This window comes from Hirundo rustica, chromosome 22 (genome assembly GCF_015227805.2).
Source record: "Hirundo rustica isolate bHirRus1 chromosome 22, bHirRus1.pri.v3, whole genome shotgun sequence".
Classification (NCBI taxonomy): domain Eukaryota; kingdom Metazoa; phylum Chordata; class Aves; order Passeriformes; family Hirundinidae; genus Hirundo; species Hirundo rustica.
Genome location: NC_053471.1, coordinates 6,835,240 through 6,976,551, shown reverse-complemented (window position 1 = coordinate 6,976,551; position 141,312 = coordinate 6,835,240). Strand labels below are relative to the sequence as shown.

The 141,312-nt window shown below is 48.2% G+C and overlaps 6 protein-coding genes across 7 annotated transcripts in view; 2 read left to right on the top strand and 4 right to left on the bottom strand.

The window, feature by feature from the left end:
- The window catches only part of CTNNBIP1 (catenin beta interacting protein 1), a 22,571-nt gene extending 15,103 nt beyond the window's left edge, over window positions 1-7,468 (top strand). For both annotated transcript variants that reach the window (XM_040084351.2, XM_040084354.2), the window contains 2 exons: window positions 157-247; window positions 5,881-7,468. In XM_040084351.2, coding sequence (XP_039940285.1) covers window positions 157-247; window positions 5,881-5,939 — 150 coding nt within the window. In that variant the 3' untranslated portion in view covers window positions 5,940-7,468. The remainder of the gene's footprint in view (window positions 1-156; window positions 248-5,880) is intronic.
- A 13,434-nt stretch (window positions 7,469-20,902) lies between these two features.
- Window positions 20,903-50,593, top strand: CLSTN1 (calsyntenin 1). Its single transcript, XM_040084736.2, has 19 exons — window positions 20,903-21,058; window positions 29,834-29,956; window positions 33,253-33,282; window positions 34,671-34,866; window positions 36,340-36,548; window positions 36,783-36,932; window positions 37,029-37,214; window positions 38,310-38,558; window positions 39,416-39,537; window positions 40,192-40,354; window positions 41,466-41,516; window positions 43,192-43,349; window positions 43,968-44,116; window positions 44,618-44,844; window positions 45,170-45,340; window positions 45,914-46,059; window positions 46,650-46,785; window positions 47,441-47,625; window positions 48,266-50,593. The coding sequence occupies exons 1-19, from the start codon at window positions 20,992-20,994 to the stop codon at window positions 48,374-48,376; spliced, it is 2,829 nt and encodes a 942-aa protein (XP_039940670.1). The 5' UTR covers window positions 20,903-20,991; the 3' UTR covers window positions 48,377-50,593.
- Window positions 50,594-51,530: 937 nt separating this feature from the next.
- Window positions 51,531-84,749, bottom strand: PIK3CD (phosphatidylinositol-4,5-bisphosphate 3-kinase catalytic subunit delta). The gene is given in 26 exon segments (XM_040084735.2): window positions 51,531-52,750; window positions 53,277-53,409; window positions 53,604-53,749; window positions 53,917-54,040; window positions 54,392-54,559; window positions 54,806-54,884; window positions 55,148-55,257; window positions 55,465-55,643; window positions 56,244-56,343; window positions 56,866-57,009; window positions 57,168-57,289; window positions 57,764-57,931; window positions 58,129-58,188; window positions 58,804-58,934; window positions 59,229-59,325; window positions 62,159-62,380; window positions 63,053-63,142; window positions 63,441-63,468; window positions 63,470-63,557; window positions 63,560-63,587; window positions 64,189-64,368; window positions 65,150-65,379; window positions 65,756-65,984; window positions 66,796-66,959; window positions 67,321-67,394; window positions 84,398-84,749. Coding segments are annotated over 24 exon segments (3,135 nt in total). The 5' UTR covers window positions 66,937-66,959; window positions 67,321-67,394; window positions 84,398-84,749; the 3' UTR covers window positions 51,531-52,612.
- A 1,066-nt stretch (window positions 84,750-85,815) lies between these two features.
- Window positions 85,816-87,318, bottom strand: LOC120762458 (forkhead box protein E3-like). The gene is made up of 3 exons (XM_040084884.1): window positions 87,301-87,318; window positions 86,021-86,752; window positions 85,816-85,956 (listed from the first exon to the last, which is right to left on the bottom strand). Exons 1-3 carry the CDS (start codon window positions 87,316-87,318, stop codon window positions 85,816-85,818), a joined length of 891 nt encoding a protein of 296 aa, XP_039940818.1.
- TMEM201 (transmembrane protein 201) lies at window positions 86,830-111,613 on the bottom strand. The gene is given in 12 exon segments (XM_040084381.2): window positions 86,830-91,594; window positions 92,399-92,530; window positions 92,645-92,941; window positions 93,713-93,784; window positions 94,711-94,928; window positions 103,005-103,208; window positions 103,550-103,953; window positions 104,540-104,716; window positions 106,141-106,293; window positions 106,295-106,336; window positions 106,798-106,918; window positions 111,531-111,613. Coding segments are annotated over 12 exon segments (1,992 nt in total). The 5' UTR covers window positions 111,605-111,613; the 3' UTR covers window positions 86,830-91,496.
- Window positions 111,614-115,310: 3,697 nt separating this feature from the next.
- SLC25A33 (solute carrier family 25 member 33) lies at window positions 115,311-128,971 on the bottom strand. The gene is made up of 7 exons (XM_040084727.1): window positions 128,786-128,971; window positions 122,344-122,523; window positions 120,011-120,088; window positions 118,931-119,031; window positions 118,073-118,139; window positions 116,525-116,805; window positions 115,311-115,881 (listed from the first exon to the last, which is right to left on the bottom strand). Exons 1-7 carry the CDS (start codon window positions 128,833-128,835, stop codon window positions 115,679-115,681), a joined length of 960 nt encoding a protein of 319 aa, XP_039940661.1. The 5' UTR covers window positions 128,836-128,971; the 3' UTR covers window positions 115,311-115,678.
- Between the last annotated feature and the right edge of the window lie 12,341 nt (window positions 128,972-141,312).

Sequence of the window (141,312 nt, the reverse complement as noted above, 5' to 3'; positions counted from 1 at the left end):
ACGGGTTCGCGATGTCCCCTTTGGCTGCCGTGTCCTTGCTGGTCGAGCTGCACAAACAGGGGTGGTGCAGGTGGTGGGGAGCAGAGAGAGGCTGCTGTGGTGCCAGTCCTTGGTTCTGCTTTGCTGAGTGCTGAGGCGTCCCCTCTGTGCCCACAGCTGACGGCCAGTGAGGAGGAGTTCCTGCGCACGTACGCGGGGGTGGTGAACAGCCAGCTGAGCCAGCTGCCCCAGCACTCCATCGACCAGGGTGAGTGTTGTGTGCCCCCCTGTGTGCCCTCTGTACCCCTCCAGCGGCCAGCTGAGCCAGCTGCCCCAGCACTCCATCAGGGTGAGTGTTGTGTGCCCTCTGTGTGCCCCCCTGTATGCCCTCTGTACCCCTCCAGCGGCCAGCTGAGCCAGCTGCCCCAGCACTCCATCAGGGTGAGTGTTGTGTGCCCTCTGTGTGCCCCTCTGTACCCCTCCAGCGGCCAGCTGAGCTAGCTGCCCCAGCGCTCCATCGACCAGGGTGATTGCCCCTGTGTCCCCTGTGCCCCCCTGTGTGCCCCCCGTGCCCTGGATGTGCTTCCCCACCTTTAGCCTCCTGTGGCGCAGTGTGCCACCTGCTGAAAGCCATCCCGCACTCCGGGATCTGCCAGCTCTGTTCATTCCTTGCAGGAGTCTTGGTAGACAATTGTGTGGAGCTGCTCTGAGTCCACCAATCTCTTCTGAACCTGACTGTTCCTCGCTGGATTCCCCTCCCTCCCCTGCACAGCCCTGGTGCCAGATCATGTTCATAAAGTGCAGTTTGGTACTGAAGGAACATTGCAAGACTCATGCCAGAAAGAACTGAGCAGAAATTTGGTATAGATCTGAGACATCTAGAAATCCATTACAAACACAACCTGCACAAACTTGCTGCTGTGCTCATTCCTTGCATAGCTGGGGGCTGATGGAGGTGGATATACTTGAAGAATTCTGAGCCAAAATACACAACTTTTCTGCCAGTCTAAAGTGAGAATTTTCCTGTTTTTTGTCAAAAACTGAGGTGGACACATTCATTTAAGAGACTTAGTTGCAGTTGGCATTTTTCAGCATTCTCCTTGAAAGATACATTTTGCACAGTGAAATCTGTGCTGAATTACCTGCATTTTGGCAAAGAAAAGGTGATAAAATCAGAAGTCCAGCCAGGGGACACAGATACTTCCTGCAGTGGTGCTGAAGCTGTAGCGTGCGCTACAGACAGAAGCAACTATAATTTATTGCTCAGGACTTTGACTTTCTTAGAAATCTCTCCAGCTTTCTAACAGTCAGTAATGCTAATGCTCCTTGCTTGCTGCTGCCCGCACCCTCTGCTGTGTCCTGGGGTGGGTGGGCCAGGAAGGGCTGGGTGTGAAATTGCTGGGAGTTGGGAATACCTCGGCGCGGGTGCCCTAAGGGAGATCCCATCTCCACTAGATGGCATTGCCTTGTGCTGGGAACCCCTGCAGTCCACATGCTCACTCTTCCGTTGCTTCAAGATTGCTTAAAGGAATTTTTTTCTCTAGTTTCCTGTTTCCATTGAATCTCCTATGGAGAATTTTTTTTTTCTTTATGCAGTTTGCCTTACAGAACAACAAAAAGAGGTGTTATTTAGGGAGTAACTTACACCAAGGCAGCACTTCAGTGCATTTCACAGTCTTTTGTTCCACACTAGGACGGATTGCTCTCAGCCTGGTTTGTCCCTGATGTATCTCTGGAGCCATTTTCCTCCAGCAAGCACAAAAGACACAAAGCTAACCTCACAGCCCCATTTTGTTCCAACAAACAGAATGATGTTGTTGTCCTGAGCGCTCTGAGAACTTTGTTAGGGACCTGCAGGGTTCTTTGTGTCCCTTAAAGTGCTGCAGTCTGGCTCCAGTTCCAGGAAGGTTGTTTTGGTTTGTTGGGGCTTTCTTGACAGCAGTGTAGAGGGTGAGTGGTGTAGAATTATGTAGGTCATTACAGTCTCTATAGCATTTTTTATGTATTTCTTTTTTGTGTGTCCATGATCCAAGTCTGAGGCTGGCGGCCCCACAGCAGTTACCTGGGCAGGGCTGCTGAGCTCATCCCTAACCCTGCTGTGGTTTCTGGGCCGGGGTCTCTGGTTTCTGGGCCGGGGTCTCTGGTTTCTGGGCCGGGGTCTCTGGCTCCTGTGCGAGCCCCTTTGTTTGACCACAGGGAGTCACTGCAGCCTCTGTGTGCATTGGCTCAGGATGTGACAGTGCTCTGAAGGAAGGAGTTTTTTACTGTCCCTGCTGAATTCAGGCTTGTGCCACAAACCCTCCATGAGCCACTGTTAATACCAATACCTCTGATATTTAAAGTTCCTCCATGAGACTCTGTTTTGTTGTCTAAGGCTTCAACAATGGCAGTTAATTTGGATCAAGAAGCGTCTTAGAAGATCTCTGTAATTTTTAATCAAGCCTGAAGGCTAAGACTTCCCTTCAGTTTAAGCTTATTTTTATTGGAAGAGGAGATGTGATAACTGAGTCTAATATTAATGTCATGCTGACATTTTTTATAACCATTTTATTTTTCAGTCACTGTTAACACCTGTGTGAAAGTGCAAAGTCCACGGTGTTTTTCTTTACTCCGGGAGCTCTTTAGCTGACATCTGTGGAGTGTGTGTTGTTTATTTTTATGGCTCCAAGAATAACTGAGGAGCCCCAAGGCACCTCAGTTCAGCCAGTGTGTGTGCTGGGGAGGGGCTGTAATCCTGAGCTGCTTTGGGATGGCCACACGTTGGTCTCGCCTGCACTGCAGCAAGAGCTAACACAGCTCATGCTTGATGAAATTCAGGCTTTCTCACATGTTTTTGAGTACAGGCACAATGCCTCTCACGAAGTTGTGTGCACAGAAGCATCTCCTGCATAAGCCCCATATTCCCTGTTCCCTAGCTCCTGGCGTTTCCAGAGGCTGGGCTGGCTCTGGGCTCGCTGCAGGTGCTGCTCTGGCAGCTCTGGAAATGGAAGCAGTGCAGGGAGGAAGCACGAGATGGGAATTGTGCTGAGACCTTGGTGCTTGCAGCTCTGCTGTTCCTATAGCAACAGGAGTGTGGTGCTGGCTCCTGGAGGAAGCTGCTCCCATGGGGAGGGCGAGGCTGAGATGCAAACACGTGCCAGGCTGGGTGAGACGTTCTCTCTGCCTAGTGGGGCACCAGGACCAGCCCAGGCTGCTGCTGGGCTTCCAGGGCACCGTGCTCATCACTTGGCACGTGCTGATGGAGATGCAGTTTTATTTTGTTGAACACAAGGCTTGTTTCAATATGCTGCTACTCTCAGCAGTGCGTGGTGTGTTTTTAGAATGCCAGACTAGGGTGCTAGTACTGGGAATTTCAGGGAAGAGTTAATGTTTAGAAGATTGTTGCTGGAAGGTGGTTGGAGAAATGTATGCAAAGATCTCGTGTGAAGAATTCTTTTTTTTAATTTGGCAGCCTTTAGAAATTCCCAACAGGCTAAACCTTCTGATCTCTAAATGCTTTTGGGGTTTAATTAATTCTGCAGGTGACTACAGGCAAATCAGGTGTACACGTCTATTTATCATTCAAAGAGCACTTGGAAGCAGCAGCTGTTAGAGGTGGCAGCATCTTCTCTTGTGTTAGGGTGGTGTGGTTTTAATCCAGCCTGAGCCCTGCTGGCTTCGTGTCCCTGTACCCAGGCCCTGGCAGCTCTGGCATCAGCCCCCTGGGGAAGCTTTCTGCCATGGAGGTGAGCTGGGGAGCCGCTGGGGACACTGAGCTCAGGGCACGTCTGCAGCCTGCCCTGCCCCGCAGGAAAGTCATTTCACCTTCAGCTCATCTTGGCTTGCTAAGACTGAACAACAACTGGTGTAAAAGAACTCTAAATTCAGCAATTCAGGCAACTGCAATTGGAACATAACCTCAGCGGGATTTTTTTGGAAGTTAGTGGGGTATGAGTGTCACTATCCTAAGATAGAATAAGCCCGCCTGTTAATTATTGTTAATTTCTAGGAAGAATGAAGGTGAGAGAGTGTAAGGCAGAAGCAGTGAGAGAAGTATCTGAATGTCTAAAGGTTTGTGGCAGTGAATGCTTTGCTCATAAAAGATGGGGAATGTTTCACTGGGGATGTTTTGAGTCTCTGTTTCAGGGTAGAAATGTGTGCCCAGAAAAGGGACAGCTGAGGAGAGGGCAGCTGTATGTATAGATGCAGGTCAGGTAAAAGTGTGCCTTTCTCATTGTTCTGTACATTAATTGCTGGAAGTGCAGAGCTCAGGGAAGGATGTGTTCAAAGCAGATGTGCTTCACCATCCCATTGTCTCAGGCACAGGCTCTTGGCCATGTGCAGCTTAACTCTATAACCTGTGCTCTGCTTTTTACATTACTTTACTTGATTAGTAGGAAAACATCCGTTGTGGGAGCCAAGTGGGCCTGCAGGAGCAGCTCTGTTCCCTGGGACTTGAGTCCCTGCTTTCCCTTGAGCACAGAGAGGGCCCAGCTTGTTCTCTGGCATTCATTCTGGCAGTGTTTGTGTCTGTTCACGAGCACAGGCACTGGAGAATTGCTCCATGAGCAGCCTCGTTAGCTTGGCTTCCTTTAGCTCTGGATAGTTTGGCTTGTAGGACAGGGCTGGAACAAAATGCACTTTTACGCTGAGAAATGTGCGCGGCCTTTTTCTGGACAAATGTCAGCCAGGTTCTCCTGCTGGTGGACACCTCCAGACACGGCCCCGTGCCCTGAGTGGCCTCAGAGAGGTTGGGAGCTCGGAGCAGGCAGGAGCAGAGCTGTGGGGTTATCTGAGCAGCCTCCTTTCCTGTCTGGGGGTGCAGGGAAACTTGTAAGAATTTTGTTCCCCTCTAGACACTGGAAAGAGAGGCCCCAGGAAAACAATGAGCATCTGTTGAGGGATGCAGCTCATCCCTGTGCTGGTGACTCTGATTCTGCATTCCCAGGCTCCTCCAGCTGCTCCTGCACCTTGAAGGGATGCGAGGAGCCCTCAGTGCCCGAGATGCTGCTGGAGCTGCCCTGGCCCCCTTGGTGCTGCAGCCTGGGCTTCTCCCCAAAACCAAAGGCTTTGTCACAATCCTCGCAGTGAAATCCTTGTTTTTCTTTAGGGGCTGGGAGTTCTTGTGTGTTTCAAAATCAACAAGGCAGCTTGTTAATTCCAAGCTGGATCCTGGTGCTATATATGATTTATGTTTTGATCAAGGAAGAAACAGTTTGTGCAGGAGATGAAAGGGGAGATGACTGCAGGGCTTCTGAGCGCTGGCAAGAGGGTGCATCAGAGCAGTTTTTGATGTAGTTTTATATAAGATAAGGGCCTTACATATGAAAAACAAACTACTACTGCTTGGCCCTTAATATTTCCTCCTTTGAGTACATTTAACAAATAAATGGTGAAGTGTATAAAAATAAGTGCAGTTGCATTTCATGAGCATTGATTTAGCTTTTAAGGACATTAGCAAGGGGAATTTACAACCATTTTTGACCACTTTTCCTGCTATATTGCAACTGAGGAGCAGATTAGATAACTGAGAAATGGAATTTGTATCATGAGAACAGACGAGGCATTTTTATTTTCTTCTTTTACCCTGCGTGCAGGTGTATAGGCAGAAGTTACTTGGGGCGCAGAACTGAGATTTGCTTCTTGGTATGCTTCAGGTAAAAGCCTGGAGGAATTTTACATGCTGATGCTCCATCTGAGTTGAATTTGATCTTTGCAAAGCCCTGGAAGAGGATTCTGTGGAGCTGAACAGTTTCTTGGCTGGGACAGGCAGTGGTGGTGGTTTTGGCATCCCTGCTTTGTCATTTGCTTTCCTGTTGGTTGTGTGGATGTGTAGAATGACACTTTGGGTACTGCATCTCTCCACTGCTCTGTAAAGGAGGTCATTATGGCACAGCTTTCCTGTATCCATTGTTGTTGCAGGTGCTGAGGATGTTGTGATGGCATTTTCCAGATCAGAGACAGAAGACAGAAGACAGTAACTACAGGACTCCTGAACAACACGGAACTGGAGAGGACAGTGAGATTCCTGAAGAGAGAGGAGGATGGCTGCGCATTAATAAGTTCCTCAGCCCACCCTAATTGTTCCTTGGTATCCCTTCTCCTTTGTAATGTTGTTTCCCTTTGCCCAACCCTCAGAATGCATCTCACAGCCATCTGTTCCTGTCAGATTTTGCAACTCAGCCGGGCTGTGTTCATTAAGGACAAACCTAAAGGTGTGGTCTTGGTTGGCTCAAAGGGACAGGCTGTGGTTGGATAAAGGAAGGCAATTTTTCAAACTTGACCAATGGAAACCTTTTATCTCACATTTTATTTTACATTTTAAACAAAGTCTCTTGACATCCTAAAGAAGCTTTTCATGCTGTGGTGCTTATTTAGGTCAAACTTGTGAATTTGAAGAGGGTTTGATTTGGCTGCATAGAACTGGAAGCAACTTGTGATTGGGTGACAATGCAAAAGCTTTCCCTTCAGTTGGCTTGCAGGTATTTTGTTGACTCCAACGTTTTCATTGCAGGAAGCTGATGTTTTGGTGCATTGGTTATTTCTTTATACTTATTGACTTGGGGGAAAAGACAAATGTGCTTTGCGATATTTATTACATCTACACACGTATAAACGCTTGCTTTTGGGGGGGTTGTTTTGGTTTTTGATTGGCTTTGAAGTCATGGTTTGATTTCCTTTTGGCTGCAGTGTTTCTGATGCAATCAGTTTTTCCATACTCAGCTGCTCTCTGGCCTCGAGCTCTTTTGGGAGCATGTGTCAAAGCAGATTTGGTTCAAGAAGTCCACCTGGCCATGCCGGAGGTGCCCAGCCCTGGTGGGCACTGGGGGCTGTGCCCGGGCCCTGGCACTCCTGCCTGCCCAGGGGCTTCTCTGGGCTTCCCACAGAGGAGCTGGAGATGTTTAGCAGGAATCGCAAGAATGAGATCCAAGGCTGTGACGTGAATTTGCCAAATTTGTGTAGAGAATATGCGAACTTGTTTAAAATACTACAAAGTTCCACTTTAATCCTTCGGTTGCTGCACAAGACTAGCTGTCACATTAGGAACAATTAATGATCATTAACTTAGATCCAGCTTGCGCTGGGCTTTAATGAACCGAAGTTTCTAGTCACTTGAGAAATTGTACGTGGTTTCCCTCCTTGCAGCTGTTTGGTGAAAGGGAAATTCCCTGGATCCTGGGGTAACAGCTTGTTCCTGAGGCACTGTTCCAGGAGGCAGCAGTGCTGCACTAGGCTGTCCAACACTGAGTGTACAGGTGGCACTCTCAGGTTTGCTCTCTGTAGCTGCAGGGCCTTAAACACACACAGAGCTTTAGAGGCTGAAAAACCTGCAGTGAAACTCCCGAGGTGCACTGACCGTTCAGGAATCTGCACATGGTCTCCAGCACTGCTGCCTAAAGCCAAGCACTTCATTTTCTCTCATGTGTGCAGGTGGTTTTTACAAAACTTCTGGATTTTGCTGTGGGTTGCACTGACTTTGAGATGTTTCAGATTCTATTAAAGCTGAACTTAATTTACCTGTTCCTGCTTCTTTTCCTATGGTTGTTAAATTTTTACAGTAACAATTATAGAATCTAACTGTGAGAACATGACCGTTTTCATGGCCAGAAATTCTGCTGCCAGGATGCTGTTGTGGTCTCAAAATGGGGGAAAAGCTGGAGAGAAATCATGAATAGTCTGCAAAAGGAAGAATAGACTTGTGAGCACAGGGAAGAAATTATCTTGAGCAAATAAATGCTATGTAATGAGGGCAACTGTACATCTATTTATGAAAATGTTCCTTTCGTTTCAGTTGCAGCTTTGTAAAATTCTATGTGAAAGTAAATATTTTACCCCTTTTTGTTGGGGCTAGATAAGAAATTTCTTTATTAAAATAAAGCAGGAATGAGCCCAAAGGATTCTCTCGTGGTTTTGACGTGGTTGCCTAGGAAGCACTTTAAAGTGAATTTGGTGCAGAGGGGGCAGCCCTTACAGTGTTGATGAGGGGTCTGTGTGACTGGCTGGACGAAGGGGCTGCTCTCTGCTCGCTCCAACATTCATCCTCCCTCCCTACCCCTGGCACTCCTTCCTCAGCAGCTGAAGCCTTTTGAGAAGAAAAGTGAACTGTTTATGTGGTTTAATCTTTTTAGTGAAAATGTAACTGTTGGGGAGGGGGTAATGCAGTTTTTAATAGCTACTTTTGTTTCATATTTATTTATTCACTGCTCAGCTGTCAAATGAAGAACACTTGGCTTCACCTTTGAAAAGGACACAGGACATCAGCATGGTGACTTGTTTATTGTTTGTACAAATTTCTCTAGCTTTGCTGTTGTGCTTTTGCCTTCTCAAGTAAACCATTACTAATAAAACCAGGAAATCAAATGTTTTAGAGGCCAGAGTTGAGCACAGATCTAATTTGAAATATGTTTGTAACTAGAAAAGGCTTTGTAGTCCAATTAACCCTATAGTGCTTAAGGCATTCATAAAGGGAGTGTAAAAGCTTTAGAGGCATCTTCCAAGAAAAGCACAAGCTCTTTGGGTGGTCTTTTGGGGAGAAATGTTCCTTCAGAGATAGAAAATGTGCTATTGTACTTTTGCTGCCAAGCTGCTCACCTACCTCTCATAACACACTGTGTTTTGCAGAGCTTGAGGAGAAGATTCAGAGCTGAATCCCACCCTTCTTCTCTCCCCAGGTGGGCAGCAGGTTGGAAGCTCATTGTGTCTGAGCATGGCTGTTGTAAATGAAAATGGGGCTCCACCATTCACATAAGCCTTGAGTTTGATTCTTCCAGGTCCTAAAATAAACCCTGGAGTAACAGAACATGTGAGCTGGAGGCACAGCAACACTTTGGAAGGAGATACTGCCTGAAAGAAGCTTGGATCACTAGTTAAATTTAAAAAGTTCCTGAAATTTTTTTTGTCCCAATTCCTGCCTAAGGTAAGCAGTTACTGGAAGTAACTCCATGGCCTGTGTGGGAATTTCTAATGCTTGACCATTAAATCTGTTTCAGTTCTACAAAGTCTATTTTCTAATTCACCAGTAGGCCACATAGTTCTGTTCACAGCTGAGGATTCAATGGCCCATGAAGCAGAAAGATCCATCACCTGTAGCAGAGATTGTCTCAATGAGACAGTGGGGTCATATGTGGGATAAATTCCTATGGCTATTGAGAATTCCTTATAAGAATAGAAAGAGCAGTGCCATGTCTGAAGTTACCAGTGATCTGCACTGCAAAAGGGAAAAATAAAGGCTAGAAGTTAAAAGCAGTCAGGAAATAGGTGACTGGAGAGGTGACTGAAATAGGTGACTGGATTACTGTGGAGCTTCTTCCAGACCTGCCTTAGACTCGCTGTATTTGCAGACACTTTGCACTGCAGTTTCCCTTAAACCTCCTTGTTACAGATGTTTTTCAGAGTTTTACGAATATCAAAGTGCTGTATAACAGGGAGGACCATTGTTGTTACTTACCAAGGTAGGAGCTTGGATCTGTTCCCTGCCAGACTGAGGTAGGTTCCCATCCAAAGTCAGAAATCATCTACTGCCTTCTGAGCTCTCCTTTCATTTGCTCTGCAGCTGATTTGCCCTAAGCAGGATTCCTGCTGTATGTTGTAAACAGCCTGGCTGGTTTCCTTTGTAGCCTGAGGAATTTCAATTTGGGGATTGTTTATTTTGGAAAACAGAAAAAAAATTTTTTTGAAGCTTTATAACCTGGCCTGCTCACAAGCTGCCTCGTGTATCAGCATGAAATGCTTCTATGCACAGAGATTTTTACTGCCTTGACATTCTCCAGGTTGACTCTCCTTGGTACTAAATGGTGCTCTGTGACCAGAGGCATGTGAAACTCAGAAAATAAACTTTAAGCCCTTGTTTTATGATTGTAATAGTGGCTCCAACCCAGATGAGGGCTGATGCCTCTGTACTTTAGTTTTTCAGCAGCCACAGTTCCTGCTGCTCTCTTCTGATGCAGTTGCAAGTGCAGCAATCCCAGAGGGGCAGGAGAGGATCCTGTCCCATGGACTAAAGTGCAGGGAGTTCCTCATCAAGGAGGGCCACAGGAGCTCGTGATGGTGCTGGCTGTGAGCTGTAATCTGTGTTCAGCTTTGCTTGTGACCTCCTAATCGGAGGGCACAGTGTAAATTGCCTTGGACGTGATTGGAATGGACAGTGGGAGCTGAGCGTTTGCCTTCAGCCTTTTGTCCTGTCCCAAGTGCCCGGAGCAGGCTGACTCCGTGTGTCCCTGCTGCTGCCATGCCTGCAGTGAGGGCCTGGTGCAGCCTGGGCACGGGGACAGGCCCTGCCTCCTGCCTCCTGCCCGGAGAGCAGCTCACTGCACGCTCCCTGCTCCCTGCTGGATTTTTTAATGGCTTGATTCTGCCAAATCTCGGGGGGGTGTGGGGAGGGAAGTAGGGGCAGCTCAGGAAGGGATGAGTTTCTCTAGGTAGAAGCACAGGAGGAGAATTCTTCCTCGCTGTTGTGTTCTCATAAGCTTCTTTGAGCCTGCAGAAAGATGATAATTAAACTAGACAGAATCTTAAGCTTTTGCCTTGCCTTGCCTTGCCAGCAGCACCAGACTTCAGAGTCTCTCTAAAAGGAGCTGTGCCTCGTGCTGGTTCTGGACATGCTTAGCTGCTCTCACATATGGGTGTACAGCAGTGCCTTTGTTTTAGTCTGACCTTGACCTTGGGGTCACAGGCTTCTGAAATTATATGGGACATGAGGACTGTTGAGGACTGATCATTTTTACATGATTTTTTCTTCTCTAAATGTAGCAAAGTCTAGATGTCAGAGGATTGGAGCAGTGCAAGGAATTAAATCTTTTCACTTTCAGTGCCATTGTCAAAAGGAGAAGGGGAGACTTGGATAACTGGGAAGTGTATAGATAAACTACATCCCAGTAACAATGAGGAAGGGCTGGCTGAGGGTTTTGCAGAAACCAAAACCAGCAGAGCTCAGAGTGTACCTGCTCTAGTAAGTAGTAGACTAGCCTGGTACCACTGTGTATGCAAAGGTTGCCAGCTCATATCCTTCTGCAGAGAAGGTCCTTGGGGGTTAAAATCGAGGATTTGTCAGGAGCAGCCTTAAGTACTGGTAGGTGAGATGGATCACAGAGAACCAGATCTTTGGCATGGTCAGATCCTAGACCTGGTCATGCTTAAAGCTGAAAGTCAACACCTTGAATTCTGCCCAGAAAGAAGGAACATTAAATTCAGCTGTGTCAGGCTGCTGCAGAGCAAAGACTCAAAAATACTTTTGAAACACAAGTACTATTAAATATCACTGAGGGACCATAACATTCTATCTGCAGCATTGGGTTGTGGCTGAGTTGAGCCTCAGTCACAATTAAATTTGTTCTGTAATTCTAAAATGACGCTGACATCTTTGCAGGAGAGGCCACACAGATTTTGTGATGTGTTTGAGTGTGTTCTGTCACCTAGGTAGAAAGAAGAGGTCGTGTGTGTTGTTTTTTCAGTCTTCTGTCTTGACAAGAGTGCAGAGAGTTGGTTTCTGTCTGGACCTGAGTAAGTCTTTGTGAAGGTTGTTAGCACCATTCTTGCCCAGAGCTACTAAAAAGAGAGGGGGAGCAGTAAGGGAAGAAAGAGATTAAAGGAGAAAGCCTAGTAGGTTATAAATGCATTTTCCTCTGTGCTGGAGGTTAAATAATATTTTATGTGTGTGACAGATACTGTGATTAAGGAGCTGTTAGGCAGAATGAGAGCTGGGCAGCAAAGGGAGCAGAGATGCTTGAGGGAAAAGGGTACTAAGATGTTCTAGTGCTGAATTCTCTTGTGCATATCTACTGTGTGATACGTGGCTTTGTGTGCGCCTTTTAGTGGAGGAAAAGACAGGATATTCTACAGACATTTAGGGTGTTTTCCCTTCCTTGCTTTAGCATCTTTTCTGTCTGAGATGTGTCACTGGTTAGTAGTGACATTGCTTTAGAAAATGGTCAGAGGCTCTAATCTCTGCTGCTACTTCAAGGCCTAGGATTAGGACTGTAGAACGGCATATGATAATCTTGTACATAAATCATGGCTTTAACAAATGGGAAAGGTTTATCCTGTTTACTCTGTTGCAGACAGACTCCCCCCTCTGTGTCTTGCTCAGTTTGAGGACTGCTCGGTCACTGCAGAGCCTCTGGAGTTTCAGCTGTCATTAGATACCCCTCATTCAAATCAATGAAATCTGGGCACTCAGGCTGGGTTTTAGATCAGGTCAATAAATACTTGACCTATCCTGGGTTGTATTTTAATGTTCCACAGATGCCTGTCATTCCCAGAGGCTCTTCCTCACGCCGCACGAAGCTGCCTGTGTAAGCTGGGCTGCAGACAGGATGATATGCCTGTCTCATCTCATAAGCTTTTTACTTCCACTCAATGGACAATGTCTCATTGAAGCAGCAGTGAACAGGGAGCAGTGTGTGCTGTTAGCATGCACTACAAAGCTCTGTCCTTCAGTCATTTAACACAACATGGGATTTAAAGCCCTCCCTGCTTCCTTTTGCAGAAGACAGTGTGTCATTCTACTTATTCAGCTGATCCACTTCTGGCAGGCAGACAGCAGTGGATAGAGCAGGAGAAAAAGTAAAAAGTCTCAGTTCGGAGGCTCTTTGTCAGAAGAAATAAGAGAAAGCCTGGAATGTTAAAAGGTCCATGTGAAGTGGAAGTTCATGGCTGTTGAATGTTTGTGTGAGTAGCGGGATGGTCCTTGAGATCCTGTGGGGTCCAGCAGAAGTAGATCCCATGAAAAAGGTGGGCATATAACCTTTCCAAAAGGTTACTCACTGGAGATGTTTTGTATTCCCTCCCTGAGCAGAGGAAACCATGTAGTTAACAATCTAGTAGGTACATTAAAGCAGCACACGTTGGAATGGGATAATTATTCTAAATCCCTCTGATTCATTTGCATACATTGGGTTGCTTGGGGAGGTTTTTTCTGCCTGGTATGTGAGCCTTACCTCAGTAGATGCTCGTTTCCTGCTTTGCTAACAGCTGACTCTTTTTAGGGTTAATGTGTTCATAGCATCTATTCAAAAGCCACAGAATGGAATTGTGCTGTTTTCGTGCTGGTGGTGGGTCAGTGGCTGAGGCGATGAATAGCAACAACCCCCTGTACGTTCCCAGAACGGTGTTCCACTGCTTCACCACAGCCTTCCCTCCTCGGGACGGGCACTGCCAGCCTTTAACCACGCTCCTGTTGGGAAGAGCGAGGGAGAGCAGCAGCCGGCTTTGCCGAGGGCAGCCGGGCAGGGAGGCCGTGTGCCCTGGAGCTGCTCACGGGGAGGCGATGGGGCCGTGCCGCTGGTGGGGAGCTGAGCTGCGGGTGCCTCGGCAGCGCGGATGGGGCTGGCTCTCCCTGCTCCTGTCTGTCCGTGCGGACACACACACGGGCGTGCCCTGCTCCTGTGTCACCTGCCCTGTGCTCCCCGGTGCCTGGGCGGCGCGGATGGAGCCGCTTGGTCCCTCATCCCTGCTCCTCTCTCCATGCGGACACACGCGGGGGTGTGTGTGTGCCTCTGTGCGGGTGTGTCTGTGTGTGTGTCTGTCTGTGTCTGTCTGTCTGTGTGTGTCTGTGCCCCGCGAGCGGGGCCGGCGCTGCGTGCGCAGCAGCGATTGCAGGCGTGCTGATCCAAACGGGATTCGCAAAGCTGCAATTAAAGTGGGGGCCAGGAGAGCGGTGGCTTACTGCAGGGAGGGTCACCGCTGGTATCTGTCAGAACAGAAATAAATATGGGAGATGACAAAGGATTTAGCTGCACTTGTGTCTGAGGGAACTGTAACTTAAATAGCCAGGCCACTGCCGGGAAGAGGCTGGGAGCTCTGGGATTTTAGACAAAAGGCACGGGGGAGGGGGGGGAAGAGGGGGGGAGGAAAAAAAAAACCAAAACTGGGCTTTCCTCTTGACCAGATAATTTCAAAAGGGACTTTAAAAAACTTTCTAAGAGGTAGGTTATGTAGGTAAAACCTTGCCTCAGGGAAATCTGGGAAAATTATCCACAGTGCAGATCCTGGAAACTGATTCACTGATACCAACCAGTGTAACAGGGTTCGTGCGATGAGGGTCTTGTTTTTGGGATTGTGGCTGCAGCCCCGGCTTTCCTTACTGCTAAATAGGGTGAAACGTGTACCAGAGAGCAGGAAGTGAGGAGTGCTGTGGGAAGGAGCAGGGACATTGATTCTTTGGGTGCCTCCCCACTCTACACACACAGCTGTACTGCAGCCACACCTGCTGGACGCCGACACGGGATTTGGAGGACACGCTGCTGAGGAACCTTCCACCAAGTTCTGTACTGTTGCAGAATGTTGTAACATTTTGCTCCTTCTTTTCCTCCTTTCCAAAAAAACGGTTAAAGAAGGAAACTGCTGGAATCTTTCTTTCCATTGTGGGGCTGTTTTAGCCATAGCATAAGAGACTGACTGGAGGTTCAAGATCTGCTTTTAGAGAAAACTACAGAGAAGCAGTAACTTGTTTTTAGAGAAACAATAATTTATCCTGAAGATAAAACCTGAAATCTTTGAGGTGTCTATATATACTTAATTTAGTGAAATCTACCTACCTTGATGTTTTACAGCACTAAGAGTGCTTGTTTTGTTTTGTTCCTTAATATTCCTTTGCAGCATCTGCCAAGTGTTGATTTGGGGATGACCTGTGCAGTTGTAAATCATCTTGGTTGACCCTTTGCCACTTTTGTTTTTGCTAAATGGCATTGAGTTTCACAGATGCCAGTGGGAGATCAGAGGATTTGGTACCAGGGAGCCTTTGAATGTGTGATGGCATTGAAGAGCTGTGTGTGGCAGTGCCAGTATGGTCTTACGGCCCTGCTGCTTCAGGCTGATTGTCATGCTGGATACACAACTAGAGGATGGTAATTTTGTTCACTTTGGAATCTCTGAGATAGGCTGCAGCCCAACAGGAGAGCATCTGCTTTTCTTTTTGCTGAAGAACACTGCTGGAACTTCTCTGTATAAGCTCATTTGAAAACCCGTTGCTTGATTTTATTAATATGTGATGATTTGGCTGCTTTTACCTACAGAAAATTACTTATTGGAATAAAATGCAAGAATATTGGCTATGAAAGGGGAAAATAAAGAGTGTAATTGTGTTAATTATCAGAATACCAGACATGTAATTAATATGCTACAGGAATAAAGAGCAAATGTACTAATAGCACATAATTGGACTTCAACTACACCCTTGGTAGAAGTCTCTGCAATGAAACTGTTATGTTGGTGCTCCTTTTCAATTTAGCAATAAGGAATAAATTAACATCCATTTTCTTGCCCGTACAAAGACAGAATCATATTGTGGGGCCGGGTAATGAATTCAGAGAATGCCTTTACATTCCCATATGGCTCTTGAGGAGGGGAATACTCATGCACATGGCTCTTCTCCCTTGCAGGGGGAAGGCAGAGAGGAAAACCTCATTGTGTGACCAGATGTTTGCAGAACACCAGGAGCCTAAAGAATACAAAACATCTGTAAGCTGAGAAATTGAAACACTGTCACCAGTATCTGGTGCAAATACACAGGTTGGTTTATCCACCCACCCTTTTCTACCTGGTGTGTTACTGGACTGTGTTGTCAGACAAGGAAATAGGGTAGGGGCAAGACGCTGTCCCAGAGGGACATCTGTGATAGAACTGGAAAAAACCCCATCGTTCTTCACTCAGCAAATACTTATGTTAATAAAGCCTACATATTATTGAGGTCCTTAACAAGTATTGCTTTTCAGGTAAAGACTTGAAAGCCAGCCTGTTCAAGGTATTTCAGGGTATTTACAGTATATCTTGATTCCAGGTATTTCAAGCTGTTGCAGCACTTGTTAATTTTCCCTCCCCTCTCTGTTCCCTTCTTTCCTAAATATGTAAATGGAAAGCCTAGAAATTCTGTCTTACTTAGTTGTAATGCACCTGTCACCACGGTACCCAGACACCTGCCTTTTGCTTCACAGAAGTATTGTGAGAGTGCATTAATTAACGCTTGTAAATGCTTGGAGATCCTGGGATGGAAGGTGCTAATGAGTTGTAAAATATTATAATGATGATGCAGAATATTCAGTCTCTCTTTGTAAGGAAGGACTTGCATCTCCCCTTCATTGCTTTCATGTTTCTGGATGCATATTTTGCTATAGAAGGTAAGTCTGAGCAGGAAGAAGGATTGAACAAGGTAGAAAGATTGCTAATGCTGCTGGTTTTCTTGTGAGGGAGCTGGTTGGTTTCATGTACTTCTTTGCTTATTGAATTTTCTTTTTGTCTCTCTGATGAACCCCTACTTCAATGGCTTGTTGAGAATTCTCTGAATGTTCAGAAATGTCAGGGGAGATGATTTTCTTCTTCAGATTGCCAAGGCCTTCATTTGCATCCCCTAAATCAATTCTCATACATGATCAAAGCAGTTCTGGAAATTTTCAACTGTGGGGAAAAGCAGTCCGGTAATTTTTTTCCTCCTCTAAAATATATAGCCAGGTTCCAAAGCATTAAATAATAATAATACTAAAGTCTTAATCTGCTGAATCTAAAACCACTGAGTTTTATGCCTGTGTTCAGAGTGTGTATATAGGGGAAAGCAGGACTAGAAATGATCTTACAGGTCACCTTATGTGTGTTTTGTCTTCAGCTGGCAGGGGCATTGTTCTGGCATTGTGTTGTGGAATTTTCTTTTGAATGACCCAAAAGATGCCACTACTGTCTGTTGCCTTGCAAGAGTATTCTCGGGTTTCGTAGACCTCATTGTGCAGAATGCATCCTTTATATTCATCCTGAATTATCTTTTTCTTAGTCTCATAATTGTTTGTTCTTCAGCTATGTCAGAATCAGAAAATACCAAAATGCAAATTCCCCAAATACTTTGTGATTGTCCTATTGCCTTTTCCAGTGGGGATGGGAGCAGCTAGAGTGGTGCTGTTACAGCTTCTCAGAAGCTGCTCTCTTGTTGCTCTCATCTAATGCTTGGGTGTGCATGCAGCTCTCTCATGAACTTAATTACTGCATAGTCTCTATGGCAATTGGTCCCTTCTCAGATGTGGTTTCAGGGCAGCTGTGATAAACTGGTGGAAGAGATAAAGCTGGGTTTTAACTTCCCATTAAAAGAAAACATCATCTGTGAACACACTACTATGCAGACATTAATTGCACTGAGATGAAAAATAAGCCCACCCTTGGTTCCACCCCCTTTATTCAAAGATAACAATTTTCTCAATGCAGTTCTAAACCATTTGAAGTTTGGGCCCTTTCCCTATATGTCCCCCTTTAAACAAGAGTCCAAGTCTAATATCCAGAAGTAACAGTGCATATTCTGCATGTATTCAAAATCATTTACGATCCCGAGCTCTAACAAGCAGGTCCAGATCTGCTGTTGATGTACCTGAGCATGTCCTGCTGCTCCCTGTATTCACAGAGTGCACTTCCTGCCTTTCAGGAGCAGGCAAATGCATTCATTTTCCCCTATCACCCTATCTTTTCTCTTCTGGCTGCTCAACTCCGCTCTGACAAGCACAATAAATGTGTCCTCCTGGGTCCTTGCATGCCTGGCATTAGTCACACTGTGCATTTCAAGGACATCAGGCCGATAGGTTTTCAGCTGAAACAGAAAACATGTTCTGCCAGGAGCCATTTGTTCCAGTTTTGTTGCTTACCAATAAAATAAAAATCAATGGTTTTTTGGAACCTGAGAAGCAGGTCAGAGAGTAGGAGGGAGATAAGTGGTAAAATGAAGGTGCTGAAGTTAGTTCCCTGAATTTCTCTGAAATAATGGCATGTGGCATTTGGGATAGAGTGAAGATCTCTGTCAGTGTGGGAAATGCAGTTTCTTCTGGCAGACAGGAGGAACAAGACAGCTCTTGCCTAACAGCAACCAGGGCTGGTGTACAGCAGGTCCCACACTGGAAGATGGAAATCAAATTTGAGTTTTGTGAAACAAAATCAGAGGATGTATTTGTCGTGAGTCCAGAGTAAGTGCCAGTGGACCATCCGTGGTGCCAGGGGTCAGGATTTCAGGTGGCTGCCTCACCTTGTGTGCAGGGCCCATCCCGTCTGTATCAACCTCTCAATTGCCAGCTTAAACCTCTCAGTCATCCAAGGAAACAAAGCCATCGAACTGATCCTAAAATACAGGCTAGAGAGTTGTTTGCTTTACTGAATCAGTGCCTTAGTCACAACTGACTTGGAGGAGTTTTGCTTAGAAAGTGAAATGCCATCAGTGCCTTCTCCTTCCTTGGAAATTTCCCAGTTTCAGCATGACTGATTCAGCTGATTAATTCATCTGAGCTGGTAGTGTCATTGTGTAATAAATAAGGTTTACCTGAACATAGCATTTCTTCTCTTAAAAATGTCTCTTCTTCCTAGTTCTGCAGAATCAGAACAATTTAAATAAGTCCTGATGGTAACACTGAAGTCCCGTTTTCACTGTGGTCCATGGTGCGGTGCTTTCTCCTTTTATAATGCATGATACAGCCCAAGTGAAATGCAGAGCTCTTTTTAAATGTGTTTTTGCCACACCTAATGATAATTCATTTTGCAAAAAATGTTTTAATAGAGAATGTGTATGTGAATGCCAGCTGGCCAGCCCTCTTCAGATACCTTTATATTGACATTAAAGCTCTGTCCATGGTTAGATTCCTAATCAAAATCCAGTATTTGGGTGAATACTGGGTATATGTTACACCATATAATTCATCAATAGGCTTTCAGCTGATGAGCTCTTGCCTGGCAAATCTTTACTAATGGGGTGATTCTCACTCAGTATGCTAGTGAGCCTAGTTTGAGAGTCACTGTGCTGGACAGTCCTACTCTCCGTACAAAGGAAAAACACATCATGTAGCACCCTGTCAGCTGAAGCTGCGTTGGCAGAATGTAAAGACTCAGCTCTCTGGCAACAGATGGGCTCCAGGCTTCTTCTGACATGATCTGCCATCCAGCATATGTTAGCCAGGCTGAGAAATCAAGGAGGTTTAGACTGAGGCTTTAGCATTATTTAAAAAAAGAAGGATGTCTTAGCTCTTGATAGAGCAGCTGCCCTACAGTCCATGGAATAAATGTGGAGTAACTTGGCTAAGGGAGAGCTCCAGAGCACAGGACAGTAACTGGGCATGTTCACGGTCTTGGGCCTCAGGGTATGGCTCTTCAGGTTCCTGCTCTGCAGACAGTGTAGAGCGAGCAAAGGTGCTTGGTTTTGAGGATGGAAGAAGAAAAATGTTTTTCCTTTGGATACCCAAATGCACTGGTTTGTACAGGCCAGATTCTATCACCTCATGAGGCCTCAGAGGCTGCTCCAGGGCAGTGAAGAGGTTGGTTTCTCACCTTTGGTTTCTCCCCCATCTTGAGTGTGGGGTGACCAGGTAGTCAGCCCTGGGCTTGCCTCTCGAGGGAGGAGGTGGATTTTCCAGCACAGATAAATCTTGGTATTTAAATTGCACAGAAAATAAGGAAATACCACATCTCTAGGCTCCCAAACGTTCTGGACTTTATTTTTATTTCACAGTGGGAGTGAAATGGCTAATAGGTACAAAGCATGAGTAGTCAGATCTAATAATAAAATAAGTTGGTTGCATTTTAATTGTCGAAACTCAGACCATTGTATTGATAATTTTTTCCTTTGTTGAAATATTTTCTAGGTTAAATTTTTGATAGTAGAGCAAAGAACCTTTCTATTACAGGACAAGTTCTGTGCAACTTAGTGAAAAGTCTTGATTTAGATAACACTTGGAAATGTTTCCAAACAGAAGTAATCTTTCACCTTGATAGAAGACACTACATTAAAAGGGTCTGTTGCTCTGCAGAGCAGACTCAGTGCTGCACCAAGGTGTGTTTGTGTTTGGACACATTCCTGCAGGATGTCTATTCTAGAGCTGGGAAAACAACAAGATGGGGGTGCTGGGTTAATGGTTGGATTTGATAATACTAAAGATCTTTTCCAACCTAAATGATGCTGTGATTGTTTGTACCTGATGCTTCTAGCACCAGGTGTTGGCAATTTGTTCGATCCCAGCTGCTGACTTGGGTTTGTGTATCCCATTCCCAGTGTGTGCCTGGACCTGTCTGCCTTTGGCATCCGCTTCGGGTTGGGTAAAACCCAGTAGTTTTGTCTTTTTTCCTAAAGGGATGAGTGAATGTTAGGGCAAAAGCATTCAAATAGCTTTATATGGGGTTAATAATTTCTTAGCTAGCTGCATATGGGGGGCTAACTTCAAGCTAACGACTTGGGGGCTTAATCAGCCTTTATTAAATGAGCTGTGTGAGGCTTTGGAGTGGCACCAATTTAAATCAGCTGTGTGAGGCTTTGGATGGGCATCAATTTAAATCAGCTGTGCGCAAGTGTGGGGGAGGCCCCTCTACTCCCTGCCTGCCGCGCGCTTCAGCCCGCGGTAAGAACCCAAACGAAGCCCAAAACGCCCGAAGCAGCGGAGGCGCTCCAGGCCCAGAGGGCGGGAGTTGCCCCTGAGGGAGCCCCGTGAGAGAGCGGGAGGTGCCCCTGAGGGGTCGGTGAAGCCCCGTGAGGGAGCGAGAAGTGCCCCTGAAGGGTCGGTGAAGCCCCGTGAGGGAGCGGGAGGTGCCCCTGAGGGGTCGGTGAAGCCCCGTGAGGGAGCGGGAGGTGCCCCTGAGGGGTCGGTGAAGCCCCGTGAGGGAGCGGGAGGTGCCCCTGAAGGGTCGGTGAAGCCCCGTGAGGGAGCGGGAGGTGCCCCTGAGGGGTCGGTGAAGCCCCGTGAGGGAGCGGCACTGCCGCAGTGCCCTCAGCGCCGGGGGCGGAGCGCGCCGCCGCCCGCGGGGGTCCGCAATGGGCTCTCCCGGTCCCCCCCCCGCCCCGTGCCGTTGGTTCGCTCCCTCCCCCGCCTGGTGCCCGGCGCGGGCCCGGCCGCCATTTTAGGAGCCGCCGGCGGGGCGGGCGGGGGAGGGAGGGGAGGGACGGCGAGCGGAGCGGGGCCGCGCAGCGCTTTTCGTCCCTCCTCCCCTTCCTCCTCCGCGGGGCCGAGCTGAACCCTCCGCCCGCCGCACAGCGGAGCCCGAACCAGCGGGGGCGCCAGCCGGGGCTGCGCGCTGCCGTCCCCGCTCCGCGCTGCCATGCCGGTCCCCGCCGCTCGCCTGCTGCTCGCCGCGCTGCTCTGCGGAGCGGCGGCGGCCGCTCGAGGTAATGGCTGGGGCGGGCGGGGGAGGCTGCGCGGCACCTTGGCGACGGCGATGGCGACGGCGACAGTCCGGGTCGCCTCCCGAGCTGCGCCGCGGGCGGGCGAGGGGATGGTGTCCTTGGCGCCCTGCGCAGGGGAGGGAGCGCGGAGGCGGGCGGACATCGAGGGTAGGGAAAGGGGGGAGGATGGAGCAGGGGCCGGGTGACCCCGCCGCGGCCATTGCACCTGCAAAGGGGTCGAGGGGATGGCGGCTCGTCCTCCCGGCTCACCTGCGCACAGCGGCCCTGAGCGCTCCCAGCCGCGGAGGGCAGAGCCCGGCCCGGCCCGGCGGGGAATGCGCGGCGGCGGCGGCGGCGCTCGCTATGTCCGCCCGCCTGTTACATAACGGGGTCCGGGGCGGACGGGGGGCGGCACTTGTTGCCGGGAGGGTCCCGCGGGCAGAGCCGGCTGGAACGGGGCCGGGCAGGGGCGGGAGCGGGGACGAAACCCCTGGGCAGCCGGGCCTGGCTGGGTTGGCGTGGGAAAGCTCCGTGCGGGGATGAGGCGGAGCAGCGCCTGGGCCAGACCGTGCGGGTTCGCGATGTGAGCGCGGGCCTGGTGGCTATTGATTGATCCCGAGGAGCAGCAGCATCATACGCATTGCGGGGCTGCTCCCCGGCAGGCTTCAGTGAGAGGCTCGGAGGCTTCCTCACCTGAAGGTTACCCCTGGCATCGGGAATGCTGTTTCTGCAAGATTCAGCTGATCGCATGATGAGATTTAAGAGCGTTGAATAGGAGCGTACATTAGGAGTGCGGCTGTAAAATGGCTTATAAATATGTTGAAGGGAAGTTCTTGATCTAAAAAAACCAACTCGTTACGGACATACCTTGCTGCAGTTTCCCTGTGTGGGTTGAAGAAGCTGATGCTTTAGTATGTCTGGGGAGTCCTCTGCCAGCTGTTCTGACAGTGGCCATCATTTACCTGTGCAAGATCCCTCAAGTACAATCTGTTCACCAGTGTTCTTGGAATCGTTCAGTGTAGTATTTACCACACCGGTACGCAAGCACAGTTTGATTTCTACCGTTTGGAATTAGAAATAACATTAAGATCAACAGCCATTTTCCAAGAAAGCTGCTTGGAAACAAATGGCAGATTCAGACAGCATTACCCAGGACAGCAGTGGTAGGCAGATTCTCTGCACCTTGTTGGAGGCAGTACCTGTTTTCAGTCAGATCTACAGAGCTGCTGGACTGCAGGTCCTGATCTGTTGAACTTTATCACAGATAACTGAGTTACAGAATGAGAACTAGTTCTGCTTAGTATGTGCAGTCGCCTTAGTCCATGCAGTGTTTTGGCTGCTGTAGGTAGGCCTGTTAATAATATGTGGAGATGCACTTAGTGCCAAGTAAGCTGTGGAGGACACCTGAAAAGCTGCAAGGGGTACTCATTTTCATCTCCCTGTTGTTAGGAAAGGCATTTGTTTGGAAGCATTTATGGTGAGCCTTCCATTTTGTGCTGTATTCCCAGTTCCTTTTTTTTTTTTTCTTCCCAAGTACAGTTGAACTTGGCGGTTCTGCCATTCCTGTCATTGGAACAGGAGAATGAAAAGTGGTTCCTTTTTGATGATGAAAGGGAAGTAGCGTTTGGGGGATGCGATCTTGCACAAAGGGCAGGTGTGAGCTAGCTGACCTACCATCTTCCCTGTCATTATTTTAAGGGGTGCAGAGAGTGATTTTGGCTTCTAAAGAGGTATTTTCCTGTCCAGCTGGTGCAAAACTCCTAATCGAATTTGTTTTGTAATTGATCAAGTTGACCCAAATATTTCTAAGCTTGTTGCAGCGGATTCAGACTGTGTTTGTGGGTGAAGCAGTCGGATGTGTCTGACCAGAGCTGGATGAGTGGAATGGAGGAGTTTCTGGAGGAGGAGGCAGTGCAGCTCACAGCTGCTGCTTCCACGGGTCCTGACCAGGCAGAGCAATAGACCTCTTGTCTTGGGGCCCTTCCAACTCACTATCACTTAGGAAGGGTATTGATGAAAATAACACTATCTTGAGGGAGCTTTGCTGATCTGTGATTATTTCAGGAAGTTATGTGGTGCTGTGAATGTCTTAAATCCAAACCACAAACCGCTTTGTTACTACTACAGTCTTGCTGCAGATGCTTCTTTGACACAGGAACAGCCTTTTTAATAGAGGCCTGGGAATTAGATAGGTTTTTTTCTCCTTTCTAGAAGCAAGGAAATGTAACACTACCCTAAAGCATTATGTAGAGACAATTTGGCTATTTATGGAGCCTGGGTTTTTTTTATTCTCCAAGTATTTATTAAAGTAAGAAAACACTGAGAAGAAAGAGAATTAACCAGTACTAGACCTCTCTACGATAGTGCTTGGGAAAGCATTATATACAGCTATCTGTTCATACAAACAGTTTAAATCTCTTTTTCTGTATGTGTTATTTAATATGATGCTGTGGAAACTGAAATGGAGGAGTGGTGGTCTGGGAGTCATAGTTTGCATTGTGTTTGGAATACTCCTGTGCTGGTTGTCTTCTCCCGTATCACCAGGCTGCAGGTTGTGCTGTCTGTGCTGACTTAGCAGGAAAATTTGTCAACAGAAACTTCTCTAGACTTGATAAATGTATCTTTGGTTTGAGGTCGTACTGTTTCTGCAGACACAAAATCACCAATTACAGGTATTTGCAAAGATTTTTTTAAGGAGAAGGGAAGAAGCTGGGCTCATGGGCTTCAGTGTGTCATGGAAGTGGGAAGGGTTGATGTTAAACCCAGGTCAGTCCACAGCTCTGCATAATGTGAACATCCCACAACTTAGAATTCTGGTATTCTGGGTAAAGCACTGTTTCCTGCCATGAAGCCCAAGTATGTGATAGCTAAGTGGCTTGTGCCTCTGAAATTGTTCTGCAGAGAGGAAAAAACTTCTATAGTCATTAAAGTTTTCTGAACAAAAGCACTTTTACCATTTTTCTGACCCTTATCTTGCTCTCTTTAGTTCCACTGGGAGAAGTCTCTCTGAAACGTGGTTTATAGTGTTAAGGGCTGCATATCTTGTAGCATTATCATTGTTGTCAAAGACAGAAACGATACCTTAATATGGGAGAGTTCAGTGAGGCGGAAGCCTTGGTCTTAAATAAATCTTGTTTTGCACTCTAATTTATTTGTTTTGTACTGATAGACTTGCATTGTCTTCCGTAGGGACTAAACCTCCTTAGGAGCCTTTAGAAGGGATTATTGGAAACCTCAGTGTCTTTGAAGAAGTGTCTGTCTGTCCTTTGTTTGTACTATTAGGTCTCATCTCACTTGCTTTGTATCTCATTGAAAACAAGCTGCAGCGACTGCTCCCAGTGGGTTTCCCTGTTTTTAAATGGAGTCAACAAGCAGAGCCAGAAGTGCCAGCTATACTGGGGTGATGTTTGCTGTGTTTCTAAATACTGTTTCCTTTCAAGGAGTGAAGTTTATAAATATGACAACAGTAAAAAGGGAAGGAGTTTCCACTCTTGCACTATAATTAGCAACATTTAAGATAACATTAATTTTGTGTTTGTAGTTAAAGGTTTATGTTTTCTATTTCAGTTTTCTGTTTAGTGTAAAACATTTTTAATTTCACTTGAAATTAAAGCTTTGTTGTCTTAATCCTGTTTAAACTGTTTTGTGGTGGAATCTTTGTTTTCTCTGCCAGGCTTTTATCCAAATTCAAATTTGGTCAGTGTAGCCTCTATCTAAGGTCTTTGGTGCTCTGAATGTTTCTTCTGTTGCAATTGTGGATAGTAAAAATTGAAAATAGTTTCCAATCAGTCATTTGAATGTCTCTTAGTTTCATCAGGCGTATAGCAAAACTTCCATATATCTTTTTACAGAAAAAATCAGATTTAGGCAACTGCTTCGGTGCCGAACAGGAAACTTTCTGTAAGTGGTGATAGACAAGTGATTTTTCTCTAGGCAAAATACAATTTAATAAAACCCTGTTGAATCCCTTCAGCTCTCGGTTTGAAGAATAGGTATTAATTGTACCTGCTGATAGTATGGGCAACTGATAGTTTCTAAACATTATCTTGTGCTCAGCGTGTGGCAGTTGAGCTTCCAGGGAGGCGTTACAAGTGCTCCTTAGCTATGGCAAAGAATCTAAGACAGAGATGTGAAATTGTGGGATGAATTTCAACCACTGTGTTTTCCTTCAGCCAGGAGCCATAAAGGGTGATGGTGGATGTCCATGCCCTTAATCCCTGTCTCCTGGATATTCCAAGTGAGTCTCCTGGATTCAGTCCCTTGTACTTTGCTGCTGCCTTCAGTTCCCAGCAGTGGAAATGGTAGTTTGTCTTGGAACCTCTTGCTGAGGATAAGTTCCACGCTATCGAGAAAGCCAGCATCTGAGCAGAACCTGTGTTCAGTTTTATGCCATCGTTTGGATCTCTGTAGAACAATGACTTTTGATAAAGTTCTGGGTTTGAAAAGACCCAGTTAAGTAAACAAATGCAATACATCTTTCCATTACCACTAGTTTATTTCAAGTTCTTATATCCAAAGTTAATCCTGGGTCTTTTCTCCTGGAGGCAGAGGCAGGAGCTGTGAGTGGCAGGCTGGGCAGGACAGAACACACATTGTAATCAGGCCATGCTATGCCTTTTCTTATTCAGCTTTACTTTTGGGGTGGAGAAGGCATATTTTATTGTGTAGTTCTTCACTCCTTTGCTGGACTGTATTTTTGTGTAGTTAGGTACTACACAGACTTGTTCTTTAAGTGTTATGGCTTGAAATTTCACCAGAACAGTACTAAATTATGACTGTTCAAGGTAAAACACGTGGAAGGTTTTATTGTCTCACTAAAGGCATTCCTCTTGCATCCAGAGGAAGGTAATTAAGCAAAAGATGCACAGTAATCAGTTTTTGTCAGACCTTCAGGGTAAGTAAGGAACTCTTTACTAGATCATCTACTGAAGATGAAGTGCAGTTCATCTGTATTAACAGAGAATATAATTCTCTTTTTAGGAATTTTTCATGAGGTCTCAAAGGTACATTTTCAGAATGAGGATTTTGTGTTTACTGTCACTAGATTGAACATATAGCTTTCAAACTCTAGTACTTGTTACTGAGTTTAATATGTTTAACCATTTAATTCTTAAGAGTTTATTTTGACATGAATCATCTCGATTTAGTTCTAACAATATGCAGCATGGCTAGACAGCCCTGTATATTAGAAGCAGCTATTACAAGAAGTGTTCCAGCTACAGTCCTTTCTGGGTGAGGCATGTTTAAATCTTCAGTTGTGTAGGTGCCAAATCCCATTTAAATCAAATAAACTTCTGACAACTTGTAAGAAGAGAACAGAAGTCCTCAGAAATTACTTTGATAAGTACATTTAATTTTAGTACTTGCTTTCAAGTTGCAGAACTGGATGAATCTGATTGTCTTAATAGCTTTTGATTAAAGTTCCCATAGTGGCCCCAAACCCGGCTGCCCTGCCTACCTGTTCATTTACGTTCATGAATTCTTTTAGGCAGCAGGAAAAAGTTGCTGCTGGTTATCTGCTGGATTGTGTTCTGCAGCATCAGCCGTGGCCCTTGGGAAGGAAGCGTCCTTGCTTTGAGGGGCATTCCCTTTGCTGCAGAACAGTCAGGCTGGCCTGTTCTGGTTCAGGAAACACTGAGTACTTTTACTTGGTGCAGATGGTATTTTCAAAGCTGGTGTTGGAGGCACACGTGCAGTTCCTCCCCCTGTAGCAGCAGTTGCCTGCAGAGGAACAGAGCTGGAGGTGGCTGGTGCTCACCCGGTGGGATGTGGTCTGTCAGGCTGGGCAGCACGGAGGGCTCTGCAGGAGCTTCTCCATTCAGGGTGACACCCGGGAAATGCCTGTGCTTAGCTGGCCTTGGAATTCCTTTGTCCCCACTAAAAGCCAGGCTGAAGCCTTCGAGCTGCCTGTGCCAGCCCAGCTCCCCCCACTTGACTAGATAAAATGCTCCTTGGGATTTACAGCAGATTCCAGCTGAGGCGCTTACAAATAGTGTGAATATTGTATTTCAAGGAAACCAGTGTAGTTTATCCCAGTTAAATGGCAAGAGATTAACAGCTCAGGGCACTTTGTTAGTGTCAAGCTTGGAATAGGCTGCTCTTCTGGTTTGAAGTTACCGGTCTGGCTTTGAACAACTTCTGTAGATTGCAGGAGTTTTATGACGATTAAACTACCCCTTCACATTTTTGTCCCTCTTCTCAGTCCAGTATTTAATGCTATTTAAGCGCCTGAGATCAGGATAGTACTTGGTTCAGTTTGATTGAAGGGAAGCAGTGATGTATTGCTTGTAAAGTGTACATCATATTTCAAATGCTAGCTTGAGAATTCCTTCCAGTGTGTGGTTATGCTGAAGTCAGTAGATCACAAATATGGATAACTGGCCTTTCCTGGATATTCAGCAGTAAGTTTGGTGGTTTTAAATCCAGTGATGTTTAGCCTTCATACACATAAAGGGATTTAAGCTTTATGTTTTAAAATCTAGTGATGTTTTAGCCTTCCAGAACACAAAGGGGTTTAAGCTTTATGAATTTATTGTCTGCAGCACAGTGAAAGGACATGACTTTGCTTTCAACTGGGCCTGTTTGTTTGAAGGTTTGCTAGACTCTGCAGTTGCTCAGCATACTCATAATTCTGTTCATATGTGGATACAGTCCTTCAAGGTTTTATAGAACTCCTTACCCAGCAGTAGTGGGATTTAGGAGGTTGCTAAATTAGGAGAAGGTTTCTCAGAACTTTAAAAAACCCCAAAGTATTTTTGTAATCCACATTCGGAAGCATTAGAATGGAGATGGAGGGTTTTTCTGGCAGAGCTCTGTTCTGGTATTTTATGCCACATCCTTGCAAGGATGAAGATGAACGGATGAAAGGACTCAGATTTTCATTTGGGACATAACTGTCCCAGATGTACTGACAGAAAAACGCCCAGTTGTGACTTCTTTGTGCTCCTGAAGCCAAAGCAGTGTTGGTGAGACAGTTTTCTTGGGACCTGGTTTGAATTGTGGGTGAGCGTTCCATGAGAGCCTCACACCTGAGCGATCCCTGGCACCTTCCCTCGGAGGGAGGGATCTGCGTTAGTGCCTCTGAGCATGAGCAGCCGTGTTCCTGGGAGCATGCTGCAGCACCCAACTTCTCTGGGTAAACAGAGCCCTGTGCTTGGCTCTGTGGTGTACTGCATATTGGAAGAGTGCCTGTGTGAGAGTACTCAGGCAATAAAGAGAGTGTTGCTGTATTAAGTAAAGCCACATGGAGTAATTAAACACAGTTTGCATGAAAACAGTTCCTTGTGAGTTCTTTCTTGCTGCATTGTTGTGGATGAAGATGATGTATCCTGTCTGCTATCGCTACTAACTAGTAAAAGATTGCAGATGAAAGCATATTGGGAGCATTGTGGTTTCCTGTATGAGTTCTCTAGGTTTAATCATTTATTGAAGTGTCCTTTTGTCACTGTTTTTTAATTCCCCCTAGTTAAGCGTATGGCACATGACATGAATCCATTTTGTTTGTTGAAGAGGGAGGATTCAAGAGTCTGGGTTAGCCTTCCATCTCTGCCTGTTTTGGCAGTCTGCTTCTATAATTCTTTAGGGGTGAAATAGCAGGACTCAGCTGTGTGATAGTGTTCATTTTGCTGTAATCGCACAGGCTTGCTTTTCATAAATTTTAAGTTCTTTATCTGCAGACCAAAACCTGGGTGATGTTGCCTATGGAATGCTCTTTGGTGTGTTTGTTGTAACCTTTAGCAAAGCATTTCTTATATTTCGCTGTGCATTGTTGCTGGAGATTCCTTGGTTTTGGCTGGTAAGGAGCAGTTTTCAGGCCCTGTAGGGTGCTTTTCCATAGGCTCTAAGCAGCTGGACACATGCAGTCTTCCAGAATTGCATTTGGGAATATTAAGGAAACTTGACCATCCAGGAGCCACTCAGGCAGTCACACTCCACCACCTGAGCTGGGGATCCGAACATAAAGCTAAATATTTAATAATTAAGGGACGCTACTGCTGGATTGTCACAGTGTAGGTGACAACCTAGTAGAAAAGTGATTTGATCTTGCATCTTTAGTGATGTCGTAGAAAAAACTCTTTTTGAGGCTGACAAGGAAAGATACTGCATTTCTCTCCAGCAGAGGAAGAGCAATGATCTTGTGACAGGCTCAGGTGATCAGTTTGAGGCTCTTCTGTGCAAAGGTGAAGGATACTTTCTTGTGAGATTTTTAGTGGAGTTTCCCAGTCTCTTAAAACAGCTACTAAAGAAATGAAGTTTGGTCTCTTTTCCGCCTGTTTTCTTAATGATAGTGAAACCCCTATACAGGACAGAAAAGCTGACACGAGAGCAAGTGTGCATGCTCTGAAGAATAGTCCAGCAGCTGTATCCCAGGTTTTCCATGGTGGGGGGAAGCAGAGTGTAGACAAGCCTCGGTGTTTCGTGTTGGCCAGACTTCCCTCGTGCGGTGCTGACTGAGGCTTTGCTGGTGTCACACTTGGCACTGAGGGCAGCAGCTCCCCATCACTGTTAGCAGGTTTTTTGAATTGCACTTCAGGGGCATCTTAAATCCCAGCATAGTTAGAAACTAATTTAAATTCTGAGTTACTTTTGGAAAGCCTACAGGGACACTCAGCTCTTCTGAACATACTTAGCCAGGATTTTGTCTCAAATATTTTAATTTATTAAAACCTTGATTCAGAATTATAAAAAAGGAACATACTGAAATCAGTATTTTAAAGCATTTTTTAAATGTATTGTCAGTTTCAAATGTTTTGACTTTGTACTTTGTTTTCCTTTCAGTTAACAAGCATAAGCCATGGATTGAAACAACCTATCATGGCATAGTTACAGAAAATGACAACACGGTGCTCTTGGACCCCCCTTTAATAGCCCTGGACAAAGATGCACCTCTGCGTTTTGCAGGTAAAGAATTCATCTGCATTTCTGTTTGCAGATGTATGTCGGTGGAGGGGGGGGGGGGGGGGCGCAAATTTTCTGTGTTGTTGTGTTTTCCCTAACATTAATACAGCATTTCAAAGCTTTTAGATCCTAGGAAGTGTGTGTGCGTGGACCAGTGTTTTATTTCAGGTTTGCAGCTGTATCCAAACCAAAAAGTACTTTGCTTCTTTCAATTTCATGTGTATGTGGTAATTTTTCTGGTGTTTTATTTTTGTTTTGTTTTCATAGTGTCTGTCCTTTTCCTCAGTCCTCTAGATTCCACATTTCACAGCATTCAGCGTGGGAGTTCTGAAACAACGATTTTTTTACTATTCTGAAGAGAATTTTGGTTTCCTTAGTGTTTTTTATTTGTGTCTTAATAGAGTGAAAATACTGATTAGTAGAATTAGGATTGCATGTCCGTGATAAGTTTGCTTAACAGTCTAGGGTTTTTTAAAAACTGAGCAACTTCCTCTGGCTGAAGAAAAGGCTTTTTCTCCTCTAGCAAAGAACATAGAGAATGATACACAAGATATTTGCCAACGTGGGCTAATTCTTCACTTCGAACATAGGGCTGGCAATTTTCTTATAAATTTCTGCAGTAGATTTTTTCTGAAAACTTTGGTTTAGGAATACTGTATTCATTAATTGGATGCAGTATTATGGAAAGTCCTTTTTTGAATTTGGCAGTGTTAGATGTGTTTGAACAATACCATTGGGCATCTGCCGGTATTTAAATTACTTGTTATGGATAACACGAGCTTAAATTGGATGTTTGTAGAAGCTTACTTGGTTAAGCAAAATTTGGGGGGTTAAGAATCCTGGTGAAGTACCTGAAGGATGTGACGTGAGCCATTTTTGGGAGCATTTGCTTAGCCTGGCTAAGAAGCTAGGAGAGTGATTAAATTAAAATGAAGAACAGTTTGAAATGTTCAGCGGCTGACTGCATTGAGTGCTGCCTTTTTATGGCAGTTTAATCACAATTTTCTTTGATGGTACTGCTTAAAGTAACAGTTTTGTTGCATTATCATAAGGCTGTAATTATATCCAGTGAAGTTGAAGATAATGGTAAATTTGCTATTCAGAAGCTGAGAGATAATGCTAAACCTCTGAAATTCAAACTTCCTTGTGTACTGGGTACATATGGTAGAGGCTCTTCTGCTGTCTTAACTGGGAATAAAACTGCTGTCTGTGTACAAAAACTTTTCATTGCCAAATGAAGAAGCTTGTGTTGGGGTACACAAAATCTGTTAATTAAAAAGAGAAAGGGGAAGCCTGGCTTGTGTTCTCAGGGATGAGAACATGAATCGCCTCTTGCAGTTCTTAAGTGTTTAAATGTAGGTGCTGGTAGTTCAGCAGCACTGCACAGATTCTGAAAATGGCATTTTTATACCTCTTGGATAGGAATGTTTTCAAGAAAATACTGTGAGTATCTTCAAATATTTTGTTGTGTTTGCAGAGGAAAATCCAATGTCAAACATCTCTTAATGAGACTTCCCATTGGGTTGATCTAAATCGTATAAACCTGCTTTCATTAAATAAACATTTTATCACCTGGAAATTGTATGAGCAGAATATATTTGTATAAACAATACATTTTGGCTTTCAAAAATAGTCATTTTCTTAAACAGCAGCAGCAGACCAGTGAATTTAAAGAAATTAAATGTTGAGTATGGCACAGGACATTGTAAAGAAATTCTCCGTAGGAGAGTGTTGGGTTTGAATTGGAGAGATGTTGAAGGAGAGTGCCGTGGGATGTGTGGCAGTGTTTGTGTGCCGTGGAATGGAGCACTCTGGAAGCTGGCCTGGAGGAGCCCGGCTGGGTGAGTGCTGCCTGTTGCAGCTCTGCTGGGGAGCTGTGCTCACGTCCTGGCACTCTGCTGCTGTCCAGCCTGTCTGGGGCTTCAGCGTGGGGAACCCACGGGGCCAGAGGTGTGCTTCCACGGCAACACACAGCGCTGCTTCAGCCCTTACTGCTGCATTCCTACTTAGAAATCAAATTTATTCATGCTTCAGAAGGCTGGGTATTGTAATTAATTGTGCCCTCTAGCTGAGCTGTGAAACTTCTGAACTGTCTGCAGGTTTAAAATACTTTAAGTAGAGCTTTTTTGCTTTATTTCAATTTCGAGCGTGTCGAAACATCTCGAAATGAGTTCATTTAAATGCTTTGTAGTACGTGAACTGTGGGGCAAGTTAAAGTAATATTTTATTGCTTTGCTCGCTCTGTGCTGTGAGTAGGATTCTAAAATTCAGGTGTGCAAAAATAGATGCTTATTTCTCAGGTTATTTGTATGGTTTTAAATCTGAAATGACACACTTTGGAAAACAGGGTGAATATACTCGTGCCAGCTTGCCTTGTCAAACTGCCTGGCATGAGGGACAGGATGGAATCAGTTTTATGCCCCATCACTGTTACAGATCTGCTGGAGAAGACAGTGACCAACCATTCTTGTTCCTCAGTGAATCTTTTCTACATTACAGTTTGCATCATGGTGGAATTTGGTCCTAAAGGTTTTGCTGAAAAAATAAAAATAAAATAAAGGACAATTACATTTTTTATGGTACGTTTATTGTTTGTGCCTGAAATCAGTCTGATGGCTGAAGCTCTCAAGCAGGGATTTCCCCTTCATGTGCATAAAGAAACTGAATTTCTCTCACATTTGAAACAGGCACTATTATATCTGGATGCCTTCACACAGCTGAATGTGTTCTGTTATGGGAGTGCAGTAGAGGGTCTCGTAGCCTGATGTTTGAAATGTTTCCCTTGGTTTTTTGATGTGCCTGTAACAGAGCTTCGGTCCTTCTTCCCCCATCCCTAGAGAAAACCACTTCTCAGCCACAGTCCTTTATTTTCCTCTTGCTACTCTGGGATGCAAAGTAGTGTTTTGTGGGGATTAGAAATTTTTAATTTAAAGCATGAATATCTGTAGAGCTTTGAAAATAATCTTGCAGAATCTCTATTGATTCTTTTTAGAAATCCCAACATGCAATTTTGAATGTATATCGTTTAGCAGTTGGTATTAAAAAAGGAAAAGGAGAAAACAAAGCCTTGATTGTATGAAATATTTCAAAATTCTGCAAATGAAAACCTGGCGTTCAATGATGAAATCATATTTAACATAACTAAAATTCTAAAATTGTTACAGCAGATCGCCACTGGAATTTTAAAATACAGTTTTTCCAAAGCTTTTCTGTGTAATGTGTGCATCTTTGCCTTTTCCTTATTTGCTCCCGTTCAGCCTTTCCTGTTACTGACTTGGGTTTGTCTTTTTTTCCTTTAGAGAGTTTTGAGGTGACAGTCACCAAAGAAGGTGATAAAGGGTTCTTTCTATCCCTTTTATGAATATTAACCTACTAACTTTGATTATGAAATGGGGAATCAGCACTGAAACAGAAGATCCTGTCATGCTCTTTTGTCCCATTTATTTTCCCAGTTTTTTTTCTATTTTAAAAAATATATTGATAAAAAGTGTTATGTAACCAAACCCTTGGTTAGAAATATCTGTAAATCAGACATCCATTTGAACCATTTGGGGTTATTGTACGTTGTGTGGACACTGAAGAAGTTGTTTGGGGAAAATCAGCATTTTCTGATATTTTCACTTCTTTGGGACAGCTGAAGCTTTCCACATGCTTTGTGAAGTAATGTTGAAGTGCTGAAGCATTACACCACCTTCCCTGTGGTACATGCCCTTCAGGACTGACTTCAGTGGTTTAAAATACAAATCAACCCCCTTTTTTCGAATATCCTTAGACATGTTTTCATTCAGAGTGTGTTGTTGGTACTAATAAACCACTGCAACTATAATAGCAAAATAGTGGGGTTTGTTGGCGTGAGAAAATCCCCATCAAAATAAAACAAGTTGCAGAGGTAAAAACGCAGTGTAGGTGGTCAAACAGTTTATTTGAGTGGCTTTTGTTGTGTGCTGGGCTTACCCAGCTGTGCCAGCTGGAATATTGTAGTGTGGCCTTAGGCTTAGATGTGTTTAAAAATGGTGTGCTGGGGACTTCTCTTCCAAGTTTGTAGGGTGAAGAGCTTGAATAGAAGAAAAGCCTTCTAAATCATTTCCTGAGAGCTTCCTTGACTAACATTTGGCCTGTGTTAGTAGATAGCTGTTGAAATGGATGCCTGAGAAGTTGGTATTTCTACCTTTCTCATTCAGTAGTTTATTTTGATTCCCTGATTTTAGCCAGGTACATTGCACAGGAAGACTTTGTCCTTTGATCTGTTGACAGAATTTCTGTAATTATGGTGCTGAACCTGTACTTGAAGCCTTTTCATCCCTTGACTTGTAACTGTGCATTTTAACCTCTTGCTCTGGTCAAAGTAAACCAGCTGCCCAGCTATTGCCAGTAGCTTGGCATAGAAGATATTACCAGTGGCCTTGGCTGTGTGCTCACATAAGATCTACTCTTGCCCTAGAGCTGTCTCAAGTACTCCTGTGAAATGCCTGTCTACATTTCTCTTTTTCTCTTTTGTACTCCTGCATGAATGGATGCAAAGTAAACAAGTTGCTTGGAAGGCAGACGTTTGCTTCTTTTTACTAAAGTTCCCAGAATTCACCCATTTTAAAGCACAGTGCTCTTGCTTTGTCCACAGACCCTCACAAACCCCTGGCTGCAAAATATTTGGTCATTTATTTTAAAAATGTATTGTCGTGTTGACCAGTTCTAACCTGTCTTTGCTTTAACTCTGTAGGTGAGATCTGTGGATTTAAAATCCACGGGCAGAATGTTCCCTTTGAAGCAGTGGTAGTGGATAAATCCACTGGTGAGGGAATAATCCGCTCTAAGGAGAAGCTGGACTGTGAGCTGCAGAAGGACTACACGTTCACCATCCAGGCCTACGACTGTGGGAAGGGACCAGATGGAGCAAACGCAAAAAAATCCCACAAGTAAGTCGGGCTGGGCTGGGCTGAGGGGAAGTCTGGCTCCGAGGGGCTCTCCTGCTGGTGGTGATTTATGGTCTGTGTATTGAGAGTAAATGTGAACCAGGTGTTCATACTGGAAGGCTTCTGTGGAACCACAGAAAGGGTCAGCTTGGAAGGGACCACACGCTCAGGCCAGGCCTTAATAGTAATAAAAAGAGCAGACAAATGGACGTGAACTCCTCGGACATCCCTTCATTTGTATTTTAGGTGGTACTGCTTTAATCCCTTGATGTCTCTGAATTTACAGTAGAAAACCAGGTGAGGATAGAAGCAAGGACACTGCTGATACACTTGAAATGTGTCTTGAGTTGGTGGAGCTTGCATGGGATACCAGGCCTGGACGCTGTTTTGGAGTCGAGTTTCTAAACACCAAAAAAATGGTTCAGGAAGTCAGTCTATATTAAGCTTAACAAAATGCCAAAGCATTCATGTTTCTGTCATTTCCAGCCAGCCTCATCAGAGACCCCAAGATCAATAGCTGGGGCTTATCTCTGTCTACATTAAAAGAATAGGAACAAAGCAGTCTTTAGCTTATCTTTGTCTAAGGAAAAACCACAATATAAAATAGTCTCTAGAAAACCCACTTGAGAATAACTGTTTGACACTCTGGTGTAAACATCTGCAGAGCATGTGGGAGATGAGCAGTTGTGTGAAGCAAAGAGAGGGGCATAAGGAAGATGAGGAGTAGGGTAGCAGAGGTCAGCTGGTGACAAAACCTTGCAATTCTATGACTGTACGAGGGTTTGATTTCTATTTGCAAATAACCAGTGATAGTAAACAGAACCTAGAACCACACTGAATTATATGGCAGTACACTGGAGAAACACCCGCTGCTTTCCTAGTTAGGGTAGTTGAGATTGTTGGGTTTATTAGTTATTGGTCACTTGTTTCTGAGAGCTGGAATGCTGAAGGATGGCTTCATGTGGAAAAGAAGAAGCTGATTTGGCAGAATATCTTAATACCCTAAAAGCATTTCTTTGAACAGGAGAAAAGTGACAGTCATACAGAACCAGGTACAGATATTCCTGTTAATCAAACCCCAGACCTTCACATTCATGGAAATAAGTGGACTGGAAGAAAAAAAAAAAGCAAATGTAAAATACAGTTTTTTTCCTTGTTTAAAGTACCCAGGAAATAGACATTCAAAACGAGTTTTCCTTTCTTATTCCTCAGTTAGACCTAACTGTGTAATTCCTGCAGCAAATATTCTCTGGTGGTATAAATGCTGTTTTACCTTCATTTCAGTGGTGGATTATATGGTAGGGGAGGGCTGGGTGGAGGGAGGCCCTTTGGAGCACGTTGCACAGGGGCAGTGCGGGTTCAGAGCTGTCAGGTTGAAGCACTGACAGGGCTGTGGTGGCAGAGAGGGAGCTGCTGCAGCCAGTGCTGGCAGGGGCAGGGTTTGCAGTCCCTGGCAGCCTGGGTGTGTCCTTGCAGGGCCACAGTCCATATCCAGGTGAACGACGTGAACGAGTACGCCCCGGTGTTCAAGGAGAAGTCCTACAAGGCCACGGTCATCGAGGGCAAGAGGTACGACAACATCCTCAAGGTGGAGGCCGTGGATGCAGACTGCTCCCCCCAGTTCAGCCAGATCTGCAGCTACGAGATCGTGACCCCGGATGTGCCCTTTGCCATCGACAAGGATGGTAAGGACGGGGTGGGACTCGCTCACAGGGCACCCAGAGAACAGGAGTCACCCTGCTCAGCAGCACCTGGGCCTCCAGTCTGGCACTGAGAAGTCAAACACTGCAGGGTAACTCACTTGCAGATGGCTTTATTCAGGTCTGTATGAAGTGCACAGCTGGTACCTGGATGCATTTTGCAGCACTGACCCTGAAGAATTGTATTGATGTCTGACAATTGTCTATTTTCTGTGTCAGGTTATATAAAAAACACAGAAAAGCTAAGCTATGGTAAAGAACACCAGTATAAACTGACAGTAACAGCCTATGACTGTGGGAAGAAGAGAGCTGCTGAGGATGTGTTGGTTAAAATTAGCATTAAGCCTACGTGCAAGCCTGGCTGGCAAGGTTAGTTCGCCCTCTCATCTCTGCTTTTAGCATTTGCTGGTACCTTCAGTTGAACACGAGAGATCTTTAATATTGTTTCTTTGGATAAATGTTCAGGTTGGAGCAAAAGAATAGAATATGAGCCTGGCACTGGTTCTTTGGCTCTGTTCCCCGGGATGCATTTGGAGACATGTGATGAGCCAATAACCTCCATTGAAGCAGTGGTGGAACTAGAAACCAACCATATTGGTAAAGGCTGTGATAGAGATACCTACTCTGAGAAATCCATCCACAGGCTCTGTGGTAAGAAGGCTTTTGTTAAAATAAAAGTGGTCTCTCTTGCTTACTAGTTTTACTTTGAATTTTATGTTAGACCAGAAATCAGTGAGTAGATCTGGTCTTCATTTGCACATAGTTTCCTTCATCTCATTTCCTCACTGGCAGCTAAAGACATGAAATTGCCTGAAGGTGACTTGTACAATAATTCTCAAATTTGGTTAAGAATCTCTTTCTTCTGCCTTTCTGCTGTCTTTTGTAGACTAATAATGTTCCTTGCCTGAGATTCATGTTCAGGAGCTGAAAGAATTTGTGTGGAAGGGTATTGCCATTAAAACCTCTCTGTTTTTCTGAGCATGATGGATGTAATGGCTGCAATCTGAGAAATGTGCGATGAAAAACTAGAGAAAACCAAGGGACAGTGGCTTGGAAGAAAACCAGTTAACTTGGATCAGTTAAATTTGTACTGTGCTTGCCCTAGGGGTAAAGGCCCCTTGGCGTCCACTTATACTGCAGTTAAAGGTCTTACAAAAAGTCAGTGAGTCCTTTGTAGTCACATGGAAGAATTGAGATTATAGGATAAATTATCACTCAGGATTTATGTCTTCAACCTCAGCTGAAAGTAATTGAAAGTCTGAATAGCATGTAACCCCAGAGACCCAGGCAATTCCTGATTGAGGTCAGTGTGACGTTAAAGGTATCTGCTGCTGACTGCTGTGAGCTGGTGCTTGTGCAGTCTCCTCAGCTGCATCACTTCTGGCCTCACAGCTAGGTACAGTGTCTAGGGAAGGGCATCGTGCTCATGGCTCTCAGGGACGAGTGGCATTAATGAAAGGGTCCCTGAGACAGAGGCAAAGTGAGATTCTACAGCTGTGGAGATTGAAACTGTTTGGCTTATTATGAGATTAGTTGTCTACCCAGAAGTCAAACTTGTGGAAGTTACCATGGTGTTCGATGCTGTAATTAGTGCCACATTATTTAAAAGGAGAGTTGCTTGATGAATGATGGTAGTGCATAATCCTGACAGTTGGTGCTGAGAAATTAGTGCTGAGATAAACATTGAATTTTAAACCGGTGGTGGTCTTTTAAATTTCTGTTTTCATTTGGGCATTTGTGTTGTAGGTGCTGCTTCTGGCACAGCTGAGCTGCTGCCCCCTCCAAGCAGCGCTGCTAACTGGACCGTGGGGCTGCCCACGGATAATGGCCATGACAGCGACCAGGTCTTCGAGTTCAATGGCACACAGGCTGTGAAGATTCCAGATGGTGTCATCACAGTCAACCTCAAGGAGCCCTTCATGATTTCAGTGTGGATGAGGCACGGGCCCGGAACCAAAGAGAAAGAGACAGTTCTGTGCAATTCAGACAAGACAGGTTTGTCAATACTTTAATTACAAACAGTCTTTTTGGTTGGTCGGGTTTTTACGTGCTCTGGCAGCGCATGTGACAGCGTTTTCTCTGCCTTAAGGTTTTCTTGGAACTGAAGCTAAGCTGACTTTAAAAATCACTGTTGTGCTTATGTTTAGGCTCGGCCTTAGATTATGTAGCTTCAGATTGGGCAGGCTTGTGTTTTCTATTTATTTCAGTTTACATTATGCACTTCTTTTGCTGTGGTAGATTACTTATTCTGGCACTGCAGCCTCGAGTTTGCATCTCCAAAGAGATAGCCTTGTTCTTGATGCTGCCTAAAAACATTAAGACACATGTATCAGGTCTAGTGACAGCATTTACTGCTGTATCTTTTTTTAACTTAGGAGGATATAATTTTCTTTCTCCAGAGATGATTTTTTTTTTTATTCTGTGCATAATTTCACTCTCTGCTTTATGACACAGAAACAATAATTTGGAAAATGCCATTAATAAGAAGGAAATGTGATAACCCTGTTTCCGTAATTGCCATTTGTAACAAAAAAAGCTCTCATGTTTGCAAATAGAGCTCTTTTTCTCCTGCTGACAGGTTTATCTTTGGCTCTTCAGTGCTGTACCTTGGTTTAGGCTGAGTTTGGATAGAGAAGTGTCTGTCTGTTCTGCAGCCTCATGGGTTTTTCAGGAGTGCTTGGCCCTCACTACGGCTGCAGATGTTTTACAGTCCTCTTACCGTGCCTGATTTACTTCTGCATTGATTACTGCCTGTCAGTAACGTTGATATTTAAGCATGCAATTGCAGAAGAGGTGAATTTTGTTGGTAAGGTTTGCAGAAATTAACGCTGTTAACTCCAACTGCCGCGCAGACATGAACCGGCACCACTACACCCTGTACGTGCACAACTGCCGCCTGGTCTTCCTGTTCCGGCAGGACCCTTCCCAGGGAAAAACCTACCAGCCTGCGGAGTTCCACTGGAAACTGAACCAGGTGAGCCTGCAAGGTGCTCTGCTCGAGCGAGAGCCACCCACTCAGTAATAAATGCTTTCTGCCACTGCGAGCTCCTGACGGGCTGTTCTACAGAACCCAGCAGTGCTTGTTGAAAAGACAGTGTCAGTCTTACAGCTGTGGCATCAGCTGTCTTCACTGAATGCACCCTAAGGTGGAGTGCAGGAGAAAACAGGAGGTGTTTAAAAGCATTCAAGTACTTCTGAGCGTGTGACATTTTCTCAGCCCCCTGGATCTGTGATAAATAGTCATGTTTTTTTAACAGTTGCTCTCAGCAAATACCTGTCCTTTGTCAAGTAAGGTTGTCTTAAGTAGTATTTCAGGATGTGCATGCATGTAGATAGGCGTTTTTAGATTGAAATATGCTGTTATTTAGTGTAAAAACTGAAGGAAAGGAAGTATGTGCAGCTTCCTGTATTGGCAACGGAATAAAGAAACTTTTTATTAATGTTTGGCAGTCAGTCTGCTTTTCAGATGTGTGCCACGTGTGTGAAAGATTAACCGTGTCTGTACAGGCTAGTATTGTAGGTTGTGGGTACATCTGCACGTATGTTTGTGTAAAACATGGTACCAGATCAGTTACTGAACTGTAATGGGAAGAAAAATGACAGAATTTTTAAAACTCTCTCCACTCAGGTGTGTGACAAAGAGTGGCACCACTACGTTGTCAACGTTGAATTTCCCGCGGTGTCTCTCTACGTGGATGGTGTTTCCTATGATCCTTTCCCAGTCACTGAGGATTACCCACTCCACACTTCCAAGATAGAAACACAGCTGGTGGTTGGAGCATGTTGGCAAGGTAACTATTTACAGTTGTTAATACTTCTAATTAACTTCTTTAAATTAAATCTTTGTGGCTATTTAGATGTACCCAGCAGATCTTTTTAGTGCGTGAAATGTAACTTGTTTTGCCTCTTGCAGATCAGTTTTGCTGCAAGCTGGTATCACATATTTCCTCTGAGTCACTATTCCCATGAGTGTGTGTTTGTTTTCTTGTTGGCCACAGGTGTGTGAAACACAAGGCTGCTCACCAGCCTGTGTCCATCAGTGTGATTTTTGTGGTGGCCATGGGAATACTGATAGCTTATTTTTAATAATAGTTGTAACAATACCTCATATACTTCAGATTACCAAGAGGAACACTTCATTTCAAGTAGGTTGAAAAGCATCTTGTAGAAAAAGTGTTCTCATCAGTGGAAGCCTGTCCAGCACACAGCTCTGCAGAGCAACACAGCAGTGCTGTCTCCTGGGTATTTAACCATTTCTGCTTATAAAAAAAGACATCTGCTTTATTGTCTGCCATATTCAGGCTGCACTGAATTATATATTCAGCTTCTCTTCAACGAGAGAGAGATTTTATCCTTTTGAAGAAGTTCTTTTAACATTTCTTTTAAAAATTTAAAAGCCAATTTTCATTTTTGGTGCTTCCATCTGATAAATTGACTGCTTAATACATGTGATTCTATTATTGATTAAGAAATCTGTGTTGATAATGGCTTCTTTTGATCAGCTTTCAATACCTTTTGGTGATTTGCTGTATCTGGATCTCACCCTAATTTTCCCTCAAATGGAGCCAGTTGTTAGACTTGTGTCATCACTAAAGGTGGTTTGTGAGAGGTTTCCTCTCTTGGTTCAAGTGTTCTGCAGCTCTTGCTGGTGTCACTGCTACTTGTGTGTGGGGCTCTTTGGGCTGTGGTGCCCTGGCTGTTCCTGTAACAGCAGGGATGTGTCCTCCCTGCATTGCAGCTCTTCGTGTTTCCAAGAACTCAAAATCCTTGAGGAGCTGGGTCCAATATAAACAAACTTCGGGGGTTGTGCTGCTTTGTGTTTTCTGGGATTAGAGAGTTTGCCAAATTTTAACTACTTGGTCCTTTCCCTGTTGTCCTATTCTTTGTCTTGCTTTTCTACAGAATATACAGGAAATGAAAATGACAATGAAACTGTGCCTGAGACCTCTGCAGGTTGCTGGAGTTTTATTCTTACTGTTTTATTTTGTTTTTAAGCCAAGACATTGCTTCATCCCGCACACAGCATGAAATGCAGGCATTGCATTGGGGCCATTGACCTTCACATAATCCTCTCCTAGGCTTGTGTCTTCATTGTGCTTCTATTTGCAGAGCATCATCAGCTGACTTCTGCTTGGTTTGGGGGGTTTTTTGTTTGTTTGGGGTATTTTTTTGGTTGCATCCAAATGTACCTCCATGGACAAATCTGCAACGGTTGTGATTGCAGTGAAGTGGTGAAAAAAAGTTGCTGATGTAAAATATCAGCTATAATCTCTTTCATCCAGTTTTGTTAAAGCATAAACACAACGTCACCCTGTATAAATGTATGTATTTATGCATGTAGGCATGTGTCTTTATTATAGAATTTATTCAGGGCATTGGGAAGGACCCCTAGAACTCACATACTTTTGCTCCTCTCTCAGAACAAGACTGATTTCATATTTGGATGAAGCTGCTCATAAAGACAGACCTGTAATTTACAGGGGATACTCACTTGGTCAAATATTCATGTAAAATTCTAATTACAGTGAATTGGCAAAAAAGCTTTGACTACCAGGTATTTCAAATTGGCTACAGGGTCATTTCCTCATAACAAATTTTAGTGCTGGTTCAGTGGGTTTTGTGTCTTGAGTTTCTTAAAATTAATGTATATTTTTAAAAGTGAATTCAAGATATGTACCCTTCCTGTAAAGTTTAAGAATTGCTGGATTAGTAAGTGGCAAGAGATTGCTGTGCATCACATTTTAACTTGGTAAGGAGGGAGCAGCATCCAGGGGCTCCAGAAGCTGAAGCTATATGGAAATTGTATAATTTGTCACAGGACATTTCACCACTGAATATTTGAGTTGTACCAAGGATCTTTTATCACTTAGTACTTTTAAAACAAGCTTAGACATCTTTCTAAAATCAGATTGCTCAATAAGTAATGGGCTTAAAATACACATTTCCAGGTGTTGTTTTGTGGCCCCAGGATTTAGCAAGATGGACTAGGTGATCATTGTGACATCATCTTCAAAAACACCAGGGAGTGAAGGGTTTATTAGATTGCCCTTATCAAACTTAACTCAGGTATCTGAAAATGAGTAACCTGGGTTTAAACCGCTCACTTGAATCTGCAGAGAGAAGGCGGCACCTTTAGAGGGGGCAGGTAACTCTTGGACACCTCTCTCAGAACGAGCTGAATGACTTCACAAAGTTCCTTTCTACCCTTGCAGCACAGGGAGAATCTGTAGTGCTGGTTTAGGTGCAGATCCCTCACACCCGGAGGGATGCTGTCCTGTGTCTTGGGCAGAAGGAGGTCTTACCTCAGCAGGAAGATTCAGGTTCATCCCATCGGTTCTCTGTTTGATTTCTGAGCACCACCTCGCTGTATGGGGCTTCTTTTGAAATGTCTGTCATGGAACAGTCAGTTTGAGGTGGCCACAGCTGTCTGAAGGCCACATGCATGGTGAACTGTTCAATTCTTTCTTTATGCCTGACCATAATCACAAGGTTAACACCCAGAATAGATGAAAACTAACCTGCATGTGTATAATAAATACTGTGTGTCTCAGCTGGCATACTTGTTGCTAGAAGAAAAAGCAAAAAGAATCAAGACAGGTAAAGGTGTTCCCTGCCTTGTTTTTTGAAGGTGGTGAGATGCGCATGGCTCAGTTTTTCCGAGGCAGTCTGGCAGGGCTGATGATTCGTTCTGGTAAATTGGAGAACAAGAAGGTGATTGATTGCCTCTACACCTGCAAAGAGGGGCTGGATCTGCAGATGGCTGATGGTGTCGGCAAAGGCGTGAAGGTAAATTTGCATGTAAACAAAGGGGAACGGGTATGTTCCTTCCCTGATAAGAGTTACAAGTTTTGGCAGAGTTAACAGGGTGTCCCAGATATAACAAACTCGTCTCTTGTGGCATTTTGCATTAATACTGCATAAAGCTAGGAAATTTTTCTTGTATAAACATGGTCGTAGGAATGAAAGTTACTCTGCTGTCTTTTAATTCTTTAAGAGAAACTCCATATTTGTAAGCCTCTGTTTTACCAGCTGTGTAGATTGTCTAAGAAGAAATCTTTAACAAGCAGTTTCATAAAATGAGATTATGTGGCTTTTTCGGTAGCAAGGTTGTGTGAACAGAGCTGAATTTCTCCTGTATGTTAGCTGTCTCTCTTCTGCATTACTAGGACCAGAATTATGATACGTGCTTAGATTTTTTCTGAAAGAATGAAACCCTGAATACATTTCACTGGGATAAGGCAGTGAGAAGGGAGTTTAGACTGTGTGCCACAAGGGAAATAACGACCCTGCTGCTTTGAATATGGATGTAATTACCCTGCATTTACCAGTGCTGAACTCCAGTTTGAATTGCCAGATCATGTCACTCGGCTGGGTGTTCTCTTACGGTTTTCTTCCTTTTCTCAGATCCACATGAACCCGAGCCAGTCCTCGCTGAGCATAGAGGGGGATGACATTGACAGAGTTGACAAGGCCATGCAGCACATCTCGTACCTGAACTCCCGCCAGTTCCCCACACCGGGCATTCGGAGGCTGAAGGTCACCAGCACTGTCAAGTATGTCCTGGTGCTCACCTGGAGCATCCCTGTGCAGGGGTGGTGGAGCCTGGCGCTCATGGATCTCACTTGTGAGAAACAAAGGAGTCCTGGGCTGTGCCACCATCACACATTTCAGTACCGCAAATGTTTTCCACAGCAGCGCTCTGCTTTCTGCCTGAGAATGGAGTAGGGAGTGTGTAAGATGGGGAGGAGGGTGCTGCCAGAGCGCTGCCAGTGTCTCACGGGGCACAGCTTCATTCAAGGGGTTACCCATGGCTTAAGTCCCTAAGTCAAAATGGGGAATGAGGCCAAGTGGTAACTGTAAGTAAAAACTAATTGTAAGATTGCTCCCTTGGTGGCTTCCAAGGGAGCTGATGAATTTCCAGGGCAGCTGATGAATTTATCTAAGACTCTTGGGTCTGAGACAGCTTTTCAAACATTTCTGAAGCAATTACTGCATGTAATTGTGCTTCCCTCTGAAATAACCACCTTGACTGCAAAACTGCTTCTGTCTCTCAGGTGTTTCAATGAAGAGGCCTGTGTCTCCATTCCCTCTGTGGAGGGGTACGTCATGGTCCTGCAGCCAGAGGAACCAAAAATCAGCCTGAGTGGCATCAACCACTTTGCCCGCTCTGCCTCAGAGTTCGAGAGCTCCGAGGGCGTTTCCCTGTTCCCGGAGCTCCGCATCATCAGCACCATCACGCGCGAGGTGGAGCCACAGGGAGATGGGGATGAGGATCCCACAGGTAACAGCCACTCTGCTCCTGGGGGAGGATCTGCCTCCTGCAGGGAGGCGTGGGTTTCTCTTTTCATACGAATCCAGTAAGGGAAAGAAAGGTGTAGATCCTCTGGTCTGGACTAACAAAAACTTACCTGAAAATGGTAAAAAGTCCTGGCCGTTGTCCTCATGTAAATATCCCTTGTTTGTGTTTTGTGTTTTATTTTTTAAATCATTATTTTGTGCATACTTGTTCTCATCAGGCCTAGATTTTAATATCTGTTCTGGTGTTTCTGCTTGAATCTTTGGCTGGTGTTTCTGCTTGAATCTTTGGCTTTTCCTCTGCTTTTTAGTCCAAGAGTCTTTGGTATCTGAAGAGATCATGCACAACCTGGATATGTGTGAGGTGACAGTGCTGGGAGAGGAACTAAATCAGGAACAAGAGAGCCTGGAGATTGACATGACACGATTGCAGCAGAAAGGCATTGAGATGAGCAGTTCCAACCTGGGCATGATAATCACAGGTGGGGGTTCCTACTGCTGCTCCTGGGAGGGTCTGAAGGGACTGACAAAGGGAGCGGTTCTGGAGAGGCGGTTTGTGACACATTACTCCAAATACTTCATTTTGTAAAGAATTTTAAGCTTGCATTATCTTTAGAATTCCAAGCAGTGCTGTGGAAAGCTGTGATTCTAGAAAAGACAACATTCTAGAGCCTTCCTTCTGTTCTTTCTCTGTTCCAAATAGCAGGTGACCTGTTCCACTGTGGAACTGCAGTTTGACTTGGCCCCAGAAAAGGCTTGTTCCTTCCACAGATAGTCCACTGCCAGGAGCATGCATCATTCTTTTCTGTTACGTTCAAGTATTCCATAGAAAAGCTCCCCAAATCCCTTCAAAGACTCACTGGGTTTAGGATTATTAGGATTTATCACAGGATTTCAGTGGAGCCACTCGTGTGTGTCAGTGGTGTTACCGTTTCTGTACTTGAAGATCTGGTGGCCAAGAAAGCTTAGGTGAAGAAACGGAGAAATGTTTGTCCGGTGTGAAGCTGTGCCAGTGCTTTGCACAGCAGCTGCTGGAGCTGTGTGTGTGCCCACAGGGGTGGACACCATGGCTAACTACGAGGAGGTTCTGCACCTGATCCGCTACAGGAACTGGCACACGGCGTCTCTGTTCGACAGAAAGTTCAAACTGCTCTGCTCCGAGCTCAACGGCCGCTACGTCAGCAACGACTTCAAAGTGGAGGTGAGTGAGCTGCCCCGGCACTGCAGGGGCTCTGCAGCATGGAAGGGATAGATCATTGATCAATTACTGATTCAGATTTTGTCCTGTAAATAAATATTAGGAAATGTGAGCATTTCAAGCAGTATTTTATATATAAATTGAGTTTAGTTTTGTATTTCAGCTTGAAATAAAATTCTTGTTTGTAGAAGAAATAGTGTGGCTGATGGAGGTGTGAAAGTGAAAAGGTTGCACTGAAAACACAGATTATTAATTTAGCAAATGGAGTGAGAGTGGTGCTACCAGAGAGCTGAGTGGCCTTTGTGTGTCACTTCTGGGATGCCCCAGATGGGTGTGCTGGGCCCTTCACTCTTTTGCTTGTGTGATGTGTAAATTTCTGATACTACTATATTAAAGCACAGAGAGGCTAAAATTGCATTTCCTCTGCAGCAGGGTACTGTTTAATTATTGGTTAGTATGCTTACATCAGATATATTGGAAGTACAGCAGAAAATGGCATTAAAGGCACTAATTTTTTTTTTCCTCATCATTTTTATCTCTTCAGTATTAAACTGTTGGTTTTCTGGAGTTTAACACTTTCTGTTTGTCTCTAGGTGAATGTTATCCACACAGCCAGCCCAGTGGAACATGCCAATCACATCGCTGCACAGCCACAGTTCATTCACCCAGTGCATCACTCCTTTGTTGATCTCTCTGGTCACAACTTGGCAAACCCTCATCCCTTTTCAGGTCAGGATTCTCAGCCACTGAAGTTGAGCTGTTGTTTTGTGGTGTTGCAGAGTTCTTTTCCCAGAGTTTAAACCAGTGTGTTAGACTAATAAACCAGGCAGCTGTTCAGTCCTGTTCTGCTGCTGCCCAGGCAGAGAGGAGCAAGTTTTCAGAACCCTGTGAAACTCCCTTTCCTCCAGCAGAGCTTTCTGCTGGTGTGTATGTTTTGGAAAAGGGAAGGAGCCTGCAAGACTCCATAAAGTGAGGAGCTGGGACAGAATTTCTGCTGAATGGCAGGAGGAAAGAATTGCAGTGCTGCTCCTTTGATGAGTCATGGTATCTGCCCTGTCTTAATGGCATTAATTTGGCATGGGTGTAGGATGTGATTGGAAGGAAAATAGGCAATTCAGAGAGGAGTCTGTGTGTGGTGGAATGTGTTTCCCTTGTGTTTTCAGTCCTTCAGGTTGATGTAATTATATTTAAGGAACAGAGGTCTAGTTCTTACTTTCCTGCTGACGTTTGGAGTGGCTGTAGACAAACTGCCTTTGTGTGACATATATGAAATACAAAGATGTACACAAAATCCTTGTGTAAAGCCATTCCCCTGGCAGGCGACAGGGAGGGCAGCGGCTGTTAGTGCAATGTCAGAGTTAGCAGTGTTGTTTGGTGGTTGCAGTGGTCCCCAGCACAGCCACCGTGGTGATCGTGGTGTGTGTCAGCTTCCTGGTGTTCATGATCATCCTGGGCGTGTTCCGCATCCGCGCCGCGCACCAGAGAACCGTGCGCGACCAGGACACGGGCAAGGAGAACGAGATGGACTGGGATGACTCTGCCTTGACCATCACTGTGAACCCCATGGAGGTAACCTGGGGAGCTGGGGGCCCTTTCCAGCTGGAATGGCTGTGACTGGCCGTGGGCAGAGGAGGGCAGAGCCAGCCCTGAGCACAGGGCAGACGGGGGAACTTTGAAGCAAATGTGCCAAATGCCAGGAGCAGTTGTTCGGGGTCTTGCAGGGCTTAGAGTTTCATGATGGAGAATGGGATTTTACAGGCCAGTGTCCAGCACTAGTGTTCATCATGTGCACAGTGCTTTCAACACAGCCTGCTTTTTGTCTAAACTTGCAGGAATTTATTGTCAAAACGTCTGTGTTGATGATGTTTCCTTCTCCTGTGGCTGACATCTGAATTTTTAGAAAATTGGGAACAAGAAAGATGTGTGACCTTCATGCTCTTGTGTCCTATTGTAAGATCCTTTTCCAGTAGAATTTGCAGTACTGGATCACTCTTCAGAGCCACTTTGTGTAGTGTGCCAGGATTGACAGCAGTGTAAGAGAACTCTTTTACAAAGTGCTACTTCCTTTGTCTTTTCTGGTTTCTGCCTAATTCTTGCTGAATTTCTAAATCGAGCAAGGAATCTGCAGTAGCTCTTCCTCAATATGGTAATAAAGAACAAAAAGAATTTTGGCCAGTATGGTAATGACAGCTAATTTTTCTCTGAACAGACTTACGAGGATCAACACAGCAGTGAAGGAGAAGAAGATGACATCACTAGTGCAGAGTCTGAAAGCAGTGAGGAGGAAGAGGGAGCAGGAGGAGGACCAACAGAATGTTAACAGACAGCAGCAGCTGGAATGGGATGACTCCACCCTCAGTTATTGATTCTAGCTGCTCCCTTTGTCTTTGTGTTCCCACTCGAGAAGACTCCACTGTAACACACTCCATTGGTACCAAGGATTCATGGTGTTTAAAACAAAAAAATTCATTCTGGCCAGTAGATTGAACCCCCACACAAGCAGTGTTTGTGTTCTGTCAGCTAGTTCTGATGTTTAGGGTTGTAGTTAGCACTTCTTCCTTCAGCCATGCCTCAGTGACTGGATTTTTTTTATGCTCTGTGAGGAACCACCTTGCACTTTTTTCTTCATGTCATCTCAGCTAAGTGACTCTACAGCTCTGTAGCCATTGCACATGAATTTCTGAACTTTTTTTGCTCAGTGAAACAAACTTGGCTTTGTTCCTTTTTCTCTTTTTAAAAGATGCAAAGATCGCTTGTTGACAAAGGGTAAAGCTGCTCATTTCAGCCTGTTGATTTTTTTTTCCCCTGAATTAGTGCATGTGTAAAGTGACAGAATGAGGTTAATATGTAGAAGATTAACAAGACTTTTTAATATTTTGTAAATATATTGGAATTATGTAATTATGTCATTTGTGGTAGTGAAAACAGGGATTGGGGTTTAAAACATGCTAAAGTGAAAAATCATGCAGCATGAACTATTCCAAGTCTCATCCTACTGCAGCAGGAGCACGGGCACAGTTCTTAGTGTAGATGTTCAGTAACTCTGTCTTGGCCTTGACTGCGATGTGCGCTCATGCCCCGCTCTCCTTGAACTCCTTCCTTTTCTTTCATCATGTTGTTTTTTTTTTTTTTTTTGCAGAGGGAACAGACAAGCTTGTGAGAAGTTGTAAAGCCTTTAGGAGCCTTTGCAGAGGTTCAGCTCCCCTGTGCACTACAGTTTGTTTTTAATTTTATTTTTTTCTCCAATTAAGGCTTGCCATAAAGGCTTTTAAGTTATTGGGGAGATAACACTACACGTGTGGTGGGCAGATCTGTGTGCTGTGGCTACAGCTCCTGGTAGTCCCAGGGAGGGTGCCTGGAGTGCGGTGTGGGCTGTGCACCCTGCAGCCAGCTTTGGCACCTGGCTACCTGTGCACCTGGGCTGCCACTCTACATCGACAGGGCTTGGGGGTTTTCTGTTGTTCATTTTTTCTTAATTTGGATGTGGGAGGGTTTGGGATGTAGCTGGTACCACTGAACACTCCTGCTCCTCCCCTGCAGCCCCTTGTACAGTAATTCAGATTGTTGGTGTTTTAAGCCTTTGTTTACACTTAGTAATTGTGTTTTCCTGCGGGTGAAAAACTGTAGCATAAATTATCCAACCAGAAGACCTTGGGAATCATGGTAATTCATGTGATTTGGGTTGTTTCTGATCCCAGTTCCAATTTGGGATTGCAGAGGGCAGTAGCTGGAAGGTACAAACATGATGGGGGCGGGGGGAGGTTTTTCTGTCAGGCAGGGTTGTTTAACTTTATTTGGTCTGATGCAGAGTTGTGAATAATGAATTTCTGCTTGATCTCTGTGGAGGTGGATTAAAGAGTAACTTGCTGTGCCTGTAACAGGACCTGGGACTGCATTCCCTCCTGAGCACGGTAAGCCAAGCGCCAGCGTTTGCTCGTGGCTGCGGGTGCAGAGTCTGGCACAGCCAGGGCAGGGCCCGAGAGGGGCACAGAGGTCCTGAGTGCCAGAGGGAGAAAAGATCAGGGTTGAGCCACATGTTTGCCCAGCTGGAGCTCCAGAGCAGCCCCACTGTCACCCTCTGGGATGGATGGGGTCTGCTCTGGGGTACCCTGACTGAGGAGTGCCTTTACAATAGAGATGGACCTGGCAGCAGGGAAAGAACCCACACCAGAGCTTACTGTTTTTTGGGGTTGTTTTGGGGTTTTTTTTAATGTAAAATTTTAGATTTCTAAAATGGGAAAATGGTTTTGACTACTTACGTGGTAATTAACTGCTAGTTTTAAGTAAACTGGGAAACTTTTAACTTATGTCTGACAGTTGTCCTGTGTTAATGTGTAGAAGACTTATCCTTCCATATGCTGTTGCTGTAGCTGCTGTATTTTAGACCAAAACTGATCATGACTTGATGGTAATACTGAGGGGTTGTAATGTCCTGATGCAGTTTGTAGCCACTGTGGGTATAACTTTTCAGATGTGTATATTGGTAACAGGTCAGTTTGGAAAGTCTATAAGCTACAATAAAGTTCTGGTTCTAAAAGCTGTTTGCACTTTTTATTTTACTGAGTGAAACAAAGTAGATTCTAATTATATAAACTAAATTTGCCTCTGCTGGGGGAGTAGGAGAGTTTTGTGGTCATTGCTCTCAAGCACAGAAGGATTTGGCAGCATTTGTATACAATCTGTCAATATCTTTTATTTCTTATTTACAAAACAGGTACCTAAAGCAACTGAAAAGCTAAACATGTAAACATTCTCCTCTTGCAGAACCACGGTTTGGCTTAAAAAAATACTTCTTTTTTCAAAGGCAACAGAATAAGCACAATCAGTTTGTACAGAGTTAAAAAAAAATAATGACAGAAACATCTCTAAATAAATAGAAATAGGTCTATCATTCTGAGCATATTTATAAAAATGAGAAGCCACTTGGAATGGAATGGAACAGTTCTGAAAATTATGTGAGTTTCAATCTTTAGTACAGTTCAGCTTGTTGAAAACCATCAGGTGAGCTGCTGCTTTGTGAATTTGGAGTCAAAGGCTCTTTGCTGACCCAAGAGAGCTGTCAGAGATTTATCCAAGGTACTCCCAGGGTGTACAAGGAAGATCCACTGGATGACTCATTGAATTTTTACTGCTTGTGGGTAAGTCAAGTTCTCCAGCCTAAGTAACCTCTGTAAAGCTGTGCTCAGTTTTTGCAGTTGATGCTGATGCACCTTTGTGTTATTGCACTTGTCAAAGTGGCAGGACAGGAGCCACTGCTCTGCAATCTGTGAGGGCCTGACCTTTCTGCTGGGAGTCTGGGAGGGACTGAGAGGAGAGCAGGGGCCTGCTGCTGCAGCCCCCGAACACCAGGCTCAGCACTGCACCAGCATTGCTTTTCCAGCTCTGGAACTGTAGTGTCTTCCACAAGAACCTCATCAGGGCTGTGGTTTCAGTGCATCTCACCTTGCACAGGGCCCAAAGAAGGTTTTTTTTGCATATTTCTTGCTCTGTAAATTAGTTTAATAAGCAAGGAAATAGCAATATTTACTCTCTAAAATGGAGCAGAGGCACAGGACTGCTTCTCACTGATTAGCCTGCATAGAGCTTTAAATCCTGCAGTATTTCCCTCTAGTACCTAAGCAGCTTAGAGCCTGAGTGCTTCACTCACAGTATCATCTGAAGGAGTAGGAAAAGGGGCTCTCCCAGGTTAAATTAAATTAAAATGAGGTGTCTTCTATGCCGGAACTGCTGCTTCTGCCAACAGGGTTTGTATGAATAAGATCCAAACCACAACAGACCTCACAGCTTAACATCTTCTATGGAAAGTAGCAGTAAGCATTTTAATTTGAAAATGCAATCTTAGCGTTTTCAGGTTTGAAACCAAAATAAATGCAGGAATTACTTGAGGCTCAACTGAAGCCTAACTTTGGAAAGCAAAGTACTGATCCAGTGACCACCCCAAAGCTGCTCTCGTGCCATCAGTTCTAGACAGCAGTAGCTGAGTTCCAGCTCAGTTTGAGAACGCTTTGGCCTCTGGAGCAAACAGAAAGCAGTATGACAGTGTGGATGTTTTTATCCTGTCTCAAGGCAGAGTAAAACCAATTGTCCAGCTGTGGTCTGAGCTGCCCCACCTCAGTGGACACTGACACAGGGCAGGAGGAGTGAGCACATGCTGAAGTTAGAGCTTAGAAGCATTAAGAGTGGTGACCTAGAAGATGGGCTGCAGGCATAGCGTGAATCTCTGCTCAGCTCAATGTTCAAGAAAATAGAAGTACAGACATCAGCACACTGGAGGGATGTTACAAGTGCCTCAACTCTTCCACAGAAACATGTATTTGAAGCTCAAGTTCTCAAGGGCGCAGTACCTCTACCTACCTCGACTGTACGCAGTGGTTTTATTGCCTCACGTCTCTCCCTGTCCCCACAGTGGTGTGGCTGAGGACAGGCCAAGAGTTTTTCAGTCATGCAGCAACGTCTGATCTCTGGGAACCAGGGGGGGATGTTCCACACTGCACCATTCCTCAGTCTTTAGGAACCTGTCTGTTACTGCTGGCCTCGGGGTGCTCCGTTCTCTGCCCTACTGCCTGTTGTCTTTGGAGACGTTGTGTGCCAGCCAGTTCACTTTGGTTTTCCAGCTCTCCCTCAGGGCTTCATTAAACTTCAGTCTGAAGTGCTTCAGTGCCTCCTCATCAGTTTTCCCAAGGGCCAGGGAGTCCTGCAGGCAAAAGGCACAAATGAGTGCACAACTGAGCAAGTCACTGCTCAACCAGTCAGACATTTACTCGTAAGAAATTACTCTGTTGAAAGGAGGAATGGAGTAGCCATCAGCTGTTTTTAATTGTTCTTGCAGCTGCAGGAGGTTTTTTTCTCTGATAAACACTTGCACCCTCTGCTTCTGTTGGTGCAGGGAAAGAGCAGATTCTGTATTGCTCTTGTACAAAGTGTTCTGCAGCTGCCACGGACGGGTGGTTATGACTCAGGAGGCAAACTAGGAAATGAGAGCCAAGGCTTTGCCTCCTCCCTTCAAGCTGGCACCTTCGTGGTGAAGAACCTGAAGGGATTTCTGAGCACCAGCACCTGGCATTTCTGATGTCCTGCACACGGGCACTGGACATCCACGCACTGTTCCCGGAGCTCCTCTGCTTCCAAGAACCTGGCCTTGCCCACTGAACAACTCCTCCTCACCCAGCCACAGAATCAGGTGTTCGGTTCTAACCCCTTACCTGGGCTCTGCCTCTTACCTTTAGGTACTGGATGTCCTTGGAGCAGCTGAGCTCTGGCAGCCCAGCAGCTTTCATCAGTGCAAAGAGGTGCAGGAAGAGGAGCCCGTGGCGCCGCAGGATCATGTAGGCCCTTTCACAGTAACCCCTGAACCTGTGCAGGGGCAAAGGAAGACTGCAACCTCGACCGTTTTGTAGAGCAAAGCTCTGCAGTCTGAACCCTGCTCTCTCCAGGCAATGATTTATCTACTTGCAGGTATGCAGGCAGCTAGAGGCTGCAGATTGGTGGAAATAAATAAAACTTTAGAGCTGCAAAAGCTGAAGTCAAGTTTAACTCCCAGCATTTACCTTTCAAACTTCTCGTTGTTGTTAGTTTTTCCTTGCTGGATGACGTGCACAAAGTCGTAGGTTAAGATGAAAGGGACTCGTTCTCTATTAATACCAAATTTAGTCTTGAAGTTCCCCAAAAAGTGACCAAAATCGATATGGAACAGCTGCAAATAAAAAGAATATTTTCAGTATACTGCCTCTTCTGGACGATCAGTGTTGAGTTTTCTTCAGCTGCTGTATTCAGCAGATCCTGAGCCTAGGGAGAGAGAAGAATGGCCTGGCCAGGGCGTGCTCTGCGAAGAGGCAATATTCACAGCTACCCCCAGGTTACCTGCCCCGTCTCCCGGACCATGATGTTGTCGCTGTGCCGGTCCCCAATGCCCAGCACGTAGGTGGCCACGCAGTACCCAGCACAGGACAAGGTGAACTCCTCGATGGCTTGGTCCAAGGCATCTCTAGAGAGGGTTAGAAAGAGTGAAAGAATTTTACTTTGGACTCCAGTAGTGCCCCAGGGGGAAAGCTGTTTTCAGCTTCAGGAGAAGGGAGGGAAGCTGCTTTGGATTCCTGTAGTGCTCTCTGGAGGCAGGACTCCCACCTCTGCTTTACAAAAATGAGCTGCAAGAGCTGTCTGTGACCGAAGGGATGTGAAGGAGGTTGTTTCCACAGTGGAAATGAGATCCACATGCGACCTCCAGGTGTGCCAGGCAGGGGAGCAGCCCCAGCCTGCGTGGGACAGCCTGGAGCTGTGCACAGCTGAAGGAAAAGGAGCAAGGCAGGAGGCAGGGGGGGAGAGGGGAGCCCCTCACCCCGGGTTCTTGGACTTGAGCCAGTTCAGCAGTGCGTCCTTGTTGAAGGCAGCCGTGGCCACCATGTTGCTCTTGTTGAGCTGGATGTTGGCGATGGTGTCCGAGTGCATGACCACCTCAATCAGCCCCGTCTTGTCTCCTGTGGAGAGGCAGCCATAAGGGGTCATCCTGCAAAGATGAGAGAAACCCTTCCACTGAAATCCTGCCCACGTGCCTAGTGGTGACTGTTAAGCTTTCCCTTGCCTGCCCTGTCTCATCCCTTTCTATACTGTGCAGTTCTGTCCCCAGCCCCACAGAACCTGCCCAGCTGCTCCCAGAACAGACGTGCTGGCGGCAAAACGAGCTTGCAGAGAAAACAGCCCCACCAGCCCTGATTTATCAGTACAGGAGGACAGCTGTGTGCACACTGCTCACCTCAGGTCCAGGCCCTCCTGCTTCCACAGGATGTCCATCAGCTGGATCATCTGCAGGGTCAGCATGTCCTGGCGCAGATCTGGGCAGCATTACAGAGGAAAATGGCATTTTACTGTTCAAAGGTATCCAATTACCACTGCAATAAGATCTTAATGGAAGAGAGAAGCAGGTGAAATACAGAGGGGAGTTAATATGTATTTTCAGATTACCACCAAAAAACTCACCCAAAAACATTAAAGGCCCTCATTTACACAACACCTTAATGGTCAGCCGTAGGCCCACTCACTCCAGTAAATACTTGAGACTAAAAGATACATTTTCACAGGCATAATAAAGACTTACCATCTCCATTTTTAAAAATTATACCCACTCCGCCTCCACCTGTCTCTTCATTATTAAACACAATCCACAAAGGTTTCATTTTGGAGTCCATGAAGGTGCATTGATCCACACTAGAGGAAATAAAAATATTACCATCACTTTTCCATCTACTAAAGTATCAGCCATCCTGACAAGCTGCCAGGCCTACAGCAGCTCCACCCACTGATGGACTTGGGGCTTCTATGAGGAAAGAACCTCGGGATGACCCAAAGCCTGGCTCCAGGGTGAAACAAAGCACCAAATTCACACAAATTCAGAGGTGCAGATCTCTCCCTTACCAAACTTCAGCGAGGACAATGTTGGGGTTCAGGGGGGACTGGAGGTGGGAAAGGGCTTCCCTGTAGGTTTCCTGCTTCATGCACATGTGCATCATCTCCTTGGTTTGAGGCTTGGTGGCCTTCTGAGAACTCACTTTGACAAAGTCATTCAGAGCTTTCATCTTGTTCAGTGCTTCTCCCTAAAAAAGGAGGGATGAAACAGGGTCAATAAATAGGAAACTCTGGAGAAAGATTAAAAAGCATTAAAATCTCCTGTGAAATGTGAATTTTGGTTCCATCTCTTATTTTCTCCTCAATTTGTAGCAATTTCACACATTGCAACAGAACAAATTTAGTAGGAACTGCTTGAGGAAGATCCATAATTAATTGTGGATACCCTGCTGGGCACAAACGCATTGCAAGGTAATGATTGCAGCAGAATAAAGCACATTATCTTGCACCAAAGGAAGAAGTGAGGTGCACTGGCTGGAAAAGTGAGGATGAGACCCAGAGCCCAGCCTGCCCTTTAATGCTTTTGGGGAGGTGTGGTTGTGCAGAAGTGCTCTCAGCCTTGAAAAGAAGCAGTTTGAACAGTTCTGACCCTTCTGGACACAGACTGCAGCCTGTGTGGGTGAGTAAGGGATGAGCAAAACCACACGTGCTGGGATCTCCAGGACACGCCAAAACAAACCACAACCCTTTTCTTGTGTTACTGATGACATGAATTTGGGAAAGCCGACAGCTGAGAACCAGCCTCAAGCCAGAGGGAAGGCAACATCATGGCCCAAAGCAATCTGTACCTGCTTCATCAGCACCTTCATGTGGTGGGTGCTGCCCCGGCAGTAGGCTTCCAGGATCAGGCCAAACCTCAGGGCAACAGCGGGAACGTGCATCTCTGACCTGGCAGGGAGGTTAAAGCAGAGCTGACTCACTCTCACACTCACACCAGCAAAAAGGGGGGACAATACCAGATTCTGTGTAATGGGGAAGGAAAAAAATGCCCCCACCCCAGAAGGTGATGGAGGAAAACCACTGCTTGGGCGATGAAACATCTTTCTAGGTGATTCAGTCACCAACCCCTCCTTTGAGAACGTCACATGGGGAGCAAGAACAGTTCAGGGTTTACGGCTCAGAGCTGGCAGGTGGCCATGGAAGCCCAAAGCAAATTCCAGCTCAGAGACATGTGTGTATATAGTCATAAATATATATAAATTCTGAATGCAGAACCTATCCCAAACACCACCACTACAATGACAAAAGACAAAATAAATGAACAAAAAACTGATATTGTGTCCTCCTGGAATAATTCTCACAGAGTAACCTGAGGTAAAAAGCAGCAGTTCCCACTGCTGCAATGAAGCACTCAGTAAATGCTGGTTTCACCTGATTACTGAGAAAAGGCCTAACACATTTGTTCTTCACCTCAGATGCCAGAAGAGGAAGTGGCCAATCTTGCGGTTGGATAACGCCCTTTCCAGCAGGAACTTGGTTAATTCACAGTCTAGGTAGGATTCATACTTGAGCACCTGGACAAGCTGCAGCAGGTATTGGAACACATCATCATCCCTGTGGACAGAAAGGAAACATGAAACACAGCCTTATCTTCCCTGCCACAAGTGTTCCTGTAACAGCTGTGAAGACAAGGCTGTCACTGCTGCTCACAGCCCCTCAGCAGCCCCGAGCAGGAATAGAGAGGGCTCTGCCTCCCCGGGGACAACACTTACGTCAGCTTCTTCAGGGAGTTGATAGCAAAGGAACCAACGTAACGGTCAGGAAAGCTGAAATCCAGCAGCTCCAAGGCATTCAGGACAGGCAGCTCTGGCCAGGTCTGAAGCAGGGAAATCATCTGTAATCACCAAAAAGAAAATAGGAAAACAAAGGAACAAGGTTTTAATGACAATGGATGTAAACCTGAAATTCTACGGAGGAAAGAGCAGCTCCTTATGGAGGGTCACTATTTACAGATGCTTCACAGCAAGTTTGCAGATACCAGGTCAAAAACTGATCCCTTGAGGTGTCTTGAGCTGATCTCTTACTATCATTTAAGAATATTCAATCCAGATCTCTTTTTTCCCAAGGATTAAACAGATTTATTTATTTTTTTTTGCCTCCGGTTTCTTGAAGGGATAAACAAGACCTTGCTGACCAGTGACAAATCTGGGACAGCCCACAGAACCAAACAGAGGCCAGAAGAGCCAGACCTCAGCTGGTACCAGCTGGGAACCTCCCTGCTCAGCTGGGCCCCCAAACAGCATAGGAATGCAGACACTGAAAGATGGATCAAAAAGCGAGCCCTGGCTGCCAGCCCCAACATCCTCACCTGAGCCACGTCCTCGTGCTTGTTCCATTTGGTGATGATGAGCAGTTTGGCCAGAGCCTGTGGGTACTGGTCACGGATGTCGTACCTCATCTTCCACACCAGGTCCTTCTCGTGCTCGTACAGCTCCGTGTGGCTCCTGCGCTCCAGGATCTCCTTCAGCTGCAGCTTCTGCTCACAGCAAGCACAGCAAAGAGCACACACAGGGCTCAGGCTGCACCCACAGGACCTGCTCGGCTCAGAGAGACCCCGCAGGACTGGGGCACGACCCACTTGGGTGAAAAATGCTGGTGGGGGGGTCAGGTGGAAACAACCAGCCCATGAAACCAGGCTTGCAGGCAGCTGAAAACTGATGCCAGAAGACTCACCTCCTCAGAATCTTCTGGTGCAGCTCGGGGTTGTTCTCCATTCCTTCCCAACTCCAGCAGCTGTGACACAAATAGAGAGGGTGAGAAAGGCTCCTCAGTTCCTCTGTAATTGTAGTCCCCATCACCTCAGGCATTTTAGCTGCACTGGAGATCAGTCACTTGCCACCTCTGCCCGGGCTGCCCCTTCTCCCTGGCACAGCCTCTGAGTCTCCTGGGGAGCACAGACCTGTCTCTGGCAGAGCAGAGCTTCCTCCCCTGTAACTGGCACATTTCTTCTCCCACTGGTCCGGCCAGTTGCAGTGACAGATGGAAAATCTCCACCTCACACACTGTTATCACTCTGCTGAAAGGGAGGGAGCTGCCTGCTTCCACTCATTTCCCCTTCATTCCTCTTCCTTCCTACAGAGCCTAATGAATATCTGAAGGCAGCTCAGTTAAATCTGTTTTTTAAAAAATGCTCATCTATGAGAGCAGCTTCACCTCAGTAATTCATAGCTTGGAAAAGTATTCACTCAAAGGCCCATTAGTTAGGAGGAAAAAGTGCAATTTTTAGTTAACAATATTCATCAAGTTTGCTTGCACCCAGGCCCTGTCGATGGCTGCCCCAGAGATTCCCCACTGGAAGGGGCAGTGAGGGAATTCCTGTCCCTCCCAGAAAAGCGCCCCTGTGCCCACCTGCTCAAAGGATGGGTAGTACACAGGATGTGCTGCCACGCTGGGGAAGCAGATGACCAAGGCTGCTGCACTCTCTGTGTTGGGGTTGCACTGCACGGTGCCCATGGGGTTCAGAAGTTCCCCTTTCTCATCTGAAAAACAAAGCACACAAAACCCATGAGCCCTAATCTTGAGAAGCTTTGGGGCAGAAAGCAGAGCAGAGATTGTTCCTGGGCACTGCCTGGCCACGAGCACTTCCTCCTCCTGAGCTCTCCCCAGTGACATCCTCAGGTGAGCAGCCACCTCTCGGGTCACACGTGCAAAGCCAAGCTCAACAAAGCCTGGCTTTGGCAGGGCTCCAGCTGCCATCACAGCACAGAGCAGCGGCTACTCCGGCTCCTGGGGGAGACTGAGGATGCGAACAGCAGCTCCCTGTCCTGCCATACCTGGGAAGGAGGACCACATGTGCAGGCAGCACTCCCCTGTTTTCAGCTGGTCCTTGTAGTCGAAGAGCATCACATTGACCCAGGCGATGGGACAGTCCTGTGGGGAGACAGCGCTCGTGGGGGGCTGCACAGGGCACCAGGACTGCAGCTCAGGCATCCCCGTGCAGAGGCGCATCCTGAACGCTCACCCGCTCAGCTCTCTAAAATCAGGAGTACAAGATGGCATCGGGCACTTGCCAAAACCCGGGGGCTTCTGTGTGGTGCTGAATGGCACCAAACGCTCCCCACAAACGTGTCTAAAACTTCACCATCTGATACTGGGCATAGTGAAGAATCTCTAGTTTTCCAATAAGGCCTTGCTACTCTACACTAAATATTTGAGGGAACTATTACATATTTCATATATTTCACAATTTGAGGGGGAGGGAGAAGAACCAATTTTGAAACACGGAACACAGAGTAGGCAGTAGGTTTTGGAAAACGAGACAAAGGATGCTAGAAATAGCTCATAATAGGAGAAAAAGGCTTGGCTTCTTTGTACAATAATAAACACTATCTATAGAAATCAAACTTTATGCTGCCAATCCCTCACCACACCCCCAAAATAAACCCCACAAATCCAACCCAGTCTCGCTCTGGAGGAGGGACTCCAGCAAGTGAAGTGACTGGGACATGGCCAAGACAAAGAACTCGTCCCCTGCCCTCACCCAGCTCCCAGCCCCAGAGAAGACACACATTCCACGAGTGAGCTCAGCTTTCCTGCAGTCAGGTTCCCCAGATGGAACACTTTAGCTCATGCAGCAGCACTCAGAGCTCAGCTCACACCAGGGCTCAGGCACAAGAATCCAGCTGGAGAAGGGGTTACGTGGCAGAAATTCTGCATCCAGGCACCCACCAGCAGTGTCAGGTTTGAAGGAAGCACAGGGAGACACCTGGTTCCACTGGGGCATTCTAGACAGAGCAGCAGCCCCACCCCACAGAACACCCAGGCACTTGGTGGAGGTAACAGAGCCCCCATTTCCCTCTAACGTGACAAAATGAGTCACTTCCAAGCGGCCTCCCACAAACCCTGGAGCTGATTGGATTACTCCCAATATCTTCAGTAAAATCATATTTGAGACACCAGCTTCCAGATCACAGGGAAAAGCCAAATAAAACACCAGCAGCAGCAGTAAGCTTTTCTAACAGAGTAAAGGACATCTAGCCACAGCTCAGAGCCTGCCAAAACACAAGGCAAGATTTCTGGTGGATAAGGTCCAGCAGAACAAGGATCCAGCATTCTAAAGACAGGCACCTCCTGCATGATTTAGAGAAACACTGGAAGCCAACCCTCTGGGTGACATTAACCCTCTGACTCATGCAGTCAGCCTGCAAACATGCCTGGTTTTGTGGTAGTAAATGATTTGGTCCCACCTATCTGCTCTGGACAGAGTGCACATCAACAACATGTATGGAATTAACCTCTGAGTAAGGAAAAAAAAACCCAATCAAAACAAACAAATCAAGGTGCACTCTGTAACCTGCCCTTACCAATAGTTTGAGATGCTTTTTGGGCACTTCACTCAGAGCTGTAGCTCACCATGGGGAAAAATTTCTTTTTGCAGTGCTCAGCTGTAGTGAATGTTGTGATTTTATATTAAAAGCTCCCCAGGATGCACCCACCTTTCCCCAGCACCAGAACACACATGAATAAGATCCTCTTAACAACTCAGCTAAACAAACTGGCTGTATTTTGTCAATCAGAACAGCAAGATTTCCTTCTGACTGCTTCAAAACTAAAAATTATTCCAGTGTGACCACAAACATCCAGCCTGTGGGTGAATCACATCTGTCCAACAAAAGCCTCCAGCAGGAGCTGGGGTTCTGCTATTCTTAATTAAAAAAGAAACCCAACAATAAAACTGTTAATCCTGGTCCTGGCCTCAAAATGTTTCCAGTCTTAAGCCTTCAACCCAGAAATTGGTCCCCACAAGCAGGATTCATGAGCTGGCTCTTGCTCCCAGACATGACTGCACAGTAACCCTGAGAACTTCACTGATGCCAGCACAACAAAGCTCAGTGAACCTCCCAACAGCGAGGAGGAGTGAGCAGAACTGAAATCCTCTGTATCACACTCATCAGTGCCTCATTCCTCTGCACTCTGGCACAGATGGCATGAGTAACCATCTCCTGAAAGCACGAGAACAGTGTCTTTGCGCCACAGAAACAATAATTTGTGGAGGAACAAATGCATTTGCTGCTCATAGAGAAAATTCTCACATGCAAAGAGCCTGAGGCTTATGTTACAACTCTGGGAAATCAGCAATTCATTTACAGGCTGCAGTTGGATCTACTTTTCCTTACTAAATCACTAATGGGCTAGAAGTTTTGGAAAGTGAGAAATATCACTACCTCTGATTAAGATGCTCAAATCAAGAGCTTACAAGGTGATTTAACACCCGAACGATAACCTTGAAGAATCTGCACTTTAATTTTACCTTGCCTAATGCTTTGCCAAAACCAATGTTAACATTCCTCAGTTTATTCTCCCTCCCTAGTTGGTAATTTGCTCCATTGGGGATTTGCAGGAAAGACCTTGTTGGAAATAAAATGCAACAGAGATGATGGTTTAACCTCAACTACAAAACAAGGAAGTTGTGGAACAGCGAAACAGGGATACCAACGTAAGTGATTCCTCTTTAGGTCCAGTCAGATGCTGGGTTTGTTTCTTAATGGTCTTTCTAGAGAAGAAGTTACATATAAACGGCCTTTCTTACAAGCAGCCACTTCTCAGCTTCCTGTTCCTGTTGAAGAAGTTACTGGCCATTACTCTGGAAGCTGTTTTTATGAACATGAAGCTTTCTGAAAGCAAAGAGCCCTTGGTTCAGAACCGTGTGCTGTGCTCTGCAGCCCTGGCCAGCCTGGCTCAGGCCCAGGCTGGCTTCACTTACAGCTTTCTTGGACTTCTTCTTGGTGGAACGAGCCTTCTTGGCCTTCTCGATGACGGCGTAGAGGGCGAGGCAGAGCCGGGCCATGCGCGGCAGGTCGCAGATGTTGATGTCGAAGTCCAGGCGCTGCCTCCACACCGGCTCCGAGCACACGGCCACCTCCCAGCTGGACACGGTCTTGCACAGCATCTCGTGGCCATGGAACAGACCTGCCTGCACCACCAGCTGCACAAAGAACAGGACACCATCAAGCCAGGGACTCGCCGTGTTTGCTGAAGGCGCATCACTGGAAGAGGAACGGGACAGGGCAGCCGCTGCCCTGAACAGGGTATCACACTCCTGTCTCTTTCCCAGTTCATCGAGACGTTCAGTTTGTCTCTTTACTCAGCTGCAGTGAGGGCATTGTTATCTTCTCACTTCATGCAGACTTGCGTATTGATTAATGTGACACATTCTTGCCCAGTTTCCCTCCTTTCCCAAAGGGCAGCTGTTCCCCCTCTCCTCATTTTCCTGCTCCTCCTTCATGGTAAGCACACCACATATCCCAGGCCTCTGCTGCCTCCTGCTTTCTGCCTCCTCTTCAAGTCACCACCTCTCCCACCGCTCTCTTCTCAGAGCTGTGTTTCCCCTGCTGCTGCTGCAGCTTCCCTGCCCAATGCCATCACCTCAGGGCAGCTGCTCTGTTTGCTGTGGCAGCAGCTTTTCCAATGCTGGGCTGCTGTCCGGCCACTTCCCTCCCCATTCTGTTGTGCTGCAGCTCAGATACTTTCCAAAGGCTGAATGAAGGCCCAGAGGAGCAGGTGAGATCACACTGGCAGCCACCACTGTCCTCCCCACACAAACGAGAGGGATGTGACAGGGCAAGCACAGGCACAAACCCCCAGAGTCAGTACCCACCTTCATTCTCTCATCTGCATTGACCTTGCTGCCTTGCACCAGCTCGATGTAGAAAGGCTGCTCTAAGGACCAGAGAGAGCCATAGTTTGGCTGGAAAGAGAAAAGGGTTCTGATCAGAAACAGGTGCAACAAAGGCCTCTCAAGTCAGCACCAGAACTCATCTCCCATTCCATGCTTTTGGGTCCCACAGAAAAGAGCAAGAAGCCTGGAACAACCAGGAAAGCTGTGGAGGGGGCTGGAAGGGTGGCTGTAAACTCCCACCTTAGACCCCAGCTGGGAACCTGTCCTGAGGGGGGCAGGGAGAACCCACTGCTGTTCCCAGCCAAGAGCAGCATGTCCACCAACAGATGAGCCCAGGGTGACCCCAGGGGTCACTGTCCCCTTTTACCTTTTTCTTGGGAGCGGGGGGGGCTTGGAGGCCGCCTTTGGGGGCTGGTGATGCAGTTGCTCTGCTCGTCCCTCATGGCAATGATGGCAGAGGAGTGCACCATGGTCAGGTGGGGGTCAGGCCCCGCTGCAGGCAGCTGCGGATGTGCTGAGAGGGGACAGGGTCAGCCAGGGCCCCGGCCAGAGCCACCGCGCCAACCTGCACCAGCCGGGCAGGAACCCGGCAACAATCCAATTCCACTTCTCAATCATCTCCTCTTGCTTTATAAACCTGCAACTCACTGGCCTCTGTTGCCAGAACTGAGAATATGAAGTGCCTTTTACAGCTGGCATTTCATCAATGGACTCAAGGCTGCATTAAGGGAAATGCTGAGGAGGGTTCAGCACTCCCAGCAGCAGCCTGCCCTGCCAGGGGAGCACATGACTCGGGATTACTTGCCCAATTTTCAATAGAAGAACCCCCATCCCACCATACAGGCAAGCAGATATATCCAGAACCACAGTCTCCAAACGTATTTACACAGCACCTGGCACCCAGGGTCAGGCTTAGACCACTGGCCCCTCAAAAATAAGGATTTGTTAGGTTGCTGGAAGTGCCCCCTGCCCTAAGCAGCATCCAGGTCCTGCACGGACGTGCTGCACTCCTGTGAACAGCACTGTCTCCTTGCCAATATGTTCCAACCCACACCCAGAGCATGAAAAGGCCACGTGGGAACAGAGTCACTGATGAAGCAAGACACGAGGCTCACCTGGAACTGGTACAGGGGGTAGTTCCCATAGAGATATTCACATTTCCCATTCACCTGCAGGGTGTAGTCCTCTGGCTTCTGCACGGTCTCATGGCGGAACACAGTAGCCTGTTTCTTAATGGCATAGCTCATCAAGGTGATGGGGAACTCCCAGGGGGAGATCTGGAACGTGAAGCTCTCCTGCAATCCCAACGAGGCAGCAAACTGTCAGACACCAGCACAGGGCTGAAGGGGCACGGACAGGGAACAACATTCCTGCTGCTGGCAGTGAGGAGCAGGAAGGGAAGGGACAACCACACACACATCAGCCAGGGATAACTAGGGACATCTGCCAAACCGGGCAGGAGCAAGCTTCAGCAGTGTAAGCACAAGGCCGGAAATCAGGAACTTCAATTTTAAGCAGAATCACCAGTTCACGTGGTTGCCAGTCATTAAAAACCTTCCCAGAGTCATTCCACCAGCAGGGCAGAGGCTGGAAGGGTCCCTGTGCTCAAACACTGCTCTGAAGGCCCTTCTGCAGTGAGGGTGACCTGGCCTCGTGCCCAGGCACAACACACAGAACACGAACCAAGGGCAGGAGGCAGCAACAGGGGCTCACGGGCAGCACAGAGCAGTGCCTGCAAGCTGTGTTTGCTGAGCATGAGCTGAGCAGGCTCTTGAGCTCCCAAACGAAAGTCAGGTATTGGATTCTGTGCTCCTTCCCTAGCCGAACCCAAAAAGGTTTCCAGCTGATGTACACACAGCAACCGCAGCCTCCAGCTAACCAGTACACCCAGTGCACGCTCAGGAGGGAGAGCAGCTCCCTCCCACCCATCTCCACAGGCAAAGGAATCTGGAGAATGAACACTGAACACACGGAAACACTGTCCAGGCACACATTATTCTGTCTCCACGCACACAGAGGTTCCCAAAGGAAAAGCACAGACCATCAAACACTGTGACAGAAAAGCTCGTGCTTTACCCCGCCAGACTGGAACTTGACGTTGACAAAGATGTTCTTGGTGGGGATTTGTAGAGAGCCACTCCCAAAGCCCTTGGCCACGGGCTCCAGCTGCAGGGGGAAGTTGTACTCCATCCACGCTGCCCAGCTGAGCTGCTGCCGCTTTGCTGCTTTCTCCTCGCAGAACTGGCACATTTTGGTGCGGAAATCGCTCACCTCTGGGTCCTGCACAGAGTCAAACTCATGCAAACCTGGGTGGAAAGTAAGAGAGGAAGGCAAAATAAGCACCTGCAGCCAATGGGGGAAATGAGCCTTTTCCTCAAATGTCTGTGAAAGTCTCCCTGAACACATGTTTAACACGTGGCCAAAGGCAGAGTCAGCCAAGCTACAGCACTCTCTCATTTATGATGCACTGACTCAACACCCCCAGCGCTCTGCCAGCAGCAGCATCCCCTTCCCTGGGTCTGCACAGACAGCGTTCCCTCCCTGCAGCCCCCGAGGTGGCACCCGCCGACGTCCCAGCGCACGAGCAGGGCCCAGCTCTGTCCACAGGCAGCGGGGCCGCTGGCACAGGAGCACGTTCCACCCACAGCCCCCCGCCTGCCGTGCCCCCAGAGGGGAGCCGACCTTTCCCGATGAGCAGGCTGATCTGGGAGTTGATGACCTTCTTGGCCCTGTCCCCCTCGCGAGCCACGAGGCGCAGCACGGGCAGGAAGGGCTGGATGTCGCAGAGGCGGCGCTGCTCGTCCTCCAGCTCCTGCTGCTCGGCCGTCTGGTTGATGCAGGTGAACACATAGGCCTCGGGGTCGCTGAGCATGTGGAACAGCGGCTCATACTGCGCGTGCTTCCAGAGCACCTGCGGGGCAGCACAGCCGCTGTCACCTGCCGCTGTCACCCTGTGCACCTCACCCTGCGCACCTCACCCTGCACACCTCACCCTGCTGCTGTCACCCTGCACACCTCACCCTGCACACCTCACCCTGCTGCTGTCACCCTGCGCACCTCACCCTGCCGCTGTCACCCTGCACACCTCACCCTGCTGCTGTCACCCTGCACACCTCACCCTGCTGCTGTCCCCCTGCTGCTGTCACCCTGCACACTGTCACCGTGCTGCTGTCCCCCTGCCGCTCTCCCCCAGCACACAGCCAGGGCAGGGCACAGCCCAGGCTCCTCACAGCCCCCTGCAGTCCCAGGCTGCTCCCCAGCCACGCCTGGTGGCTCCAGCTCGTGCTGAACTGCTGGGCAGGTTTACTTGCAGGTGCCTTTAACTGACTTCTCTTTTTCATGCTTGCCTTTTGTTTTGGGCAATGTTAATCCCTCTACCTGAACATTTGAATAACCCCCACCTGAATATCTCACAGCAAGCACCTGCTGACTCTGGTCCTGTGAAACAGAGCAATTCCTCACACTGCAAACAAAACTGGGTTAAGTAACTTGCTCCCAGTAATGTGAAATCTGTGACAGGAGCCAAGAGCTTCTCAAGGCTTGTCAACACTCTCCGGTTCCCAAAGATCCTTCTCTCCCTGTGGATAGCGCTCTCACATGACTTCATATCCCTCTTTTTACTTTCATCCTAAGTGCCTGCTATTGGAGGCAAAACTCTGGAGCAGATGGACCTGTGGTTGTAACACAGACCTGTCACCTAGCAGCTGGTACAAGGCTGTTACCTGCTTGATGGCGCCCAGGCTGGCATTGCAGAGCACAGAGAGGTTTAGGTATATGCCTGTGGGCAGCAAAAAGTCCACGTGGATGTTTTGGTTTTCCCCCTTGGACCAGAATTCCGTAGGGCAGTAAATGCCTGGGGGCATCCTGCTCACTGCTTAGCTACCACCTGCAAGAAAAGGAAAAACAATCTGTTGCTGTTGACTACGCATTATTTGTTCAGTTCTGTGCTGGGCTCTGCAGAAAATTAATGTGCAAAAGAGCCTAAAGAAAGGAAGGTCAGCACAGCCTTAAAGCTCAGGAAAACATGGACCTTAGTAAAAATTCCACTTCAGTGCCTTTGAGCCACATGTAACTATAGCATTTGCTTCTATTTTCATGCAACCCTCTCTTAATCCCTTCTAGGCTGGGATTAACATCTACATCTGCATTTGAGAAAGAAATAAAAGAATTCTCTTCTCTGGAAAACAGACACTTGTCCCAATAGCTCATCTGTGACCAAGCAGCCAAGAGAAACAGCGAGTTCCTACCCCTGGCTGTGTAAGGCAATCCTCAGGCCACATGCTCCAAGCTCCACTTTGTTTTTCCAGAGCTCAGTTCCAGTCTGCAAGAGGGAGAAGGAGTTGTTGTTGGTTCCAAGTATGCACACATTTTTGCATTTTTGTACACAAAAACAAATAATACTTTGCTGTACACTCCCCCTCTACAAGTATAGAAAGATGAAATTGAAGGGTGAGGCAATCAGAAAAAGTTTGTTAACTTCATCTGCAGCCTGTCCCTTGGCAGGATGCTACAATTTATTCTCAATACATCCAACGAATGCAAAGAAGAGAACAAGAATCTGAACACTATCAGGTACAAAGTGCTGTTTTCAAACACAGGATGAAACAAAAGGCATTCACCAGCAGCCTGTCAGACATTTCCTTTCTCAAAGACATGTAACAAAGTCTCCAAACATTTGCCCCAAAGCAAAATACTACAGCAATAAAACCTCCAGTTTCCTGCACGGATGACAAGCGGCAGAGAGTGATGTCCCCACGTGCTGGGACACTCTGGAACTGCTGGCATTGGCTCCCAGCAGGAGACAGGGAAGTGGCTCTAACTAATTCTCTCCAGCTGCCCCAGCAGAGCAATCAGCTCACCTCAATTCCCTCTCACAGAGTTTTTCTGTCGGGTCAGCAGAGGAACCCCAGTGGTACAGCCTGGAAGGTGCTCCCACAGCCACGGCTCCAAACTCAGCCCTGAGTCTGTGTCCCTTCTCCTCAGCCCATGAAACCAGCACAAAATTTCCCCATTCACAACTTCAAATGCAGCTTTGCAGCTGTGGGTGTAGAGACTTTGAAAGAAGCTGAGCTAAGTGCTGCTGATTCCCAAACCACAAAGTCCTGCTGGCAGCACCTCAGGAGCCAGCCCTGGGCTCCAGCACAAGGAGCCCAGCATCTTATCTGCCAGGTCCTGGGAACACACCACTTCCCTGTCAGCAGTGAGGTCAGGATTCCCAGAAATATGAGCTATGTTTTATCTGTCCTGCTTCCTCAGCACAGAGGCTGCATCACCCAGCGACCGGATAGAGAGACCACAAACCACCCCTGGGCCTTGCAGGGAGGAGAGCAAAGGGGGAGGAGGCAAGGTTTACAAGTTTGAATAAAGCAAAACAAGCTGGCCTTGTTTTCCGCTCATCAACAATAACAACAGCAGGTTTCTGGTGTGTCTGCTACCTCAGCCTAAATCAGCAAACTACCACAACTCTACTGAGACACAGCAAAGGCTGAGATGCTTCCTTCTGCTGAGGATTTCTGTCTTCCACTACATCCCAGAGAGTATGGAGCACCTGTCTAAGCCATGAACAATGTCAGTTCAAGCTCAACACCTTGTCTTTCCAAACTCCCCCATTTAGAGGATGCAGGATTTTTTGAACAGAACCTGGTGTGAATATACCAGAGGAAGAATAACTCTGGTCTTTTCATTGTCTCTAATACATCATTTAACCAAATCTCTCCCCTTCCCATTGCTAAATTCAGAATGTTCTACTTGTGGGAGCTCAGATCTGATGCAGTGTGACAGTTCTTACATGAGGCAAGCTCTGCATAGATGGGTACTCCTGCACCACCCGACTTCCCTCTTCCCCTTTGCCTGGGAAACTGAACAGAGTTCTCCCGGTTTTTGCCCACCTTCCATGGAAGTGTTCTGGTTGTGTGGAAACTACAAGGATCAAGCTTTAAACAGCCACTGGGGGTAAGATCCCTTGGCTTAGGCCCTTCCCTTAATGAAATAAAGGCTCATTTGGGCTTTTAAACTGTTCGATGCCCACCTTACACACACAGAGTCTCACAAACCAGGCTCACAGAGAAACGTAATGGAAGCAGAACTACACTAATGTGATCTGAACTGGGGATAACCTTGTTTGTGTGCAGGGCTGATGATGAAAGGGGTTGTCAGCAAGAGAAGAGATAGGAAAGCAGAATGTACATGTGGTGATAAAAACACGCTGCAGTTTTTGGCGCTCCCAGCTCCAGAAGAGCATCAGAGCAATATATCATTATTCAAGCTCAGCAGAACCTTAGGTCCAACCAGAAGCAATAGCCAGAGGGAGGGAAAGAGGAGTTCAGGCAAAGCAACTTAAGGGAAAAAGAAATGTAAAGCCATTCCTCATTCTGGAGTAAAACAGTATCACCAGAGAGAGAGAAAAGCATCTGATAGCACACTCAAGAATATTTCTCTGGTGGAAACTTTCAATCACCTTTTAGGCAAGTTCACAGTATTGCCTGAGGAACTACATGGTGGGAAACCGTATATTCAGTGGTTAAAGCAAAACCTTGAAAACCAACACTGTGCAAAGCTCCGTTCCCAAACCTGACAATTGTTTGCTGCACTACCATCAAACAACAAACTCCTCCGTGTTTTCAGCTTTCTCACATGCACAAGTACAGTCTGTAACTCATGAGGGATGTTGTAACTCTTAATGCTGGCAAAAGTGGTGTGAGATCTCTGCACCCTTGCTATTACTGCTAACACAGGCAGAGCCTGGGAGCTGGAGGAAGTTGTGATGAACCAAAGCTTCCAGCCGAAGAAGTTGCTGAAATTAGGCTTTTTCCACTGTTCCCAACGGCTCCACAATACCAGAAACCCAAGTCCATTTGTTGGTGAAAACAAAAACCAAGTCACGCGTTTCTAATGACTTCTATCACGACATTCAACTTTCAGGTTCCCACCTCAGGCACACACAGTGCACCATGTTGAGACTCTCTTCTGGGAGCTCCTCAATGACTCCCGCATGCCCTGCCAAAAACATGATCCAAAGCTAACCCACATGATAGAAGAAACACGCATGGCTGTGAACAACTGAGCCAGGCAGCACAAGCGCTACCCCAGGGAAGGTCTGGATGACCCGGTGGTGGCACTCCCAAGCCCGCGAGTAACAACTGTGGCCACAAGGCGCCATGTGCCAAACCCACCGTAAAGGCCAGGCAGCACCTGAGACCACCAGCGCCCCGGGGTGGGCCGGCAGGTGAGGGGCGGTTACCGGCCGAAACAGCAGCCCGCTGCCGTCCATTCCATCCATCTACCTATCCATACCCCCCATCCCGACACCGAGCACGGCGCTGCCACCATCACGGGGGACACAGCGCCAAGAGCGGCCCCTGGGCAGCTCCAACCGCGCAGCCCCGCAGGTGAGCGGCTCTGCAAAGCCCCGCTCCCCACAAGGCAGGAGCGCTTTTCCCGAGGAGCAGCGCTGTTCGCTGAAGGCGCCCCAGCAGAGCCGGCGTTTGCCGCAGCCGGCCCCGAACGCGGGCGAGCCCCGCAGCGCCGGCCGCGCACACCGAGCCCCCGGCCCCGCTCCCCAGCCCCGGGCTCACCTGCGCTGGCGGCCGGTCCCGGGGGCTGCGGCTCCCGCTCTCCCCCCCTCCGCCCCGCCTGCAAAGGGCGGCGGGCACCGGGCTCGAAGTTCCGCTCTCCTCCGCCCGCCTTTCCGCCCCGCCCCGGGCCCGCCTTCCGGGCTAGCATCGTCGGGTCCCGCCGTTCTCGTGCCCCGGAGCCCGGCAGGGAAGGCGGCGGCCGCGGTGGATGCTGCCGCCGAGCGCACCGAGTGTCCGGAGCGTGACGTGGCTGCCACCCTCTGCCGCACTGGCGGCGTCCCCGAGGCACACACGGCTCGCTCCCAACCGCAGGGACAAGCAGCAGCGCAACACCGAGCGCAGCTCCGGCATCCACTGTGTGTGAAACCGCTCTCATGGGAGATGTAAATGGTTTGGGATTCACTCCTTTCCCGGAAAGCGCTCCTTTGACAACATCAGTCATACAACGGTTCTTTCTTTATCTGAAAAACTGGGGAAACCCTAGAAATCGGCTGACACCGAGTCTGGGAGAAAAAGAGGGAAAAGGACATTTAGAAGGAAAAGACATGGACCTTAGGAGAGAAGGAGAGAGGAGAGAGCCCCAAAGAGAAGGGGAGAGTCGCTGGTGGTACTCGCAGAGTGCTCTAGTGGGCACCAATGCAATAAGGATGGGGAATACCCCACACACCAAAGCAGAGTCAAGTGGATTTGGGGGATGAGGTGTTCCTGCAAGGCAGGCAAGGTGCCCGTGGGTACAAAGTAGGAGCAGGGCAGGTTTTAACAGGCCTGGTCTTCCACGTCCCTGCTGATCATGGGAACGGGACCATGATAAAATGCTGGATATCAAGGACACACAGGGTTATCCACTCAGTTTTTTCTCTCCCCAACCTGTTGCACAGGTCCATGGACTGCAGGGGAAGCCCACCCAGGCACTGAACCACTGTGCAGTCTCATCCCACCAGTTCCCCAAGGTTCGGCCACTTCTCACACCCCCCAGGCTCCATCACCCTTCACTCAGTGCAGCTCTCCCAACTGTCAGGGAAATTAGTGGCTCCAAAGCAGCAGCAGATGGAGACAAGGAATGTTTCCAGTGTTCAAAGACAATCATTCCTCTCCATCTCATTAAATTTTCAGCAGCAATTAGATACTCAAAAACCATGTGCTCATCTGAAAAGTCTCTCTCTTTTCACACATCTCCTCTGAAATGCCCCCCGTACTTTGGGTCACAAATGAGAAAATATTGGGAATGTGGATTTGTGATTTTAATTATTTCACTGCCACATGTAGAAACAAACAACCCTGGTACAGCGCATGGTTTGTGCTGCTGCATCACTTCAACTGCTCCTGGAGTTTTATGACTCCCAGAATCACCATTTTTCCTAGAGCTTTTGCTACCAGACATATCATTAAGGTATAAATTCTTCTTTTTTTCCCCTCTATGTTATCATCCAAGAAAAGCTCATTATTCTTGCAATCTGACTCATTTTTTTTCCCCTGAACATTACTAGCTGGCAACACAGATATCTTGCCAACAGTACAAGATGTGACTGTTGAAACATTCATTGTTCAGCTCCATTTGAATTACTATCGCATCTCCATGTGACCTTTTAATGCTCAGAAATTGTCTATTTTAAATCATCAGGTCTGACATGTGTTGAAGATATTTTTAACAAACTGTTTACAGGAATTTGGGTTTCTGTTCTGGTTTGGTTTTTTTTTTTCCCTTTTCAACAGCTTTTCTATTCATCATATCCAAGTTTCACACGTACAGCTGTACTGAACACCAAGAGGGCATTTGCCCACGTGGCCTGTGAGAAATCGGACATCAGAAACTGTAGGGAAGGGAAAAAGGAACTCAGAAAAAAATAGCTGCAATCTGCCAAGTTTAAGATCTGAGACCTCCAAGAAGAGAAGGGAGGGTACTTGTTTTTCTTCTGCGTTATTGAGAACCAAACGGGGCTAATGCATTTGATGAGACCACTGCTAAGAAGGACAAGTGGCATTATTCCAAATGCACCTGACGCGAGGCACACGCAAGGCATGACCATCTCCACTCCATGCCAGTCTGCTTTACTTTTACCCAGATTGTTCATAAAACTCTGAAAGGTTAATTTTGTGTTCTCAGCTCTCAAGCTCTCCTGCTGCCTATGGGCACGTGCTCTATGTCACTTAATCCGGTGAATCTGCAGAATCACACAATCCCACGCTGCTGCTGAGTCAGGGGTGCCTCGTCCTGCCTGGGGAACGATGCAGACCCCAGCCTGACATCCACCACTGCCCCACTATCAGGAAATTTAGCCAATGTTTGCAGATGACACAGCAGGAGGGTGGATGACAACCAGCAAGGCGACCACAACACCCAGGATCACCCAGCAAGAATGCTCCACCCCGAGAGACAAACACCCTGACTGCCCTGCTGGGTCCCAAGCCACAGAGACGCTGGCAGATGTAGTGAACAGGGACACCTCTGAAGGGGTATTCCCCGCTTCCAGATGGGGCCAGAAGTCTCCTCATCCTTCACCTGCACGGGACAAACAAACAAACCAACAAACCAACCCAAGCTGCAGCATTTCACTGCGCACGAGGCAAACAGGAAGCCTGAGGAGGGCTGAAGCTCTCTGCTCTGTGTGGTTTGCACTGCTCAGCAGGGGAACTGCGCCAGGCTGCAGCGGGGCTGCACGCAAGGCTGCAACTCGCCTGCATTTCAAACTCAAGGCGGGGGTTGTTTGCCTTTTTTCTTTTTTTTTTTTTTTTTTTTTGCAACAAGATCTGAAATAGGATCCCAGCCACCCCAAAGCGTGCAGCACTGGCTGTCAGTGGTGGGCAGTGGGGCTCACCTGCCTGGGCACAGCCACGGGCCACAGCCTCTGCTGAGAAAATCCTCTGGCCAAACCAAATTGCTCCAACATTTGAAAGTCACCGTTTCTGTCTGCACGTCACACAAAACATCTCTGTGCTATAGAATAATACGGTACTGCTACAGGCTTTGGAGATTTATTTAAACACATAAACTCAGACAGACATATATGTGTGTGTATGTATGTATATATTTGGGGCACCCAGGTCCTCTTGCAAGTAAGCAACACGCATGCCAAGGGACATCAGGAGAATTAGAATAAACTGCACCAAGTATTGTATCTGCACCTCACAGAGCACAGGAACGGGGTCAAGGGCCTCCCGGAGCCCCAGCTCTGCTCCATGGACTGACGACTCCGTACACCCCTAACTTGTCACATCCTGGCACACAGACATCCTTCACACACCCCCAAACCCATGCTGTTCCCTCTCTTCTGCATCTACACTGCAGCAATCTTCTCAGGAGGACACTACCCTGAAGACAAACGTGACGGCTCCTTCACAGCTCAGCCTTTGGGACAGCTGAGGACACCGTGGTTATAATATCGCTTGTTTTTCTTTCAGGAGCAAGGCCACAGTTTACTTGTTAATGTTGCCACAAGAGAGATTCCAGAGACTAAAAGCACAACAAAGCTTCAGCAGGTTTTTCTCTTCAATGACCGTGCATTCCAACAAAAATTCCATTAAGCAAAACCTTTCCACAAGCTGTAAGGAGCTGATGGTAAAGTATTAGGGGGTGGGATCCAAGGACTTGAGCAGTCTCTGTTTGAAAAGCTTCTGAAATGGTGTCAATCTTGCGACCCCAAAAAGACAAAGAGAAGGGAGAATGATGACAAAGATACTCAGCTCTCTTGCTGAAGGCCAGTGGCCTAATTTGGTGTCCTTGCCCAGATAAAAATATTGTTTTATTTGTGCGACTATGTATTTAAATGAAGGGTGCTGCAGACTTGAGAACAATGTGTTCCTCTGTGGCTCCCCCATAAACGTTGGCAGAGTAAAATGTAACAAGACATGACCTGAGTCAGCTGCAGCGACAGCTGAGGTTCCGTCCTGACCATCAGCAGCACCACAGGACTTCCACAGGAGAATAATCCCTGGAGCAGTTCTGCTTCAGAGTGACCAAAATGCAGCAGAAGGGTTTGTTCCCTACCTCCTTGTTGTTTCTTCCTCAGGATTTCTGAGTTACAATCTCTGCCCATGCTGAAGTTTAGTGCTGAGGAAAAAGGCAAGCTGTGTGGACTGTGGGTGTTGCAAGCAGCACGTCATCCCAGACCAGAGTGGAAGGCATCAACCACACGTGAGACGGGAGGAGATGCTCCTGGCCCAGTCCTGCAAGGAACATCAGGCTACAGCTCTGGCAGGGACACTCTGAGTTACTGACTGAAAAAACGTGAGACAAAATTGTGTAGGGAAAAAAAACCCCCACAAATAAATAAAAATGCCCAGTGAGATTACACAGGCTGCAGTGAAAACCTGAGGCTTTCAAGGACAGGTGAGGGGCTCATGTTCTGCTCCTCACACTGGTGCCAAGGTCACAGCTTTTACTGTGCTGTGTTTCCCTGCATGCAGAACCCTGGGAATGCTCCTTTGTGTTCCACAGGGAATTTTGGGAAGCTCTGCTGTTTGTACAACTCATCTGAGGTCTTCAGGGAGTCCAGAGCATCAATGTCACAGCACACCACGTTTCTATCACTTCAGAGCATGACTGCAATACAAACACAGCATTTCCCCCCTCTCAGGGAATGCCACTCAAAAACTCACTTCTGTTGAAAATGTGTTTTTGACACAAAACGAAAACATGTCAAAGCTCCATCCCTTTTGTGACTATCCTTCTTTGGGGGGGACAAACAACTTTCTTTTCTCTTGTTTTCTTTTTTTTTTTTTGCAATACAAGTGAGTGATCTTTAAAACCACAAATTTCCATTATGAATTGTAACTACCTATTTAACTAAACCATGCTATTTATTCTTGAAATTACTGTTAGGGGATTCTGAATCCTTTTCTTTGCTACCAGAAGGAAGGCAGCACCCAGTCTTCCCACACTCAGAAGCACAGTTCAAGTTCACAAAACCAGACCTCGGTGATAAAGCCACAGTGCTGAAAAGAAAGCCCTTCATCCCGTTTGGGAATTTTGGGGGTCTTTATTAATTGTTTCCAGTAAGGCCGGATCTTGCAGGCTCGTGTGTGGGTGGCTAGCTGCACTCTGAAGACAGATGCAGGTGCCTGCCTGTGCTAAATGCTTTGCACAACTCAAGAGTTTGTTGTATTTCAGTGGTTTTTGTTTGTTTAGCTTTATTTGACATCTAAAATGTGTATTCCAAACTCGGCAACATTCAGAACCCAAACAAATACGCTCTCTGCATAAAAATCAGAATATATGTATCATGTTACCAAGTGAGGCAGATGCCAGTGACAAATGCTTTAAGAATTTTTTAGCAGCCACCTGAAAAATCACTTAAGAGTCAGAAATAAGTAGCAAAGGCCATTGCATGAGTCATCAGTGACAACAAGGAGAAAAGGAATGTGAATGGATTTTTTTTTTTTTTTTTTAAATAAATGAGAGATGGCTCTGGCTGAAAGAAAATTACTCTTACAGTTACCAGAGGAAAATTTCCATTTGCATACGGGGGAATTTCCACCCGAGACATATTGATGAAGACTCATTTACATAGCTGGAGGTAACCATTTTTACCCTGGGAACAGTGATAAAGGACAAACAAATTCTTTTCAGTAGCAGGAAAGCACAAAATTTTTGTCCTCAGATTTTGGTCTAGAAATAGATAATGTTTGTTTTCATTAAGTCTTTAGAAATATTTACATAGAAGAGAAGATGTATTTCACAGAAGGGAACAGTCCAGCCAGCCTAAACAGAACTGGGACTGGGAAACTGTGCAGGACAAGTACTGACTATGTTAAACACTTGGATTTATGTGCTACAAGGGTGAGTGGGGCTCAAAAAATAAAGTAAAAAGCTGCATTGTCTAATATGAGAGTATAATCATTCAAAACACAGCAGCAGCCAGGTCTGAGTGAGGGCACCTGAGCACCCAAGAGATTTTTCCACTTTCACAGAATGGCAGCAAGCTAACAGAAATCACAGAACCTGGGCATCTTTGCCTAGACAACCACTCCTTCACTGGGCTGGGAAATCATGAAGATCTTGTATTGAATTTTATACAATTCCATTTTCACCATGTCCAGCTCACAGCAAGGCCCCTCATACCCCAGCAGGGAAAATGTCAGCATTATCCTCACTGCCTGGATGTCCCTTTCCTAAAGGGTCTCTGCTGGGAGCTGCTCTGCAGCACCACGTGGACCCATGGTCCAGCTTTTACCCTGACACGAAGAGGAATAAACCATCAGACAAAAGCAGCCATAAAGCACCTGCAGCCTGTGGTGCTGGGGGGGCTCAGCAACATGATAATTTTGCATTGAATTTCCTATTTTATTTCCTTGCTACCTGAAACAGGAAAAAACTCAACCCCTCACTTCCTTCCTCCTACCCACTTTCTGTTTGGTGTTTCGAGCGGCTGCAGCCAGGAGTTCGGTGTTTTTGTGCAAGCTAGCTGCAGTCAGGAGCCAGATTTTCAATTTGCTTTAAAGGCCGTGGGTAGAGACACAGAGCAAAGTCTGCTGCTAAAATGACAAAATGACGGGGGTGAGGAGAGGACAGTGACAGCCACACAGCCACAGGCACAAGGGGAAGGATGTTTGGATGCTGACAGAGAGGAACCGGGTGCTCAGCACTGTCAAAAAGGAGAGGATTTCTGAATTAGTCTTGGAAATTCAATGGGAAAATGTAATGAGATCTTTGCATCCTCTTTCCATAAGCACCAGGTCCACAGGTATGTGCTGTTCTGGACAGCACAGCGGTGCTGCCCAGCCACACTTTGTGACTTTGGGAATGAAATGACCACACGCCTTGGGATGCTCTGGGAGCCGAGGTACTGGCTCAACCCTCTAGAGAAGAGTTTGCAAACAGCTTGCCTAGAAGGATATTCCTCTCCACCCTCAGAAGCACCCAACAAAAATACAACTACTGACTGCACACGGGATTCCTTCGGTGGCAGAAGCAAAAACATTTCAGAAGCCCTTTGACACTAAAAATACATTCTTCCTCCTCCTCGGACTTCTCCTTTACCAGAAAGATTCCTCCCTCCGTGCCATTTCCCAGTCTGCCACACTGGTCGCTTGGCCCCCACCCTGGAGGCAGACAAGTGCCCTCTCAGAGCACAGAGCTCCCGATGGGCCCCAAGAGCTTTTACAGCTCATTCCCCGCTAACAGGTCATGCCCCGACTATCCCTCCCTGCACATTATTTATTTACCGTTCTTCTCTTCCTCCAGAGCTGTATCGATTGCTGCTGTTCACGCTGCGTGTTCCCTGCCCCGGGAAGCCACACCAGCAGCGAGGACAGACACCAGCACCACTGCCCGCTCCCCCAACACCACACAGTTCTGTCACCGTAAGATCCACAGAGCAAACCTGGAGGTTTGAACAGGCCCCTCAGATTTCCAAATTACAAAAACCCAGCCAACAAACCCCTCCAAACCCACACTTCTTTTTTTCACTGCTGAATCGGAACCAGCAAAAGCCCGCAGGGATTTGAAACGCGCATCCCTCCTCTTAGCAAAATACAAATACAGGCATCTGATCTCATTTATCAGCGTGGTGGAGCTCTTGTCCCCCAAGGCTCTCATCTTTACTGCATCTTTGTCTTCCCTTATCTCTGCTAATGGGCACGGCAGAATGTTTGGTGATAACAGATTTATCACAGGCACTGGGAATTGCTCAGTCCACAGCATCAGAGCATTTTCCCCTGCCCGTCTTCCTGAACCTCTTTTGTGGGGTTCCAGCTGACCACAGGAGGAAAGGCAGCCAAGCATCTACTCAACTTACAAATGACAAAAAATAGCTCAGGAAATCCTGTTAAGTTGCAAAAAAAGTAAAGACGACAACACCCAACAAACTTGCACAGGAGAGAGCTGACAGAGCAAAGTCCCTTCAGTGCCCTTCAGCCACTCTGGACAGCAGTGACCAGCCACAGCACAATCAAACCTTGATTAATTTTTTATCACCTTCTTGATGCTCGTGTTTGCAGCTCATCACCAGATGGCTGTGCCCGTTACCTCGGCCGTACTTTGGAGATCTTGTGGGTAAATGCATGTCCTGCCCTCATGGGAATTAGCAAAGACTGAGGAGCCCAGCAAACTGGTCCAGGGAAAAGTGGCTTTCTTCCACTGGCAGCTTCAGGAGACAGTGGGAATTGTCCAGCAGTGCTGCCCACTCATAGCCTTGGGATCAATCTTACAGCAGAACATTAAAACCAGTCACACTGCTTCTCTTATGTCACAAGAAACAGAGGAAGGGAACCTAAAAAAACCCCAGCCAGCCGCATAACTGATTCTGAATACAATGTTTTCCTCTGCTTTGAATGAGCAGTCAGTAGCTCTGATTGCATAAGTGCAAATTCCCCCAAAATTTCCCTGAAACCTTCCATTACAGAGAGGCAACTGAAATCTAGTATTAAGTTTAGGCTGACACTTGTTTATTTACCTCAGTTACGATTATCTGTTAGATCTTATCGTGGGTGAATGAATCACCCTCTACTACACAGGTGCAGCTGTCTCTCCCCAGGAGAGGAGCACAGCAACAACTCCACAGATTGCAAGTGCTCTCAGCAAAGGGGCTTCTCCCAGCACTGCCTTTCCCCTCCCCTTTTTGTCTGGTTGCCTTAAATGAAGAACAATTTCTGGTGGGAGGACTAAGAACAGCCAAGTGACAGGCTGTTTCCTCTAACATACAAGACAGTTGTAGCTCCCGTGCTGTCTGTGTGCATCACAGGTTTACAAAACCCAAAAAGATCTGCTTAGGTAATGCAGAAAATTCTCTCTGCAAGAGCTTATAGGGCAAGGAGGGGATTCCTGCTATATTCTAAACAGAGGTGCTGGGAAGGCTCATAATAGGAAACAGAACAACCCTTGGAATTCATCTGGAAGTCATGAATGAGTGTCACCATGAAACCACCAACGACCAAGTGACATTTAGCACACAGTAGAGACTCACTGTCAAATCTTATTAACTGCATCCTTGTATCACAGCAGACAGCTCTGCCCACAGATCAGAGACCACAGCATTACAGTGCAAAAATCATTCATGAGCCTGCTGGTGGCTCGGGAAGGAACTGTAGAATGAATGAGAAAAAGGAATCCTAACAGAGATTTATTCCCATCATTTAGAAACCTGGACTAACCAACATTCTGTCCAGTTCCCTTACAGCCCTGGCACCAATTCCTGCATGGAAAAGCCAGGCAACCCTTCTCGACAAACATTTGTAAACTGTGCTCCCCTCTCCATATCACTGGCCATACCTGGTACCACTGGTAACTCTTGAAAAGCCACAAAAATGGCACTCAGTCTGCAGGAGCTTCTGGTGGCAGCAGCTTCAGTGAGGGGATGCCCCCTCCCTCCTTGTCCTGCTCTAATGTGCATGCAAAGCTCGTTCATTATTTTTCATCTCTCCCCAGCCACTGATTAAAGGGGCATCTTTCCCAATTCCCCATCCTTTCCCACCCCCAGTGAGAGCCTGGCTTTCTCTGCTTTGGCAGCTGTTTTCCTTTCTCCTCCCAGCCCACTTGCCTGCTGTTGTCTGGCTAATTATTTTTACAAGGCTCAATAATTGATGCAATCTTCCCCATTTTTCATCTCCTTCCTGCAGCAGTGTTTGGCAAGCAGGGAACTCCTGCAGCAGCTGTGCTCCGTGTGCTGCCCACCCGCCTCCTGCCGGGAGCAGCCCGTGCCAGAACAGCCCTGTCCTCTCTTTACCTTTCCTGGGCTCAGCCATCATTATCCAGAGGAGCAGCTTTGGAAGTCACTTAGCAACGTGCCAGCAAACCAAAGCTCTGATGTCACCAACAGAAATAGCATCTCAGAAAACATGCAACTGTCTCATGCCCCGAACCAAAGCATCTGGGGTCACGGAGCTCCATTCCTCAAAAACTGCTGCTTCTAGAGAATTTGCCTTTGACTCACTGGCAGATGAGGCAGCAACACAGTGATTTCAGATTAGAAATGATCTCCCATTCTTCAGTAATGACACTGACTGGAGCACAGGGCTCCTGCTGCCCGTAACGTGCAGCACTGAACAAGAGCACAGATCAGATTCTAAAGCAACACAAGCCTGTGTGGTAGAGCAGCTCCCTCAACCCTTCCAGTTATACACCTATGAAGATGAATTACAGATTTTAAACAGCTTTCTTCACATTTTGCCATTTATTTACAGTCAAATAGGCCATTCCCCCCCTCTCAAAACAGCAGGGAGAAAACATGGCAGTAAATACAGAAATTCCACTGACAGCACAGTTCCTAATGCAACTTCTTGGTTTTTTAAGGATGCTGTCAGGCCCCTAAAAACAGAAGTCACAGCCCTTGAGAATTTTCAGTTCTTTGTGAATTTTTAGATAATAATTGGCCCTGGCTCTCAGTTTGGGAACCACTTCTGTGAGAGTTCACTCTTGTCTAGCTGTGCGAGCTGCCCAGGGTCATGGAAAGGGAGGGCATCTCCTCCCTGGTGCCCTTCAAACCAGATCCTTCCTCATTTCACACACTTGAGCAAACCTAGACTGCATGGTGGCTGTCAAAGCATAAAATCCCAGATTCTGCAGGAATCAGCACGGGTGATTCAACATCAGCATTATTCTAACACTGAGTGCCTCTGACCGATTATCACAAGACTCCTAAGAAGAGGACAAGTTCTAGATTTGTCCATTCGAGAGCAGCTGAGGAAAACAACTCAAAGAGAAGAATGGATGGATAGTTCTGCTGCTGCACAGCACCGAGCAGGGCATTTGTGGGGAGCACACAGCAGCCCCTCCTCAGAGAGCCACCTGTGGGGGATGGGATCACACCTGGGGGACACACAAACACACTGCCTTTTCCAGAGCCTGCACCCAGACCTTTGCAGGTGTTTCCAGGGGTTTCTTCCAGGCGACCAACCGCCAGCCCTGTCCTGCTCTCTTGCAGCTTGTTGTTTCTAAGAGCAGTGGTGTGAAAAAACAGGAAGCCATGCAGAGAAGAGAGAGAATACAGATTGAGGCACGAAACTGCAGTAGCCCCAGCTCCCCCAGCACTCACCCCACCCCCTCCTTCCCTTCCCACCCCCTCACCACAGGCCACATTCTCGATGAGAAATGCTCGACTTGCTCTTGACGGGAAACTGGGTACGGAGCTGGAGAGCCTCGGTGGGAGGGGAAATCCAGCAGCGCAGAAGGAAATGCAGCTCCCTGGTCTCTGGTGGCCACAGAGTGCAAGGAGCAGCTCAAATCAGACTCTGCTCCACAGGTGCACCCATTTTAGGTTTCAAGGAAAAGTTTGTGACTCCCTTGTCCTCAAAAGTTCAGATTTGCTGCTTCAAAGATCCACTGAGGACCATTCTGCAGGCTGCTTGAGCTTTATCTATGATCTGCTGCAATCCAAACAGGTGTTTGCACCATTCTATGCCCCTGCAACTGTTTAAGGAATAAGGATTCCGAGTCACATCTCCCTATTGAAGAAAGCCAGCAGATCCTTGTGTGTACAGCTCTCGCAACTCACCCCACACTGGCAAACTGTGACACAATTTTTTTGTTTTGCTGGACTCTTCACTGCTCACACCCTTATCTCTTCAGTCTCCAACACACGGCTGAGAGATTAAAAGGGTGGAGATGAAGAAACAACAGCTGGGGCAAAAGCACTGGTAAGGGACAGAAAGGCCAAGCAAACCACCAAAAACATGCCAGCACCCCGGCTTCCAAGGCAGAGAAAATGTTCCTAGCTTCACCCAGTACATAACCACGGCTGCGCTTATGTCAGCCGACTGTCTGGATAGAAGGGGAAATGTCTTGGGAATGCTGGTGCTGCTGAAAGCCAGGACAAAGCCAAACACCATGCACAGCTCGGCCGGTGCTTCTGGAGACCAGACTCCAAAATCACAGTGAATACCGGTGGGATGAGCGTGCACAGCCTCAGCCACAGAAGGTGACAGTGCAGCAGGTGAAGCACAAAGGACCTGGCACATCCCAGAGCCGGTGAGAGCCCGGGGTGAGTTGTAGGCATTAACACATGGAGAGATCAGCGCAGCACCTCCCTATGCCGTGCTTGGATTTGGTCAATCAAAAGCCTTTTACATCTCTACTAACCCAGCGCCGTGCACAGATGAATTATCCTGTTGTCTACTGCTATTAACACATAAAACCATCGTTAATTGCTAAACCAAGGGCAGAGTAAGGACAGACGTGAGGCCACACAAAGGAGAAGAATTAGGCAGTCTGGTATCTGCTGGTGGGAAAGGGGAATGCCACACAAAGGAGAAGAATTAGGCAGTCTGATACCTACTGGTGGGAAAGGGGAATGCTGAATTTCCTTGTCCTGCCCAAAGCCTCTGTACTGTTCACAAGGGGATGTACTGGGCTGCGGTTTATTTATAAAACCTATAAGAATGTTGACCTACGGCTATAAACTTGGAGGAAAATAAGCAGAGGTCAGGTTTTCTAAATGCAGTCACACACCCCAGAGAGAAGCTTACCAGCAAGACCCTCGGCTTTCAGAGGGAAGAAGAGCTCAGGAGAGGCCCCAGCAGTTCTGAGCTGCCAAGGAAACCGTGCAAACCCTGAGCCATCCCCTGGTTTGAGTGCAGCCCATGCTGCAGCTTTCTGTACCAGCCACAGAAGCAAGGCAGGGTCTGCAGGGCGCTTGAGGGTGCCCGAATGAGCCTGACGGGGCTTCCCAGCACCTCTCCCTGCTGGCAGAGATAGCCAGCCTTCCCAGGCTCAGATCTTTTGTCTTTTAAAATCACTGATGAAGGAAGATGCTCTTACAAGTGGTGATTCAGAGCGGGGTCTTTATCTAAACGCTCTGAATCATTCTTTGTAAGAGACCATCCCTGCCGACAATTGAGGGAGCCTCTGGAGAAGGCAGACCTGCAGAAGTAGTGATTAACTCTCGTGTGGCATTTGCATCAGAACACCCATGGAAGAGACTGAGCTGTTTGCTGCCGGGGCTGTGGCTCATTATCCAAACCTGCTCGAACGAAAAGCCAAGGCCGGAGCAGTCGGAGGTGGAAGAACACGCAGTCTGCAATCCAAACGTTTGACCCACAAATAACCCAGCCATGGCCATCCCTACGATTCTTATTAGGAATATCATGAAATCCTCCTCACCTCAAGGAAAATTATCCACGCGCAGCAGGATGGGAGGGGGCGAGCAGGAGGAACCCCCGCTTGAACATCCCCATCTCCGTGTGCAGGCTGTCAGAATCTCTCTTCGGCGCGGCTCCAGCGCGTATTTATCGTTTCGTTTTGCAGAGGGGGTGCCGGTATTTCACAGGGAGCCCCTCTGGGCCCCACGAACACCCATCCCGGGTGGGCCGTGGCACCAACGCCCCATCTAGCGGCGGCCACCGAGGGAAAGGCTCCGGAGCGCAGGCAGCGCCGGACACCGCGCGGCAGAGCGCTCGGGCAGGGAGCGGCAAGTTCCTGTAAATGGCCGCAAATGTCTGAAAAAAACCCGCTTACTTTGTGCGTTCCGCCTGCCTGGGCTGGGCCCTGCAGCCCATCGCCGCTACCACGACACAAACAAAGAGTAGAGGGACGGCAATTTCCTCCCTCTGAACCCACAAAAGCCAAAGCTGCCCGAGCGCCTCGCAGCCGCAGGCACAGAGCCGACCCGAAAACACCCCGGGCTACGAAATCCACTTGACGCACACCGTAAAAATCTCTTATTTTTAAGAGGAACAACCCCGGCAGGAGTGGTCTTTACTTAAGGACGCATAAAAGCAGCTTTGTCCTTGCGTTTGGTGGGACCACCCCCGAGGCAGCCCCCGCAGCTGAGGGCGCCAGGTCCCAAACGCGGCCCTCATGGAAGAAATGGTCGCCACTCACCTGTGTCCTGCCCGGCCAGGTGGATGGGGAGCCGCTCCAGAAACAATCCCTGGTCAGGCACACGGGGCAAAAGATTTTGTGGGGACCCCCGGGCTGTGGAGAGCCAGGGCAGGAGACCCTCCCGCTGCCCTCGGGGTTGGCGGGGCTGGGGCAAAGCGGCTGGGTCCCGTCAGCACAGACAAGATGCAGGTGCGAGGGCTGTGAGGGGCTGTGAGATCGTTTGAGGGGCTGTAAGGGGTTTGAAGGCTGTGAGATGCTGTGAAGGGTTTGAGGGACTGTGAGGGGTGTGAGATGCTGTGAGAGGTTTGGGGGGCTGTAAGGTCCTGTGAAGGGTTTGAGGGCTGTGAGGGGTTTGGGGGGGTTGAGGGGTGAGGTCGCTTGAGGGGCTGTGAGGGGTTTGAGGGGCTGTGAGGGGTTTGAGGGGGCACCACTCACAACCCCCATCCTCTGCACAGCCTCAGCTCACCTGGGCACAATTACCACCCAGCCCTTCAGAACTGGGCACAGCTGTTCCTCATTTACTCATCACGTTGGTGGAATTTAAAGGTGACATTTAGAATAATTTTTAAGTATAAAAGTTACACAACAACGACTAGAAAACTGAATTTCATTTGTACCTTCTTTCAACAAAAGAATAAATATAAGTACTTTCTGAAGCCACAACTCTTTAAGAAATACTGTTTATTAATATAACATACAACTAATGCTGCTCCTCACATAACAGTATTTGAACTCTTCTCCCTCATAAACCTAAACCATGGTTCTTACTGGAAGCGTATTTTGTCTCTGAACCCTTATTTTGAGAGAAAAGCATAAAAACTGCTCTCCCTGAAATCAAAAGGGGAGAGATCCTTACACAGTAATTACAGCATCGTTTATAACAAACAAGTTAACAGTGAACATATGGAAACGTACATAACCAGCAACAACATAAAATAACCCGTATGAAAAAATCCCATATATATTCACTTTAAGTACAAACCCATTAGATTTCCAGTATAAATCCAGATATCTTGGGGTTTATTGGTTGGAGGCATTTTCCACCAAAAACCAGAACTGCATTGCTTTTCCACAGACTTTGAAAGAAAAGCTCCAAATTAAACTGAGGACGCTTGAAAAGTTAAGTTTCCCGCACGAGGCAAGGACCGGCCTGCAGAGGACTCCTCGTGCTTTCAGCCTCACACGACGCGCGGTACCGATTCGCTTGCTCGGTGCTGCAGCTCCTCTCAGGGTGCCTGGAGGCTCCAACAACAAAATGACAACTTCCCCCCAAATGCAAACCGAGAGAGCGGCCCCGCTCCCCTCGGGGCAGCGGGAGTGGGACAAGGGCCGCGGCGGCAATCTCCGGGCGGTTCCCGGTGACTGCCCCGGGAACGGGGAATGCAGCGGCGCCCCGAGCCCTGCCCGCACCCGGGCACTCATCGGAAGGCGGGGGCCAGCCTGGCCCCCAGCTCGGCGGTCAGCGCCGCGTCCGGCTCGGCGGGGCGCAGCGCCCAGGCGGGCAGCGGCACGGGCGGGCCCCGGGCGGGCAGCGGCACGGGCGGGCCCCGGGCGGGCAGCTCCGGGTAGCGGGGGGCCCAGCACCAGCGCGGCCCAGGGCCCCTGAGGGCAGCCGGAGGGCACCGCGGGCACCGCGCAGGGCGGCGGGGGCCACGGAGCGGCGGGGCCCGGGCGGGCCTCGGGGAGCAGCGGGGGCCGGGGCTCGGCGGGGCCCGGGGGGATCCCCGAGGGCGGCGGGGCCCAGAGGGCGGCGGGGAGCGAGGCCATCCCCGCCATCCCGGAGGGCGGCGGAGCCCGGGTCGCGGCGGGGATCCCGGAGGGCTGCGGGGGCGATGCGGACGGGTGGCGGCAGTGGCGGCGGCGGAGGAGGTAATTCCCCTCCGGGAACATGTTGTGGAAAGCCGGGTGCAGCTCCCAGTCGCCGGCGCGGCCGTAGTGGCGGGGCAGCCGTCGGAAGCAGGGGTTGAGGCTGAGGTTGTGGCGGACGCTGTTCTGCCAGTGGCGGCTGCGGTCGCGGTAGAAGGGGAAGCGCTCGGCGATGTAGGCGTAGATGCTGCTCAGGGGCAGCCGCTGCTCGGGGCTGGCCCGGATGGCCATGGTGATCAGCGCCACGTACGAGTAGGGAGGCCTCTGCGGCCATTCCGCCGTGCCCGGCTTGGTGACAGGCTCGGTGCTCTGCTCGGTGTCCCGCTCGGTGCCCGGCTCGGTGAGGTGCTCGGTGATGTGCTCTGTTCCCCGCTCGGTGCCCGGCTCGGTGATGTGCTCGGTGTCCCGCTCGGGTGCCAGGTGCCCGCCGCTCGCCGGAGTCTGTCTCGGCCATGGCGCCGCTCTCCGCTGGCCCCAGCACCACGGGCCCTTCTATACCCTCTCCCCCGCCATCCTCCCGCCCCCTGCCCGGCCCGGTCTGGTCAGTTCGGGGTCGCCGCCGGGTCAGGACGGCGCCTGGAGCGGGACGGGGGCGGCTCCGGGCACAGCCGGGACAAAGCTCAGCGCTGGGCATCGCCGGGAGCGGGTCCCTGCAGCCACACACGGAGGAATCCCCATCGTTTCCTACCCAGCCCCGGCGGGATCAGCTGCACACCCGCCACGTCCAGCCGCAAAGACAGCCCGCACTTGTGCCCTCGGCCCGGGGCCGCTCGCAGGTCCCGCAGGCACCGCGACGATGGAGAAGCTGCTCCGCTGCAGCAACGTGGATTCTACCCGTGTCACATCTGTGCAAGCACTGCAAGTCATTAAATCCTTCAAAATACACCTGTATGTACAGAATTAGTAGTGAGGGGTTGCCAGTCGTTTAATTAAAATACATCCTCCTCTAAAAAGTGTTGATTTGATCAGCTTATGCCACCTGCCCCCTAATTTACAGTACAAAATAAAATCATAAATTAAAGACCATACAATAATACATGAACACTCTCAGTCATGATTTCATATAGAAAAAAAACACTTAAGTGCCCAATGAACACAGAAGTACAGTGTGCATATAACTGGACCACTCACACTAAGGTGAAAACTTATCTGGTTTTATTTTTTAAAGAAAAATATTCCTCTTTAAACAACAAAGCATGAACTAAAAACCTCCGAGGAACAGCTTCTCCTTCCTTGGAGCACGTTTAACTAAACTGTACAGTGATAGAGCTCCCCAAAGAAGTACACACACGTAACATACAGTCATTCACAGGAAATAAGGTTTGGGACTTGAAATTGTCCTTCTCACCCTCTCTGGATATCCATTCAATCAAAAAATACTCTGTACCTTACTCCCACCCCAGAATACAGTGATGATAATTTCTGGATGCAACAGATATTAGGAAAAAAAAAAGAAAAAAAAGAAAAAGAAAAAAAAAAGAAAAAAAAATAAAAAGGGAAAAAAAAAAGTATGGGCCAAATCAGCCCATTCTAGCCTCTTAACAAATGTCTGTGAGAGAGGTTAAGACCATTGTTATTTCCAGGAATGGTGCTTGGAAGAAAAAAAATATAGCAGCATCCACAGGCAACAGAAGCCCTTCCGTCCAGCTGCCCTGACAGAAGGAACCCCGCCAGTTCAGCAGTGGTTTACAGATGTTGCCAGCACCCAGAAGGGGGAGTGGGAATCAAACATTCACAGGCCTGATCTGCTGCTTGAACAAATAGCCTAAATTCAGGGAATCTGGCCTACATATGCCAGCAGTGAGGTTTTTTCCCCCTAGTGACCAATTTAATGTCTAAGTTTTTATGTAAAAAGATTGATAAACTTCAGAAACCAGCAAGTCGTTCTACCCCACTCCCTCTGTCCCATTAAACAGATATGTGCACACTACTTGCCACATCTGCCAAAATCCCCAGACTGCGGAACTGGAACCAGATTCCAAAATACAATCCTTTCTACTTCAGAACAGCAAAATCCTCTAAAGTCTCTGCAAGGTCTAAGAACATGCCTAACAAGCCCACATCCAAAGAAGTACCTAGACTTTTTCAATGGAAAGTAGGAAATGGAAAAGTCTGGAAATAAAGCTCATTTATACTCCACCTGATCATTAATTGTGGGTATTAAGTCGTGTTCAAATCTTTACCAGGCCATTTTGTAAAGATCTTTTCCACTCCACACACTCCAACAGTTTTTACAGTAGGAAAAGTATTAGAAAATAAAATCTTCCCCCTTGAACAACACTGTATGAAGATCACCGTCAACAGTCACAGAGATTTTTCCAGAGGGACCAGATGAACTTCTGCTTCCTCCAAACCAGCTTTGTACAGAAAAGAGCAGCAAGATAGACACAGTATCTACGAGCTAGATTAAGGCCAACAATATAAAGACAAACAGGGGCTCAGATCTTCTGAAATGAAGAAACCTTCCAAATATTTTTGTACATCTGCATGCACGCACGCACACACACACACACACACACACACGCTCGTGAATTCCTCAAGCAAAGGCTTCACAACCGTGAGAGCACCACGGGAGAGAGTTCTAGCACCAGAATGAAAAACTTCCCACTTCAGTAATAAATCCCAAAGTCTCTCTATTGCTTTGGACAAGCCACCAAACCCCCTTCCAAGAACAGTCTGAGTGAGCAGCCACACAAGTGCAGGGACAGGTTACAGTGTTCCTGCTCGGGAATGAGGGTGGGAAGAGGGGTGTGGAGATGCTGCAGCTCCTGGGTTGCTGGAGAGGAGGAGAAGGTTGGTATTGCAATCTGGTCGAGTGTGGTGGTAAAACTCAGCGCAGGCTGGGAGGTTTGCATACATGAAGTCACAGTGCACATCTGCTGGGTGATAAAGACAAGCAAAGCCACTGCATTTTCTGGCAGCTTGTCTCTCCTTGTAGGAGGCTTCTAGGTAGGACAAGGATGCGTGAATGGGATGTCACACACTGCACCAGCACATCATGAAACCCAGAGAGCAGAGGTTTAAAGAGAAGCTTGGCAGTAGCTCTGCCATCATCCTGCCTGTACACATGCTCGGGTGAGCGTGCAAAGTCTATAAAAGGGACAAAAATCTCTTTACAACAAGGTTATGAGTCCGGTTTGGCTACAAGGAACAATTCATGCAAGTTACAATAGAATTCATCATCAGTCTGCAGCACATCTTTGTGCTGCAGGTCTCTCCTGGCTCTGTCCAGGAGGTTCTGGCTGTGCAGCCCTTCACAGCTCTCAGGAGGCCGGGGGAGATGCAGAGGCAGGCGTGACCTGTCCTCAGCCCCCGGGATCAGCACGTGTGTGTGCATGTGTGCAGGCCTGGCCTCCCTCTGCAGTCACCCACAGCGGGGGCAGGAGCAACAGCTGGATGTGGGCAGATAAAACCATGCAGGGAGACTTGGAAAACACAGAGACTCGGTTTTCAGTGCTTGGACCAGCAGCAGTAAAGCCCCATTCAAACTGTGACATCCACGCTGACTGGAGTCTGGCTAGGGCTCCCATGAACCAAGTGAGGCTGGGGTAGGAACTCAATTAAAACATGCAAGAAAAAAAACAAGGTGAAAGGAAGGGTGATCATCACTGCGAGGTGTGACTCGGGTGCAGAGCAGGGCATGGTCAGCAGCAGGTACACTGTTCTGTGCACATGCAAGAACACAAGAGAGGGGACAGCAGCAAACTGAAAGGGAGGGAAAGACACAATAAGCACCAATTTAGGATGCAGACACAGGGCAGTGAGGCGGGGGAGTGAAATTTGAGGTAAAGGAGCCCAAAGGAAGAGACAACAGAAAACCTCTAAATAGATCCGAGTCCTGCTTTAGGAAATACACAGCTAATGTCAGTCAACTGTCTTCTCACCAGGTATTTTTGACATGCTGGTCAATCTTCTCTCTGCACTTGGTTTTTGGGAAACCAAAATGTCAAAATCAGGATTTTTTTTTCCCCTAAATGATTCTGAGTTTTCAGCACAATACTCTAAATGGCCCCTGAATTCTAAGCAATGCTGAATACTCACCCCAAACCAGAAATACCCGAATTACAAACTGCTTTTGAAAATCTACTCCTTTCCTTGGGCTAGAAAAGATTCATCTATCCAGAAAGCTGAATTGTCCAGAATCAGGTTTGGCACTGAGAGCACCTGGGCATTTTACTAAGTAAGAAATATCTTAAATAAGTAACTTAGCAAATCCCAACATCAGACTGAGGTGTCAGGTTTCTGGATAGATGTATACAATCAGACAGTTCCTCACCTACCTCTAGTAGAACATATGTGTGCGATTTACAGCAAGAACAGGCTCTGCCACTCACTGAATCAATGAAAACTCCAGCAGAGCTGCAAGCTGAAGCCCTTTGACTATGGTGCAAATCACACCGGGGTCCTTTCTTTTAACCCACTTCAGAGTAAAACAATTAATGCCTCCTGGGCAAAGCAAAGCAAAGCATGAGCTTCCAGGTTCCGATGCAGCCAGCACAGGGTGTCTGTCTGGGGCTGTGCAGAGCTGGCTGCACACAGGCACACACGGGGGCTGAGAACCCGCACAGAATGGAACTGGGGAAAGCGGCCTCAGGGCCAGTCCAGCTGGAAGCACAAGGACATCCAAGATGCAAGAACATGACAGAGCAGCCAAGGTCACCCCTGTGCTTAGGCAAGCTTAAGGCAACTAAAGAAAGTTCACTGACAATTTAGAGGAGAATGTCAAAGACCAGAGAGAAGAGGAACCACTGAGCAGAGGCTGAGGGTGCTGTAACAGCAGCCAAAGCCCAGCACCAGCTACTAAAGCCATCCCACTTCTTCAGCTCATTTGTTCTAATTCTCCCCATTTACCAGCACCATCAGCACGAGGTCAATATGTCAGAAAGAAGAGCTGGGGGTAGGTTCCTAAAAACGCAGCTCACACATTTTTAGGCTTGTGTCTCAGGTCAGTTCTTTAGAAAGAAAATGTCTGGGCCATTGGACTGGCCTCCTGCTTTGAACTGGAGCTGGGAATTCTGCCTGCCATCTCCAGGGACAGTCCTGGGATATGTTCTACCTGGAAGCGATGGCAGCAGCCGCCCAGGTTCCTTTTCATATCAGCTGAGTGTTACAGTAGTTTTTTAAAAAACAACGTGGACCGGTGGCATGGCCATTGGCCACGGAGCCATGGGTGAGTTGTTCTTGCCTGCTCAGGCCCAGGTGGAAGCAGAGGGAAGGGGAGTGTTGGCACAAATCAGCGCAGGCTCCTGTAGACATAGGCTGATGTGAAGACAGCATTGAGAGTCAGGCTCACAGCGAGCAGGCCCCGCAGGGCAGAGGTACCAAAGCGACCTGGGCAGAAGAGAACACAGAAAAAAAGGGAATAGTAGAAAGAGATATTAAAGAACTGATAAGTAAAAGTGAACATATGTTGTACTGTTTCTCTCAGTCCAGTTTTTCAGCACAAGCAGAAATTGTTGAAGCATTTTTCCTGTCAGGAAAGACTCTACTGCTCTCTTTTAGTTCTATTTTCATCTCATCTCAACTCGTGCTCTTGACACCTGCATCCCCACCCCTCTTCTTCCGTCTCAGTTTAGCACTTAGTGTTCTTCAGACAGTCCAAAGAACAGGAACAGCTTTGTTAAGATGTTAGAATAGCAGGCAGAAGGTCCATGTTCCAACTCCTTATTTATTTGATTTCCAGGAATGTTACCCTGGTTTTTCTGAGCCTTTTGATTTTCTTAAATGGAGTCAGATCTTTTTAGTTACTGTACAATATTAAGAGCAGTTTTCTACCTTTTCCCACAGATGTAACATAAACAAATCCTTTGTTTTTCATTCACTGTCCTTTGTTTGCGTATTTCTAACCTGAAAACAATTGTAACTGACAATTGGTCTGGCCAGGGAGGCTGAGGGGTGGAAACCCCAAAAAGCCAATCTTCTGCTAGACCCACAAATGTATAAAAAGTAAGAAATAAACAAAGGGGTCTCTCTCCGCCCTATCTCAGCTTTGAGGTGGACGGAGAAACCTCTGCTCTGCAAAACCTCTTGTCTGCATGTGGCTGCTTTGTGTGTCTCGGTGACACAGGAAAGACCTCAGTTACCCTCACAGAAATGCTCTCACACGCATGAAGCAGTGCCCAGACTCGCACTCACCTCTCCAGCCTGCCAAATCTTCTCCTTTGGTAGTTGTGTCTACCACACAAGTAGATGACTGTGATGAGCGATCCTCCTTTTTGATGGAATTATCACTGCAAATACTGCCCCCTTCTACAGCAGATCTCATATCTGCAAGGAGAAAAAGATAGGAGAATTCAGCGCCCGGGTTTCTCCTGTTGTGGCCGAGATGGCGCGGGGCTGCGCTTGCGAGCCCGCTCCCTCCCCGGAGCGCCGGCAGCGTACCAGGCGCGCCCCGCTCCGAGAGGCTCTTCCTGGCAAAGCCGCGCAGCTCGGGGGCGAAGGCGTTGCTGTCGGGGTGCGGGTGCTCCTCGGAGCCGCTCGGGGTGAGCAGGGCGTCGCTCTGCGCCGGGAACAGCAGCAGCTTCTGTCCCTGCAGGTTGAGGCGGGCGGGGCTGATGAGCGGCCGGCGGAAGCGCAGTGAGCCCGAGCTGGAGGTCGCCGAGCCGGCCACGGACGGCGCCGGGCTCGGGATGCGGGACGGGCCCGGGACACCGCTGCCGGACAGCGCCGAGAAGGGATCTGCAATGGAAACCGGCTTAGCATCCCGCTGCTACAGGCGCGGTTCTCTTTAACAGCACCGCAAGAGAAAGGAACGGGAGTTGCATATGTCTACCAATGTATCTCGTACTAAAAGTCTTTATTTATTGGAGTCCCCACACGGCAAAACACAGAGAAACTTCACGAGTGCTTTAGTGCCCTCAGGAATGACTCAGGTTATCAGGAGCCTGCCAAGTTTCTCTTTGCTCAGCTGTGTCCATCCAGGACAGACTGCACAATCCATTTTGCAGGTGAGTGAATTCTACTGGCATGTCCTCCAGAGCTGCTGAGAAGTGCATTGGGATGCAGGAGGTTTGCATCGGCCTCTGCAGCAGCAGGAACAGCCCAGGGACCTGTCTGGACCACAAGGGCAACAGGCAGGTCACCGAGGAAAGGGAAGCAGCCAGGGCAGCCAAATACCAGCTGCTATTCTCTGCTGGGAAAGCTGCCTTGGAAACAGCTGAAGTCTCCTGTCCAAGCAGGCTCAACTCAGCCCTGATTAGCAAAGGGCTCCTTGTTTTGTCTCACTGATGTCACCCTGAGCTCTCCCAGGGAGAACATCCTACACACAGCACCCGATTTTAACACCGTCCCACTTCTAGCTCGGACTCTCCCTGCAGCATTTCTAGCAGAAAAATGGATATTTTTAATGGAAAGTAAGCAGGGAGGAAAGAATTCAACCAGATCACATGCTGCAACCCACTCAGTGCCAATCCTGCAAAGACTGTGGCTCTGGAAGGCCTAGAGCAGTACCTGAGGTAGGGGGTTCCTTGGACTGGGACGACTGCGAGGCCGGTCGGCTTCCACTGAACAAGTAGCCAGAATCTAAAAGCAAAAATGGAACAATTTGAACCCAGCTGGCTCAGCTGCTGCCAAACCCCAAATCCTAATGCTGTATGCTCCTCTGTGGCATGGGAGCAGCCATCCCTGAACAGGACTATAACGTGTGGATCCAGTGCCATTCCCTTGGGAACAGCCCTGCACACTCACCTGGATCCCTCCTGGCCCATTCCCTCCAACAGCCCTGCACACTCACACTCACCTGGATCCCTCCTGGCCCATTCCCTGGAACAGCCCTGCACACTCACACTCACCTGGATCCCTCCTGGCTCATTCCCTGGGAACAGCCCTGCACACTCACACTCACCTGGATCCCTCCTGGCCCATTCCCTGGGAACAGCCCTGCACACTCACCTGGATCCCTCCTGGCCCATTCCCTGGGAACAGCCCTGCACACTCACACTCACCTGGATCCCTCCTGGCCCATTCCCTGGAACAGCCCTGCACACTCACCTGGATCCCTCCTGGCCCATTCCCTGGAACAGCCCTGCACACTCACACTCACCTGGATCCCTCCTGGCTCATTCCCTGGAACAGCCCTGCACACTCACACTCACCTGGATCCCTCCTGGCCCATTCCCTGGAACAGCCCTGCACACTCACACTCACCTGGATCCCTCCTGGCCCATTCCCTGGAACAGCCCTGCACACTCACACTCACCTGGATCCCTCCTGGCCCATTCCCTGGGAACAGCCCTGCACACTCACACTCACCTGGATCCCTCCTGGCCCATTCCCTGGAACAGCCCTGCACACTCACACTCACCTGGATCCCTCCTGGCTCATTCCCTGGAACAGCCCTGCACACTCACCTGGATCCCTCCTGGCCCATTCCCTGGGAACAGCCCTGCACACTCACACTCACCTGGATCCCTCCTGGCCCATTCCCTGGAACAGCCCTGCACACTCACCTGCCCGGGCCAGCGAGGGGATGGTGCCCAGCGAGAGCGCCCTGTTGAGGCGGCCGGGCAGAGAGGATGAGGAGGTTCTGCGTGGGGACCTGAAGAGCTGCTGGTTTGTCAGGTGGAGGATACTGGGCGGCGTTGGGACAAACAGAGACGTAGCAGGTGAAGGGAAGGCTGTGCCAGGGCCGCTGGGAAAGACAGTAATCGAGTCCCCAGAGAGGTACCTGCAAAGGACACGCATGACAGACACTTAGCAACGAGAAATCCCAGCAACTGCCTCTCCTGCTGGGCTTGCAGGAACACTTGTTTTGTGACCAGGTTTGGTAATTTTTCAGTGCAGGGGTGCTGAAGAGTTTACAGGAATGTTCCTACCCTTTGGGAAAAGAACTGTTCAACCTTACTTAAATTATTGTGCACCAACTTGTCCCACAATATACGGTGGAAAAGAGGGTGGAACAGTTTAGGAATGCCAGTGAAAATAGCTTGGATGAGAAAATTACCCAGAGAATGCTTTATGAAGTCCAGACATTAAAATACAGGAATTTTGTATTATTTTTAACAATTGAATGAAAATACATGAAAGAAAGTCTAGAATATGAACCAGAATCTCTGAATGTTCTTCTGTAAGATTTTTTAGTTAGAAACAGGTAATAGAACTGTCAAATAAATCACGATAAAGAACAGAGTATGAAGTGCGTATGTTTTTAAATGGAGATACCTGACTTCACAGATACAATATCTGAAGGCTTAATCTCACTTCTGGAAGAAACAGAGACAGATGAGAGCAGCAACATGGTTACGTGGCTTTTCTTCTGTCAGAGGAAAGCCAGGAGTAAATCAGAGAGTGAAGAAAATCTCAGCCTTGCACTGTGGGGTGATTTAAATAATTCTGTCCTGGAGATTAAAGAGGTGGTGCAGCAATATTGTGCCATGCTAACTCTAGAGTTAAGATTACAATTTAAAGTATGTTATAAACTACTTATCTGCTAGTAGGAGGCAGCCACCACCAATCCTGACCAGCTTCCTGAGGCAGAACACGTGAGCCAAGCAGGGTGCAGCTGCAGGCCGTGCCTCTAGCAGCAGGCAGGGATGTGCTGCTCTTGCAGCCCCAAGAGCCCAACCTGCCCAGGCTGCAGAGGACCTGCAAAGGGGCTCCTGCTTTGCATCCATGGGGAGTCCTTTAGAGCACCCCCACCACCTCTACCCCACCACACACACAGATGCCCAGCTCAGCTTTGTATGGGGAAACGAATGGGAAAGGGAATTAGAAGTGCAGTTCAGGACTGACAGGAATTGTATGAGAAAGAGTGATACCTACCCCTCACTGTGCCATGGCTGTGGAGAGCCAAATCAGAGCTCACCTGTGAGCAACATGGCTCTTTAGTCCTAACTTTGCACCTTCTGTGTCTTTGGGCTAAAGGATCCAACTTCACACAGCTCCTTGCTGCAGCAGAGAACAGCTTAACTGGTTTATTGGTTCGGAGAAGTCTTTAATTTAATGGCCTGGAAGATATTATAGTAATTTATCACTCATAGCCACAGCCCTGGGACTGTAACTGTTTGGGATCAGGCTTCCAATGCCTCTGCTGCTCAACCTCACCAAGTTAGTGCAGCCAGATCCTCAGGACAGTCAAGAATCATTTGTCTTGAACCATCTAGAAAAGGAATTGTTCTGATTAGCAAAGAGGAGCTGAAGAATTTTAAGTATAGCTTATTAATGCCTTAGGACTGAATTCTGACCAAAGTGTGTCTTAAACATTGATCTGTTCTGAACAAATTCCTGCTAAGTGTGCAAAATCCTGTTCTCTGCACTCTTTAGTGTTTGCCACTGCCATGTCAAGAGGGCTCAAGGCTGCTAAAAGCTCTCATGGGAAGGTGCTTCACGCCTGAGAATGGGCAGCTGAACTAAAACTTCTTCCAGAAGCAGATCAAAAAGGGTGAGATCAAGAGGATGATAAGGCAGAAAGCAACCACAGCACAGCCCTGGGATGGAGCACTGCAGCTGGGTCTTTGCTCCGAGCCATTTGTCACGTGGCAATAGTGGCTCTGGCAACAGTAAAATAAGTAACATAAAAAAAAATAGAAGGGAAAAAAAAAGGCTCTGGAGTCAGATAGTTTGTGGAAATAGTCAGGGCCCGGAAGCCGTTTATTTCAGAACTTGATACTGTGAACATCAAAAATTTGGCATCTTAATTAGTGTTTACAATGATCACAATGTTACTAGACAGCTGGGCACAACTGTGCTACACATATACTTTAAAAATAAATAAATAGAAGGTTAAAGAAGGGTATTACATGGTATGGGACTGTACACGGTCCTGAAGAAACACCTCCTGCCAGGAGAGCCTCCCCTCGTCTGTCCCAACAGACACCACCATACGTGTGTGCCTTTCTAATTCACATTTTACCAGAGATGCTGCATCATCCCTGGGACAGAGAGACACAGGGGAGGGCACGGGGCAGGCCAGGCTGCAGATGGAGCCACTCCTCTATCAGATAATTCAGCCCATGAAGGAGGAAGGTGAGATGCAGTCACAGGCAGGCAGCTCGGGGCCCGTGCCCAGGCTCATCTGCCCGGGGCAGCTGGGGAGCCACATGTCAGCCAGGGGGTGAAATATTTCCTCTGGACGTATTGTCCCCTCAGAACTGAGCTACCCAGGTGCAGCAGCGTCCCTGCCACCCCAGAACGGGTTACTGCAGCACGCTGTGTGCCCTGACACTGCTCTGCCCTGCTGCACCTCCTCGCTCAGGGCCACGGCCTGTGCCTCCTGTCCAGTTCAGAACCAGGAGTGAAGAGCAGGACAGGAACAAAACACAGGCACAAGAACAAGGGAGAGCAATGCTAAAATGGGCACAGCTCTCAGACACATTAATATTTTGACATGTGGCTTAGAAAGCTAGAAACTTCAGCTGCCAAGAGTAAGAATTCTTGTCTCCTGCCTGTTGTCCTACTTTGGATGAAAAAGGAGGGTTGAATTAGAGCTGCCACGTCCTGCACTAAGACTTTCTAGAGTACAGATGCTTGGCATCAACTGTGCCTTTGCCCCCTAGCTGGTGGCACAAAGTGGGGAGGCGTGTGTGTATGTGCACATCCTACGCCTACACAAATCCAGACTTGCTGGAGTGCCAAAACTGTTCAGGGAACCTTTTCCTGCCTGTGCACTCAAGAGCTTTGGTCCCCAACGAGGCTTTACAGGGGATGACTTCAGGACTGAGTACTGTCCCTCTCTCTGGAGAGCACCTGCAGATGACAGCACACAATTCCAACAGCACCTCTGAAAACCAAAGCAAAGCCATATACCACAGCTCCCTTCAACTTTCATGAGTACAGTCAGTCTGGAGCAATTATCTGGCTATTGATTATATTAATTTTTATATTAGCATAAATACTTTGTCCACATAACATCAATACATACTTCCTACAGTATCTAAGCATGATTATTAGCTTCACATAATTTCAGCGCACTTTAAAAATATTCATAAAGCCAAAATAATAAGCCACTACACGGTTTTTACATTCCCACATGTTCTCACCCTTTGACACACCCAGGCTCACTAGGGCATGCCAAGCACGGGTGTAGGAAAGGAGGAGTTGAGAGAAAGAACCAGATATAAATACAGAGTGTTTAGAATGGTAAAGGGCCACAGAGGCGTCAGTTTGCATGCACTGATGTCACTGAGGGCCTCAGGAAGAAGAGAAGCAGCAGCAGAGATGCTGACTTGGTGCTACCTCTGGGTTCTCCCTGAGCCCCCGTAGAGTCTGCAGAGTTGCTCAGAAGTGTTAGCCCAGGTGTCCTCCTGTGCCCTGCCACACTGCGTGGTGGCACAGGAAGGACAGAAGTGCCGGCCTGGCAGACACATGGGCACTGCTGTGCCATGCTGCAGCCATGGTTCCACCAAGCAAAGCAACACAGTGCTGTCCCAAATCCTGTCCAGGGAAAGGCACTTCATGAACCCACATTGGCCCCTTCGTAAATCTGGCTCTGCTGGGCAGGGTACATGATTTTGAGTTGGCAGATCAGCCACGGGCACTGAGGGCCAGAGTCAGGCACTTGGGATGGAGCAGATTTGATTTCAAGTGTCACACAAACCCACTAACAATCCCTCAGCACCTCCGCTCTAGCCTGTTGCTACCATTCTCTGGCCCAGACACAAGGTTAGTGTGAAAAAGCAGCACCTTGAATTAGGGGCTTTTGGGCTAAAACCCTCTAATATTGTTAAGTTGTTCGCATGCTCTGGCCTGCGTGGCCGAGAGAATCCTCAGGCAACAAAACTGCACCTGGAGACCACAGGTTAGCACGTGTTCCTCTGTGGCCTGAAGAGCCCAGCTAAGGGAGAGCAAGAAGCTCGAAGCACTGACCAAGTGGTTCTGGATGATTTTGTGTCAGCTGTGGTGGTCAGTTACCAAGCCTTTGCTGGCTCTTTTCCCACCCAGCAGAAGGAAATGTGTCACACAAAATAGCACCTCAGCTGCACAGCACCAAAGCACACATTTTCTCCTGCTGGACTCACTGAGGGGCAAGCAATCATGCAGTTAGATGGTGCACCTCAGCTATCTCCATCTGGATGACACAGGTGACGTATCTGACTGCAGAGTGAAAAATGCAAAGCACCTTCCCAGCAGAAGCTATGGCACGGCAGGCTCCAGCACAGCCTATCTGGCTTTGAAATCAGGCGTGGCAAGAATCTCAGCAAAGGCTCCATTCTGGTTCGACTATTGTTTTTTCCAGAGTTAACAGCAGAATACTGCTAACTCACAACTTATCTGCAGGGCTCATTGTCTGAGACAGCTCGTACAGACTGAATGCTACAGTTTATAAATCACAACACTCCTGGACAAAACCCACCCTCCTCCTCCTTTCTTCCTTTACCCCAAAAGATCCATCATCCTCCACCATCAGTAAAAGCATGTCAGACAAGGAGAAAGAAAGGAGGCTGTCAGCATCAGAGTCTCCAAAACACCAAAAATTCAATTGCAAGTTTCGTTTTGAGGCTCTGAGGTTTTTGTTGGTTTTAGAAGCAGCAGCACAGACATGCTGAGGCACCCAGAAGTGGGAAAAATAAGCTGACACCTGAGCAAAAAGAAAAGCTTCTTTGGCATTAAATGAACCCCACTTCAATATGTACTTTGTAATTCTGTTTCAGTTTTGAATTTTTCCCAATTACAAGCACAGAAGTTCTTCAATTGTATGTTGTGAACAAAGCACCACAGAGATCAGTTGTACAGCTTGGCCATAAAACAAAGTCGCTTTCTGATGATCTGACATATAAATTAGTGCAACTAGTAAATATACTTCATTTGTATTAATCTGCATAAAGCAAAGACAAACGGATGTCACTTGCAGTTAACATATCTTCCACATTAAAGGACTTTAAACTCAGAATAGATTTGCACTTGCTGTGCAAACAGAGCTAAAATATTCCTTAACAGGATTATTCAGGCTTCACAGTGTAAATCCTCTCCTTCCCACAGTTCTACCAACTGCCTGTTCCCAACATTTAGTGTGCATCCCCCACATCCCATCCCAGCACTGCACAGGGAAAAAGATAAAAAGAGTAAAGAACAGGCATGGTAAATCAACGTAACATTTAAGAGCAAAATATCACAAAAGGCGCCTGACCCCAGGGAGACTTGAGGACGAGTCGAGTTTAAATAGAAAGAAAAAAAACAAAGTGCTCCTAGAAAGGGAGGAAAACAGCTACATAGAGGAGATAGATGATATGAAACAGGACAGTGAAGCTTAACATAGTCTTGACTTTCAGCTCCTCAAAATAAAACATCTGAAGAGGCTGCCAGCCATCTTTGAAGCTGCCACTGAGAGTTTCCTTACTACTGGGCAAGAAAATTTGGACAGATTAATTTCATTCTTATTAAAAAAAAAAAAAGGATATTGCTGAGAGAAATGAGGCATGACATTACCATGACCATTCCCACCGAGTTTGTCAGCTTTTAATACCCCTCCTTTGAGCCTTCTCAATATATCCTTCAAATATGAGATTCCTCCCATTCCTTGGACACATTTCACAGGAGAACAGCAAGAGTTACTTTCAATCCAAATCGTACAGCTAAGTGCAGAAGACAATCACAGATAAAAGTCCTTTCTTACATGTATGTTATGAGGAAAATTTGGAAGTCCTGAAGCACGAAGACGGGAGGAATTAAAAAAAAAAAAAGTCCAGATGCCTTATTTCACTTCATGGTCATAATAGCTCAAGGTTTCCCATGCCTGTGAGCTGGGAGACAAATGTTTTGGGTCAGGACTGGTAAGTGATGGGAATGTGGAAGATTGAACCAGAGTTTGCAGGCGCTGGATTCCTCTTGTGGATAAGTAAGTAAACAACCCTCAGCACCATCCACAAACACCAGGATGGAGCCAGGTTCTGTTAGCCTGGAGATGGATATTGCAGTTATCTGAAGGCACCAGGAGAAGATTCCAAAGGAGAGCCCAGGTGGGCAGCAGGTCTGTGTGGCCAATCCCTGGCCGAGTTACAGGCACACAGCCAGGAGCTGCACCTTCCATGACTCAGCCTGGCTTATTGTGAACGAATTCCAGAGCTTTTGAGAGTGCTACCTTTATGCTTTCACAACGAGCACCAGTTCAAGGAACAGTAAGTATGAACAGTTAGGAAACAGCTTTTGTTTCCTTTTAAAAAGCTCTTCTAATTTCACCAGCATCTGCAGCACCCAGTAATGTCTGCATTTTTCAGCAGGAGTTGCAGATACTTCACAGTGAGAGCTCCATTCTGATTATTTTATAGTTTATACACTGAGAGATCACTAGACCAAATTAACTTATATCAGACTATTAGGGGGGTGAGTTCCACTGTGCTATTCTGAACAAAAGAAAACAGAAGATCTTCTGTAAAAGTGCTATTTCCTCTTGAAGACCAAAATCCATATGAGAAACTCAGTGGAGTGCCTTTCAAACAACTGTGCAGATAATCAGACTGCTTATCCTAAGAGGCCCCAGCAAGTTAATCCTAAAAAACCCAAACACAGTAATACCCAGCCACCCCAGCTTTCAGCAGAGGAGTGCCAGGCTCTCAACTCCAGGTCCCAATTTCCAGACCCTTTTTTCAGCAGTATTAGCACAATGCCAGACTACAAGAAGAACCCCTGCAAGTCACCCAAAAAATCCATCTCTGTTGCCATGCAGTCCCACAGCAGAGCTCCCACCCCTTCCTACAGCACACCCTTCAATCTGCTCTCAGCAGTAAACACTGGCTGAGTAGTGCTGTACAATGAAAGCTGACCAGATATCACAGCATGAGGTTGTCAGTCCCACAATTCTTCTCTTTCTAAGGCTATAGGAGTGGAGGAATGTAGGCATTTTTATCCAGTTGTGCTTATACACAGATGTTGCTCTGGGAGCAGGTGGGTAAAAAACCCAAAGAAAACTGGCATTGAAAGCAACAACCACTGGTAGATCTGAAAATTTAACCTGAAACAGCTTCATACCTTCAGGTATTAAGACACCCTGAGCTACATGACTTTTTAAAGCACCTTTCTGAATAAATTACTGAAGTTTCAGTCAAAAGCAAAAAGTACTTAAGGTCACTTCTCCATTTAAAACAGGAGCCAGGAGAGGGGCAGACAAGAGATTATGCAGGTAAGTGATGCTACACAGTGGAAGGCAAGAAGAACCAGGTTATGAGCTCTGTGTGATCCCCTCCTCGTGTGCCTGGGCACCACAGCACATGTTACCGAGGACTCCAAATCCAGAGGCAAGTTCCCATCAGTTCCAAATTAAAATGATCAGCACCATTAGGAAAGTGAAGGCAGCCCGGGCCCCGTGGTGGATCAGGGCAGAGGTTCCTCTGTGAGTGGCTAGGGATGGAGAGGCAGTGAGAAGAACCAGGAGGACAGGAGGAGCCAGAATCTCTTTGGCCGAAGGAGCAGAATGGGGAGGAGGCTGCATTTATGGAGCAGTTTGTGAGGCAGCTGCTGGAAGTACTGGCTTTGGGGAAGCTGGATATTTGTACTGCTGACGTAGGATGCAGGAGCAAGGGAGGATGGAGGCAGCTTCCATGGCTAGCAGTGGAAATGCTCCAAGCAGCTAGCACAGTGGTAAGCAAGGATGGGGGAAAATTATATATATATACACACACACACACATATATAGGTGTATATATACATATATATATAAAAAAAAGGAAGAGGAGATCTTCACTGCTTATCTAATTTTAAAAAAAGAGAAACAGAGGAAGGGAAAATAACAAGAAGAGAGAGAAGCACCAGTCACAAAGAGTTCACAAGGCTTTTTTGCTCCTTCCCCCAGCGTCACTGTTCTGGCTCTGACCTTCGGGGTCGGAATCTCCGCTGGCCCGTTGACTTGCGCGTGGCCACGGCCGCGGTGAAGCCCACCAGGCAGCACAGGGACGTGGTGCCAAACTTGGCCGTGTCCAGCCAGCTGGGCGTGTCCGTCTTCAGGTACCTCTCGGCCAAATGCAGACTCATCACTACCAGCCACAGCACCAAGGCAAACGCGTCGATGCGCCGGAGCCTGCCTCGGGAAAAGAAACCAGACAGCAGTTCAAGCACAGCGAACCGCCTCGCTGCAGGGGAAGGAGAGGGAAGGTGGGGAGGGGAGCCAGGCTGAGCAGGCTCTGCACTGCCTCTCTGCAGCACGTCACGTGCAGCCCTGCCGCTGCTGGGCAGGTGTCTGAGCACATCGGCTCCATTTCCCACCAGAGCTGCGCAGGCAACTTCACATCCACAGTAATTCCACTGAATGAATCGAGGCCTGCGGCTCTACGTGTGCCACCCCTGGATCACCGGGGCAACACAGGACAAGACGGCTCCCACCAAGGCAGTTTGACGCGAGACAGAGCCGAGCACACCCACCTGATGCGCCCAGCCAGGAACATGGCCAGCAGGCAGGTGAAGAGCCCCAGCACAGCCACTGCCATCTGGTGATTCTTGCCGTAGGCCCAGGCCACGCTCAGGTTGTGCAGCAGGCGCTCCGGGAGCAGGCGGAGCAGCTCCCGCCAGCCGCGCCCCGGGCTGGCACCGCCACCGCCACCGTCACCGTCACTGCCCGCACGGGGGCTCGCGCCAGTCCTGTTCCACACGGACGCGGGGCCAGAGGGGACAGGAGCAGGGACAGCTGTGCTGAGGGAGAAGGGGTCCCCTGACCCGTACAAGGCCATCAGAACCAGGAACGCACAGCTGAGGAAGGCCAGGAACCGCAGAAGGATCACCTGAGCTGGCGTGGTGATGGAAGTGGAAGAGGAGTATGAACACAGATTCTGCAGGGGAAGGGAGAAACACCTTGTCAGAAGTTGAATGGACTGCAGCAAGGTTTTGAAATGGTGCTGTACAAAACACTCTGGACTGTATGGTTTACTGGACTGCTCAAGTCCTTGTAAGTCTCTGTACTGAGCTGACACCACATGGGATTACTGTAGACTAGCAAGGAGCAAACGGCAGATACAAGAGCAGAAGCTAAGGTCAGGCAGGGCAGTGAAACAAGGAGAAGGTCGTAATTCAATTGCCATTGTTCTTTTTTTTCTTTTTTTCCCCCTTGTACTCTGTAATTTCCTGCACACTCATAAACTGGCTTCCCTACCTCTCCTTCTCTGCCCATCCCATTATTTTCCTCCCACTCAATTATTACACTAGAGTTACCTTCTGGCAACTGTGCTGAATGACACCAGCAAGAGGGAAACCTCAAAAGAACAGGAGAAGCGTCTGTGGCAACTCTCCTGTGTTCTCCTAAACTGCTGCCATGCACCCAAGCTCCCAGGGCTAGAGAGCCCCCGGCTGCTGCCTCCTTTCCCCGCTGCAGAGCCGGGTGCAGGGCCCAAAGCTGTGTCCCCATGTGTCCCCACGTACCTGGGCGTAGCTCTTGTCCGTCTCGCGGCGCCTGAAGTGGTGGCTGAGCAGCAGCGCCCGCAGCTGCCGGTTCTGGTGTTTGATGTAATACTCCACAGCAGCCTGGCACGGGCGGCACAGCTTGTAGGTCTGCTCCAGGTGGTGCTTGTACACCTCAATCTCCTCATCGTACTTGCCCTGGTGAGAGAACAGCGGGGGGAAAGCAGGTGAGAAGTGCGGGTGCCTCAGCAGTTGTCACGTTTGTTGTTGACAGGCGGGCAAAGCGTGACAGGTCCCACAGGGACAGCTCCCTGAAACCAGGCCTGGACAGCGAGCAGGCTGCAGCCAGGCTCACAGCCAGCCTCACACAGAGCTGGCCCAGCCTCCCTGTCCCAGGAGGGATGGCAAAAAACAACCTTGGAGAAGGCTGCTGTGGCCCAACATCGGGATGTTGAATTTCCGTGTCCAATTTTGCTGTCTTCGCTGAGACTTTATGAATCTCACATAGGTGAGACAAGTAACTAGAATTGTTCTTCCTCCTCTCAAATGAGGGGACACAAAATATCTGTTGCTCCTTCACTCCAGGCTCATCCCTCCCTGGAACAGCCAGCCCTGCTGTGCTCCTGCTGTCACTGACACCCTTATCCAAGCACACTGGATAACACAATCCCAGGTTTCTGAGCTGGCACAGGCACTGCAGTTCACTGAATGCCTAAAAAGGGGCCAAAGGCTGGCAGTACTTGAGCAACTGGATAGGTCTGGCAAGAGGCAGGGACTAGAAATAAAGCTGAGAAAAGGGCACCAGCCAAGGATATTCTCATTAAGTGTGATCAAATTTCAACCTGTTCTCTGGGAGTCATTCTGATTAAATTCATTATAATCAGACAAAGCAGACTGGATTAGCCAAGGCGAGGATGGACACATCACACTACAGCACCGTCTAACCATAAGGCTTGACCACGGTTGAAAGCTAAGGAGTGCAGCACTGAATTCTCTGCATAAAACTTTAGCATAAAATTGTGAAGGAGAAACCCCACTACCCCATCCTCCATGCTTATTAAGGAAAGCCAAGAAGTTGCTCAGCAGGAAATCCTGCTGCTGTAACTGCAAAATTCCTTTGCCCTCCTAGGCACAGAAGCCTAGCCAGGGAAATTATATTGCTGCACTGGATTCCTCTCCCACTTCACTCGTAAATGCAGAGCAGCACAGCCAGGGCCTAAGGAAAACAAAATCTATTAAGGCTTCATGTTAACTAGTGGGCTGTTGTGCCTCTCAGGTCCCATAAACTCAGCCATGGGAAGTACTGGACTTGTAAGATGATCTCAGAAATGTCTTGGGCTCAAGCTTCAATTTCCAGTGCTCATCTAGAGCTGGGGAACATTCCAGCTTTGAAGTAGAATTAGGTAAATTTGCAACATCAATGACTGAACTTCTCAGCACTGGAGTACCACACAGTCCTTCTGAAGCCTGTTGGAGCATCATTCCACAGCACACTGAAACTGCTGTAATTCCTGCTTACTAGGCTGCAGCATGGAATAAACAGAGCAGGAACAGCAGATGCATGGATGGGAATGCCTTGGACAAACACCCCCCAGTGATGGCCATGCCTAAAGAACACTTACCTCCTCCCTTGGTGAGAATGAAGCCAGCTGTTTGATTTTCATGGTTTGATGGTTGTTGCATTTCTTGCAGAGCAGAACTTGGCTGCTCACCCACTGCTGTGGTTTGGCAGGGTCACAGAAAGTCGGACTGCCCGACACAACGTGGTTAAGGTGGTTCCATGTACTGGGCAGGGATGGGCTTGTTGTAGTCTCCATTCTGACAAAAAGCAGGGGGAAAAGAAAACATTCAACCACAAAATCAAAGCTAGGTTGACAGTAAGATTCCCTAAGCTCTGCCAGCAGCTCTACATTTCATTAGCATTCACCTACATAACAAAATAAATCAGTAAAAAAGAGACAAAATGCTTCAAATCTTCCCCCCATCTCCACCAGCCTGCACACCTATTGCATGTAGCTGGTGGCGCTGGATTTCAGCTTAAGACAGCCTTTTCTATTTAACAGAATACAAAACCAGAGAAGAATTGTTCCATGCAGTAAAAAACTTTCTTAAGAGATATGCCACTTTTGCCCTTTAAAGCAAGAGAGGAAAATCTGTCTCCATGTCTGTAGTCAGCACCAGTGCAGTGGGTTCTGTCCAAGCTGCAGTGCTGAGCCAGCTGTCCCTCCACCTGCAGGGGCCCTGCAGCACCCCAAGTGAGGCTCAGGGCCCCCCCGTACCTCCTGGAAGCCGTTGTACTGCTCGCAGTTGGGGCAGTCCCAGCAGTTGCGGTTCCCGTAGGGCACCACCGTGTCCTGGCTGCAGAACCAGCAGTTCACCGTCACGTGTGTGGGCTTCCTCCTGTGGGGAGAGGGAACGGCTCAGGCAGGAGCACCGGGCTCGGCTGATGGAGAGGAAAGCAACGGCTTTCAAACAGTGAAATGCATGAAAACAGCACGAAAACAGCCAATCTGCCCGTCCCGTGTGCTTAATGATAGGACTTGGAGTAGTCACCTTAGCAGTGAAAAGATGGAATGTTAAAGCAGAAATAATTCTGCCTGACAATCATACCTCTGTTCTGGTACCATGGACATGCCAGAACTTTAATTAATAACAACCTTGTGATTTACCCACTTCACTGTCTTTCAGGGGCATATCTGGGGTATGAGTCCTCTCCATAATCAGCAGTGCTATTCTATGAGGAGGTGCAGTAGAACTAATATTTAATACACAGGATTCCAGGAAAAGGAAGTCAGAATCCACAAGAGCTGCTTGTGATGGTGCTCAGAAACCCAGGAAACAGGAGCTCTGCCTGCCCGGTTCGGCAGAAAATTTTTCAAGGACAAGAGCATATCACATTACCCTGAGGTTCCAGCACTGCAAACAGCTGTTTCTTCACAACTTTAGGTACTAAAGGAACTGAGGATTCAACATTTCATGCCCTGCTTTTACACACTAGAACTGAAGGGATAAAGACTAATGACCTTGATCCATGAGCCTCTTGTTTTCTAAAGCAATCCTGTTAAAGCAACAGCCAATACAGACAAACAGCTGTGACGTGGCCCCACCACCACAGGTTGTGACAGATGCTTGAGCACAGACCTTCAGGGCCCAAACCCTGAGCCTGCCTGACTGCCAGAGAACTCTGCATTTGTCTCCAAACTCAGTGCAATCTCCAAGAGGAGCTTCCTGACAGGCCAAGGCACCAGAGCCCAGCTGTCTGGGTTTATCAGAACCAGTTCCAGACACACTTCCAAGGGAGGGCAGCTGCTCAGGACTCATCTCTGCAGACAGCTGGACCCAGCTGCCACCAGCCCAGCTCCACCAGGGAATTCATCTGTGTGGTTCCATTGCTGCAGCAGAGAGGGAGCAACTAACAGCAGCCAAAGTGCTCCCAGCTGAGAGCAACTTCTCCCAGCTCTAGGAAATGTTCTCTGCTGCTGAAACATCTGAATGCTGCAGAAGTGCTGTCTGGCACCCTGCAACCAAACAGGTGAGTCTTCTCTCTCAGCCATCACCTCTGTAGCTGGATCTCCACAATTAACATTTTTCCCACTTACATTTCCATACACTGTGCCTTGAAACTCGGTTCATAAAATATCAAACCTTCAAGCAATGTCTGAGCCTCCTGTTTAGGCACTAACAGTGAGGATATGCTTGAAATGAAGCACTGAAAAGTCAGAATGTACAGAGGATTCCCTGCCAGATGCTGAAAGAAAATGGCTGGAGCTACTAGGATAACAGATTCTCATCTCAAAATAGATGCAAACACCCACACCCCTCTTAAAATGAATATTCCCTGCTCAACTTTCTTCACTGCCAAGGGGACTCAACTGATCTGAGTTAAAAATACCGCTGCTAAAACTAACAGGCAAAAGACCCATCCCAAACCAACCCAGAGTTTAAAGCAGACAAACCTAGGTCGATGGTCTGAGTTATCCATGAGCTACCGCTGTCCCAAAGCCAAGCACATGTCAAAACAGCCAAAGGAAGGATGGACAGCAACATCTGTTGTATTTGGCCAATCTCACCATCACAGGTGTAAAAGCTGTGCAAATATAACCTTAGGCTTCAACCAGCAGCACACAAACCTGTGCTCCAGCCTCTGAAGGAGGTTATTGCCCAGGTCCCAGCTACTGCAGAACCTGCACGCGCCATCCTCTGGCACCCAGGGAAATCAGACACACCACCCCTCGGCCTCTACCCACCCCAGGCTCTAAACCCCATGACATGACAGAGGTAAAAGCACTAGTTTCAAGGATAACAGAAGTGGAAAGCGCAGGCAAAGAAATGAATACAGCAGTCACACTATAAAGCAAAAACCATCAGTGCCAAACCTGAGAACTCACTAATATCAGAGACCAAATCCTCAGTATGCTCAAGACCTTTCCATCTTTTTCCAAACAGGAGGTCATTTATTGCTCTTGAGGCTCAGGAAGTACTAACAAGGATTAAATAGCAGCACTTCATTCTGACAATATATGCAAAAGAAATGGCTAAGTCCTGGATTATTTAGGATAAAAGGCAATAATACTTCCTTCTGTGAACCTATAATCTGTTGCCATAGAAATAGGTGCAAAAAAATCCCCAATTCCTAATCTGGTGGATGCAACAAGGAGGAACTTAGGCTCCTTCCAGCTCCCAGCACTCTTCACTATTCCTCATTTAAACACACATTTAAGGTCATGCTGAAATCCACACTTCTAATGGAATGCCAGAACAACAGTCTACCTTGATAAGTGCTGGTAATAATAAAATGGATCTGTAAATATTTTTATTTACATCTATTCCCCACCCTCTTTACTACTAAGTCAGGAGATTAAGGTGTTTACTCTTCTGTAGTCTTGAAAGAGACCACTGGTGGATGTGCAGTTCTTCCCTGAGTTAGAAGAAAAAACCCAATTCTCCATTAAAAGTATTTAAAGCAGAAATCTTCATTCTGGCAGAACTGGATTACAAAGCAATTTTCCAAACAGCTATGCCAGCAAATCTGAACAAAAAGTACATGGGGAAGAGGAGCTGTTTTGCACAGAGGAGTTTTGATCAAACCACATCTGGTGGCAGCAGGACAGACCAAGCGCTGGCACAGCACTGCTGGCACAGCTGGGTTAAGAGTTCATCTCCCTGGCAGGGAAACTCCCGCCTGGCACAGAACAGCTGCCAAACTCCAGGTTGTGCCCACGCCCATCACCTGACAGTAACGGGGTCTGTCAGTGCAGACCCAATGCTACACCCCCTTTTCCAGCGCAAGAAAAACACACCACAGCTGCTCAGATCCCAGCAGGTGAGCTATAGTATAGATGCATTTGCTCAGAACTAGCAGCTATAGACAAGACTTAGCCACAAGAGCAAATTTCTAGTACGGTGATGTAAGTTACAACATCTGTCCTCTCCCATGAGCCAGACTGAGTGTGCTCTCAGCCAGGAAAAAGGTGCCCAGTGGACTCAGGCAGGGACGCACACCCAGGGATAACCACCCCAGGTTCTGTTTGTATCTAGACATCAAATCTTTTCTCTCCTTGATAAACAAAAAGCAAAGGCAGCATCGTATCTTATGTTTGACATCATGTCTGTGTCCCTTATTAAGCTGTCCTCCTTGATGACTATGGAAGATTCATTTAACTAAGGCAGAATAAGCAATTTGGAACTATCAGAATAGTACTGACAAACACAAACATGTAGGTTCAAAGAATTACCAAGGTCACCTGAAAGAATTTACCAGCAGTCTTCAAGGACTTGGGAAGATATGCTTTCCATTCCAGAGACCTTTTGATGAACTTGAGCAAAACAAATCCCATCTCCTCCCTCAAAAAGCATGCTAGCCTCAACTGGGTCAAAGAAATCTTGCCTGCTTCACCAGGATTGCTTTAGGCCACTTGGATTTCTTGGCTACCCTAAATATGTCATAGAAATGCCAAGTCTTGTACATGGGCTAATGTCCCATTGATCACTGATATGGTTAAACAAAGAGCAAATGCTTTAGAGCAGACCTGAGGCATCATATTGAGGATGTAGGAATATTCGTCTCTTACAAAGCATAAACTTGAAGTGAACCTGAACACGGAGCCCTTGGGACTGACCTCTCCAACAGAAGAGCTTAATACATGAGCAGACTGCAAAGTCTATTGCTGCTACAGAGACTGAAGTGCCTTATATTCCACACATCCCTACATTCCTTTCATGCTATGCTAGATTAGCATCTGTCAAATTAAGCTTTTCTCCTTTTATGAGATCTGAATCACGACATTTCTCCTGATGCTTTTCAAACCTGGTTTTCAAATGTTCTGAATTTAAACTGTTCTAAGATCGCGAAAGTTCTGAGCAATTAAGAAACAAGTAACCAAAGCATTTTGATCCCTAATCAATAATTTTGATTTGTACAGAATCTCCCCAAGTTCTAGCACTGTGCTAACAGCGTTGCTACTTTACAGACCTGTTCCCCAGCAATCCTTCCTTCACCCCACATCAAGCAGCCGAAGGAGCAGGATCTTCTCTCTCCCCGCCTCGAAGACGTCAGGAAACAAGCGGGGAGACCCCGATGGGCAGAGCCGCGTCCCGGCGGTGTCCGCGGGCAGCGACGGGTGTCACCGCAGCGTGCCAGGATGCTCAGCCCGGCACACAAAAGCCATTCCCGGGGATAGGGGAGCACGCTCCAGCCATTCTCCCGCACATTCCTGCCCCGCACAGCCGTCGTGGGGCCGGGCTCGGCCCCGCTGCTCACACCCCGCCTGGGCCGGGCTCGGCCCCGCTGCTCACACCCCGCCTGGGCCGGGCTCGGCCCCGCTGCTCACACCCCGCCTGGGCCGGGCTCGGCCCCGCTGCTCACACCCCGCCTGGGCCGGGCGGGCCCGGGCCCCGCGTGGCGCCTTCCCGCCGCCGCGGGCCGCATCCCGCCAAGGCCCTGCCCGCCTCCCTTCCTCCTCCTCCCTTCCTCCCCTGCCTGCCTCCCCGTCCCTCGCCCCGCCGGCCGTACCTCCGCGCGATGCGGTAGAGCAGCAGCCCCGCGGCCGCGGCGCAGGCGGCGATGCCCAGCCCGGCTCCGTCCATGCCGGCGCTGCCCGGCGGTGGCGGTGCCGCTTTGTAGGGGCGCGGCCGGGCCCGGCCCGCCCCTGGGCCCGCGGGGGCGGTGCGTGACTCACGGCAGGGCCGGAGTCGTGCAGCGGGGCCGCCGTGAGTCAGCGCCGCAAAGGCCGAGATCGTGGCGGCGGGGGCGGCGCCGGGCCCGGCCTGCGGGGGCGGCCCGGGGAGGTCGTGCCTGGCCCGGCGTGCCTGGCCCGGCGCCCGGAGCACACAGCGCACACAGCTCACAGCGGCGGGGCTTTGCTGCTCCTAAATTTAGACAGCGGCGCTTTCTGTGTGACAGCGGGGACAGGCCCCGGTGAAGGCCTGGAAGGGACGCAGGGCCTGCACAGACACCCCAAAATCCCCCAATCCCAGCCTGGGCATCCCTAGGAGCGCTGTCCAAACGCTCCTGGAGCTCCGGCAGCCTCGGGCCGTGCCCGTTCCCTGGGGATGCCGATATCCCACCTCAGCCTCCCCTGCCACACATCCATACCCTTGTAGGGAGCCTGTCGCGGCGCACAGGATCAGCGTGTGCCCCTGCTCCCTCAGGAGGATGCTGCAGGCTGGGATGAGTGTCCCTCGCTGTCTCCAGGCTGCACACACCCACGGCCTCAGCTCTGAGGGGAAAAGGCTCCAAACCCCTCTGCACATCCACCCCCAGCGCCACAAACACGGCTGGAAACGCGTCGGAACAAGGCAGAGAACTGGCGCTTGGTCAGGAGCTGTCCCCTAGGAGGGAAAGGAACCCCATCTATGCTCTGATCCCTCAGCACACAGCTGGCATCTGCTGTCCTCACAGGACTGCAAACAGCTGCTACTTTGACAATCGTGCTGCGCTTTACAAGAAAGTAAAAGGTGAAGATCTCTCCAAAGCATGAGACTGACCCAGCCTCAAATTGTGTAGCTGTTTTTATGATTAAAAGAAAACTTCTCAGCACAATAAAATTGCTTAAAATTCAGGAGCTCCAAGTTATGTCAGCATCATGTTTTCGAAAAGGCATAAATGGAAAAGCTTTTCACAGACAAATATTTGTGCTGGGAGCAAGCTGCACTTTTAAGCTTCACTATGGTTGGGCTCTTCACTGTTCCATCTGTACAGATTTAACGATGGAAATTAATTCTGCGGTGTAACAGTGAATATTTCATCTTAACAAATTCAAAAGGCACATAATTTTTCCATCTCTCTTCCATTGTTTAGTGCAATTACGTAGGGATTGTATTATGAGACCAAATGATGGGGAAAGGAGGAAGAACAACCCACCCAGTCATTTGGCACACCAAGACCTCCTACGAGTCCTCCAGGACTTGGGTTGCAGAGCTGCTTTCTTCTTCCTACATAAGTCCCTCCCTTCCTATCACCTCTGTACTATCAGTCCAACTAGAGGTGCATTGTTTAAAACTGAGTTTCCTCCCTAAAGGAGCAGTACAAGCACGAAACACAATTCCCAGCAAATGCAGATATTTTGAGGGCTATCAAGGCAACCACAGACATCTAAAGGTAGGCAGTAAGCCTCACAGTGTAAGGACTTGGGAAATCCTTGTGAGGCTCAGAAATTCTTCCAAAATTAAATTAACTGACATGAGTAGCTCATAGTATTGCAGCAGCAGCATGTGTTTGATTGCCATTTAACTGTTAATCTCTGAATGGAAAGAGGAGCAGTCCTGGTGAAGTTAATGGAGTCTTTGTGGTCACTTCAGATAGCAGTAGTTCCATCACCTGACTGACAATTAAGCTACAAAGGGTCTAGAAATGAAGCCTTTACCTACCTTCCATGAAAATGACTTTCTGTAGAAGCTGGAGAAGAGGAAAGAACAGTGGAAAGATTCCTTTAGACTGACTTTGACAAGCAGAGAAAGGTTGTTGGTTATTTTTAAATTCAGGTATCGTTTTGGAAAAAGCTACTTCAAATTCTTCCCTCTGGTAAGAGGCTTATTCCATAGTGACATCAATGGGATTGCTCACAGAGCATCACCTAAAAATGGTAACTCTTTACAGGGTTTAAGGAATCAATGGTTAGTGAATTTTCAAAATTCTATTAGAGAGAGGAAGGAAAAAGGATTTAATTATACTAATTCATAAACTCTATTATCTCCCAATATAGTTTATTAACCCCTTGTCAAATTAAGACTAATTATGTCAGGATTGGTAGCAAAGCTTAAAGGACAAAACCAAAAATCCTGCAGAATTCCTGATTTTCATCAGATTTAGGCAAAACAAAAATTTGTTCACTTTCTCTTGCTTTCTCTCTTATCAAGTCCCAGACTTCTCAAAAGGGTTGGAGTTCCCTCCCCTCATTCTCAAAAGACATCAGCAGTCTACACATTTGACTATCATTTTAGAAGTGAGCTAGTACACTGGAAGTACAGAGAAATGCTAATTTAGGAAAGCAGATCTCAGAAAATGTTTCAGAGTAGCAGCACAAGTGTCCTAGTTCTCAAAAATAGAAGCACTGTTCGACAGTTTTGCCTCCTATAAAGAGCCTGAAGCTTTTGCTGCTCATCATCTCCATAAAAAATCCATGTCAATTTTTACTCAACTGTTTCCTATTTTAGCTTAGGGGGAATGTGATAAGTTATTTCCAGAAAGACATAATAGAAGTCAGTTATTTTTTGCAGTTTTGCCTTATAATGAGGTACACGCACATTCTACTCTCTTTGCACTAAGCTCCTACATCACACTGATGTCAAACATGACCTCAAGTACCAGTCATCAGCTAGGGTCTACTGGGAACAAATGGGAAGGTTTGAATCCAGCTATCAGCCCATCCCATTTCTGCACAAAATCCCAGCCCGAAAACTCCACCTGATCAAAGGCAGCCCCACCCACTCCCAGGCTGCCTCCTCAGGCTTCCCATGCTCCTTCCAGGCCCACACAGCATCTCTGCTGCGAGCAGTCCCTGAAATCAAAGCTGTGCACAAACCCTTGTTTATGCTCCAGGACTCAACACCTGCTCAGATCACGAGGAGCTAGTTGTTGTCACCAGCAGGGAAGGCCAAAGCTGGGCTCAGATGCTGCAGTGTTTGTCAGCTGCCAAAGCAAATGACACTAATGAACAGAAAGGCAGAGTACGGCCAAAGCAAAACACCAGCCCACACGTGAGCTCTAAAATACGTTATCCTGCACTGTCAGTAGTAATTCATATGCCACACTTTAATCACAGGGTGCTGCTGCAATGCAAGTGGGGTGAAGACTATTTAAATGAAAGCAGATTCTAATGTTTTTGAAAGAACTAATCACACGTGTGCAGGATATTTGATTCATAAGTGAAAGGTAAGAATTGTAGCATAAGAACGGTTGAAAATCTTTCTCTTGTGGAACTTCCACCGGGCAGCCAGTCACTGACTGTCCTTATGCTCTCAGGCCAAAGCAAGGTCTAAAGGCCACGGCAGATCTGTGCACACGCAGTACCATAACCATGTGCCCAAATGCACAGGGACACAGAACTGTGATTACATTCTTACTAAAAGCCTCCCACCATCAAATTGCCAGTGCAAGTGGCTTTTCTAAGAGATGCTGGTGTGCAGAGTTATACCACCAAAACAGAGAAACAAGTTTGTCCTCTTGAACACTCCAGGGTGTCCCCGCAGCAGTGAATGATGCACCCTGAAACTCTCAAACTGATTTGGGCACTTAGGCTATTAGAGCGCTCAAAAGCAGTATGACCCAGTTACAAGAAGACAGTTTCAAATGTCCAAACCAGTTCTCCTGTTTTAATACAGTTTTAATGAACGTCAGTCCAAGAGATCACTTGATAGTATGAGGTACATTCCTTGACCACGTATGGCTGTGCTTAAGGAAAAGGACAAATATATAATTAAATTAAATACTGTAATTTAATTTAGTAGCAGTTCAATTATCAAGTTAAAAAATATTATAATTAACTATTAACATTAATGACTTGAGACCTTTCAGAAAGCACGAGTCCAAAGGGAAATATCCACAGGTGGTCACAGACTTGTAGTGTTTCCACCAGCACTGCCACCTGCGCCAGTCTCTTAAAGGACTATTTGTTGAATGAAGAAATTGGTCTTCAGTCTGTAGCAGGGATCTTGGCTCTGCTACTTTGCGTGGTCTTCTAGGAGATACACAATTAACTCGTAGGTGGACAAGACAATGGCTGTGTTTGGTATCTGCCGGATGAGCTGGGCAAAGAGTCCTCTGTAGAAGGCCAGGTACCCCTCCTCCCGTGCCACCAGCCGAGCTGTCTGGATGAAAGCCTTGTACTTGGTGCCCTCCTCCCGCAGCCGTGTCCGGATCACCTCTGCACAACGGAACCAGAGCCCAGAGTCAGCAGGGACAAACGTGCCAGGACCAGGAAAGCTCCTGTGGCAAACCCCAGGGACGTGGAACCCCCCTGCACCAACTGCCAGCCAGCACCCCTAGCCACAGAACCCTGGACACACTGCCCTTCCGGCAAGAGGGAGAGCTAAAGAGGAGTTCTCTTTCATGTGGAATAAACGAGCGATTTACTCATTGAAGCTAATACAGATCTAAATGGTTTACTGATGCTCACACAATCAATATTGCTCCTTCTACACAACCATTCACATCTATCCAAAAAGACTAACATCATCCAGTCCCCAAGTGCTTCCCACAACCTGACCACAGAATCCTAGAGGCTGTGGGTACTTACCCAGCTGAGGCTCCTGGTGAGAACAGAAACATCAGGCCATCAGTTTTTGGATGGTTTTTGAGTTGTTTTTAAACTAGCAAGTCCCAATCACCAACCACGTGTCTAACTGGGAATAGTGGGACCAGTACTGAAAATGCCAGTGCAGAAGCCCAAGTAACGTGCATTTGGCCCTTGGAACAACCAAGAGTTTTACAGCTCTAGACCCATCATTTGTCTCGCATTCCAGACAACAGCTGTTGTACTGCTCTCATAAATGGAAGGGTTGACATACCATGAGGATAAGCAATACAGGAGGCACAGCCCTTGGAAACAGCAGCAGCAACCATCAGTCCAAAGAAGCTTGTCGAGCTCCTTTCGGTCCCGTTAGAAGAAGGGGGCAGTTGGACTTCCTTTAAGTGCTTTTTTAGACTTTCATAAATAGCAAAGCAGATGATGGTCTCAGAAATCCCTGCATAGGAGGCAGTCAGGCCCCTATAGAAACCACGGATACCTTCTGTCTGGTAAACATATCTAGCACACTGCAAAGCATTCATTGGTTTGGAGCCCCTCACTCTAAAAAACAAACAGAACAGAGCATATCATGAGCCAAGAAAAATAATTAATATTAAAAAAACCCAAACCCTTATGGCTTTCAATACTTTGTATAACTAAGGAAATGGTTCTCTAAGTTTTATTCCAAAATTCTCCTGGGAAAGCTGCACAGAGCAGGACCATGACGCTAAGAGTGCACACTTGGCTTTGCTACCTCACTGATATACTCATCATTCCTTCAGCTCCAGTTCAATCTAGCCTGTCACAGTTCACACCAAGGCCTTAAAAGACAATAAGCACTGAAGAGACATTGCTTTGTGTCAAATTGGTGATTCCATTTAAAGCCGTCTTCAGCAGGCCAAGAGACAGAAGTCTGCTGCATGAGAAATGATCCTTCATTTTAACAGGCAGCACTCAGTTCAAAGGTGCCATTCTGCAAAGTGCTGGAATTAAGTCTTATAAATTATTTATAAAGTTGTCGTGCCTTATAAGATCCTTTTTATCTGACCTAGCATGTCCTTGCAGGAAGGATTTTCCATTCTAAGCAGTCACATTATTAACAGAGTCCCTTATTGCTTTGATATCCACCAGTGACTGTGAAGCATTCAACTGAAAGAAACTGCTGTCAAATTCCCTCTGTCTTCTGGATGTGTGGTTAACAGTAACACAATTGTAAAGGAGGCAAAAGAGCATTAAACCACTGCAGCAGATTCTGATTGTCTGTAGGAAGTTTTATGAAATAAACTGCTGTGTCTCCATCACAATTTGAAGGCAGCTCCCTTCTGTTACAGCTACCTGAGCACCCCACCTGGGATCAGTGCCCTTGGCTGGCTGCAGTAACACACCTGTGTGACACAGGATCAGTACAAGTGATGCTGCCTGAAGGGACACAGACTCCACACTTGTGCTCAGCCTCCCACATGAGCTCTCATGGCCCTTCCACAGCTTCTATCACTGCTGATCAAAACCTTCAGTCCTCAATGCACTTATCCTCATCATCAATCCCAGAACTAGAGGGCTCTGTAAGCAGCAGAGAGAAAAATAATGCTATGCCAAACTAAGGATTTACAGTGGAACCAGAGGCTGAACCTAACCCAGCACTCAAAGCATCTGTGCAGCAAACTGAAGAAAGACACACATGAACCTTTAGTCTGAGCACACAGAAACATGGCTTGAGAGGAGGAACTGAGAGTCAGGGAAAAACTGGGTGAGATCTATCAAAGAGCCCTGAGTAAAACCACAGTGGTTCAGTTTTCCAGAGGCTCCTGTAGCCCCAGCTATTACTTACTTCCGCTCCAGCTGCATTCTTGTTTTCACCATCCAAATAGGGTTCATCAGGGAATTCGTGATAAAGGCTGAAAGAACAAGACCAGAAGTCTGAATCCAGGCCTTTCTATTGCCATGAACTTTACACCCTGTGCAGGGAGACACTTCTACCACCAGCTCTAGCCAGAGGTGCCAAAAGCCACACAGGTGCACAGCTTCCAATTTCATCTTAAAATTTAGGAGGCATCAACCCATGGATTCTTCCTTTTTGCACCTATTTTAATATGTGTGTCATGTTCCTGAAGGCTGCTGCAGACAAGATCCCTTCCTTGCTGACTGATTTTGGAATTGCAGCTCCAAGGAAACCCGAGGGGACACAAACCTGAACGGGACTCGCGTTCCCCAGGGCTGTAGGTGGTGCCATTGAGCCGCTCATTAACAGAACCCACCCCTCATTAAGGGCTCACTTTGGGAACGGTTATTTTTAGTGACCACTCTGGTGACTGATGATTGAACTGGGGGAGGGAGCTCTTCTGCAGTATTTTTCCTACCAGACCAAACTATTTTTCCCAACCTGGAAAAACACATCCTGAAACAATCTGGCAAAAGCAGTATCAGAAGTTTAATGGTATTTACTAATATTTTTTCCTTGCATTAAGAGACATGACCAGAGCATTACAGATGGGGAAAAAAAATCCCAAATTAGTAAACAACAATCTAGAAATATTTCCGTGCTGAACAGAAAAACAGTTCCTCTGCAGACAAAGCCAGCTAGGAGCTAGCAAACTCCTGGCTTTTGGAATATACCACCCCAGATTAAATGCACATTTTCAGCACCTGCCACACACTGGCCTCTGTTGTTGGAATTACAAACACTTACCTGCAGAACCTGCAGAACAGATGTGCACAATGTTGCTGTTGGGCACAAACATGCTGTTAAACTGCTCTTTGGCTTTGGAGTAGCATGCAAAATAGACAGCTCTGCGGGGAACAAAAAGAAGGAAAGCAATGGAATACAGATAATATCAAATTAGACAATTATTGTTCTTTGCCCAGCCCCTTGAAAAACAGAACTCTCTCTGAAGAGGCCTCCACATGACTGCTCCCATCTGCATGGACACAGGGGTTTTGTTTTCTTTCTTCCCTTACAATACAGTGCTGTAGTTTGACTTGACACCCACAGGGTAGGAATATTTTGCAGTGGGAGGCAGCAGGGTGTTGCAGACTGCATGAGTGCATTGCATGGAAAAGCAGAGTCCTGGATTCAGAGCCTTGCTGCAAAGGTTGCCTGTACAGAAACAGGATTCCCTGCTTCTGTGTGAGGGGACACCCCACCTACTAGGCCAGAGAGGGAGTTCATCTCTCTTCAGGTTCAGTTTCAGGCAGAGAAAATCTGCCAATATCCAAACTGCTAATGAGCTTTATCATTTCTTAGACAGAGAGATCTTCCTGCCAAGAACGGGACAGTCACAACTCCCAAATGCAAGCAAACTGTTGCTGCTGAAAGAGGGACACACTCCCCTTCTGTGGTGGTGTGGCAGCAATGAGACTCCCTCCCCCTCTGCTGCAGCTCTTCATTTGTGAAGAATTTAGGCAAGCAAGGCCCAGAGAGCAACTCCTCCCACCACTGCAGGCAGGCACTGCTGTGCGTTCAAGGGAAGCAGGACACTAGAACAATGCAATTATTAACCCCACAGACCTTTCTGCACTGCTTTCTCTTCCTTTTCAAGCACAGAAGTGGCTCTTGCAATGCCTTATTTACTCTGCACCTTCCATGTTATAGAAGGGTAAACCAGATTTTTATCAGTATTTCTTGGTGTGTACACTGAACAGAACACAGGTACAAATCTCAGTTTACAGATGGGATAACTTCATGGCCTATTATTTTGAATCACAAATGCACTGTAACATTTGTGTTGGCACTTTAAACATGGGTTTTAGCAACAGTTTAACTATTTACCTTGATGGTGCAACTCCAACCAAGTTTGGACCCAGCCCTCGGAAGAGTGACCTTGGTCCTTCTTTTTCCAGAATTGACCTTAAAATAAAAAACATGGAGGGAAACTCAGTATTTGGATTAAAAATTAGTTTCTTGTTCTGTCAGGCAGAGAGTCAACAGAACTACACAAAAGCACAGAGTATGACTTGTGAAGCCGTTAGATTTTAATCTACATGATATTCTTTAAAATAGGTGGTATTATACACTGAGTAAAAGCCACTATACCATAAAATTCAGTGCTCTACAGGCAAATGGGTGTCAAATGGCACGAGGTCATAATTTCCGTTCTTTGAAAGCTGTCAGGAATTGAATTAAAATTTCATGGAGAACCCAGTCAAAGTTGACTCTGATGAACAAAGAATATTTTTAGTGTTCTCTTTATCTAAGCAATTCAGAAGTTTGCTTCCCGTACAACCCTGTACAGAGACATGGAAAAATAAATCCATTTTCCTTTCACAGTTCCCATGGGATGTGCTTTTTCCCCCAAGAAAGCTGACTGTGACAATCACACTGCAAGCAATGTGAGTGCACAGTCTGCCAGACAGCAGCTCTCTTAACTGAGCTCAGCATGGGAAAACCTTGCGAGAAATCCCGGCTGGCTCCGGGCTCAGTGGGCACCCCTGGAACTGCCAGGCTCCCACAGTCTGCTCCCCAGGGCATTGCCTCTGCTCAGAGTGCTCCCCACAGATTTCAACCCAACCTCCTTAGACAGGAGGAGATACATGAGCTTCTGAAACACTTTTGTTTTCTGCAGCAGAGCTGAACTTTCTGTATAAACTCCAGGGCTGAGTTTCCAAGGAGACAGAGACACCAACTACTTGCTCTTAGTCACTTAACAGTCACGACTGCAGCTTCCAGCTGGGCTAACTCATCAGAATCTTAAATGGATTAGACAAAACCAGCCTGTCCTTCTGGAGTGCTTTCCAGCAGCAGCAGGCTTAACCTGCCCTCTGGGTACCTGTCTTCTTTCCATTCACAGCAGTTAAGGCCTTTCTCACTTAACACCTTTAACTCTTTACAGAGCAATTTTGCTGGTAGGGCTCCAATGGCTCCTCCCTCAGCCAAACAATCTTCCCAAACCATGAGGTCCGAGCCATGTCCAGTTAATGATCAGGACTGAGAAAGGGATGAAAGAGTGAGAGTGAGGGACTGAACTTCACTTCTTTCTTCCTACATGTGTATTCTCTCAGGCCATAACCAATAGCATGATCTGCTCTTCATAGATGCTGACTGCAAGGGAATGGCAGCAGAAATAATTTGCTCTCACTCCTCAATCCTCTAATGTAATCAGGTTGAAAACTTGGCAATACACACAGCTAAGCAATTCCTGAAGTGAAATGAAATCAAGATCCCAGTCATCAAACTTAATGAGCTTAATAAATATATCAAAAGGCTGACCTATTTTAAACCATTTCTTCTCCCCCTAAGAAAAAAAAAGACAACCCCAGAAAAAGATGGGCACAAAGGATGAATTAAGATCTTTCTGCCTTAAAAGTTTTCACTTTCTTTAGTTACAACTGCCTAAAGTCCAATGCTGCAAGGTGAAAAGATAGCAAAGGAAAGGGCATTAAAATCAAAGCAACTGGCACTGCCTCACGCATTCAGTCACGAATTGCTCTAGACTCACCTCTGAGTAGACAAAGAAATGTTTGGCAGGGGAAAGCAGGCTGTTTACAATACAGAAACTCAAGTCCCAGAATGACTCCAGCCAGAGAGCTCTGCAGAGAATTTGAATTAGCACTCCAGTGTTATATAACTGTGCAGCTTCTCCCCAGGCAGTCTGCCAGGCGTGCTGGCTTTACATAAAATCATTCAGCTTGCACTGCTGGTCGGTATTTTCCTTGGCACTCCTGCCACCTGATCTCAGCAGGACCTCTGCATCACCCTGGGGTGCCCAAGCAGCCAAACAAACTTAATCCTTCTGCAGGAGGTCTGACCATGGTGCTTTGGTATTAAAATACAGTAGCTGAGATTGTCATAGTTGCTGGTAGAACTATTGAGCAGCTGTTAGATAATTTCCCATTTCCTCTTCTTTATGAACACACAACTGAAATGGAGCAGCTAGAGCATCAAACACTGCAGCCTGAACCACTCAAGGCTCTTAACAGAGACTAAGACAGGACTGATGCATCATCAGCAGCAGCAAAGACAACACCTCAAAGGAGAGCTCAGTCAGCCAGCAACAGCTGAGAAGATAAAAGTCCCCCAGGACCCCCAGAGGACATTATATTTTAGTGAAGTGAAACTCGGGTCAGTGTCAAGGAGGGGTGAAGGAGAGGAGGAGCAGCACTCACTTGAGAACACTGAGGAGCCCGGGGGATACAGACGTTGGCCTGACCATTCCTTCCCCGCTGATGGTCCCCAGCTGCACCTGGGGGTAGTAGACAGTCCTGAAGGCCAGTTTGGAAGATTGAAGCCTCGTCTTTATCACCTCCAAGGGACACGTGAAGATGGCTCCGACTGTTCCTCCACAGCTGCAAGGGACAATCCAAACAGAAGGCAGAATGTGACAAAGGTTGCTGCCCAGATGTGCAGAGCCACAGCACAGAAATACAGCCTGAAGGCTCATCTCAGGTATCCACGCTGCACAAGTCCTCGGGCAGCTCTGGCATTTGGCAAGGCAGACTGCTCCCATGCCCTGGGGGAGGGACTGTTCCAGTGGCCGTGGGTGGTGATGAGGCTGAACACAGAGGTGACACCAACACCAGCAAAAATCCCTGACTGACCACGGGGCCGTGGGACCACTGACTGGACATCGGGAGTTCTGCCTGTAAAAACTTCCGTGGCATCCATGCTTCAGAGACTGTTGTCCCAAAACAGACACAGCTTTGGATGGATTTTTCTTATGGGAAGCAGGAAGCTGCCACATGAGAACGAGCCACTGGGGATTAGGACACTACAGAATGAAAAAAATAATTCTGCACCATTTCAGTACTTACAGTTTAAGAACTGTCCTCAGAAGCAGCAAATATCAAAACTACACTAAGCTAGGCACTCTTAAAAACAATGGATATCAACTTTTTTAGGGGGGAAGGAGGGAAGGAAGCAGCAAGGATGAGAAGGAGGCTTGGCAAACAGAATAACAGGGCAGAAAGGCTCCTACAGGACAGACCTCCCATACTCTGATAACAGAAGGACAAAAATGAAATATTATACACACGACCCTGTAATAGGCATATATTCATCTTAATACAGTCAGACTGAACCTCAAAAAACCACACTGGGCCAAGAATACAAAGTGTACGAGTCCTAATTTTCATTTTTACCAGTGATCTGGAAAGTGACTGGTCCAACTATTTCTCTCTCTGCTGCTGTTCCTCTTAGGTAATTCAATGTTCCTTCTGGCAAACTTCATGATTAAACATAACGCTGAGGTTGGCTAAAAGGTGCTATATCTACATTTTATTACTCAAACACACTGGGATTTAGGAAGACTTAACTAAATATTTCGGGGTTTTTGCAAGGGCATTTACTACAGCTGAACTGACTAGGAAATATTTTCGTTGTTTGCACAAGTGTCAAAGCATGTGATTGCTTCAGAAACCTGTGTTTATGATTTTCCTTAGAAAACACCAGGGGTCAACAGCTTAACTCTCTTTGATGTTCCTGTGAAATTGCAGTTTTAGTAGTTTTCCATGAAAGGGAGATGAGTTTAAAAAAATAACCGTACCCTTTTTCTCGTCTTTAAAAACCCACACTGCTGCTAAAGAACATTGCATGCACTAATTTGGGAACGGAGCTCCTCAGAAGGACATTAATAAAGGTATTAGTGGGTATTTTCTAAAGCCTCTTCCAGACATAACTACCTTACTAGGAGAAACTTTTTTTAAACACAAGGGAAAGGGCAATAAGAGAATGGCAAAAAGATCCAAGCTGTAGATGCACACCAGGTCATGAATGCAGCTTATTTTGCCTGCTGAACCGGTGTATTTTATATGAACAGAAACCATTCCCTGCCAAAGCCCCAAAGTCCCCACACTTGCATTAACAGCGCGGCCACCCAGGCTGTGCAACCACAGAAAGCAAGGTTCTTTACAAGGCTCCAAAGAACAGCCCAGACCTCATGGCCAGGGAACACAACTTCCTCAGCACAGCTTTCAGGTTCGGCAAGTTTCTGACCAAGCACGACCCCAAGCTGTGCTTTTCAAATGCAAATACATCCACGGGAGAAGCTGCTTTACTGGAGACTGGTGATGTGATTTAACAGCACCGTTCAGTGAGATCCTGCTCAGCCCTCTTCCTTGCTGAAAGGGACAGAAACCTAAACTAGGGACAATCCACACATCCACAACGACAGACAACCTAAACTAGGGACAATCCACACATCCACAACGAAGACAGAGGCTGTAAGAAAGAACTTTGCCTCTGCCCCTCTGAAAGCACTCATGTTTTGAGTGTTGACCGAAGTCACAGAGTTGATCATGGAACTCAGTACAGAGCAGCTGAAATTGTGTCATTTGGCTCTGAAACACCAGTGCTCACAGAGCTTATCAGACCTCTGATTATTGTGTGTACTGAAGCAGGGCTTGGAGCTGAGCCTTCTGTGGGTCCATACAGCTCAGGAGGAAATGCCTTCAGCTGATCCTTCTCTCTTTTGGCAGAGGCACCTCACATTTCTCTGAAATGACATCTCAAGGGGAAGAGGCCCATCAGGAATGGCTTCTCCAGCAAAACCTTTTCTGCTCCCACAGCTCAGACATTACCTGGAGCAGAAAGTGTTTTGAGGGTCCCCCACTGCTGCCTTTCCAACTGTGTCTATCCAATACAGACACACACATGTGCAATTAACTCCAGACTAATCAACACAAATCTGGAGGAACTTTATGAAGGTAACTTGATTGCCTTAATTCCCAATTCACTTATCTACTGATGCTCCACTGCTGTGTATTCAGTCTTCAGTCCCCATTTAGTTCACATTAAAACAATACTTTGACAGTAACAACTCATAAATTCAGAGCACTGAAACTTTATTTTCTGTTTCTGAACATCCAGCTGCTCAATCTGGTGACTCCTTGCCCCACAGTTTTTAGTATATTCTCTCCCACATCAGCTGTCTTCTTGCCTTCCTAGCCCATTCCTTGCCTTTTAGCCTTTTAGTCTGACAGTCCAGGTAATTTATGCAGCCTTTAATATTTAAGTACTTCTGCTAATGCATATGTAATCCTCTGATACCCAGCACGACAAGTTAGTGTCTGCAACACCAGCTTTAACAGCTCAGACTTTATATTGTCAGTGGAACATTTAAGAAAAAAACCCCAACTCTCAGAGTGTCACCAGGGCGCACACATTATGTCCCAAATATAAACACACTGCAGATAGTTCACGTAAGGACTTTGATGTATTGGGCAGTTTTTTCAGATGAGATGATTTTCCTTTGCATGGGAATTCCACACATCATCCCCTGGGAAGATGCCTGAAAAACAACACAGTGCACACAAAAGAAACACTTTGTGTTCCTGGGATGTTCCAAATGCCTACATCTTGGAAAAAAGGAGAAACAACCTCAGCCACACAAACAGCCATAGACCCTGAAACATTCAGGGATATGAAGCAGGATAAAACTGATTTGGGAAAAACGTGAGCTGCAATCAAGGCAAAACCTCCAAGCCTTCATACAGTGAGTCAGGGTTTTCGCTGCATCAGTGCAGAACAACAGCTCTAGAGATGTTAAAGCAGTGTTCACTGCACAAGCCTCCTGCAAAAATCCTGAAACAGTCTTTAGTCCTTAGTGAACAGGATAGAAACCCCCAGAAGACCGTGGCAGAGTATTTTCAACAGGTCAAACATGGTGATACCTGGAGATACATAATGTACTCTCTGTTAACAGCAAAATCATTCACTTCCATAAGGAGAGAACTGTTTAAAAAACATGCAGAGGATGCACACATCAGAATCCAATTCCCATTTCTCTCTTGCTGCCAGCTATCTTTACAGAGTCCACTCCCAAAGTGTCAACGACCTGCACTTGAAATGAACTCTCAGCACCCACTAGCACAATTGAGAGAGATGCCAAGAATCTTAATTAAGACTTACTTCATCAGTCCTAGTTTTAATCACTGCAATATTCTGAATACAAATATCAAGCCAATGTCAAATGTTAAAGGAAGTCCTGCAGAACAAAGATCTTCCAGCAGAGCACCACTGACTTCACCAAGATCACAAAGATGATGGAGCTGCCTGGATAGAGCAACCACAGCTTACAACCAGCCTGACACATTTTGCTGTGTATTTGAAATGATATTGATTTTCTAAAACATGCCACATGCTCAGGCATGACATGCACAGCAGAAACAGCAAAGCAGGCTCTACCTTTGATATTTCATTACTGCATTGCCCAGACTGTGAACAAAACAAGCTTCTGCATTCTCAGATGCCAAAGGAAATTGAGTATCAGAACAATACAGACTGTTCCTAATGCTTTAATGTCATTAATCATTAGTTCAATTTCCAGCTAATGGCGTTGTTATCAGGTGTGGGTATTCCTGTAAGCATTCCCTGTGTTCCTAGAGCTGCCACACTGTTAATGAGGTAGGGAATGCACAGGAACCCAAACCAGGAGCAGGGTGAGACAGTGCCAGCACCAACTCCTGGTCCTGGACTACACACACATCTTCAGGTGAACACTGCTCCTCTCCACAGATGGAAACACTTCCCAAACTGTTTGTCAGCATCAGCACATTGCTTCACACTACCACTTCTTGGGAAATCTCTGCAGTAACTAGCATTTCTCCAGCTGGAAAGACAACATGGAGTAACCTCTGCTGCTGCAGCTTTTCCCAAACAAAAACAAGCAACAACTGCACTGACTTCAGCAGGGAAGCAGGAACCCTGACTTGTAAACACGCTCGTGTCTGTTGTGCAACTCGAGCATCGTTGTCCCTGCTGCTTCTGAAATGTTCCCAGCCCTCAGAGCCACGTTCCCACCAAAACACCAAGAGGACTCTGGTTTGCTGTTGCTATTGGAAGCCTGAAAAGCAGCTAACAGAAACTAAAGGGCCAACGAGTCTGTCTGCCTGAATAAGCTGGTTAATAGGAAACCGTCTCTTTCCACAACTGGAGAGCACTTTGCAACATTCAAGTTGCATTTCATCACTCCCAGCCTCTGAAGTGCTCAACATTCTATTCTGGCCACTAAGATTATCTAAACCGGCCTGCCTGCTTTGTGCGAACACAGAGATATGAATTAATTTTAATCTGACACCACAGCCCATCTCCACCTTCCCAGAAAACCATCACAATACCGATAACGCCTCGATCAAAATTATTTCAAGCAAACGTGTTCCTTTTACTTTCTCTGCAAAAACAACTGAACAAAGTACTGGGACCCTTGCAGAAAGCAGAGGGTACAACAAATCACTAAGGAAGACGATGACCTCCCAGCACTAGATTAAAACACTGATGAGTTTAAAATTCTTATTTATTTATAGTCTGAGGAGTTACATGAGGACACCGAGAGTTCTGGGTGGGCGCTGTTACTACCCAAACAAATTCCATGTGTACATTTACATCCAGCTTCTGTCCCAGGCTCCAGGTACTGCTCAGATGCAAGTGGGGAAGGTGGAGGGGACAGAGGACTCAGTGCAGAGTACTTAAGCCAGCAGAAGGGCAGTGCCTCTGAAAAACTAAAGATTTGTTTGGTTTAGTATTATATTAAACGAACCTATTGCTGCAGGGACATGTCAGAGGAAACTGAAGTATCCCATTAAGCAACAGAAAAACCAGTGGTCTACCATCAGATAGATTTAAACTAACAACAGGTTTCATGTTGGCTTCCTAACTACTGTCAGCTGACAAGCACTAAGGAATATCCTATTACTTAGATAATTTAAGCTGTTAAAAAATCAAACCAAAATATTTCTGACAAGGCCCAAAGTGCACTTAATCTGCACAATGGATGATTAAAACCTAACCTGCACCATAAAATGATCTTCCTAGGCTACTATTAAAATAACTGCAATAAATTAATTGTTTAAGGGTTTCTAGTTGAGGTTTTTGGGTTAGGGCTGTTACTTTTAGCTTTTAACACAACAAACCCAACAGCTTACAAGTCCTTGAAGCAAGAACTGGACAGCAGCGGCCTGCCGTGCCAGATCATTTCCCCACAAGCACCAGGACCTTCTCAAGCCCTCCTTTCCCCCACTCCTCTCCCCTTTCTGGAGTTGCTGCACTTCGGCGTTACCCCAGGGATGAGGCAGCTCCAGCCCCATGTCAGCACACAGGGATTATTGAGGAAATCACACCTTCCTCTGCAGGATGGAGCCCAAACCCGCTGCGGGGACAGGGGTTCGGGCTGGTATCCCCCGGGCTGGGCCGGTATCCGCCGGGCTGGGCCGGTATCCCCGGCCCGGCCCGGCCCGGCCCGGCCGCACGTATCGTGGCCGCCTCGGGCTCTGGCACTCAACACCGCGGGATGTCGCGACAGCACGACCACGGCCGCGACCTGGGGAGCGCCCCGTGCCCGCCTGCCCGGGGGCTTTGGGAACGGGCACGGGAAAGGCCCCGCTCGCCTCTTGCGGGGCCCGGAGCGGCCGCTCGCAGGGCAGCGGCCCCGGCCCGGGTCGGGCACGGCGGGGTCCGGGGCCCGTGTCCATCCCCGGGCTCCCGGCCCGTGTCCATCCCCGGGGCTCCCGGCCCGTGTCCATCCCCGGGCTCCCGGCCCGTGTCCATCCCCGGGGCTCCCGGCCCGTGTCCATCTCCGGGCTCCGGCCCGGCCCTGCGCCGGTGTCCCGCACTCACCCCCCGGCGAAGAGGTGCAGCAGCGTGTTCTCCTGCGGGGCGCCCGCCATGGCGGAGAGGAGGAGGAGGGTGAAGGTGAGGAGGAGGAGGGTGAAGGTGAGGAGGAGGAGGGTGAGGAAGGTGACGACGGTGACAGTGCCGGTGTCACCGCCGGGCCGCGCGCCGAACGGGCCGCGCGCGCGTGACGCCGCCGGGGGGCGTGACCGGCGGCCGCGCGTGACGTCACGGCGGAGAGCCCGCCCCGCCGTGACGTCACTGGGCAACCGGAATTCCGTGAAAGGGTTTTGTCCCCTATAAATAAATGGTTTATTTACCCCTCTGCAGGAGGTGGAGGGGTTTTGTCCCCCATAAATAAATAAAAATCTACAAAAGGACTCGAGGTCTCCGTGTTTCTCATGCACATCAGTTTTCTATTGCCCTTGACAAGATGCTTGAACAGCTTCCTAGTTTAAATTCAGACCCAGACGTGAACTTCCCTCCTGCTTTAATGACACAAATTCCCAATCCTAAACCTTCCAGGAACTGGAGTCTGACATTTGAGTGTGCACATTCCCACCATTTAAACTTCAGCCTCTTCAGAGGGACACGGAGATTTATGGGTCAAACCCAAGAGATGAAGCAATGCCCGGGTCCCCAGTGGAGTCAGTGGTGTCTGGGTGCACTTGTCCTGGTCCCTCAGTCTCCAAAGAGCCTTTTAGATCTCTGCCTTTCTGTTGGAGGTGATGGTGCTGAACCCTGAGGTGCTGCTAGGAACAGCCTGAACTGATCTGTGTGCTCCACAAGTAATGATTTACTAAGGCAGAGTCAGTCTGGGGGACAGGAGTGGTGGGATCCTTGGTCCGTGGACTTTGCTGAAAACAAGGAATACAAAGAGCATTAAGTGCAAATAGGATCTGAGGCAAAGTTACAGCTCTGACCCCCTGGTCCCCATTCCCGCTGGGAGCCTGAGGAGCCCAAATCGTAACTGAGATCCTGTGAAGTTACTCTTTGTAGTGATGTAGAACACTCACTTCGGATCAGGCAGTAATGTGGATTTGCTGCTGTAAATATATTAAAGATGCTGGGCCTGTAAAATGGCGAGAAAACAAAGAGATTTCTCTAAAGAGGAATCCCTTTGGATCATAAAAATGAATGTAAGAATAAAACCAATCCGGAGAGGAGATGACTCCGGGGGAAGCTGGAAACCATCGCAGGTTATCAGGGCGCGGATGACTCTGCGAACACATCTCCTTTGTGTGCTCAAGGCATCGATTCCACCCCCGTGTGCTCTTTGGAGGCCCAGCTCCTTTTCCTCTGCCGCTGTCCCTCTGCTCGCTCCCTGCCCTCAGGCTGTGCCCAGCGCAGGATCTCCTGCTCGCGATATCGAGCTGACAGCGAGATTGTCACCAAAAGTCTTTTTTCCACCCGGTTCCTGCCCTCTGCTGGGAGCGGCCGGGCGGCGCAGGGAGCTGCGGAGGCGACAAAAGCGCGGCTGTCACCAAACCCGAGCGTGCGGCCGACGGGCGGCTGGAGGCTCCGCGGGCTGCGGGGATGCGATATCCCGGCTGGCCGGGCAGCACGCTGCGAGCCGCGGGAGGCACCGACAGCTGTCCTGCTGGGCTCCCCGAGGAGTGCCACCCGCGGGGGACAGGCGGGGGACAGGCGGGGGACAGGCGGGGGACACGAGGGCCCGGGCTCCGGGTGTGCTCCCAGCTGCTGCTTGCCTGAGGCCACTGGCACGGAGAGAACAGCGACGGGCTCTGACCCCAGGCGCTTGCGCTTCCTTTGCACACGCCGTTCTCACTCAGGGGATGGATGCACACGCCGTTCTCACTCAGGGGATGGATGCACACGCCGTTCTCACTCAGGGGATGGATGCACACTCCATTCTCACTCTGGGGATGGATGCACACTCCGTTCTCACTCTGGGGATGGATGTGCACACCGTTCTCACTCCGGGGATGGATGCACACACCGTTCTCACTCCGGGGATGGATGCACACACCGTTCTCACTCTGGGGATGGATGTGCACACCGTTCTCACTCTGGGGATGGATGCACACGCCGTTCTCACTCTGAGAATGGATGCACACTCCGTTCTCACTCTGGGGATGGATGTGCACACGGTTCTCACTCTGGGGATGGATGTGCACACGGTTCTCACTCTGGGGATGGATGTGCACACCGTTCTCACTCTGGGGATGGATGCGCACACGGTTCTCACTCTGGGGATGGATGCGCACACCGTTCTCACTCTGGGGATGGATGCACACTCCGTTCTCACTCTGGGGATGGATGCACACTCCGTTCTCACTCTGGGGATGGATGCACACTCCGTTCTCACTCTGGGGATGGATGCACACTCCGTTCTCACTCTGGGGATGGATGCACACTCCGTTCTCACTCTGGGGATGGATGCACACTCCGTTCTCACTCTGGGGATGGATGTGCACACCGTTCTCACTCCGGGGATGGATGCGCACACCGTTCTCAGCCCCTGAGGCTCTCTGCAGCCCTGCCCGCCTCTACCGCTCATCCCCCAGCAGAGAGCACTGCAAGAGCAGCGTTGGGAGCAGTCAGTCACCTGAGAGCTTGGAGGGATGAGCAGGTTGGACCTTGTGCGGTCTGACCGTGCCTCCAGCTTTGCCGATCCGCGCCTATCACCCAGCCTGGACTCTGAAGGTGCTCTGTCCTGCAGCTCCTGTTCCCTTCACCAGACACATCCCCAAGGAGACATCAATTCTAAAACACTCAATCAATGGCTTTCTCTGAAGCCCCGGCACACAGAGCCACTGTTTGACTTCCCTTTTCCTCAGCCAGGTGGAACGAGGAGCTGTGCTTGCTTGTACCTGCTTGCACAGCCTCAACAGCTGTACAGATGTGCAGTGGAATGCCCTTCCTTCCCCATCGTCATTTCCTGGTGCCGATCCCAAACTGGGGGAGGCAGGGGCTGTCCGGTCTCCCACATGCTGCCCGTGCCAGAGCGACATTGCCGGAGAATCAGCCTCTTCCTTGCTTCAGCCGCCCGCTGCGCTGGAGCTCCTGAGGTAGGGCACGCTGTGGTGTGCCTGCTCCTCCGTCCCTCTCCTGGGAGAGCTCCGGGTGCAGGGCTGGCTGCAGGACATGTGGTACAGCCGGGCACATCAGAGGAGGGCAGGGCTTGTGCCATGCTGAGAACATCTCAAAGCGCCAGCAGAGCGGGCCAGGTCTGGGAAAACTCTGTTCCAGACACTGCTGGTACAGCCTGTTGAGCATTTCTAGGGAATGCCATGAGGATAAATGTGCACAGAGGCGTTGTGGCCTCTGCAGATCAGACACCGCAGGAGCCACATCAGGGGAAGTTCCTAAATTACTGCCATGCCAGTACAGCATGAACCCAACCAGGAAAGGGTTGAGCTGGCTATTCCTGGGACTTGTTTTGTCTGGTGGCTTCCTACAAACTGGAGTAAGGAGTCACCAGCTTGTTCCACATCATTAGCAGCTGGCAGCCTCCCAACCATTACCAGCATAGCCTGGATCTCACCCAGCATCTTTGAGATGAAAGACATTGCAGCACTGCTGCACTCACTGTTTCAGGTCCCAGTCCAGCTCCCACTCAAGGCAGTTCCTCTTTTTCCACGGACTGCAGCTGGTGCTGGGTCTGACATTCCTGTAACAGATCTGTCTCAAGCCCTGAGTTAGATGAAATATTGGTAAAATAGTCCAAAACAACAGATAGGGGCCTGCAACCCTGCTATTTGCTGGCATTAAATTAAAAACAGCAACACAGTCAAGCAAGAGCATGAGGAATACTGTTTCCTTCCTGAGAACACTGAAGGTCTGAACTTAAAACAGCCAAAGCACCTGGTGAAAGGAATGTGGGAGCCTGCTGTGAGTGGGTCTCTGTGGGAGGCTGACACTCTTTCCAAAGCGCATCCCTGCCAGGAGCACCATCAAAGAAATCTCCCTGGGGGTGATGAACACCCTGAGAGCACTCATCTGCCCTTGGAAGGGCCCAGGTCATTGCTCAGCGTTTGGAGCAGCCTTGGGAGAAATGTATGTCCAAAAGTCCTAGTGAAGAATATGTAGTAGAACACAGTGAAGAGACATCACTGGGCCATTCTGTCAGCAAAATTTTCTTGTGTGTACTTTGAGTGATTTAATGGACATCCTAAAGGCTGTAAAGTGAATGCATACACCTTGAATAGATTCCCTCTAGCTCTCATTCTGCAGCGAGTGCTTACTGCCTCCTCCTGCTCCCCATGGAAAGAGGAGGCAGGAGGGCACAAAAGGAGCAGGCAGGGATGAGGCCAGGGCAGACTGCCTGCCCCAAGGTCAGGTTTGTCTGTCACACCCCCAGCTCCCTCAGCCAGCTGCGCTCGGGTGCTGGAGATGGAGCGCCAGGGTTGTTACAAGACTTGGCCTCTGTTCCTAAACATCTTGTCACTGCTAAAACTGTTCTAGTTCTGCACTCAGGGCCAAGGCACCGAGCAGCAGCTGTCAGTTCTAACACTGTGTCCCGCTGCCCCGGCAGGGCTGACCCTCCCCAGGAGCAGCAGCCCGTGAGGAACAAGGTGGGCATTCAGGGGAAAGGGAAACTGGGTAAAATTACAGCTGGCAAAAGACATTTTTTCCACACTAACGTGGAGCTGGATTCAGGAGCTTATGGTAAGGAGATGGCAGTAAGGCCCAAGAGTTTTCCCTAGAACAGGAGGTGTGGTCAGCGGGGACTGAGAGCCCAGGTGAAGCTTTCAGAGCCTGCCCACGGCCAGCCTGGCTTGGTGCTGACTCAGACAAGCACCACAGACTGTGGGACAGCCAGCCCTGCTTCTGCTGCAAACAGCAGGAAATCCCGTGCCTTCACACTGGGCAAGGGCTGAGACACCTCTGAAGGAGATGTGAAAGTCCCTGGGGCCTGTGAGGAGCTCCAGGAGCCTTCCAGGAGCCAGCTTCCCTCCATCCCCATAGCAAGCTTCTCTACGGGCAGGACTAGGATTAATGGGAAACATGTGGGAGGAGAGTCAGTGATCCAGGGCTCAGGACGAGCAGCTGAAGCCAAAGGAGCTACCTGGACCCCATTCAGGAGTGAGCTCAGGGACCAAACATCTCGTGAATGGGGAGTGGGCTGGGTGGGGAGCTCAGAGGGTGCAGGGTCCAGTGTGGTGCTTCCCACCCTGCCGGGGCAGCATTCCAGCTCCAGCACAGCAGAGGGGAGAGTCACTGACCATGCCCTGCATCTTCCACACAGCATCTCTGCCCTGCCCTCCCCAGATAAACTGGCATTGCTGTACCACGGTGGAGTCACCAGGGACCCTGCTAAAGCCGGGGGGACTTTGCTTCCTGCTGGGGACCAAAGGCAGCGCTGCAGTGCACTGAACACAATATCGTTATGCAGCAGGATGGCAGTTGCTTCCAATTTAAACCCTGGTATCGTGGTGACAGCTGCATCACCTACGTGCTCTTGTCATCCCCCAGCTGTAATTACAGGAGAAACCTGGTGGGAACATTCCCAGTGTGACAGCGTTCCCAGTATCTGCTTGCCATGTTCGTGGTTCTCTGCAGTTTAACTAACAAAATTCCTGCAAGGATGAAATACCCTTCATCTCAACAACACCTCTCTTATTATTGCAGATAATCACTTGAAGTAATCTTTCCCTTAAAAATAAGGATTGGTTATTTTTGAAGAGGAATTAAATAACTGAAGCGAGGATGGAATGCTCAGAGGAGAGGAGCTCAGTTAGCAAAGGCTCTGCTGTTTTATTAGCTAACATCAGCATAAAGTGCTCAGTAAAATGGCTGCCCATCCCATCAGTTTTATTACTTTCCACATGTGCTTTTTTATTGTCATTAGCTTAGCTTTAAACAATCTTTTCCAACCTTTCCCATGTCTTGATCTTTGCTGTCCTCACTCCAGAATTAAGTAACAAGGCTGTAACCGAGCATTTTCCGTGCCTAACTGTGCGAGGTTCAGTGGGTCATTCCAGGACCTCCTCCTTTCCCTCATCCCTGACACCCCGCTTCTGCCATGAGGTCTGTGCAGACTCCCTGAAATCACCAAGGCTCTCACTACAACATTAAAGCCCTGCCAAACCTTCAGATTTATTTCAGCAAATCTGTCCAGCATGGCCTTAAAAGAATCCACTCTAACAGCCCAAGATGAGGATTAAGTTTTATAGAAACAAAAGCAATAATTGCTACAATTTGAACATATTTTTACTTAATTAAGAATGAGGATTTTCATTTAAATATGTTCTGTAACATCACAGGATGCATACAGGAGCAATGAGCCAACGAGGCTCTTGCAAAACAGCAATAAACCCCTCAAGGACTGTGTGTCCTATTGTTACAGATTTATGGGCACTGCCCCTTTTTCTATGGCCCTGACACCGTCAGTCACCAGATCCTTCCAGAAACGTCCTCAGCCAGCTCCCCCAAGAACTCCAGAATCAGCTGCAACGCCCTGAAACACCTCAGGGATTCTTTTGGGACCGTATCTGAACACAGGGATCTTTCAAAGCTCAGTCCTTTCCCTTTCTCCTGGTGCTGAAGAGCTTCCCCAGCCACACGCAGACCCTGAGTGCTCCCACCCAGGCTCCTGGAGCCGTGCAGGCGCAGAGAGATGAAGACAGATGCAGAGAGATGCTGGCTTGCTCCAGGCTGTCGTTACTCACCAGAGGAGAGTGCTGTGCTGTAGGCACAGGGACAAGGTGTGAGTAGGAAGCCTGTAGGGAAGGGGAGCCTCTCCCACCAGGAATGTGAGCTTTGTGCCCTCCACTTCTCTGCTTCGCAGCCAGCCACTAAAATGAAAACCACGTGAGGGGTAGGGCAGGGATTTATGGGTTGGTTTTATAGGAGATGATATAAAACACTTTTATGTCAACTTCTCTGTTGTGTTAATTTCCTTTCTCCTTCTCTTGCTCTTTCCTTAACCACGGGCAGCAGAGGCAGAGCAGGAGGCTCTCTGCAGTCACAGCATAAATCTACCTATGGTAGATTTAATAAATCTGCCTCTGGAATGCCCGTGGTCAGTGCCCAGCCCAGCCTTTCTGTTACCATGCCATTTATGGTGGGAAATAAACCCTGGAGCCAGGACATGTCTTTGTGCTGGGGGCACGCCGGTGTTGTTGGTTCCCCAGCTCTTCCAGCAGCTGTGCTGGAATGTGCCCTAAATGCCACCTTTGAATCTGATCCTCGGGGTTCCACTGCAGGTTTAATCCCACTGCCCACAGTCTGAGGGGATGAGGCAGGAAAATGAAGGAGAATTAGTTCTGTTTTATGGATTTACAGAGCTGGTAACAGCTGGCTGCAGGGGATGCCAGCGTGTGACTTCGGGTGTGCTGGCCACTGAGGGAAGCAGGTGACTCTGGGGTAAATGCCATTATCTGACGTAGTCCACACTTTGTCATCCCTGACTGAAACAATGACGAAAGGCCAAGGGTGAGAAGGGGTTAAGAGGGAACGGGAAGCAGCACAAGCAGATTTTAAAAATGAATTACTGCATTCAAGGCAAACAGCAGCCTGCTGATACATCTCACCCAGAGGGGACTGAAAGGGTGACCTCATGCTGCTCATCAAATCCAGCGCACCCCTCCCAGAGCCACCCGGTGCCGCAGCTCCGCGTGCCCGGAGGGTCCCGCACAGCAGGGCCAGCTTTGCACAGACACCGCAGAGCCTGCCCTGGACGGGCCGTTCCCAGTGCACCGGGGAGCAGCAAACAAACCCTGAGCCCTGCAGCCTCGCGTGGGCACGGGGCAGAAGGGCCGGGTGCTCCGGCACGAGTTTAGGTCGCGCTTTACAAACGGCGCAAACCCCTTCGCTCACGGAGGATCCCTGCGGAGCCTGGAGCGCTGCTCACCTGTACCCGGGCACAGCCTGCCCCACGGCTGCCTCTGGCTACCAGCTGCAAGGGAAAACCCCAAAGCAAGCTCTCATTGACCCAATTCTGGCAGCTTCTTTGGTGCCAGGGACCCAGATTGCTGCTCAGAGGCTCCGAGGGGAGTGCCAAGAGGCTGCAGAGCCCCGGGATCCCTGGGGAACAGCCTGTGCTAAACCTCCCCCTTGGATGCGTTTCACGGAGCCACCCCGAGGCTCATTAGAGCCAAAGACAGCGCAGAGCGGGGGCAGGCGTGGCAGGTGACTGGATGTGATGGAGCAGGAGGTGAAAGGAGCAGGTCCCCCCCGTGCCTGAGCCTGGCACAGCTCTGGGAGCTCGGAGCGCAGGCTGAGCTGCCGCCAGCTTGGCTTGCACAGGCAGCTTTTCACTGAGGGTTTTATGGGACTCCCTGCGACCAGGGGCAGTGGCAGCCCCCCTCCCCTGCCTCATCACCCCGCTGTTAAGCGGTTTTACAACGATGATCTGAAGTCAGTGTTTAGCTGTTGCCCAGGTAACAGCTCAAACACGCCTCACCTCGAGGCCTCCCTGCAGCTCCGCATGGCTGGGAGAGCTGGGAGGCAGAGCTGGTGCCAGGCGCTGAGGAAATGAGCTTTGCAGCCTCCCCAGGACATCCCAGAGCCCTGGAGAGCTTGGGGAGAACGATCCCCAGGCAGCTTGCTGGGCGGGCACCTCGCCCAGCACACACAGCCCAGAGCATCCCCCAGCGCTCCGCTCCTCTGAAGCCAGAGCCACGAGGCAAAGGCAGCGCCCCAGTGCCCTGGCACCTCTGGGATGGATCCTCGGGGAAGAACGCGCCCTGACACGCTCTGGGGATGCCACAGCCCTGCAGGACACTGCTCCTGAGCCACAGCACCAGCTGAGGTACAGGAACTCTGCTCACAGAGCCCTGCAATCCCTGCAGGGCTGAAGGAGCTGCAGGGAGGCTGCGGCAGCACCCAGCAATCCTGATTCCGGCAGCTCACTGGAGCCACAAGGAATATTGTCTGGGTAAGAGGGGTGCTGTCAGGGCTGGTGTCCCTCCTGCAGCCTCCATATCGGCCGTGCCCATCTCCCAAGGCAAAACACAGTCCTAGCAGTGTTGCTGCTTGGAATGTCATGACCACAGGTTTACCTTTCCAAGGCTGTAAACTGCATCCAATAAATCACCAGGGGCTGCTCGGGGGCTGAGTGGCAGCTCTGTGCTCGCTGCCGTTTGGAGCCCTGCACGCCACAACCACACTGAGCTGTTCCACATCCACGGGCAAGCCACAGGAATTCTGTCCCGATTCCCTGTTCCTTCAGGGAATGCTGTGGCCCTTGTCAGGGAGGAGCAGTGCTGGAGAGCCTCAAGAGCCAAGGAGGCTTTAGCTGACTGAGGTTATGGTCTGGTGAGGTTTCACCAGTGTTGACACAAAAAGCGTTTATAGCCCGCGCTCAGATGTGAGGTGTGATCCCCTGTTCTGTCATTTATCCATCATGGAACAGCCCCATCATAAGTCGAGAGTGCTCTCAGCCTCCAAGCCAACCCCAGGGCTGGGAAGGAGTTCCCATACCCCCTCACACAGCTAGAGACAAGGTCCACTGTCCGTTGCCAAAATACAAATTATCCCCCTCACACTGCACGGGGAAATGCATCGGCTTTGCTCGTGACTCTGCTTGCCTGCAGAGGTTCCTGCAGCAGCTGCAGCAGCGCGGCTTTAGCAGGCAGGGGATGCAGGTTTGTCCCTCCCTCGCAGCTCAGCCCTGCAGCAGCCCAGGGGAGTCAGCCCAGCCCCAGCTTGGCCTGGCAGGCCAGTGAGGGTGAGGCTGTGATGTTTTGGACCCCTTGCACTCAATGGGGCATTGAAGCCCCTCAGGAAGGGAGAAGGTCAGGTATTTCCTCTGGGCTGGGTGCCCAGCAGCTCTGGAGCACAGGAGGAAGAGATTTCCCGAGGCCCCTTCAGAAAGTGGGGCCAGCGCTGCTCTGGCATGGCAGGAGGAGAGAAATCTCCTGCCAAGCCCCCTCTGGAGCCCTGATCAAACACTTTGGGGCACCTCCTTTGTGCTGGGAGATGAAACCACTCCTCTCACGAATCTGGGTGCCCAATGCCAAGTTTAGATTCAGTCTAGACGCAGCAGGGTATTTATAACCTTGGCACATGGCGTGGCAGCCAGTGGGGTATAAACAACATTCAAAACCCGTGAGGCACAAAGTTATTTATACATCAAAGTGCTGAGTGCAGGTACCACGGCTTGCTGGGCACAGGGAGAAGCTGCACTGTCCATAGGGAGTGGGGGACACAGGAGCAGGGGGATCTGACCCAGGCCTGAGCTCCACGGACCACATCTCACTGGGGTGTTATCAGCGTGGCCAAGCCCTGGCTGGTGGCCACTGATGTCCCAAGAAACAAGGACAGCCCGGGGGCAGCCTGGCGGGGCCAGGCAGAGGGACGGGATGGGACCCAGGCTCTGCTAACAGGGTGGAGGAAGTTTCCATGTCAGATCTCCCTTCAGCCCTTGGGGGCAAGGAGTGTCACACGGAGAGCCTGGACACGGCTGCTCTCCCCTCTCCTCTCTTGCTACACCGGGTTTTGGGTTACTGCCTGTGGGAGGGGAGAACCGGTTCTGCAGGTCACCCTGGGGGAGCACCAGGGGAAGAGTGAGTGAGGCTGGAGTGTGTGGCAATAAATACCCATCGCTGTCCTTTGTGTGACTTACATGTCATGAAACACCTCAACCTTCCACCCGGAAAGAAATTTTTACAGACATAATTGGCTTTAATAACAGCTTGCAGAACCACGCTGCTTTCTCCTGGGAATCCCAGGCTCTGGGCAAACCTCTGACCTGCAAACCTCAGCCCCGAACACAGCGGTGTCACTGTCACTCAGAGATGGATTACCCCAGCAGAAAGCTACTGCCCAAATGTTAGCTCATCCTAGAAGTCAGAGAAAGGTCAAGGAGCTGAGTGCTCCGGTGCAGTCACTGGCAAAGTGTCCCTTCTCCCTCCAAGCAGGGTTTTCAGGATGCCAGGGCTGTGCTCTCGGGTGCCTGCTGCCTTGGAGGGAGAGGGGAAGGCACTCAGAGGTCCTGGAAAGCTCCTGGTGGATCCCTCACTGCCAGCAGCCAGGCTGTGACCTGTCAGCCCTGCCTCTGCCTGTGCCCGTCTGAGCTGGGGGGTGACACCAGCCCAGGCACCTGCACTGGGTTCAGAGAGAGAACCTGAGGAATCCTGCACAGCGTGCGGGCAGCACAAGGCTCCTTTCCCTGGCTTTGAATCGGGGTGTCCTGCCGGGCCATGGCTTCCCCCAGGAGAGGAGGGCTCTTGGCAATTTGCTTACTTCTCCTGCAGAACCCTGAATTCTGAGCTGATTCTCGCTGTTTGGTGTGCAGACAGTGCCCTGGTGATAAGGGATCGCTGCTGAGCAGTTATAAATAGCATCAGACACGGGGCTGTTACTCACAGCAAACTGTCAGCCAAAGTGCTTCCACCAGGAAACTGCATTTCCCACCCTCTGTCTGTCTCACCCTCTCCTCCCTTCCCAGAGGTATCCGAGGCATTAACTCCTCTGTCTCCAAACTGTTCCTCTGCAGTTCCCACTCCCTCCCCTTTCTCCAGCGTGGCGAGGAGACAGTGAGATACAGGCCCTGGTGCTGGTGAGGACATCCCTCACGGGGATGCTCCTCTGTCCTGACCCCGTGTTTGGGAAGTGCCTCCTGGCAGAGCAGGGACGTGCCTGGCCAGCGCTGCCCTTGTGACAATAATTCCTGTGATTTAAGCAATAAGGAAGCTCCAGTCGGGTCGTAGCAGTGAGTCAGAGTAGACAGGAGTGAAGAAGGGATGGAAAGTCACAGCAGGAGCTGCTCAGGACAATTTGCCCAGGATGGGGAAAAGCCCTGGGAGAGGCAGCAGTGAATGCTCTGAGCACAGGGCAGCCTGCACCTGTGTCGAGTGGCCTCTGTCACAGCGTCAGTCCGCGGGAATCAGCCCGGGACACAAGGCTGAGGTTAGGCCATTTTTAGGCAGCAAAAGGCTGGAAGGGTAAAGATGCTGTTCCCAAAGAGAGCTGAGATTACAGAGACATTAACGTTACACAATTGTCCTTTATAGACACCCGGGGGCAGGTGAAAGGGAGGGCAGGGTTGTTTTCCCCTGATCTACACTAGCTGTTCTCAGAAGTTACTGAGCAGAAGACTCAATTACACAAGTTCCCAATATAGCAAGTTATATGATCATGGGCTACATTTTAAAATTTTTGAGTCACCCATTTGTCCACTACTAATGGTAAAGGTCTTTACTCTGTGGAAACTCTTCCTACTAGAGGTTGAACTGACTCAAGGGAACATTTATTTTGGGAGACTGTCCTTTAGAAAGAAAACACGGTGAAAAAAAAATCATCTCTGAGCACTATTCACGTTTTTTCTCATCTTAAGTGAACTGCTTCCTGTGCAGACAGAGCCACGAAGAAACCAGGCACCACCCAAAGCCAGCAGCACCAGTCGTGCTGAAGAGAGCTGTGGACAGGAATTCAAGAGGCTGCGGCTCAGTTCCCAGCTCTGCCCCGGCCTTTTGCTGCCATTCAGTGGGTCAGTTCACTGCCCCGTGCCTCAGTTTCCCTGCTGGGTAACGGGCAGTGATGCACACACGGTTAGGGGTCAGCTCCCGAGCACCGCTAAGAAGGTGTTAAATATCACTGCTGGAGAGCTTGCCCCATTCATC

Bases quoted from the DNA above. Each gene is read 5' to 3' on its own strand.
- CLSTN1 (XM_040084736.2), top strand. From the start codon at position 20,992: ATGCCGGTCCCCGCCGCTCGCCTGCTGCTCGCCGCGCTGCTCTGCGGA. The intron at 41,517-43,191 runs GTTGCTGGAGTT...TGTTTTTTGAAG, and splicing joins TGTGCCTGAGACCTCTGCAG to GTGGTGAGATGCGCATGGCT. The intron at 45,341-45,913 runs GTGGGGGTTCCT...GTGTGCCCACAG, and splicing joins CCTGGGCATGATAATCACAG to GGGTGGACACCATGGCTAAC.
- LOC120762458 (XM_040084884.1), bottom strand. The intron at 85,957-86,020 runs GTGCCCTCCGGC...CGCTACCCGGAG, and splicing joins CGCCCTGCGCGGTGCCCGCG to CTGCCCGCCCGGGGCCCGCC.
- SLC25A33 (XM_040084727.1), bottom strand. From the start codon at position 128,835: ATGGCGGGCGCCCCGCAGGAGAACACGCTGCTGCACCTCTTCGCCGGG. The intron at 119,032-120,010 runs GTAAATAGTTAA...TGTTCCCCGCAG, and splicing joins GTTGGAGTTGCACCATCAAG to AGCTGTCTATTTTGCATGCT. The intron at 118,140-118,930 runs GTAAGTGTTTGT...TTGTTCTTTCAG, and splicing joins CTGTTCTGCAGGTTCTGCAG to CCTTTATCACGAATTCCCTG.